Source organism: Miniopterus schreibersii (assembly GCF_964146895.1).
Source record: "Miniopterus schreibersii genome assembly, chromosome: 19".
NCBI classification, from domain to species: domain Eukaryota; kingdom Metazoa; phylum Chordata; class Mammalia; order Chiroptera; family Miniopteridae; genus Miniopterus; species Miniopterus schreibersii.
Genome location: NC_138119.1, coordinates 21,586,590 through 21,723,064, shown reverse-complemented (window position 1 = coordinate 21,723,064; position 136,475 = coordinate 21,586,590). Strand labels below are relative to the sequence as shown.

The 136,475-nt window shown below is 40.2% G+C and overlaps 3 protein-coding genes across 14 annotated transcripts; 1 reads left to right on the top strand and 2 right to left on the bottom strand.

Moving 5' to 3' along the window:
- Positions 1-17,984: 17,984 nt before the first annotated feature.
- On the top strand, positions 17,985-37,147 carry SHCBP1L (SHC binding and spindle associated 1 like). 2 transcript variants are annotated; one of them, XM_081120962.1, is made up of 10 exons: positions 17,985-18,567; positions 20,441-20,590; positions 23,042-23,256; positions 24,237-24,323; positions 24,395-24,613; positions 26,916-27,021; positions 33,119-33,272; positions 34,428-34,678; positions 35,521-35,643; positions 36,877-37,147. In XM_081120962.1, exons 1-10 carry the CDS (start codon positions 18,160-18,162, stop codon positions 37,120-37,122), a joined length of 1,959 nt encoding a protein of 652 aa, XP_080977088.1. In that variant the 5' UTR covers positions 17,985-18,159; the 3' UTR covers positions 37,123-37,147. The 2 variants fall into 2 exon arrangements, with proteins under 2 accessions (XP_080977088.1, XP_080977087.1); XM_081120961.1 differs by having other exon boundaries at positions 18,077-18,567; positions 34,539-34,678.
- Positions 37,148-41,855: 4,708 nt separating this feature from the next.
- DHX9 (DExH-box helicase 9) lies at positions 41,856-73,948 on the bottom strand. Of its 5 annotated transcripts, none has more exons than XM_081120912.1 (28): positions 73,813-73,948; positions 70,699-70,831; positions 69,924-70,064; positions 68,331-68,445; positions 67,207-67,319; positions 66,472-66,620; positions 64,005-64,051; positions 62,072-62,208; positions 61,646-61,735; positions 61,395-61,556; positions 61,176-61,253; positions 60,449-60,640; positions 58,077-58,218; positions 57,557-57,639; positions 56,739-56,895; positions 54,450-54,550; positions 52,932-53,145; positions 52,653-52,747; positions 52,302-52,375; positions 50,996-51,148; positions 48,716-48,876; positions 47,798-47,909; positions 47,045-47,206; positions 46,807-46,934; positions 45,094-45,323; positions 44,821-44,936; positions 43,892-44,092; positions 41,856-42,405 (listed from the first exon to the last, which is right to left on the bottom strand). In XM_081120912.1, the coding sequence occupies exons 2-28, from the start codon at positions 70,807-70,809 to the stop codon at positions 42,057-42,059; spliced, it is 3,813 nt and encodes a 1,270-aa protein (XP_080977038.1). In that variant the 5' UTR covers positions 70,810-70,831; positions 73,813-73,948; the 3' UTR covers positions 41,856-42,056. The 5 variants fall into 5 exon arrangements, with proteins under 5 accessions (XP_080977038.1, XP_080977039.1, XP_080977040.1 ...); XM_081120913.1 differs by having other exon boundaries at positions 73,800-73,934; XM_081120914.1 differs by lacking the exon at positions 73,813-73,948 and adding an exon at positions 73,483-73,629.
- Positions 73,949-75,399: 1,451 nt separating this feature from the next.
- On the bottom strand, positions 75,400-104,764 carry NPL (N-acetylneuraminate pyruvate lyase). Of its 7 annotated transcripts, XM_081120662.1 has the most exons (13): positions 104,690-104,759; positions 101,931-102,016; positions 94,335-94,408; positions 92,948-93,035; positions 90,189-90,246; positions 88,736-88,811; positions 87,065-87,157; positions 86,171-86,319; positions 85,999-86,045; positions 83,638-83,722; positions 80,935-80,951; positions 80,788-80,827; positions 77,588-78,186 (listed from the first exon to the last, which is right to left on the bottom strand). In XM_081120662.1, exons 2-12 carry the CDS (start codon positions 101,996-101,998, stop codon positions 80,788-80,790), a joined length of 795 nt encoding a protein of 264 aa, XP_080976788.1. In that variant the 5' UTR covers positions 101,999-102,016; positions 104,690-104,759; the 3' UTR covers positions 77,588-78,186. The 7 variants fall into 7 exon arrangements, with proteins under 7 accessions (XP_080976785.1, XP_080976789.1, XP_080976786.1 ...); XM_081120659.1 differs by lacking the exon at positions 80,935-80,951 and having other exon boundaries at positions 75,400-78,186; XM_081120660.1 differs by lacking the exon at positions 80,935-80,951 and having other exon boundaries at positions 76,606-78,186; positions 101,931-102,005; positions 104,690-104,743.
- Positions 104,765-136,475: the final 31,711 nt, after the last annotated feature.

The window sequence follows — 136,475 nt, the reverse complement described above, 5'->3', positions numbered from 1 at the left end:
AAGACAAATACAAAATCTGTAAAGATTCCACCACATAGAGAAATAAGGAATACATGAATAATTACTAAGAGATAAAAACTAAGTGTGGGCCATGAAAAAGTTTTGCAGAACAAAAGAAAGGGCATAGTATCTTTTACATGTCATGGGAGCAGGAACAAAGCCAGTTAAAGTCCTGACAACTACCTAATGCCTAGCATGTAGTCCATTCTCCATAAATATTTGTTTTCAATAGGGGGAGGGAGTGGGTAAAACATAATTCTGAAGAATCATCTAGAGCATTATTCAGAAAAAAATTTCCATTTTTGGACCTCTTCCATAAAATGTAAGAAGACACATTCTCTACGAAACAGTATCGGAAAACCACAATGAGAAAAGCATGGGACGTTGGAAGGCCAAGCACCGGGGATGAAACACTTAAATTACCACCTGTGATGATCCTGAAGGAAGTGCTGTTGAAGGCAAGGCCTTAGCAGATGTCATATCTGCCACAGCACATCTTCAGTGGGAGGTAGGCGTGCTACCCAGGAGTTAAATCTGTCAGGCTGGACTGTGAGGCGGCTGGCTGCTTCTAAGTGCTCATTTATATTGTTCAGACTGCTAATATACATTGTTCAATATGTGTGGTAATGAATTCTAAGGATGTTAGATCAGGAGGCAGGAACATAACTTTAGACTGGGCTGAATTTATCATTTGGCGTGTATCCATGAGAGATTCTGGATCCAATAAGCTAAGCCAAGCAGCTGAGAATAGTTCTGTTAGCTTTAACAGTGTTTCTATTCTGAGTTAAGTTGAGATAACAGAAATTCCTTGGTATTAGATAAAACAGTGATTCTCAACCCTGTTAGACCTAATGCCCCCCGTTTATGATAATTTTTGGTAATTCTCAAATTAAATTCATAGTTAATATAACCTACTTATATATTATTTTTTAATTAACATAATATTCTAACTGTAACATAAAGAAGTAAAAGGAAAGTATTATTATTTCAATGTGTGAATGCTTAGGCACAACTCTGCTAGAAGACACAGCCAAGCAATCATGTCTGGAGCTCTATGTGGGGTCCCCTTGACTACAACAGCCCCAAACGCAGCCTGAGACAGACGCGTTGCTTTGAAGATGGAAGTTCGCAGGCAGTACTGCAGTCACCGGCATGATCTTTTCAAAATGATGAAACAAGTATTGGTAAGTTGTGAACAAAACAATATAGAAATTAATTTCATGATCAAATTGCAAGAGAGGCCGGGACAGGTAGTCTTTACTCTGGGTAGCCATGTGATCAATTAAAACGAAAAAACTCTACTGTGCCCGTCAATGCTCAGTGCTGCAGAAGCCGGCTCCGAGACCGCGAGATGGCACTTTCTCAGGGGTCCAACACCGACCACTTTCCACTGCGGGGAGGTGGTATTACAGGATGTGTTCACTTTGCAATAATTTATCTATGCGTCTGTGTACAATGCAATGAAAAGCTATTAGTAAAATACATCCAGGTGAAAATACACTGAAAATGTTCACTAAAATAATGGTAAAGGTTGTTTTAGGGCATTGAAATTGTGGGTGATGTTTTAGGCTTCATTCTTCCAAATTTTCTATACTATGGTTAGCAGTTTAAAATATACGAGCTTGCCATAAAACTCCTTCTATCATTTAAAAATTATGCTTACAAATGTGATTTACTCTTTCAAACAGAGATCATATCTGAGATATCTGTGAGATGATTTTTAAAAGAACCACTCATGGAAGTTGTAAATTCTATTAATTTAGAAATCTTTCAGAAACAGGTTATCTCTGTTTCTCGTAGTCACGGTTTGGTATATGCTTCATTATAGCAAGCTGTACTTAAGCATTTTAGGTAAAAACTAAGTAACTTATTCAGGTGAGTTACTCAGAAAATGTTCACCCTCTACAAGAGCTATCCCAGTACCTGATCAGTACGTGAGTGAAAATCAAATCTGGCATAAACACATTAGTTACAAAGGGACAATTTCCTGTCTTGTCTAGTATGAATTATCTGATTTTTTTTTTTTTTTTTGGTTGTAACACAAATGTTCAATTTGTTCCAGAACAAATCCTACCTTGTAAAAAAAGTACGTTGTTAGATCTCCTCCAAAGACCGAACATGACAATGAGCCATTATAGATGATTTAAAGTGTAGCATTTGTGGCCTTTTTTCCCCCTTCTCAATCTAATTCCTTTCTCTTCTAATAATGTGTCTTGAATTCACTTTAAAAAAACAAAGCCTGCTTTTATGTGCCCAACTACCTAACAAGATATGGTTTGATGCTATAGTAACTGAAACTAAGAAACATAGGTGAAAGGACAAACAGATCAATGAAACAGAAGAGAAAAACCAAAAACAGATTAATGAGTATTTGGGAATTTGGTATGTGATGGAAAAAGCTGTTTAAAGTTATGGTGAAATGATTAACTATTCAATGATCTTGGGACAGCTGAATAATTCATATTTTTTAAAAAGCTTTTAGGTCTCTACTTCAAATCTTACCCAAAAATGAGTTCCAGATGGACTGATGATTTAAATATGAAAAGTGAAACCTTAAAACTTTTAGGAGAAAATATAGGAAAAATCTTTATGACCTCAGAAGGAGAAAGTTTTCTTAAACAACACATAAAAACCATGAATCATAAAGGAAAATATGAATAGGTTTGACTACTTAAAAATTAAAATATCTTTATGACAAAAGGTAGCATAAACAAAGTTAAAACTCAGTGACAGCTTCAGAGAAGATACATACAACATATATTACCAATAATGTCTTAGTATTCAGAATATCTGAAAGCAAACCACCCAATAAAAAGTTAGGCAAAATACATAAACAGCCAAATCACACACAAAAAAGAAAGAAAAGAAACAAAATGGTCAGTAATAAAGATGATTAACCTCACTGTTAATTACAGAAATGCAAAATTAAAGTGATAAAACCAACATTCTCCAAGCTGGATGGGCCAAGGAAGCTTTCACTTAATTCCCTATTTTTGGTATACCCACCCTCCGACCACTGGCCTGTGTTCCCAAGTCCAAAATTCTGTTGTTTTTTTCCTCCTATCTTTTATGCTTGTGGATTTCTGACTTTAAAGTTCATGTATATATGTATATACTTTTCTATCACTCTGTTTATGAGGAGGCAGTTATAAAAATGCATTCAATCAGCTATTTTAACTAAATGTTTCTTTTCTTTAAAGCCATTTAGCTCTTTTTTAAATTTATTTTATCTCCAAACCAAACTCATTTTAAATGTAATGGTAATTTTAAATATAACCATAATACCTTTATCACATAGAAAGTATTTAATAATTTCTTAATATCCTGAGTGTCTAATCTGTATTCAAATTTCCAGTTGTCTCATACATTTCTTAGAAATTTTTAATGGTTGAAATCAGAATGCAGGTAAGGTGCACATATTGAGGCTGGCTGAAATATCTTTTAAATCTTTGAATCAATAGGTCCCCAGCCCCATTTCTCATTTTTTCTTTGATGGTTTACAGTTGTTCCTACTGTTGTTGTTGGGGGAAAAAACCCAAGTTGTTTGTCTTTTAGCATTTTTCCATGGTGTGGATTTTGCAGATGGCATCCATGTGGCATAGTTTAAGATGTTTCTCTGTCCCCTGCATTTCCTGCACATTGGTGGTTGGGTCTAGAGGCTTGATCAGATTCAGGCTTAGTTCCTTTCAGTTAGACATCAGTTGGATTGTGCTCTTCTATCAGGAGATACATAATGTCTGAATCTCTCTCTTTCTGTAATTTCTGTGAGCAATCTATTAACTTATTGCAAAATGGTTATATTTTCCCATTTTTACTTCATTTACCATTTAGATAACCAATAGTAATAGTTTATATAAGAAAAGTAGGGTAAGTATAATCCATTGCAGTTTTTATCCTCACTGATGCTCAAACGTTCCCATCTTTGCCATTGGGATCCTCTTCAGGTTGGCTTCTGAGTTCTCTCGACACAACCCTAGCAGTCCTAAACCTTCCTTGCAGTCTCCGACAAGATTTTCAAGCTTCCTCCTGTGTATTGTCTGTCCCATACCCGAAATCAGTCCTTTTCCCAAAGAATCCTGGTTCTTTTCAGTAGGATATGGTACTTAGAAACCAGACTCTGACAGCTAGCAGTGCTCATTGCTACTGAGTTGCTTAATGCATTTAGGCCCATTCAGTGGACAGAGCTAGGTAGCTATTTTTAATGAAATACTTCATACAGACCAAAATGTACATATAACACATATACAGTTTAATCTTTGAGCATTCTCATATGTTCCAGGTAACAACCCTTCTAAACTTTGTGTTTACTGTCCCCTTGTTTATGTATCCTTAAACAATGTATTGTTTGGGTCTTCATTTTTTAAACTTTCTGTAAATGGAATCAGACTGCAGGTGTTCTTCTGTGACTTTTTTCCCCCCGTCAACAAGTTCGTGAGATTTACCCGTGTTGAAACAGTCACTTTCATTACTCTATATGATTCCATTCTATGAATATACCACAATTTATTTATCTATTTTCCTAAGGATGCAAATTTGGGGTGTTTTCGGTTATATACTCCAGTGAACAAAACAGTTACTGTCACCTTGTATATGAGTTCTTGGTGGACTTGTGCAAGAGTTCTTGTTTCCAATAGCCAAGGTGTAGAATGCCTGGGCTATAGTGTCTAATCTAGTTTTTGACCCTTCAACTACACTGAAAACCCTTGTCAAGGTTACTAAAGGCCTCCATGGTGCCAGATGGGTAACTTTCTATTCTCATGATGCTTGTTCCTCAACACAGCTTTTCCTGTCCCTGAAACACTCTGCCCCATGGGTCTCAGGACACCACGCTCTGCTGACATGGCCTGCATTCCAGTGATAGCACTTTCTTGATCTATTTTGCCAGCTCCTCTTAATGCCCTCGATCCCACCTCTCATCACCACACTTCCTTGGAAGTCCTTCCTGAGCCCTTTCTTTTTTCCTCTCTATCCATACTTTCTCTAAGTAAACTCATCCATTACGCTGACTTTAAATACCACTTATTTATTTTAGACCCCAATTTTATTGATCCTCAGCTGTCTTCTCTGAACCTCAGGTTTATAATTAACTGCTTCAGTCACTCAGAGTTATCTCCAACTTATTGTGTTTAAAGTGGAATTTTTATCTTCTTCCTCCTTATATCCTATTCTACTCCAGCTGTCTTTATTCTAATAAATAGCTCTACCATTCTCTCAGTTACTAAAACCAGAAGCTTGGGACTGGCTCTGGATGCCCCATTTCCTTCATCCCCACCCATCCAAACCATCACTATGTCCTGTTGATCCTACTTTTAAAATATATCCTGAATCTGAACATATCTCTTCACCAGGATTGCCACCACCCTAGCCTAAGCTACTACAGTTTTTCACCTGGGCTTCTACAATAATACCCTAACTGAGCCTCCCACTTCCACTTTGTAACCAATTCCATTTATAAATCAAGCTCCCCCTTCCTTAAAGACTTTCAGCAACTTTTCAAACTCTTTATCCTGGTCTACAAGGACCTTTATCTGTGTTCTTGCAAAAATCTATTAGTTGGTCAGGAAATCAATTCAGTGGGCAATGATCAGCATTTTAAAATGAAATGATGGAATAGAACAGAAAATAACATAGGCACTAACACATAATAAGTGTAGGTTTGCTCTGTGTAGACATTTTGTTAATAGCGCTGAGTGAGATATAAAATAAATTTCACACTGTGAGTTATGGTCAAACATTTTGAGAAAAGCTTCCCTCCAGAACCTGTACCCACCTATCTCTCCAACCTCATTTCATGCCACTCTCCACTGGTATTGATGCTTCAGTCACGTGGGCCCTCTGTTGGTTCTTTTATAACTGCCAGCCCTTTGCCTTGCGGGCCTTTGCACATGCAATGCCCCTGCCTGCGTTGTTCCTCTTACCGGGTTTCCCATAGATGGCTTCTTTCATGTTTTGGGTCTCAGGTTAAAAGTTCCCAACTCAGAGAGGACTTCTGCAACCATCCTATTTAATTAGTTCCCCAGTGTTATTTTCTTCTCAATATTCTATTTCCTTCAAAACACGAATCACAATGCTTAAAACAATATTTTTAAAAGACACTTAAGGTATGTCTTTACCACTAGAATATAAGGTCCGTGGGAACAGGGTCTTTTTCAGTCTTTGTTGTACCCCAGCATCCTGTAAACTCCACCCTGTGTTAGTAAAGTCTTGATAGTCCTGAATAAGACCCATATCACATTATCAGATTTGCCAAAGTGAATAATTTATAATTATTTGTAAAATATTCATCAGCCTTGACAGATGCCAAAAGAATTCTGTGCATATTGTAGTCATAGAGGTGAATTTCCTTAATAAATTCCTGTCTAACTCCACCTATCTTGTTACTTTGCTTCCTTAGTGGAGGATGTTTGGTGGTGGCTTCCGAAATGCCATTAAATCGTTTAAAATTCCATCTAACTTTTTAACTTGGTCACACAACACTGATCAAAGGTTGTCTTGAGGAAATGAGGCAATCCCTTTCTCTTGGCTTGGAGTCCACCTGAACAGTCAGCAAGAGTCTCTTTGTTTGGCTGAGTGGGTCCAACTTTATGAACAAATAGCCCCTTTACCAACAAGCAATAGCATAGAGCTGGGTATGAACTAGTTGAGAGGTATTAGACTCCTTGCAGGTTATTATTTCCAGAAATCTAGCAACTACTGGGATGATTCGATTCCTATTGTGTCCTAGAAATTTAACAAACTTAAAATGTTTTTGAGAACATTTTGTAGTTTTCTGCTGCAAACTTTTCAATTTCAAAAGTCATGGTCATATGAAATTGGGGAGTTATAAATATTTTTCTTGAAATTATTATGAATTTCTAGATTAGAATCTAAGAGACTGATTTCATTGCTAAATTTAATTCACTTTCAACCCTCCACACGGGGAGCTGATACAGTACATTGATCTAATGTGTCGTTTACCATGAATACCTTTACCCCTGCGCCTGAAGTGATAGGAAAATCCTAAACAGAGTCACTGCCGTGACCTGCAAATGTTTACTTCAGGAAGTTAAACATCAGACCTCCAGCAGGGGTTAATCCACAGTCTATTTCTAATAGTTTGCTGACAAAGGCGACCTTATTTATGTGTTTCTAAGAACCACGGAAGTCAGTTCCTGTGACCTCACAGTGAAAAACGACAAGCATGTTTCGCTTCAATGGCCTGGGAATCCATGGAGTCCTTCAAAACCAAAAGCAAACTTTAGAATGAGAAAAGCAACTTCTAAGCTGAGTTTCCTCCAAAATGTTCTGCTGCAGGTGAAGGAAACTGGGGCTCCTCCCCACGCCTCCTTGTGAACTGGAGCATTTCATGCTGAATCCGTCGTGCTTGGTAACACACCACGCCGTGTTCACCCCATTGTCTGAGGGTATTTACTTTCCCTGGAGAAAGAACTTCCAGAGTATTCGTTCCCTCTCTGTCTCTCTTAGGCCCTGGACCTTTGTTCGCAGCGCTACAGCCCTGCATGGTGGGACTTGGGTTGAGTTTTGATGCTAAAAAGGCATGATTAGATTTATCTAAAAAATACCATTTGAAGATACTATCCATGTCTTACTGTGTCTTGAATTCATCCCTGCCCACCTTTACTCAAGATTTCTAAACAAACTGATTTAATGTTCAAGATGTCTCAAGACCTCAGATTTAAAAAAAAAAAAAGAAAAAAAAGATAACAGAAAACCCCAGAAGCTCCTTCATTTCTGATTTAGTCTTGCTATTGTTTGGCTATCAGTCTCTTCATTCTTTTGCTGTATCTGTCAATTTTCAGGCTCCTCACCTGGCCTTCAGTTTCTCTTCTGCTGATAAGCAAGATGCATCTGTTGAGCTACCCTAGCTTTCAACACCGAGGTATCCAGTACCCCACATTATATCACAGTGACATTAGGAGGGAGCAGCTTTCAAGAAAGTATTTCCTGCCCTAGCGTGCTCAGTGGTTAGAGCGTCGGTGTGTGGACTGAAGGCTGCCAGGTTCGATTCTGGCCAGGGCATGTGCCTCAGTTGCAGGCTCGATCCCCAGCCCCCGAGGTGTGTGTAGGAAGCAATTGATGTGTCTGTCTCACATCGCTGTTTCTCTCTCTCTCTCTTCCCCTTCCACTCTCTCTGAAAAGCAATGGAAAATATATTTTCGGGTGAGAATTAAAAAAAAAAAAAGAAGGGGTTTCCTGATTGGTAACATTTCACTGTGACATTTCCATTTGCATTCATCTAACTACACATTTTAATTTAAAAATTTTAAATATAAAAATTGTTTCTGTGAAGACTAAGTTGAATGCCTTGGAAGCACTCAATAAGATCGACTAACTTCAAATTGCTTAGGTGTCACATTAGATGTGGGTTAAGCAATAAGCATGACAGTCATAAAAAGGTCTGAGGACAAGCATCTCAAGCATAGTAGAGTAGACAGCTTGCCACAGAGTTAATACTATGAGCATCCGGTAGGTCAGTACGGTGGGCCTTAAAAGAGAGTCTACTTTAATGTTGACTTCAGCCATTTTTATGATATTCCTTATTTTAAAAATATATCACAGGTATGATGAACTGTGTTAGAGAAATACAAATGAACAAATGAAGAGAGGCTGATGAAAAACTTAATGATGATAGTAGAAGTGGGAACAAAACATCCCAAAGAAAATGCCATGTCACTTTATGATTATGAGCAACTCAGAGTTTTTTGTTACAAACAACAGAACCTGACTCTAGATATTTAAGCAGTGTATTAAAAGAAGTTTTTAAAAGGATGTTGGGTAGATATTATGGTATGTATAGATTGAAAAAGCTGTAAAAGGGAAAAAGAAAGGACACTGGGTGTCTAAGGTGTGTTTTTTCAATACTACCAAGCAATTAACCTGGAGAGAGGGTCAGATCCCACAGGTTAAGAGCTCAGTCCTACAAATACAAGACTGTCCCTACCCCACACTTCAGACACCAACTGCAAGTCTACGTCGTCACCTGTGCTATATTTCAGAGCTTCCTAAGACCCCTTCCTCAAGTTTGACCAATTTGCTAGAGTGGCTCACAGAACATGGAGAAACATTTTAGTTACTAGACCACCAGTTTATTATGAAAGGATGTAACTTAGGAACAGCCAGATGAAAGAGGTACATAGAGCTAGGTATGTGCGAAGGGGTACGGAGCTTCCATGCTCTTGGAGAGGGCCATTCTCCCCACATCTCTAAGTATTCACCAACCCAGAAGTTCTCTGAACCCCATCCTTTTTGGGTTATGGAGGCTTCATTACATAGGCACAATTGATCAAATCATTGGCCATTGGTGATTGAACCCAATCACCTCTCTCCCCTTCCCAGAAGTGGAGTTGGGGTTGAGGGACACTGAAAGCTCCAACCCTTGATCAAATGGTTGGTTTCCCCAACAACCAGCCCCTATCCTTAGGTTACCTAGGAGTTTTCCAAAAGTCACCTCATTGATATAACAAAAGACATCTTTAGTGCTCTCATTGTTGCAACAAAGATCAAATATATATTTCGTATTATAAATCACAGTATCACAGGGTAGCTTACAGAATCAGTGGGAAGACTGGAGAAAACAGGCTTGTGGCTACACTTCCAGGGACAAAACTGAAAACTTTGGTGCAGAACTGGTCTGATGAGGAACCTGCTGCTGCCGGCCCTGCCCTCCCACCATGGAGGTCACACCATGGCCCTCTGCCAGGGACTGACTTCATAGTGCCCATGCTGATGGCCAGCAGAAAGGCAACTCCTGGATGAGAACTCAACCTTGGGACCATAGTCATCCCCTCTGCCTCTGCCCCCGTCTGCAAAACTGATGTCCTCTGCAGAGTCTGGTTCCCTCAAACAACTTCTGAAATAAAATCTCAGATGACTATGCATGAGCTGCAAAGCATCTTGGGTAACTAAGTTTTCTGGGTTTCTGTCTTGGGGAACCAGGACTCCTAGACCAGAGATTTCCAACACGTAGCAGGAGTGATCAAAAGATGCTGGGCAGCCTGAAAATGTAAGCAACGTCTATTTCAACAGCTTTTAATTGTCAATAGGTTTACTCATGTTCGGTCAAGTTCTCCTAATCTAGTACTTATGATATCAGACCTCTAAAGTTCCATATATAATGGATGGCTTATCAAAGTCTCTGAGTTCTCCAAAACAATACAATAATTAAGATGAATGGTGACTCTATATACAATTCTTCATGGTTAAGAAGATGGCTCTGGACCCAGACTTTCTGGATTCATATCCCAGCTTTGCTACTCATGAGCTGTGTGATCTTGGGCAATTTATTGTAACATCTCAGTCTCTTAACTGTGAACTGTGGATAATAATGGTAACCTACCTTATAGCAGTGTTGTGTGTTTAAGTGAGTCGATATATGTACAGCTCTTAAAACAGTGAATGAAAAAAAGTGAGCTATTATTATGAGTAGCTGTAATACTATGAAGAAATGTGAACGCACTGAGTCTATAAGCTACACAGTATGTGCAAAGGTCAGAGATGGAGGCTGAAAGGGGAAAGAGACATGGCCCTTGCATTCTGACTTGGAAACCAAGTGTGGGCGATAAACACATCAGTAACCGATACAAGACAGATGACAAGAAGTGTACAACATCGATACACACAAAATACTATGAAAATATATTAACGATGGCCAGATTCTTTCCTGCCAGAGAACCCTGAGTCACTTTGGAATATGTTGGGTTTGAGCTATGCCTTAAATAAACAGTATAAATTTGATGGGCAGACACTGAGGGGAAGGAGAGGTAGAGGGCATTTCAAGCAGGAATGGAGCAGCTTGAACAAAATCCCAAAGGGAAGAAATGGTATCAAAGGAGTCACAAGTGTCTGTATGGGATAAATAAAGTTTAGCTGAAGACAAGACTGGAAAGGGAAGCATGGACCAATGTGTGGAGTGCTTCCAGCTCTAGGCTGGGGAACTGCATTTGATTATGAATGCAATGAAATCTTCAATTGTTTTGTACCAGAGTGTCCCCACCCATTCCAATCATTCTACCGCCAACCATTCCATTCTTTTTCTAGTCCATGAGCTACCCTCTGAGTGTAAGTTTTTTAGAAAGATACTAACTTCTCAAGGCTACAAGATAAAATGAATTGCATTTGTAAATTGACTGGAATCTGCTTTGAACTGGCCTCGCCTGGAGTTTTCCAATTCCCCATTACTATATTCTTCCCCAAGCTGCCTAAAGGTGGTTTTTATTATCTAAACAGGCAAAAGCCAGCTAAAAGTATTCAGTAATTCAAGTTTTTCAGCATTTACGAGTTACAGACATGACTTGCACGCTTCTATCCTCTTACTCACTCTCTGAGATGAAACAGACGGGTACGGAAAATGGTGTTTAAGTCAAGCAGTTACTTATTTCAAATGTAGCTCATTTCCCCTGTTCCTTAGTGTTTTGTATGTCCCCTCCAAAGAAAAATCCACAGAAAAAAAGAGGGTGAGTGACTCCCCGGAACAGTGAATGTTCACACAGTTCTCTTGGGCCCCAAGTCCCTTGGCCAGCCAGATTGGGCAGATGCCCCAGGCGGTGCAGGGCTCCAGCTCCTTCATCGAGAAGTGATCCCTTTAGTGGGTGAGCTTTCAAACCTGCAGCTAATAAGTTGACTTATGAAATGTGCGTTCACCAGTAAAACGTACTCTGGCTTTTACTTTTAATACATATGCAAAGAATCCAAGTTAAAAAGTATTCCAAAACAAACAGGATTTGGAATTCCTAGTGAGAGAGAACAAATGTACTCCTGTTAAAACTCCAGTGTGACTCTGCATAAGGCCATGCTCCATAAATTTGGTTTCCAGGACTCAAAACCACAATAGGAAACTCACTTGTTCTATTGAATACCTTTTGTCTTATATACAATATAAACTATCCATTATTATTTTTTAAAAAGCATGGGGGATTATTGGTCCATATAACTGAAGAGCCCAGAGGTGGTGACAAGCTTCAGGCATAGTTGGATCAAGACCCTTCCTTCCTTCCTTCCTTCCTTCCTTCCTTCCTTCCTTCCTTCCTTCCTTCCTTCCTTCCTTCCTTCCCTCCCTCCCTCCCTCTCTCTCTCTTTCTCTCTCTCTCTCTTTCTTTCTGCCCTTATTTGTGCTGGCTTTGTACCCACGTTGGCTTCCTTTGTGGTTTCAAGAGGGCTCTCAGCAATAGGGCTACTTGGAAAATGATCTTATGATTTCATTGTAGGTTTAGTGAATTGTTTTAATTGTCTTTAAAATCTAGCAGGTGCTGGGTTATCACACAAAGGCAGAGTCTTCAACAAAAGGCTCTTCAAAGCATCAAAGTGCCGAAGCACCGAACTTCTGGTGCTGGACAAGGAGTAAGGGTTAGGTCATCATGGAGACCGTGGATATCCTTAGTGTCCAAGCCCATGGGGTCCCTTTAAGTTGCATAGCTCTGTTGGTCGCATGTCAGTGGAGTACCCAAGCCTTTGCTTATTTGGGAGCCCTGCCACTCAGGCTAAGCCTTCCTGCATTACCATAGAGCATTTTTTCAGTGTCCTTCCATTAATGGTTATTTTTAAGGGATTTGAAATGTGAAGCAATGATTATAGTAAAATATTAAGACTTATTTCTATGGACAAAAAGAAACCCTAAACAATAATGTAAATTTTTTCTAATGTATCATTATTTATTATTATGTTTTAACAATATAGCTATTATTAAAACATAGTTCTAGTCCAATTGCTAGGTGAATGAGCTGATTTGTATGACTGCCTGAAATACCTCTAATGACATTTTCTCTATGGTATATATAGCCCGTGTTTTTGTGTGCTGTTGCCTATATGTGTGTGGACTGTGGAGGTGGGAGGTTGGGGGGTAGCAATATTTATATCAGACAAAACAGACTTTAAAAGAAAGGCTTCTGTAAGAGACAAAGAAGGACATTACAGAATGATAAGGTGATCCATTCAATAAGAGGTTATAACCCTTGTAAACATTTATGTACCCAACGTAGGAGCACCAAAATATATAAAGCAAATATTGATGCACATAAAGGGAGAGATAGACAGTAAAACAGACATAGGAGGGGACTTCAACACCCCATTGACACCAATGGAAAGACTTTCCAGAGAGAAAATCAACAAGGAAATACAGCCTTAAATGATACATTAGACCAGATGAATTTAATTTATATTTTCAGAACATTTCACCCCAAGCAGCAGAATATGCATTCTTTTCAAGTGCACACAGAACATTTTCCAGGATAGACCACATGTTAGGCCACAAAACAAGTCTCAATAAATGTAAGAAGACTGAAATCATATCAAGCATTTACTCTGACCACAATGGTATGAAACTAGAAATCAATTACAACAAAACCCTGAAAAACACACAAACATATGGAGGCTAAATAACCTGTTACTAAACAATTAATGGGTTAACAATGAGATCAAAGAAGAAATCAAAAGATACCTGAGACAAATAAAAATGAACACATAACAACCCCAAATCTATGAGACAGAGCAAAGTAGTCCCAAGAGGACAATTCATAGCATTTCAGGCCTACCTCAAAAAACAAGAAAAATCTCAAATAAACAAGCTGATTGTATACCTAAAGGAACTAGAAAAACACACACAACAACAAACAAAGCCCAAAGTGAAGAAGAGGAGAAAGGAAATAATAAAGATCAGAGTGGAAATAAATAAGAGTCTAAAAAAAAAACAGTACTAAAGATCAATGAAACCAAAAACTGGCTCTTTGAAAAGCAAAACAAGATTGAGAAACCTTTAACCAGACTCATCAAGAAAAAAGAGAGGACCCAAGTAAGTAAAATCAGAAATAAGAGAAGTAACAACTGACTCCACAGAAAATACAAAGGATTATAAGAAAATACTACAAATCATTATATACCAACAAATTGGACAATCTGGAAGAAATGGGTGAATTCTTAGAAACATACAATCTTCCAAGACTAAATCAAGAAGACAGAGAAAGTCCAAACAGACCAATTAGAACCAACAAAATCGATGCGGTAAAAAACAAAACAACACTCCCAACAGATATCTGCAAATCAATTAATGTGATATACTACATAAACAAAACAAAATATGAAAATCATATAATCATAACAATAGATACAAAAAAAGCATTTTATAAAATTCAGCACCCTGTTAGGATAACTCTCAACTAAGTGGGAACAGAGGAAACATACCTCAAGATAATGAAGGCCATATATGGCAAACCCACAGCAGTGTATGACTTCTGACAGTTATTAAGGCAAGTTTGGGCCATTAACTTTTTACCATGGGAGCTATAGTCAGTGGTTTTAGGCTGTGCCTGCTCCATACCCTGTATTGCCTATCGTTGGTAGAATCACGTGCCCTGAAACATGCCTGGTGATTCATGTAAAATGAAGTTAAAATCCTGTATCCACCTCAAAAACTGCTAAAAACAAAAACAGAACACAAAACAAGTACCAGGAAGTTAGTCCACACTGTCAAAGTTTGAAGATTTAGCAGAACATCATTTTGAGGTTAAAGAGGTGTAAGATATTAGAAAAATGTGTCTGAACTTGTCCCTTAGCAAAGTGGTGTGCAGTCTGCTTCTGAGTCAGAGGCTGGGGCAGGACTAAAGGAATGCTTTAGGCTCCACCCAGCCCTATGGATGTGGGCCCTTAAACAGTCCAAAAGCTCTCTAGTGCCCTCTTCTGGTCAAAATGAGGAGCTACGTGCTTCCAAGAGCTGTTCCTGTGTGCACCCTCCAGTTATTTGTTTACAAAGTTAATGTTAAAGTGTTAAGGAGGGAAAGATTAGTATTCTAAGAGAGAAAAATTAAAATATTTGGGAATAAATTGCTGATTGGAGTGTTTATTAATATTTATTTGTTCAACTGAGAAAACCAAAAGGGAAAACAAACACAACTATATTTCACAGCTTCCTGCGTGAGCACCTCCATAACAATAAAAACCAAAGCTCCACCATACAAAACTTCTAGAATCCCCAAATCCCCAGATGCACTCATTTAGTGTTTTCTGACCAACACGAGCCTTATTTAAATATTTATCATGTAGGGAAATACGAAAACAATATGTTAGTAGTATTAAAGACTTTCTAAAACTGTAGCTACTCCGTATTTACCTGTGTTCCTTATATCTGAACTGCCCTTTGGGAATGACTGGTTGATGGAAAAACTTTCCTTCCCTTGCAGCTGTCAAAGTCTAAGGTTTTCCTCTTGACCTCCTTTAGATCTTAACTCAAATGTTACCTGCCCTCTCTACTCTGTATAAAAAAATGTATACCCAGCCCACCCTCCAAAACTCTCCCATCCCTGTTTACCACTTCCCATATTTTTACTATTTTCCATAGCACTTACCACCATCTAATGTACTATACATTTTACTTTTTCAAATTGAGGTGTAATTCATATACCATACAATTCACCCATTTACAGTATACTAGTCAATGGTTTTCAATATATTCTCACAGTTGTACAACCATCACTACAATCAATTGTAGTACATTCTCATCACCCCAGAAAGACCTCCTGGACCCATTAGCAGTCAGTCCCCATTTCCCCTCAGAACATTCCACTGCCCTCATCCTAGGCAACCACTAATCTACTTCCTGTCTCTCCAGATTTGCCAGTTTTGGACATTTTATATAAATGGAATAATAAGTTAGGTGGGCTTCTGTGACTGACTTCATTCATTTAACATGTTTTCAAGTTTCTTCCATGCTGTAGCATGCATGCATCAGAACTTCATTTCTTTTAATGCCCTATGAATATAACACATTTTCTTTTCCTGTTTATCAGCTGATGGACATTTGGGTTCTTTCCACCTCTTGGCTATTATAAATAATGCTGCTATAAACATTCATGCATACGTTTTTGTTTCTCTTGGGAATTTTACTTTAAAGAAACGTGTTGTCTGTCTCCCCAACCAGAATGCAATCTCAGAGATTTTTGTGTATTTTTCTCTATCCCCAGCCCTAATACCATGTCAGTACAAAGCAGGTGCTCAATATATGTCTGTAAAATGAACAAACTGTTCTGTACTTTGAAAGCCCGAATTTTTTTTCTTCATGGAATCCCTCAGTTTTCACCTAAAGTCAGGTTAGTCATCACTAGGATGAAAGACAGGTGAATCCTCCAGGTTTCTCTTTAAGCATCACTTCTGGGAAGAAAGGGCCTTTTCTCCCCACAATGTGGATTAAAGTGTATATATATATAATTTTTTTATCATAGTCCTCACTAAACACAATACTCTATCCACCCATCTTCACCCTTCACTAGGATTATGAAGACAGGAATTTTGTCTTTTGTTTTTATAACTTTGTTATCTGTGGATTGCCTGGCACATAGCAGGTTCCTAACAATAGTTTGCTTTGGGAGGAAGGGGAGGGGAGTTGTTGTTTTTGAACTTTTGACTAGGACAAGTGGTATCTATTATTCTGAACCTAAGAGTAAAAACCTCACCACAATTTATTAAAAAAACAAACATTTTTGTCCAGCTGGGTGTGGCTCAGAGGTTGACCATCGACCTAGGATCCAGGAGACTGCAGTTCAATACCCAGTCAGCACACATGCCCGGGTTCGGGCTCGATCCCCAGTCGGGGACGTGCAGGAGGCAGCCGATCAATGTGACTCTCTCATCATTGATGTTTCCATCTCTCTCTCTCCCTCTCCCTTCCTCTCTCTGAAATCAATAAAGATATATTTAAATTTTTTTTCTTTTTAAGAAATGCTAGAGTAATAGATTTTACTTTTTGTGAGTGAAATCTATAGTTAGGTATCATTTTAAACAAAATCCAGGACTCCTGACAAGAGGGGAAAATTTTAAGAATCAAAACATGATGAATGTTGTAATCATTCCCTGAACTATAGTAACACAATATTAATACTAATATTTTCCTCAAAATAAACTCCAAATTTAACACAGTGTCCTTCCAAATGAGCGTGGAGGAAGGCAGGTGTTTTCCCAAGGCTGTTCTCCGTGGGAGCTGTGGGCCCCAGGGCAACACTTCCCAGCTAGACAGTAAACAAAAGTTATTCCAGTTGGCTCCAGGCGCAAGCTGGGGAGTAAAATAACAGAACCAGTGGTCTCTGTTCTTCTCCAAAATGTATTATGTTGAGCAGACTTTTATTGTGAAAGTGTTCATAGTTTGCACACATAAATTACTCCTTAGCTGGGAATTTGCGTCCAGTTTAACAGTTACATAATATAATTTTTTTTTTGGTGAGGATTTTGAGCAGCACAACAGAGACATGAAAACAGACTGACCTATCCCTCTTGGCAGAAAGTGGCTGTCTTGTTTAAAATGTAAAGGCAGTTTTATTTTGGGAACCGTGTGAATAGGCTGGGGGTACTCTAGGTCTCGGTTTCCTCTGGCAATAACCGAGGGCTCTAGGTCCTACCGCCCCCCAGTAGAAACATAAATTTTCTTTCGCGCCGCGTTTGCGCAGACAGGCCGTGTGGAGCTGTAGGTGGCGCATTTGTTAGGTCATGATGACCCGGAGGGTGAGTCACAGTCACCCAGGAAAAGCATGAGGACCCTCAGAAACCCTACCTTGGGGTGAGAAGTCTGTCACCGGGTGATTCCAAGGAAACAGGGGTGGGGACACCGCTCAGAACCGCGCCCCGTAACACCCCAGGCCCAGGCCCCGCCCCCAGTCATCACGCCCCGCCCACAACCCCGCCCGAGACCCGCTCCACCCACAGCCCCTCCCCTCCGGCCCTGAGACCCGCCCCACCCACAGCCCCGCCCGAGACCCGCCCGAGACCCGCCCCAGCCCCAGCCCCGCCCCCCTGAGGCCCGCCCCAGCCCCAGCCCCGCCCCCCTGAAACCCGCCCCACCCACAGCCCCGCCGGAGACCCGCCCCAGCCCCAGCCCCGCTCCAGCCCCGAGACACGCCCCGCCCACAGCCCCGCCCCCACCATCACGCCCCACCCACAGCCCCGCCCTCCAACACATTTTTCTCGGAACGGTCCCCTCACGCTCGGTCCCGCCGCGCCCCACTCTAAGCCGCGCCCCACCGTTTCCGTGTGCATCCCCAACACCCCATCCCCAACTCACCCGGGCGGGAACCCCTCGAGCGCCGCGCTCGTTGCGGGCTCGGAGGGCACGGCTCGCCCATTGGCCCGCGCGGCGCAGCGCGGGAAAGGCGGCCAACGGCTGCAGCTCGCCCTCGGGGTGCTGGGATGGCGTCGGGGTCCCGGGCTCCGGCGCCTGAGGACTCGGACCGAGCCATGAACCCCGGCAGGCGAGGCGAGAAGGCTGTCTCCGCGCTCAGCGGGGACGTGGCGGCGGCGGGGACCCTGAAGAGCAGCGCGTCCCCGGTGCGACCGGTGGTGGCCTCCTCTCGACCGGTGAAGGGGAAAGGGGGTCGGGAGGCGGCCCGGCGGCGGCTGCAGCTCCAGCCCGCGCCGCAGGCCGAGGGCCCGGGAGAGGGGGCCGCGGAGGAGGAGGAAGAGCCGTTGCCCTCGGTGCCCGAGGAGGAGGAAGGGGAGGCGCAGCCACTGCCCCGCGTCTGCGTGTCCGCCATGCGCGGCATGTGGCGGGAGGAGAAGGTGGCGCTCTACTGCGACGAGGTGCTGCAGGGCTGTAAGGTGAGAACGGGAGGAAAAGGACCGGAGTCCAGCGCAGGACCCTCGGAGGGGGCCCGCAGGGGAATTCGGGCCTAACCCTCGGGTGATGGTGGCACAGAGGCCACGAAGAAAGCCTGCGTTTCAAAAACTTAAATTTACTCAGCATTTACACGGCTTGCACCTTAGGTGCAGCCGGGCCCCGACCTGAAGGAGAAACAGATCTCCGGCAAACTGAAAATTCGTCACCTAAGGGAACAGCTCTGGTAGTGATTTTTCCGGAGCTTCTAAAACATGAAGATAGGTCTTATCAATGCCCAGATGCATACCTTAGTTTCTTCACTTAATAATTTGCGCCCAAACGTCAGGGTAAGATCCCATCGCCTTGAGGTTTGGGCCGCAGCCCTGCAAACGTTCACACCCTGCGAGCGGCTGCGGCGCACGGGCGGAGGGTGTGGGATGAGGCTTCGCGCAGAACGTGCATATCCGGTACCCGGCAACACCGAATAGAGCAAGTATTGTATGTTTCTGAGCTGATTTGCTTTTTAAAAAGTTACAGCAGCAGAATTTATGGACCAGCATATTCACTGCAGTGATGTTTATAAGAATGAAAGATTAGAAACTGCCCTGGCCAGTGTGGTTCAGTGGTTGAAGGCCGGCCCATGCGCCAAGAGCCCGAGGGTTCCATTCCCTGTCAGGGCACAGGCCTGGCTTTTGGCTAGATCCTCCCAGGAGAGGGCTTGCAGGAGGCAGTGGATCTATGTGGCTCCCCCCCCCCCTTCCTCTCTCTCTAAAATTAAATATATATATATAGCTTTAAAAATTAGAAAGGAATTTCCAACTAGGGGGCAGTAAAGAACTTGTGGCTTCACACATAATGGAAAACCATGCACCTGTAAAAACTGTGTTTTCAAGGACTGTAGATATGCTTATGCTATAATGTTAAGTAAAAAAATCAGGAGATAAAACCCTGATTCATATGTATGATGAATATGTGCATAGAAAAAAGGCTGAAAGGAAATACACCCAAATATCAACAATTGTTATATTCTGGCTGCCAAGATTAGGGGTGACTTTGTTTTCCTTATATTTTCTGTATTTTTCAGATTTTTCTATATCTTAACCATAAAATCTGAAAAAAAAAATTTTTTTTTTAAACACTGTTATAAAACTAGGGCAGTGTTAATGACCAGCTTTAATATTGAGGGTTGGAGAAGGCTAGGTCTCTTAAAGGTATTAAAAAACATTTATATAAATTATTGTGTCACTAATCAAACATGGTCAAATGACTAAATTTCATAATAGATTATCATCCTTGAAATAGCTGAATTTAAATTTTAAAAAATCAAATGGGTCCCGGCCGGCGTGGCTCAGTGGTTGAGCATCAACCTATAATCCAGGAGATTGTGGTTTGATTTCCAGTCAGGGCACATGCCCAGGTTGCAGGATCGATCCCCAGCAGGAGGTGTGCAGGAGGCAGCTGATCAGTGACTCATCATTGATGTTTCTGTCTCTCTCTCTCCTCCCTCCCTCTCTTGGAAATCAATAAAGATATATAAAAAAAATCAAATTGGAAAGTATTTATTGAATGTTTAATATGCTCATTTGTTATACAGAATGGAGTGCTATTTAAAAATTTTATGTACGGAATATGTTTTAAATAGTTAAGTCATTACATCATTAAAGTTCAGAAAAAATAACTATGTTTTTAAATATGATAATTACTATGTTTATATTTTTTATTAAATATAGATTCAGTTCAAATCTATTATTTCCCAGATTTTTCACCATTTAAGAGTATATTGGTTTCCATATTTAAAGTAGAAATCAGTAAAAAAATATATAAATCTAGAATTTCATATAATTTTACATATATATGTATTTTTTCTTTTGCTAGGCAGAAGATGCCGATGAGGCTATGAGTAACTACCTATCAGGAAAATTAAAGTTGAAAGACAAATGGCTTGGAGTCTGGAAGACTAATCCTGAGTTATTCTTTCTCAAATATGAAGAAGCTTCTATCCCTTTTGTTGGTATACTAGTTGAGGTAAATAATTTTGACCTGATCTTTGTTCGAGTGAAATTATCCGTTCTTTTTAAGACCAAAATAGGGCCTTATTAATTTGGAGCTTTGGTACTTAAACAGAAATTGGCAAAAGTTTACTTATATTTTAAGTTTCTAAGCAAATTAGTGTAAAAGGAAAGTAAGAGGGAATATTAGCACCCATTTACCTATAAACAGCTATCATTAAATATAATCTAGTAGTATCAGACAGTATTTATTAGCCTAGTTTTAACTGCTCAAGTAATGTAAAAATAATAAAAATGTATTCTTAAAAATTAGTAATTTAGGTTTTAACAAATGGGCTTTTGCCATCATTCCCCTTCTTCATTTATCTCAATTATGATATTAGTTAGATTAGGAAAGAAAGAAATGGATCAGAAAAACATCGGTATAATTTGAAATTTTTTTTTTTATTATTAAAAGTACCTTTTAATATGATACATCAACTTCCAAGCCTTCATCTGATAAGATTTTGCTTTTCTATGCCTGTAGGTTAAATATTGTGGGATATATGATGTCATATATTTGATTCCCTTAAAGGTCAATTATTCCTGTATGGAAGTAACATTTACAATCGCAAATGGTACCCCTGCCTCAGATTAGATATTTCAAATCTGTAGTTTTGTTCGCAAGAAAAACTTGTGTTTGCAACTCATAGCATCGCACACTACCTGAAAACAATTCAATTCTGTGTTCTATGGAAAAGTAAGTTACTGGTGTTTTTACAGATAAAGAACAGCATATTTTCAAATAGAGACTACCCTTGCCAAGTTGTATCAAGGCATACTAACCCCAACGCCAGAGTGCTGTTAGAGAAGACCTAGTGGGAAGCAGATGGGGAACTGGGTGGTAAGGAACTTCCCCTGCCTGCCCCACTCCTCAGTGTCAGTGTAGACTACATGGGAGACCTGGACTACCACCTCGCCAGTAAGGAGGGACTCTATCCACTCCCTGCAAGGGTGGTGTCAGAAAAGGTCTAGTGGGGAACCCGAACTCCCACCTCTGAACAGCAGTAACAAAGAACACTCCCCAAAAAACAGGCTGAATGGAGAATCTGGACTTCCATCCCCACCAAGGTGGCAACCCCCTTTTTGTGCCAGATTGATGCCAGAAGGGACTGATAAAAGATTTAAATAGATCAATAATCTAATAGCATAGTACTCAGAATGTCCAGATTTTGATAGAAAATCATTTGTCACTTCTAAGAACCAAGAAGATCTTAACTTGAATAAAACAATAAGCACCAACACCAAGATGATGGAATTTTCTGACAAGGATTGTAAAGCAGCTGTGAAAAAAATGCTTCAGTGAGCAATGACGAATGCATGTGAAACAAATGAAATAACAATCTCAGCAAACAAACAGAAAGTCTGCAAATAAATGAAAGGTACCCTGACTCTGCTTCTAGAATACAGGCAGTAAGGCATATCCCTCTAGGCATGAAATCTGGAAGATTTTTCTATGAATCAGCTCAGAAGAAAAGACCTAAAGATACGGATATGTGAAGTTCCCATTGAAAGTGCCTGGATAGAACATAAGACTAGAAAAAGATAGTTTCAATTATGTGAGATCTCAAAAGTCATGTCCAGTGTACCCCTCTCCGGAAGTTAATGGATGTTGTCTTCAGTCAAAGAAGTCAAGAAATATGAAGACATCAGATCCAGAATACAGAGGCCACATAAGAAAAAAGCAAAGGAATTCCCAGAATGATGGTGAAAAGATAACAGCTCTGCATGTAGCAGGCCTGAGAGCCAGTTCAGATTGGAACTAGTCAGAGAACTCTGGAAAAGAGTGCTTCAAGAAAACGAAACTGGTATTTCATTTCAAACACAACCTATTGTATTTTGAACATATTGAAAGGAGATGTACACTACTGAGGGAATTTGGGGTTAAATTAATGAAAGGCGCACAGAAAACTGAGCCAAAAAATCAATACAATTATTGACTCCTGAGAAAACAAAAAGTTTGTTCAGGAAAGAAAAATGAATCAGCTTGCACTATATGGCTCACCTGTGAACGGCATTTTCAAACATATTAAGGTAAATGCTGAATACTAAGCTCTAACGACTTTGGTAGATGGAGGACCAGGAGAGTGTGGGTATTTGTGGTGGGGGTGAGGGAAAATGAAAGAGACAACTAAATTCTTACCTTTCAGAGTGAGAGGTCAATATGTAATGCCAAAAACTGAGACAAAACTAAGTGGCAATATAAGGATATTATTTGAAAATAAAGAGGTAAATGTCAAAATAATCAGCTAAAAGAATTAAAAGTATTTGTCTCTGAAGAATAAGAATGAGAGGGTGGTAGGAGGTTGTCAAGAAATTCTATTTTTCATAACAAACCTAGTACAGCCATTTGATTCTAAACTGTATGCACGCATAATACTGATTTAAACAATCAAAACTAAAATTTTAAAATATGTATTTATTTTAGGCAACTTGTACACCACGCCAAAGCTCAACATCTTGTTTCAGAGTGACTGTTTCTGTTGCTGAGCCTTTTTCTTCTAATATTGCGAATATTCCAAGGGATTTGGTTAATGAGGTTTTAGAAGAACTAGAACATAGTGTGCCTCTTTTGGAAGTATACCCTGTTGAAGGACAAGATTCTGAAATACATGATATTGCTTTGGCCTTGGAAGTTGTAAGGTATTAGAGCTTTTTATTTCTGAAAGTTAAAATTATCATATTCAAAATTTTAATTTAATATAAGTTTTGTACATACAAGCACTTTGTGAATATATATTGATTTAATTTTTACTCACTGAATTCAGTCTGTCCATTTTTAATGAATATATTTGTAACTCTTAGTTCAAACATTCTCTTATGAAGTATTATATATGGGCAATAAAAGTTTGCTATTTTTCAATCTTGCATTTTACAAAAATTGAAATAAATAATTCTAGCAATAAGTAATACTAAGTTCTGTTCATATTTAAGAATCTTAAATACATCAGATTTAATTTTTCACATTTAAGGACATTACAAATACTAGATGTCATTCATGTTATGATTGTTTCCTACAATCTGGTAAAATTTGAGACAAGCCATCCATAAACTTCATACAGAATATTTTGGGGCATGTTTGTGTTTTTCTAATGCTTTCCTGCCCTCAATATACAAATTTGATGACATCTCTTAAATGTAATATTTTTGGTGAACAAAATAATAACCCAAAGCTATGAAATTTGAAACCTGAAATTTAAAATTCTACGTCAAAGAACATTATCTTATTTGTAGTAACCTAAAATAGATTCCAGATGATAAAAATTTTTTAATTTACCTTTAATATTAGTTCACTGAAAGTTCATTTAAAAATGTTTTTCTGCCCTGGACAATGTGTCGTCCTGTATACCAAAGGGTGGTGGGTTCAATTCCCTGTTGGGTGCATGTGGAAGGCAACTGATCAATGTTTCTCTCTCTCTCTCTCTCTCTCTCTCTCTCTCTCTCTCTTCCCCTTCCTTTCTCTAAAATCAATAAAAAGTATGTCCTTGGGTGAGGAAAAATATATATATTTTTCTTAAGAGTTAAAATTCATGTAAAGAATTTTGACATCAGAATGTCTTTTTAATTCTGAATGTGGTACTCACTGTTCTTGATCACTTTCATCTTAATTTAATTTATCTTAGGTTTTTTTATGACTTTCTTTGGAGAGACTGGGATGACGAAGAAAGTTGTGACAATTATACTGCTTTGATTGAGGAAAGAATTAATTTGTAAGTATACTTAAAAATGTAATCAGCACATTATATAAGATAAACATTGTAATTATATTGATACTTTTCAGGTGGTGTGATATACAAGATGGAACAATACCTGGTCCTATTGCACAACGTTTCAAAAAAACTTTGGAAAAATATAAAAGCAAGCGTGTCGAGCTCATTGAGTATCAGAACAATATTAAAGAAGATCCCTCTGCAGCAGAGGCTGTTGAATGCTGGAAAAAATACTACGAGATAGTAATGCTCTGTGAATTATTGAAAATGTGGGAAGATTTACGCCTCCGGTAATAATTTTCTCTATTTTAAATGGGAACAAAATTATTACATTGTCGTTGTTTTACCATATCACTTAACTTATATATATTACCCTGATTGATATGATTATAAAATTAGATGTCCTACTTATGAGATAAGCACAAGGCACAACTACCAATTTTGGAAAATTATTTTTATATTAGTGAATTGACTGAGTTTTTTTAATGAAAAATATCTCATAAATCTGGTCCCTATCTTTCACCTTCACCTTCTTGATTATGACCAAAACATAAAAAAGGAGGTACATTTCCTCCACATATAATATGCAAAGTAAAGAGAGAGTTGACTAATTTGGCTGCCTCATAATTTCTGCTTTTCTAACCAACATAAGTTGATAAGATGTTTTGGATGATAAATAAAACAATGTAGATTTAACCAACATCATTCTCCTGGAAGGTGAGAGAACTGAGCAGAAATGTCAGCTGCTGTGTACCTCAAAGGAGAGAGTTTGCATTCTGGGACCAAGTTAACTGCCCTGTAGAATACAAGGCTAACAGTCCTCAGAAGAACATAACACAATCCAGAGTTACTAAAATATATTATCCAAAATCTACAGTATTCAACCAAAAATTAATCGACATGTAAAGAAACCAGAATGTTAGTTCACAGGAAAAACGACAGTTAATAGAAACTGATTTTGAGGGGGACCAAGATGTTGGATTTATCAAAGACTTCAAAGCAACTATTATAAGTACATTTAAAGAATTAAAGGGAAACATGATTACAGAAGTAGAGGAAAATGTGGTGTTAATAAGTACATGGGAAATCTCAACAGAAATGGAAACTATAGAAGAGAACCAAGGATTTCCAGATTTAGCTCTGACATGTAAAGAGCTTGTGAGCTGCTGTTACCATACTTACAATGAGAAAAGGGATTTCACATAAATTAACTCAGAGTGATCTACAGGCCTACACATAAAACAATACTATAAGACTTCTAGAATAAGACACAGGCAGAAACTCAGGTGACCTTGGGTTTGGCAATGAGTATTTAGATACAACACTGAGTGTGATGGGAATGTTCTCTATTTTGATGACCTTGATTGAGTTAAATGTGTGTATACATTTGTGAAACCTCATGAAATGGTTCATTTAAAATGAGTGTTGTGTAAATTATACCCTAATAAATTTGATTAAAAGACACTGATATATACATTTGTTGTAAAACTAGGATTGCATGACTTATTTCCTGAATGTAGGGCGCTTTACTCTTTGAGCAACTAGTAATCAGGTATATGGTGAACAAATGTCTCAGTAGCTCCCTTTCTCAATATCAAAACTACTTGCTTAAATAGGTATAAAAATACTCAGTGGGTCTGCTTTTGAAATGTTAAATGAAACCTTTGCTTTGGAGGATATTGCTAATATGTTGGAATTCAAATTTGAATAACTTGCATGGTAAATTCTTAGAACCAGTCTCCTGAAAATTTAAGCTTTACAAAAATATTTGATAATTGCAATAAAACCTGAAAAATATTGGTAGTAAAGCTGCATCCCATTTAACATCAAGCAACAAGCAAAGTGCTATAGAAAACTCAAAAGGTTACACCTAAGGAGATTAATGGTAAACATCCATCTATTGGAAAAAGAGTGTCCCTTTGGCTGACAGTAATGATAAAAGTTAGACTCAAATTTATTTTCTTTCTTTTGATGACACTCAAATGATTAAGAGACAGAAAACAGGAACTATAAAGAAAAGGAGAAAGAAGAGAAAGAATGAAATTAATTAGAAGTGCTGAGTAGCAAACAATATAAAAACAATGAAGAGAGAAGCTAGTATTGTTCTTCTGGGAGGCCAACAGCCAACTATTTCTATGGAAACCCTATCCTTTGAAACAAAACAATTTCTTAATTGAACATAATATCTAAAATTAGACATGTCCTAAAACATTCTTATGCCTCAATATCACGGGCATAACCCATCTCTGCTCTGTGTGAGTCTGCAGTTCCGTGGACTATGAAAGTACAATCAGGAAAATTTCCTACTGTACTGAAAAGTTGAAGGGATTGAAGTATTAACTGTAGTGGGTTGCATGCAGATTTTAGGTACAAACTATTAAAATGAAAAGATTTTAGAGTTCAAGGGTTTAAACAGTTATTCTGAAATATAATAATCATTCATTGTTCTCAAGTTGGTCATTGATCTCAGGAGCTTAAAATTAGTGAAACCTATTTTTCAAAGATGGTTAGTGCCCAGTTTTTATTTTCTAAGCCATTATAGGTTGAATCTTTTTTCATTGTTAATTTAATCATAAATATTTTCAACTCTAGAGTCCATGGACCTTTTTTTCCAAGAATTCTGAGGCGTAGGAAAGGAAAAAGAGATTTTGGAAAGACTATTACACATATTGTAGCAAAAGTGATGACTACTGACATGGTAAGAAGTACACTTTATTCTTGTTCATTTAAGTTTAGCTACATATAATCAGAAGAGAGGCTCTTTGAAGGTAGGGTTCTTATCTGACTCAGGAATGCCTTATTTCCCCCATTACATCCAGCTTAGTGATTGGAATATAGTAAATATTAAATTAATAAATGTCAGCAGTTATTTGCTGAGTACTGACTTTGTTGTCAGGCACTATGCTAGTAGTATGGAAAGGATGGGAGACAAATATGAGAAAGACTGCACATGAGGGAGATACAGCGTTGAACCAGACCCACAGTCTTGCTTCATCACACATTCTACAGGTTTGACTGTGGTGGAGATATGAACAAGTAAATAGGCAATTACAACAAAGAATGATACAGGCTATGGTACGAGTATGTACGGGGTGCATATAGGACGAGCACATAAGCCAGAATTAGCAGTTCTGGCAGTGCTACCTGGAAGAAATAACTCTGTTGAAACCTGAAGGAAGAGTATAAATTTAACCAGCTCAAGAGGGGAAAATGTTGTAAGTCTAAAAGTAAATATTTCCGTCTCAACCTCTCAGTAGCGTTTCACAGCTCTCTCCTGGGGAGATTCTTTCTCATTGTCTTGTTCCTAAACTTCTCTGGTTTTCATTCTTTCTAGATGCTTTCTCCCTCTCCTTCTGTCCTCTAAATGCTTGGTACTTTTTCTGCACTATGTTATATCCCTAAGTGATTTATCTGGTCTCCACCCATGACTTCAGTCACATATACTGATAGTCGAAAATGTGTATCCACAGCCCAGATTCTTGTTCTGAGCCCCAAACCTCTATGTCCAACTGCCCTTTGCTCATCACCACTCTGTCACAAGAACTTCAGCTCAGATGTCCACAGTTAAGTGCATGACCTTCTTCACTGACTTGTTTATATTCCAGTTCCCTGTTCCAGTAAATGGTTCCACCGCCTACCCAGCGGCTAACTACAATTTCCTGAGTTATCCTATCCCTCATCACCTCCATGTATCCACTTCGGTGAATACAACATTCTTTCACAGAGCCGCCTCAAGGGAAATATCATTTCCAGCCTTTCCCAGTGTCCCACAGTACATTAGCCTACTGTGTGCTCTCAGCGCCCAGCCCTGCCCTTGCTGGCACTCTCCCTTATGGTGACTATATTTAATACTCTGTGGGTATGTACCGAATGTCCGTCTCTTACTAGACTATGAGCTTCTTGAAAGCAAAGGGTATATATTTACCATACATCCACCACCTCGCATGATGCTTGGCACATGGTAGGTGCCCAGCTGTTTTGATTAAATTAGTAAATTCGTGCACGTCTGACAGAGTATGGTGTGAATGAGAGACAGAGAAGTCCAGCAAGGAGGGGGTGACAGATAAAGCTGGCTTATTAGACTGGTCTTGTCTGATATCCTACCCATTTTTATTATTTTCAACAAAATTTAATTTTCCTTTTAATTGCTTATTGGATCAGATTATTCAATAACAATAATTCTACCAATTACCTTCGCAACATCTTTATAAAAGCAAGGAACAGATTTTGTGTTTGACTCCGGCCTTATTTTATCATTTTTACTTTCACTTGTCTTTTTTGTTTTAAATCTGTTTCTGACTTTATTTTCTTATGTGATAATGAAAAGTTTCCTTGATTTTTTTACCCAGTGCTTTGCAACCCTGTCTCCTTTGTGTAAATAAATATCCATGAACTTGGGAGGCTAGGATAACAAGAGGAAGATCACCCTGAAAAGGCAGCACCAACTTCCACTTGCTTAGATCTTTGATCTTATATTTGAGGTTGATAAAATATTTGATAGTAGTCAGGCTATGTGCATAGCCTTTAACAACTTTCCCAACTTTGAAGATTCTTTACTCGGTGTTCTTCCTGCTCTGTACTCTCTTACACAGTTTTCTCCACGCCCGTCATCTTTATGTTGGTGATCTGCACAAGCCGCGTAGTGAAAGGTCGTGGGCTTTGAATTCATAGCCCAGAGCTTCTGTAGCCTCTCTGAGGCCACTTAATAACTGTGATCTTGGGCAAGCTGCCTAACCTCTGCGTACTTGCAGAGTGCTTTAAAAAGACAGATAAAAAGGTGTGTGCTGTGCTGATTAAGAACGTGGGCTCTGGCGCCAGACTGCCTGGGTTCAGACTGTGACTTTGCCACTTACTAGTTGTGTGATTTTCAACAAGTTATTTAGCCATCGGTGCTTTAGTTCCCCACTTGTAAAATGGGGTTAATGCAATGTCCCTTATTTAGAGAGTTGCGAATATTGAGTTCATATTTGTAATATGCTTAGAATAATGCTCAGTGCATAATAAGTACCACCGCCTTATGGTTTTTTTGAGGATGAAATGAGATGTTATGTATAAAATACCTAGCACTGCCTGGCACACAGCAGCTTTTCAGTACATTTGTCACCTTTTCTCTTTCCCTTCTTGCTTTTATTCTAAGCATCTTTACCTGGATGTCTCACTAACATACAGTGGTTCTAAGTTTGAGCCTATCTTTTTGTACACAGCCCTTCCTCGCCCTCCTATATTCCCTATAATGTCATAAATACTCTTCTAGTCAGCCAAATTAAATATCAGTCCTTACCGCCTCTTTTACATCACAAGTTCTCAAATTGTGATGATAGTTTCTCTTATTTCCTCAACTGTGAAAGGGAGTAATGCAGTCTGTCCTAGAGTTGTTAGGCTTAAGTAATTTTTATACAAATCTTTTAGCAAAGTGCCTGCCACAGAAATGCCAACTGCTATCATTATTACTATTTTATCATTTATATCCCAATCATGTGTTGTCATTGCTCAGATTTTCCCTGTAATGCTACAAATGTGATAACTCTCTGAAAATGTATCAGATACAAAGATGAATTTCATTTCCTTCCATCTGTACTACTCAATCTGTTGCTACCTCACTCCTGAAAGACAATGTGTTCTTTCTTGTACCTTTTTTCCCCTTTTTTGAGGTAAAATTCATATAATAAATTATAATTTTAAAGTGAATGTCTCAGTGACATTCAGTACATTCACAGTGTTGTGCAACTACTATCCCTAGTCCCAAAACACTTTCATCGTCTCAAAATCCCACATCTCTAAGCTCTAAATCCCCTTCCCCCTTCCCTCCAGTTCCAGTTCCTAGCTTCCTTTTCTGTCTCTATAAATTTACCTATTCTGGGTATTTCATACAAATAATATCACACAGTGTGAGCTTTTGTGTCTGACTTCTTTCACTTAGCATTAACATTTTCAAGAGTCATCCACATTGGAGCTTTTTTTGTGCCTTCTTTTTATGGCTGAATAATACTCCATTTTATGTATATACCACAGTTTATCCATTCATCAGTTGAGAGACATTTGAATTGTTTTCACCTTTTTGCTACTGTGAATGGTACTGTGAACATTCATATGCCAATGTTTGACTACCTGTTTTTAGTTCTTTTGGGTATTAACCTAGTAGTAGAATTACTGGGTAATATGGTAATTCTATGTTTAACTTTTTAAAGATATTAAACTGTTTTCCATAGCGGCTGAACCATTTACATTCCCACCAGCAACATATGAGGGTTCTAATTTCTCCACAGCCTTGCCAACACCTGTTATCTATTTTTATTACAGTCTTCTTAGAATGTATGAATTTGTATCTCATTGTGGTTTTGATTTTCATTTTCTTAATGGGTAATGATGTTGAGCATCTTTTCATGTGCTTGTTGGTCATTTATATATCTTCTTTGGAGAAATGTCTATTCAAGTCTTATGCCCATTTTTTAACTGGGTTGTCTTTTTGTTGTTGATGAATTATGAGTTCTTTATATAGTTTGGACACTAGATTAGACGTGTGCTTTACAAATATTTTCTCCCATTTCATTTGTCTTTTCACTTTCTTGATAATATTCTTTAATGCACAAAAGTTTTAAAGTTTGATGAAGTTCAATTTATCTATTTTTTTTCTTTTATTACTCTTGCTTTTAGTGTCATACCTAAGAACTCATTTTCAAATCCAAAGTCATAAAAATTTACTCTTATGCTTTCTTCTAAGAGTTTTATGTTTTTATAATTTAGCTCATTGATCCATTTTGAGTTAACTTTTTATATGGTGTGAGGTAGGGGTTTGATTTCATTCTTCTGCATATCCAACTATACAATTCTCAACACTATTGTCGAAGAGACTGTTCTTTCCCCACTAAATGGCCTTGGCACCCTTGTTGAAAATCAGTTGGCCATGGTGGTATGGGTTTATTTCTAGGCTTTCAAGTCTATTCCATTGGTCAGTATCTTTATCCTTATAATAGTATCACACAGTTTGATTACTGTGGCTTTGTAGAAATTTTTGAAATCAGAAATGTGAGTCCTCCAACTTCTTTTCTCCAGTACTGTTTTGGATATTAAGAGCCTCTTGCAATTCCATATGAATTAGAGAATGAGCTCTTCCATTTCTGTAAAAACAAACTATTGGAATTTTGATAGGGACTATATTGACTCTGTAGATCAATTTGGGGAGTATGGTCATCTTAGTAATATTAAAAATATTCCAATCCATGAATATGGGATTTCCCCATTGTTAGGTATTCTTTAATCTCTTTCAGCAGTGTTTTGTAGTTTTTGACATACAAGGCTTTCACCTTTTATTTAATATAAATAATTTTATATTAAAATTATTCCTAAACCTTTTATTATTTTGGATGCTATTTTTTTTCTTAATTTCCTTTTCAGATTGTTCATTGCTGGTATATAGACAAAACTGTTGATCCTATACCCTGCAACTTCACTGAATTTATTAGCTATTACACTTTTTTGGTGAATTCTTTGGGGTTTTCTATGTATAGGATATATAGGATCATGTTTGCAAATAGAAATAGTTTTACTTCTTTCTTTCCAGTCTTTTATTTCTTTTTACCTCATTGCTTTGGCTAGAACTTCTGGCTAATATAATGTTGAATAGCAATGATAAAAGTAGGTATCTTTGTCTTATTCTGACTTTAGGGGATGTTACGGGCTAAATTATGTCTCCTCAAAATTCATATGTTGAAATCTTAACCCTCAGTACCTCAGATGTAACCACATATATTTGGAGATAAGGTATTTAAAGAAGTAATTCAGTAAAAATAAGGCCATTGCCCTGGCTGGTGTTGCTCAATGGTTAGAGCATTGGTCCGTGCACCAAAGGTTGAGTCTTGGGAGCGATTCCTGGTCAAGGGCAGTACCTGGGTTGGAGGTTTGATCCCAGGCCCTGGTCTGGGCATATGTGGGAAGCAGCCAGTTGATGTGAGTCTCTCACATTGATGTTTCTCTCTCTGCCCCCCTCCCTCCCTTTCACCCTCTCTAAAAATCAATGGAAAAAATATCCTCAGGTGAGGATTAACAACAACAAATTTAAAAAAAATTTTTTTAATGAGGCCATTATGGTGAATCCTAACCTACTTTTATAATAAAAAAAGAAGAGATGTGGATGATATTGCCACCCCTATTGGGAAAAGAATAGGTATTTTCTCAGAGTATATTTTCAGTTCCCAAATTTTAAAGTTCCTCACTCTTTATGACGCTAATAATGGAGCCCTCTACCCTTTTCTACTCCAAGTGAAAATTCCTAGTATTTTTTTTTTTTTTAGTTCTACAATCTTTAATATATAAGATTTTGTGGATTTACCCAAATTATAGGGTCAGTTTGAGTTAAAGGAAACAAACAAGTATATTGGAAAGAGATCTAGTGCCATAAAGACCTGGATCTAAAGCTTAGATGTACTGCTAACTCACTCTCTGTCCTTGGGCAAACCACTTCCTTAACCTTTTAAAGGGATAATAAGACTTCACCTCAAAGAATTGTTGTGAAGCTTACGAGGTAACAGGTAAAGTTCAAAATATGACTTGTGGCACACAGTATTTAATAGCTGTAAAACTATTAGGAATCATAAAGGAAATCTCATTTCATCACTCCCTTAAATGATGGACCAATACCTTGAGTATTTAACAAACATAAATACATATAATAATTCAGTGTATTACCCATAGGTAAGTCTTGGGAAAAGCGTGTTACCAATAAGTTGACTGATTAAAATGAACTCTCTCAGTTTAACCTGTTGTGGAAGGTGTGCTGCTTTATTTCTTCTTTTTAGGTAAAGGACTTATCTTCAGACACGTTTCTCCAACAGCATGATGATTTGGATTTGGCTTTGGATAGTTGTTACAGTGGAGATACAGTTGTTATTTACCCAGGAGAATATCAAGCTGTAAATCTTGCTTTATTGACGGATGACATCATTATAAAGGGTTAGCAGGATATCCTTTGCAATCTTTTTATAGCAATGTGTACTGGACAAATTGTATATTGTAAACATGGTTAATCAAATTATTAGGAATTAGAATACAGTTTATTTTTCACAAAAATCCCTCATGTGCCTTTGTAAACAATTAAGATTTTCCTCACTTGTTCATGTGTATATTGTCCGTACAGGTGACCTTGTTGTACCAGAGCAAATCAGTCAATGAAACTGCTGCTTCCCCATGATAATGAAAACCTGTTGATAGTATTTTCTATTAGCACCATCTATATTTTTATTAAACAACTTTCTTCTCATCTATCTCCACTGCACTTCATATCACTTTAGTGGGAAAACCCAAATGTAAGGCTATATTAAAATATACTCAGCATTTTCTCAAAAAGGTTAATTCATATGCATACTTACTAAAATAGAAGTAGAAAAGCAGAGCTTACTAACTTTTTCTTAAAGTTCTGAACATACTTAGTAACTTTAATTCTGCCATTTTACATTGAAGCATGCGTGTTCCCACTGTCTGGCTGGTGACAGAACAAGTGACTTAAATGTTTCCTATTTATGCAAAAACTGAGCCAAATTTTCACTAGATTTTGTTGATTGTAATCAGTAGCATTTTGCTGAAAACTACATGGATAATAAAGATCATATTTGTAATTTAAAAAATTTGTAGCCTTCTTGAAGATTCAACCCCTTATTTTTGGATTGATGTTAAATTTAGATGATTGCTTTGACTACTCCAGAGCAAAATTATGGATATAATTGATGTTATAACCTAATTCAAGAGTTTCTGCCAATCCTTTTTAGTATGGTAATTTATTATGGTTTTAAAACTAGGTTATGGTAAGATGCTTTTTGTATCTTAAGATATTTTGTAGATGACTGCTGATTATATAATTTAGGGAAATATGTAGTGGAATGAGTATGTTAAATAAATACCATAGGTAGATTTACATTGATTATAAACCCAGAATCTGGCATCAAAATAAGGACAAAAGATGACATTATAGGTAAGTATCTAATTCGTTAATAACTGAATAATTATTAACGAATATGTGAAAAGAAAAACTTAGTAATAGCAAGTATTATTGAATGACCAAAGGGCTTTTGACTTTGGGACTAATTATGCCTCTTTGTTCCTATGATTCAGGAGTTGGAAAGAGAGAGGAAATTATGATTACTTCTGAACCTTCTCATGACAGTTTTGTGGTATCCAAAGCTGATAATGTGAAACTAATGCATCTATCTTTGATACAACAAGGGACAGTGGATGGTATTGTGGTGGTGGAGTCTGGCCACTTGACTCTGGAGAACTGCATATTAAAATGTGAAGGAACAGGAGTGTGTGTTCTTACCGGGGCCTCTTTGACAATTAAGGACAGTGAAATAACTGGTGCCCAGGTAGTTCATTTTAAAAACTATGGCTTTCTGGGACTACAGATATAACTGAGTCATCTTACTATGCAAACAAAGGGTAACAGTTCCTTCATCTTTGAATTGAATTATAATTAAGCTTAGAAACTGATGAAAGTAAACAACATGAGGACAAGTACAAGAGTGTCATAGCATGCTTAGGAAGAGGGACCTGCCTAAGTCCAAAGTAAGGAATTACTAGCTTTGGGTTAAGTGTGATTTTTTTAAAAAAATGTAGGAATCAGTGGCTATAAAATAGATCATGAATCAGTTATCTGATGGTTTATTTAAAAAGAAATAGTACTGTCCTTATAAGCTATCAGAATTGCTGTAAGGTATTGTGGTTAGCTGTAACAGCTTGAGTCTTCAGGTATCAACCACAAAAATCGTTAAAGGACTGAAAAATTGAATGAGAAACAAGATTAGAAGGAAGCAGAAAACTAAGAGGACCTTTCCACTAAAATATGTAAATAGACTTTAGCAGAATTATGAGGGATTTAGAGTATATGTAAGTAAATTTTTATAACTGAAAAGAATTGCTTAAAGAAATTTTGACTCCCTTCTAGAGACTTCGTTTGGGTGGGAGAGCATCACCCTGAAGGACTATATGACTTCAATCTCTAGGCCTAAGATTCTCTTAACACAGATGAGAGTTTTACCACATTTTTAAAACATCTATACAATAACTTGTTGCTTGCACTGTCATGTATTTTCACATAACTTAGTGTGTTTAGATTGCAAATATAGAATTACAATTTTGAAAGCTAAAGGGAATTTTGGAGAGGCATGTTTGTGTTTTACAGATTGTTGTATCTGCTTTGAATTGACAGGGCGCTGGTGTTGAGCTGTATCCTGGCAGCACAGCCGTTTTGGAAAGGAATGAAATTCATCACTGTAATAACTTCAGAACCAGTGACAGTTCAAAAAGTATCTTAGGTGGAGTTAATATGAAGGTATTCTCATATTTCTTAACATACAATTGTTATAAGAATTAAAATTATTAGAAAGATACAAAAATATTAGTTTTAGGCTTAAAATTTAGTCTAAATGTTGTTATTGATTTGGTACTAAATGTTATAAATTTAGTACAAATCATTAAGATATGGTTTAAATAATGGCTGATAGGAAACAATTTTAGTCTTATAATTTAATAATTTCAACTTGAAATTTTAGCAAATAGCTATGAATATGAGAAAGTGGTAAGTTCGCTCTTATAAAATGTTTTAGAGCTTTCATTGAGCAGATGTGTGTTACATTTTGGAAAGTAAAGCAAATTAAGAGAAATATATTAAGAAATATTTTGTCTTTCAAACTTTGTAAAATAATTTAAACCAATTAAAACATTAATAGCAGTAATTTATAAGTGAAATGCCTTCCCATTCCTTTCTACGTCTACAAATTTTACCTTTCTAGGTCCCTCTGTAGACTTGTGTAGCTAATGAAGCTTTTCCATAGAAATCTGCTTTGCATATCATTAATTGAAATTATTTTCATGTTTATCATTTTCATGATCTGAAATCATTTTCATATTTATCATGTTATATTAATCATTTTCATACTTATCATGTTATATGCTTCATGGGATATTGCTATAACCCCATCTAGAATCATTTATCTTTATCAATAACTGATAAAAAAAATTGAAAACCTCATTTAATCTTTCCTCATTAAACATTTTTGTAGTTAATATTACATTAACCCAGTGTGAGGAAAACACTAGTTCAAAATTGAGATTCTTTTGTCTAAAAGAAATGTGTAGAGAAAGACAAGTATCACATGATCTCACTCGTGGAATCTAATGAACAAAATAAACTGATGAACAAAATAGGTCCAGAGACATAGAAGCATGGAGCAGACTGAGGGATCTTAGAGGGAAGGCGGGGGTCGGGGAGTGGGTGGGGAGAGACTAACCAAAGAACTTACACGCGTAAACGCGTAACCCATGGACGCAGACAGTGGTGTGGTGAAGGCCTGGGGAGGTGGCGGGGGCGGATGCTGGGTGGACGGGATCAATGGGGTGAAAAGGGGACCTCTGTAGTACTTTCAACGATAAAGATAAACTTGAAAAAGATAAAAAGAAACGTGTGCACCTAAGAATAAGTTCTCGAGTTTATGACAAGTTCATTAGTTCATATTTATTTTTATAGAAATTGTTGAAAAACTAATTTCTTTGAATACTTTCACAGGTTCTTCCAGCGCCCAAATTGAAGATGACTAATAATCATATTTACAACAACAATGGCTACGGAGTAAGCATTCTCCCACCAACTGAACAGTTCTTTATTGTGGAAGCCTTCAACAAAGGCGCTGCTTCAGGAGACAAAAAAGATGAAAACAGGCTCTCCAAAGTAATGCAAAATCTAAATCTGGAAATGAGTGACAATCAAATGGAAGCAAACGTAAAGGGGGATATGAGAATAGTCACAAGTTAAAGACTGGGTTTATGTTCAAGTTTTGTATTTCAGAGTTGTTCAATAAACCTCATCTCCCAAAGAAACGGTGTTCTAATTAAATTCAACTTATTTCATTAAAAACATTTAAACATTCTAATGCTCTTTCATTGAATGATTCACTTTAAGATTTTAAAAATACAGGCCATAAAATTCATCCTTTTAGGTATATAATTCAGTGGTGGTTAGTATATTTTTAGTATATGGTACCACCATCATCATGAATTCTAAAAGCAAATGTGGTTTTAAACATTGCTTTTAATACTCTTAGTCCAATAAACAGCATTAGAAGTGTTCTATGTAGAGAATAGAAAGAAATTAAGTTTACAGCTAATTCCTGATCCATTCCCATTTATAGGTGCTAGTAACTGGAATAAGGTTAGACAGACCCACGTATAACCTAGGATCAGGTTCAGCTGCAGGAAACAAATTCAAAACAAGAGAGGTAAACAACATAGAGGTGTATTTCCCCCTCATATTCAAGAAGTCCAGAGGTGTCAGCTTAGGGTAGTAGATATTCCATGTGGCTAGTGTAGGGCTGGTAAGTGTAGCTGTTCCATGCTAGAAATTCAAGTTTCTTCCATCTTGTTTTACCATCACATGGTTTCCATTCAAAATCAGCACATGGTCCAACATAGCAATGGTTGCTCAAGCATGATGTCTGAATTCCAGCTATGCAGAAGGGATAGGGCCTATTAAGCCACACACGTGTTTCAACTTTCATGCCTCCTCCAGGTAGAATCTAATCATAGGGCTACACCTAACTGCAATGAAGGTAGGGAATGAAGTCTTTAAATTGGATGGCCGTGTGTCCTCTAAGGGGGTTCATCTCAAGTCTTTTCTACAAAGCAAAACTTATATTGATTTTAGGATATAAATGGAAATAAGCAGGCTCAAATACTTACATGTTCCCTTTCTCAGTTTGCTTTTCACTTGGTGTTACCTGTAACCTAGCAAGTGGCCCCGTGTTGCCACTGAGAACCTCTTGAGGCTGAGCTGAATAAGGCTCAATGTTTCGTTGAATAGTATTTTTTTAAAACATAAGGCCTTGTTAGCTGGGTGACATATAATTCCAGGGATTGTCCATGGAGGCCTTAAACAATAATGAATTCAATGAGCTGAGAGGGGATTTTCCTTTCCAGGCCTCTTCCTCCACCTCCATTTTTGTTTCAGGAAAGGTAGGTCATAGACAAAGAGGATCTTTTGAGAGAAAGCAATAGCCTTTGTGAGCAAACTTGTCACTCATTCATTGGTCATCTGCCTCCTTTCTGTTGCTGCCATTGGTTGCCAACCCATCTCTTACCCAGGCCCACTTTGGAATAGTTTTTTCCTAGTCTCATAATTCTAAAGCACGCACAAAGCGTAAGACTGTCTAAGAAATTTGATCTTTCATAAATTATCTCCCTCCTTGACCTTCCCTCCCCTACTTTTTCCCTACATCATAACAAATTACTACAAGTTAGAGGCTCAAACACTGATTTACCTTACAATCCTGTAGGTTGAAGTTAACATGGGCCCCATTTGGCTAAAATCAGTATTTTTGGGGTGCGCTGCTTTCTGGATGCTCTAGGAGAGGATGTCTTGCTGACGTGGGTGTTGACAGAACTCAGTTCCTTGCAGTTTCAGGATTGAGATCTGTTTTCTTGGTGGGTGACAGCCAAGAGCTGTTCCCAGTGTCTGGTGGCCAACTGCATTCTTTGGGTCATGGCCGCCTCCTTCCATCTTCAAAGCCAGCAACAATGGATTGACTGCCTTTCAGGCTTTGAATTTCTCCTGCCTCTTCAGTCTCATCTCCCCGACTCACTCTTCTCTCCCTCTTCCCCTTTTAAGGACTTACGTGATTAGACTGAACCCCCCTGGATAACCCAGTGTAATTTCCCCATCTCAAGGTCCTTAACTTTAATCACATCCGTAAAGTCCCTCGTGCCAGGTAAGATAGGCATTCATTCACAGGAATTAGGATGTGGACATCTTGGGGGGGGGGGGGGGGTTGAGAAGGTATTATTCTCCTACCAGCTACCTTAACCAATTTTCCAGATTAAGGGAAGAAAAATCCTAATTCTACTCCTCAAATGGGATTTAAGAAGTTTCCTCCACCAGGACCAGACTTCCAATGCATAGCTTATGTACATTTAAGAGATTATAATTTAGTACCTAAAGGGGAGATGGTTTCGTATTTCTGCTGTCCTTCCCATGTGTGCACACATCTGGCTTTCCTACTAGACTGTAAATTTCCTGGAGTAAGGCACCGGCTCTTGGTAACCATCACATCCTGTTGCACTGTGCACTGCAACTAGTAACTGGTCGTTTTAAATAGCACTACTGGGTCTCTGCTTATGAAAAACTGAAATGATACTTACAATCCGGGACTTTACAGGACATTTCATTACAGTTGCTGGAGATGGAAGTGCTAGGACTCGAGGCGAAGATGACAGATCAAGATTAGAAGAGTGGCCTTGGTATGGAACGAAAGGGAGGAATTAGAACCCTTTGCCTTCTGTAAGGGGCAGGCAGTGGGGGTGGAGATCGCCTTTGGCCCACTGCCTTGCCAGCAGCAGCTGGGGTAGAGCCTCATTTGAAGAGCAGAATAGGAGCCCTGATGCTAGAACCTCTTTTCAGTTTATGAAGTACAGTGAGTGGCAATGGCTACAACCCGACTGAAAGGCACTCCTCAGCAGCACAAGGCATCTGAGAACAGGCAGGAGTCTAAATTTTCTAAAGTATTAAAGTGGAAAATGTGAAAACTATATTCTATACTTTCAGTGATGGAACCAAATCAGGTGTCACAGTTTCCATGTCTCTGAACTACCTTAAATTTTAATTAAAAATGTGTGCTGCATGCCTTTGGTGGAGAGTCCACAGCTTCCATCATATTTTGAGGAGCCTCAGTCCCCAAAAGTTTAAGACATGTTTTCACATGTATGAAGGGCAAGAGCTTTCATTGATGAGGCTCTAAGTTAGTGTGGCTGTTGGAGCAGCGTAGGGTAGGAGTGGGGGGAAGGCGTTTAGCCCTGACTCTGAAGGAGCCTGTGACTGAAGGCAGGAGCAGGGTGGGGTGATACTAGATTTGTATGGGAATGCTTCCTCCAGCTGTGTGGAGAATGCATTACAGACAGGACTGGAGGCAGGCAAAGATCAGTGAGAGGTTGTTGCATCACTGTACACCCTAATTAATGATATCCAGAATAGAATACAGGCAGTTGCTTTATAAGAGCATGCCTGGAAGGTGTTTGGGTGTTACATATGGCTTTGGCAATTAAGTAGGTGATGCTGTGATAAAAAAGAATGAAAGAAAACAGTAACAGCTCAACGGGGAACGGAGTAGAGGGCATAGTGTTTTCTTCAGTTTGGAAGAACAGTTGACCCTGAACAACATGGATTTGAACTGTGCTGGTCCACGTATACGGTTTTTCAATAAATTGACAGTCAGCCCTCTGTATCTCCAGGTTTCACATTGACGAATTCAACCAACCACGGATTGAACACAGTATTCCCGGGATGCAGAGGGCTGACTGTATGCATTGTTCTATGTCACTCTGTATAAGGGACTTGGACATCTTCAGATTTTGTTATCTGTAGGGGCAGAGGGAGGATGTTGTAGAACCAACTCCCTGTGGGGACTGAGGGACAATTGAAGTTTTTGGAATCAAAAGCTGTAAGTGAATTTTTGACTGCATGAGGGTTTGGCACCCCAGACCCCTGTGTTGTTCAAGGGTCAACTGTACTAAGTTTTATTATTATTTCAGTGGGATATCTAAGCAGAAATGTATAACCAGTAAGTAGCTGTTTCTACCACCACTGTAAGTAGTAGTCTGATGCTCAGAAAGGAAATCTGGTTGGAGATATAGTTGAGTCTGTAAACAGATTGGGGCCAGTGGCTTATCGACAGTAACTACCGAAGGTGATCTAAAGAACATGTAGACCGAGAATTTTAAAAAGAACGTGAAGGCAAAATAACTTGCCCAACATCACCCATGTATCAGAAAGCAGCTTAGTTCTGTCTGATCCAAAGCCTTTGTAATCTGTACTGTACTCTCTCTCTCAAATGAGAATATGTAAAAATCTTTGTAATCTGTGACCGTGAAGTGTTACAAATGTATAAACATCTCTACTAAAATAAACTAGCTTAAAAAATATCCTTTGAAATACACGTATGTTAATGTAGACAGAATTAACTGTCAAGTTTATAAACTTTATGCACTGGTGAAACTTACCTTCATTCTTTGCATAACTCTGCCATTCAAAGAGTTTTGTGGGTTAATTTTTAATTCTAATTAAAATTAATTTTAATTAATTTTTATGTTGGAAACTAACTTAGAAAAGAGAATGCTGACCCTGATCGTAGATTTTTCAAAAACAAAGCTTGGGAAAAAGCCAAAATGTTCAGCCCTAGGTCAGAAGTCTTACTCAAATGCAGAGGTCTGTGTGAACAGTGTACTGGCCAGTACTTATTGCAAGAGTAACAATTCCGATGCAAGGCTAATTATCCTACTACAAATAATAATATCACTTGGTGAAACAGTAGTTTTTCCTCTTAATGTTTTAAACTAACATATGTAACTGGCATTGTAAAATTGTGTGTAAGATCAATAATTACATTGCCTGTATTTAGTGTAATACTTTATTTTCTATTGTATTAAACTAAAGCCAAGAAAACATCAAGTTAATATTAAGGAAAATCTTTACTCCTTAAAGAAAAAAATACAAACCGGTACTCTTATAATAGATCATTATATTTTACATAATATAAACAAGATCACTAATGTGTCTATATGCCTGGTTTTCTTAAACTACAATGAACCACAAAATGGGTGAAAAATGGGTTTACTTATTAACAGCAAATAAACAACTTGGGAAAATGGGTAGCATGCATTTTTTGTCCGCTGTCTATGCACAGGCCTCCACGTAACAAAGCTTTAGTAGCCACCACCCCCTCTTCCTTGCCCAAAGTAGCCACTCCCATAGCCCCCTCTGCCCCCTCCTCGCTGGAATCCCCCAGATCCTCTGTAGCCTCCTCCCCCACTGTAGTCTCCTCCCGCACCGCCTCTATAGCCACCGCGGGAACCTCCTCTATAGCCTCCGCCACCTCCACCGTAGCCTCCCCGATAGGAGTTGGAGCCACCACCATAACCACTGCCATAGCCTCCACCACCTCCGTAGCCTCCGCTGCCATAGCCTCCACCACCGTAACTAGAGCCTCCCCTTCTATATCCACTTCCGTTGTCATATCGGGCCATCTTGGGAGGACGTGGACCATCTCCATACCTATGAAAAGCACAAAGCCACCATTTTAGCAAAGGATCCTTAATACTTCTCAACTAGTCACAAAATATAAACATTTAGGCATATTTGAAAATGTAATGCATAAAGGGAACAAAGCCAACTGCGCAGATACAAACAAATGAAATAAATCTGCGACTCCAAAGCAGACACAGGTGGAGGCATCAACTGTACCCATCAGTTTTCCTAACGTTCTAACTGGCTCATTCTCAAAGATCTTTAATTTTGGCAGTACGTCCTTACAACTTTAGAGGACTCTAAGAAAGCAGCATGTGAGGAAGAGGTTCCTGGAACTGGCAATAAAACTATTTGATCTTTATCACCAAATATTTTCCTGCATTAACTCTGAAATACGTTTTTGAAAATGTCCATTGTGTAGTCTGTTTATGCCTAAATCTGTTTCATGTGGCAAAGAAAATTTAGTTTTATAAAATTTTAGTTTGCACATTAGTGTCATTGTAACTTAGATTTTTGGAGTGTGATTCAGTACTGTAGCTATGTTCTTAAAAGATACACGGAATATATTGATGTAAAGTGTCATGCCTGCAACTTAATCACAAATGATTAAGCAAAAGAAGTAGGCATGTGTAATATACGCAAGAAAGCAAGTGTCACAGAATTCTGACAATTAGTGAACCTAAGTTAAGAGACTATATGGGTGTTCACTATACTATTCTGTAGCTATCAGCTGTTTTCAAATAAAAGGTGGGCAAAGGAAAATTTTAAAGGGGAAAAAAATGAAAGCTAATGAAACAGAAGAAATTTCACACTTCTCTGCTTTAAGGTACCTATGTCCTTCTATTTCCGTAAGAGAAACCCTGACGCCTTTCATTTGAAGCTGCAGCAGCTTAACCACCATCATCACTTTTTCTCTGGAGATGGCAAAACAGTACTGTGGCGAGAGGACTATCTGGGTGCTATCCCTTTCCTGTCATGTGAGACACCTGGACTCTATACAGGAGGCATACCTGTTTTACTGCCCTTCACAGAGAGTGTGTTTTTCACACATCAAAGGTAAGACCCTCCAAAGCCTGAAGACTATATGACTCACTGAACGCTCAGATGATGGTTAGCATTTTTTAGCAATAAAGTATTTTTAAACTAAGGTATATACACTGTTTATTCAGACATAATGCTACTGCATACTTAATAAACTACAGTATAGTATAAACTTAACTTTTATATGCACTGGGAAACCAAAAGTTCATGTGACTCGCTTTACTGAGGAGGTCTGGAGCTGAACCTCACGATCTCTAACATGCACTGATGTAAGATTAGAGATTATTAGCACAGAAGCAAAAGTAAATATTCTTCTTCTGAGTGTGTTAATCAGAACTAAATTTCACATTCAGTGTATGTCTAGCATTTTAACTTAAAATAACAAGGCCTCTATCAACAAACTGGGACTTGTAGGCCAGTGTAAGATTACTGTCCTCTGCTTAGTTCAAAGAGAAGTTACTGTGGAACTCACCGTGGACTGCCAATCATAAGGTTGATACCAGCAGCAGAGGGCCTCGAGATCTGGCGGATTGTGTTCAGCATACGTTCATTTACGGGGTCCAGCTGGCTGATGATATTAGGCTGTTTGGTCACCTCAACTACCAGAGCCTCCATGGCTGCCCGCAGAGCAGTGATACAGGCAGCAGCTTCATGAGATATTTGCAGCCTGATCCTAAAATAGAGAAAAATGATAAAAAATGAGAGGGGGATACATAGAAGATGACTATTCTCTCTCCATTTCACACATGGCAAGTGATGAAATAAATTTAATTTCTTATCAAGTACCAACACTTTCAATTACTGCAATGCCCACACCCTCTCCCGGGACTTAGGCAAATGCAGGTATGAAAAATAACAATAACCTATACTAATGTCTTAAAATTCACTCCTAGCTGTTGGCAGGAGTTGTAAACCACGAAGTCCATCAAGCAAAATCCTGTTAGCAATACAAAGCACTCAGCCTCCAATAAAAGAAGAGATTCAGGCTGTTAGAGTTTTCTAAGTTTTCAATGATATGCTGAGCCTACTGACTGTACATTAAGCTCCATTCCATTTTTGCCGAGTGCATACTATATGCTCACTCTTAATCTCCAACCAAAATATAGAGTACATGAAAGAGGTACCTATGCTCCAGTGTGATTCTAATTCATTAGTGTAGTATTCATGGTGACAGAGGCCTAATGCATTTGCTCCTCCTACTGGTATAGTCAACTTAAGACTTACTACCAACTACAAGGCATATTACCAAGACGGAAAGAAAATGGCAAAGTTTGAAAGCACCTCATTTGTATCACCAAATTTTACCATGTTTGTTTCACAATTTAAGTAGATCAGCAGCTAAATTTTACCGCATCTCAATTCTCAGAACTGATTTTGGAGTTCCCATCTGAAAATCCATACCAGTCATCTACAAGTACAATCTGCCCATCAGACTGGACTTTCTTGGAGGCAAAGAGAAGCAGCTGCAGGGGGGTGACTAAGGTCATGCCTTTAGCAGAGATGGCCCTGGTTCGAATCTGCAGATGGAGAAAGAGGCAAGAGGTAAGAGGTGACATGCCAACTGCCGTATGATAATGAACAATGCTTTGAAAATTAAAACTCATGTTCCTGCTGCACATTAATAAGACAACATGAATTTTCAACCTAAACTTTTCTAAACTAATCTTTTCTTACCTTTTCACCAAATACAAAGAAGGGAGATGGGTACTTCATGTCTTGACTGCTAAAAGGACAATTAACGGATGACTTGTGGATTAGTGCATTACGCCCTTCAGTGGTGAGAATCTTTCTCTTTTCCTTATGATAGCACACGTTGGGGTACACACCAAAGGCCAGAAGAGAGATAACAACATCCAAATTATTATCAGGTCCAGTGTTAGTAAACACTTGTGTCAACAAACACTCTGTTAAGAGAAATGGGGTAAAAAAAAAAATCAGATACCTGGTTAATACTCACACTGCATGTGAACTATGTAAGAGAATTAGGAGAACTGACTCCTCCTCCTCCACCCTCTTTTTTTTCTTTTTAAAAAAATGTCTTTACTGATTTCAAAGAGGAAGGGAGAGGGAGAGAGAAAGATAGAAACATCGACGATGAGAGAGTCACTTATCAGCTGGGGATCGAGTCTGCAACCCGGGCATGTGCCCCGACTGGGAAGCGAACCGTGATCTCCTGGATCCTAGATTAATGCTCAACCACTGAGCCACGCCAGCTGGGCTCCACCCTTTTTCCAAACAACCTGCCTAACTTCCTCCTCTCAGAACTCTTACACCCAGATTAAGTTCAAGAAAAAATTCTACTGAGTTTCCGTAAGAGAAAAATGAAAATGTCTGTAAGTTTTTATACCCTCAACCATAACATAAGCTTGAAGTGATTACTTAAAACAGCTGCTCCTTCTGGAGAGAGAGTGACAATCCAAGGGGAACCTACTGGAACGAGGCGGATGTTCCCCTTAAACTATGCTCTATGAGGACTTCATTATCATTTAAAAAGTACGATGGTGAAGTGTTCATTGCATGGATCTAATTTGTTCTACACAAACATGATTCCTGGTCTTAAAACCTCCCAGTTGAATGAGTTTGGACAAGTAATTGAAACTTATGTCATTTCCTCACTGATAAAATGGGGTAATATCTGCATCTCAGGACCACTCTGAAGACACTATCATATAAAAATGCTCATCCCTTTTACTTTAATTTCAATAAAAAATTACAAATTTAGTCAGCTTACAACAGAAGAGAACTACTTTGTTTAGTTTAGATCACATCCTTTTAAAATCTGCCATCTTGCCCACCTATAACAGGTGCGACTTTTGATTTTGTGTTCTAGATCTCAATGTTTTAGGGAATAAATCTATTAATCTAGCTGTGGAAGAAAAGTACAACAGCTCAACTTCATATCAAGAGAACAGGTGGATTACTGTTTCCACATCACATCATAAAGTCCTCTGTAACTGTCCACACACTGAAAACTTTAATTAAAGCCACTTAAAATGTAACATGGTAGAGTTTACTTCACATCTAAAAATAAAGACATTGGGCATATTGATGAATCACTCTGTAAGCCACTATCTGACCATTGTCAGAGTTCTGAAAGCTAGATCAGTGTTCTTCACAAAATTAAAGACTTAAACACCTCCCAAAGTAGCACAATTTTAAAATCATCTATTATCATCATCTATATTACTATTTGAGCATCATAACCTTTTGCTTCCTTTTAAAATGACTGAATTAATGTGAAAAATCAATTCCTACCATAGTTCAAAGAACTAATAGCTAGGAACACAGAGAAAGCACTGGGTCAAAGTTGGATGCTGAGGCAGACTGAACTGTCAGTGTGCACTACATAAATTCCCTCCAGATGTGTCTTAAGACTGGAAGTCTTACCTTCTGGAAATCCAGAATTGATCAGAATCTCTTTGAGCTGAACTTTGGCTTCCCAGGTCATTCTTAGTGTAGCCATATTGAGTCTTTTGTGCTCACAGAAACGTATCTCTGCTTCTTCTCCACCCATTCTAAAATAAACAGGCGTAAGATAACTTTCAAAGCCCAGAGAATTAGATACAGATTAGAAACTAGCGACAGTTCACCCAAATCTTACAACTGTCTTGTTTCAAACCCATACCTAGCATCATCCCAAGCTTGGAATACGGATAAAAGGGCCACGTGATCAGAAAATCTGTTTCCAGCAAAATTTCGATGGATATAGCCCAGTCGCTTTCCTTCACTGATGAAAGGCTCGGGAAAGCAGGTGGCAGCAGATATGGTACAGACAGCATCTCCCACACTAAACAGAGACAGGAAAATTCAGTCTCAATCACATTCTTGTCCCAGCACCTCGGGCAGTACTGCCAACTGTGGGTCAGCAATTTCAGTGGCTATGATACTGCTTTATTAGCACTGACGTTGGCTTAACAAAGAACTTTACAGGTACTCTCTCCCAAAGAACGGGAAAAAATAATGAGTTATTAATGGACACGTTTACCATAAATTATGATGAAGTAGTTAGTGTCTATTTTTCCCTTTCCTATTCTCATCCCGATCTTATAAATCTCTAAATCTTAAAAATTTTCTGATAAAATATACCCGTTTTCCCAATGCTATTTCTTTTTTAAGGACAACTACTTTACCAACCTCTCGAGAGGAGCTGTACTTCTTGGAAACCTGAGCTCTTTACCCCAGCAAGTTGGGTCCAGGTGTCCATCTACTGGAACTACTGGTTCTCATTTCATACTTCTTTGTCTAAAGAATGCCACTTCCTTACTTAAAAATGTTTTGTTTTTCTTCTATCTGAGCCCATCCTGTTTTTATGGGGAGGGGAATAAGATTCTGAAACTGTCCTACCATTTAACTATTGGCAATAAAACAAAGCACTTACTAGAAAATACACCCCATTATCATCATTTTGCCAAAACGAGGCTCAATGGGGAGTTTAGCCAGGATTCGGCCCAGAGGAGTCAACTCATCATTGGCATCTAATGCATCAAGCTCTGTGGGAAGATATTTCTTTGTGAGCAGAAACAGTAATCAACACCCTTTAACCTAGGCAAAGATGAAACATTTCTTTATAGATTAAGGTTAGGATAGTGCACTTAAGTTTTCATCACTTGTGAAGCCAGCTGCCAGCACCATGCCTATAGCCAACAATTTTCTTCACTCAGAAATAAAATAAAACCAAATTCTGTAGCACCTAATATGAAGATGTACTAGAATCGGTTCTTGTAGGCTGTAAAGATGAATACAGTCCATGAAAATTCTAAAACTATAGTAATAAATATTAATAGTGGCATAAGGACCTACAGACCATAAGTCTGGTATCATCTGTTGATAATTTTGAGAAAGTAATGATATACCGAGAAAAAGTCTAAAGTTCATAGAGCAGATGAATACTAGACTCAAGATTCAAATTCAGATACCCTGGCTCCAATGCCCCCTTTTTCCCACTATACTAAACCACTTCAATCAAAGTATGGCTAGAAAAAAGAAATGTTCTAAGAGATGTATATAAAATACTGCAAGAATGAGTACTTCATGCTCTGATTGTTAAATATTGGTTAAGAGATGACATCCTGCCTTGTCTCCATTCCCCCCCGCCCAAAAAGACATTAGCTCTTTCTTACCTCATGTTGTTCATTTTTAATCCTGACCATACTAAGCACTTAAGACAACAATGGAAGCCTTATCATCACAGCCCTGTGGACTACACCTTTTTCTTGGTTCATTGCTAAGTGTTACTTGCTAGGACAAGACAGGTGGTATAATTAACATGTAGGTAGGTAGGTCTATTTGTAGGTACCTCTAAGAGTGTGCTCTGCTTCAATCACAGCATCCAAAGGTGGAGGTTCAATTGCCTTGGCCAAGAATTGACCAATTCCTCCCAGACGCAGAAGTTTTATGCTCAAAGCAATTTCGTGTAATGGTGTTCGGAACATTTCTGGTGTCATGTGGGTTTCGAGTCTAAGAGAAAACAAGCATAAAATGACCATCCTCTCCTTGTATATACACACATCTGTTTAATAAAATCTTTGCAGAGATTATAGATAATGAGGACTATAGAGCCGCCCTTCCCTCATCCTTTTACAATGATCAAAGAACATTTTATATTTACTATAAAAACTCTTTTTGGATAAGACCCTCTGAAGTGGTTGAGTAGGGAATTATGACTACATTTACAGGTTGATAGCATTTTCAGCTGGGGAGTGAAGGAGAATAAAAAAATTATCCCAAATCCCTAATGTTCTTACCCCCACCTATGGCTTCTCAGTTCCCACCTGCTGATGAACATGGGCTAAAAATGGTAGCAAGACCTTCTGTGGGGATGCGGGCTAATACTGACATTTTCCCACAACCTCCTCCCTTTTCTAGGAAAGGATCTTACAGATCTTACCCTTTAAAATTTATATAAATGAAAGTTATTTTTATAAGTTAACAATAACAATAACTAACATTTACTGAGAGCTTACTATGTGCCAAGTACTATTCTCAGCATTTTATATTATTATTATTATAAATACGTCTTTATTGATTTCAGGGAGAGGGAGAGAGAAAAACATCAAGTGATGAGAGTCATTGATCGGCTGCATCCTGCACACCCCCTGCTGGAGATCGAGTCCGCAACCTTGGGCATGTGCTCTGATTGGGACTCGAACCATGATCTCTGGGTGACAGGTTGATGCTCAAGCACTGAGCCACGCTGGCTGGGCCCAGTATTTTACATTATTAACGCATTTAATTCTCGAACAAATCCTATTGGCTAGGCAGTACACTATCTTTCATAACTGAGGAAACGGACACAGAATGGTTAACTAAACCTCACTTTATAAAATGAAAGGCCTTAAAAGTATACATGTTTAAGTTCATGCAATATACTAGGCACAAATAATATTAAAATCCAGGTCTCTACACTTCTAATCTAGGCTTATTCCCTAAAAACTATTCAGGATTAAGACCCATGGGAACCATTATAGGTGATTCCAACACTACTGGCAAGACTTAGATCAGCTTAAATCAGGTTTACATAAATGCATACAGCATATCTATTACTCATCCTACAGAGAAAAGAAAAATTCCTCACTATAGGTCCATTCATGCATTACTAATCAGTAGTTGCTTTACTCTAAGATGTTAAAGTACAGTGCTTGTTTCAGTTCAAGGGACAAACTAATCTTTAAAAAAGAACTAGATATCATCTAAATGTTGCAGGCAGTCTCCTGAGTTAACTTCTGATGCGAAAATAAACCCACATTCACAATTATTGGAGAGCCATATGTCACCAGTATAAAGGCAAATCAAAGCTCTGGTTTTTCTTCAGTGCATTATGGACATCTGGTTACTCAAATTTATCTGTCCCATAATACTTTATTGTGATCAACATACATAAATCCCCTAAATCTATCTTTCTTGACAATGGTTAAAGCTAATATACACCACATGGATCTCCAGAAACATACAACTAAATACATGTCTTAAAGCTGTAATTCAGATATAAGGATTTTTTTAAACCAATAGATTCCATCCACAAACATTCCTCAAAAAGCCATGTAGTAGAAATGGAAATGAACAAGGTATTAACAGACTTGGACTTCGGCCCCGGAGAAATCAGCTAAACTTCTTAAGCTTTAGTTTCCTTTTCTAAATAATGGCCTCTATTGCTTAGGCACATTAGGAGGATCATGAGACAGGTGATGTGCTAACAGTGAAAAAATATTCTATAAATACAAAATATTTTAACATTTTCCAGAAAGGTAGCCATTCCGTAAATATCAGTAATCCCAAAGTCATAAAGCTATGTAGAGCGAAAATATTGTCCGTATTTTCCCCTTTTAAAAGCTTATTGGTAAACAGCAAACTGGTATCAAACATGCCACCATCAACAATTTCTGATGTCCTTTATTCTTACTACAACCTTGTCATCCCAAGCTAAGTTTCCTCCAATATACTTAACTGGAGGCATTTATGCACTGAGTTCATTAAGTTTATGGCAGAGAGGGGCAGGGGGCAGGGGAGGAGGGAGAGAGAAAAGAGGTGTATAAAGGGTTAAAAACAACTTCCATCTTTATTCCAGAATTGGTCTCACCTCTCAAAACGAGCTCTGCTGCAGAGGTGAAAGCAGAAACCCGGCCGTACTCGGCCAGCTCGTCCTTTCCGCTGCTCCAGGTTAGTTTTGGATGCCCACACTGTAGCGTAGTTGGTCATATTGTTGTGAGCAGTGAACAGCTTCACCTTCTGCCTACACAGCACAGAGGGGTTAGTTCTAAGACTCATGTGAACTACCAATACAACTATTATAAATCCACTAAGTGCAGGATGAGTTCCAGATGGCCATGTCTACTTGTGATGTCTACCTGTGACCAGCACCATTAAGAATCTGACTCTGCACTCTCCTGTCAACTTACTAAAAGGCAGTGTAACACACATATGCTACTTACTAGCTGGATGATCTTGGCTAAGTGACTAACCTATTCTGTGCCTCATTTTCCTTATCTGAAAATAAGTATAATACTACCACCTACCTCATATGGTTTATTTATAAATATTAAGTGGATTAATAAATGTAAAGCATTTAAACAGGATGTTGCATAAATGTAAGTGGACAATTAGATGATCTACACTATCTATGATCTAAAGGTCATGTGCTAACCTGGAATACAGGGCTCTTCTCATGAACTCACCAAGCAGTGCCTGCTGGTCCTTCTAAACCCTATGTAACCCTGAGCCCTTCAACGTTACGCATAGGCAGCTGGCGCTAAATGATTGGAATCAGCACAGAAGAGCTGCATACAATTCACCATTCACTAAACTGGGCACTGGCAAATCTTTTTCAATTGCCAGGCAGGCTGAAGGACTATACAGAAAAGACAGAGGTAAAAGCTGGCCAGATATAACCAAATTTTGACTTTTTGGTCCTGCATACACCAATACCATAAGTACTTTATCTACACAATGCCACCCTGTATTTCCCAGGCTCATCTCATACCAAATATGAAGTCTTTTAATTCGGAAATGCGTGTCCTAAGGGTAGGATATTTGTCATGTGCTAAATATTAGTTATCTTTATAAACCAAACAGCATGCTATTGTTTCCATTGTCAATGGAAACACCTGGAAAATTAGCAAAACACCTGCAGACAAGAGCAGTGGGAATCAGTCAGAAGTTAGCATGCTAAGCTTTGTCATTTCCTCCCATAACTGATTCTGGTGATCAATACCAAGAGAAAGTATTAATTAGCCTATAGCTCAGTATATATAAATGCAGTGATTTTGATGGTAAAAGAACACAGGAACTTAAAAATAAGGTGTTTTAATTCTGTTAACTGACACTAGATACTACATGGAACATTCTAAAGATTTATTCCAGGCAAAACAGGGTCCTTGGGAACTTACTTGCAGGAGTCAATGACATAAACAACATCATTTATGGTAATGCTTGTTTCAGCAATATTTGTGGACAAAATAACCTGTGAAGAAATGACATTAAGAAAAATTACACTTTAGGAATTATTTTCCCATTATATTCTTGAAAAGACTGATTTGTTTATGTAACAAATGACAAAAGAATCACAAAAATCACTCAGCCACTGAGTAGATAATGAAAAGCTTACTAAACTCGGAAAGAAGATCCCTTTTTCCCTCAATTTAGACAGACTACGTTTTTTTTATAGCTCTTTGAAGGCCAGCAACCTTTGTTTAATATCTATGTCACACAATCCCATAACTGTAATGTTCATTGTTTACCTTGGTTACTCCAACTGGTACTGGGTCAAATACTTTGCGCTGTTCCTCTCGAGGAATCTGAGAATGCAGAGGCAGAATCTGATACCGATGGCTTCCTACAATAATACAGAAAGGGTAAGGCCTAAAAATAGGCGCCTAGTTTAAAACCGCTATACATGATGCATACTGTTATTCAAAAATGGACACAACACTAAATTCTGTTTTCACATGCTGTAGGCAAGGGAACAAGCAAAAATACTCATTTTCACTCTCATATATGTGAGAATTCAAGACTCATACCAAAATGTGAATTCATTTCCAAATGTTTCTGCATAGTATAAATCAAATTCCAGCCAGGCAGAAAGACTAACACGGCTCCAGGAACATTGAGGGTCTCGATGTACTTAAGTAGAGCCTCAATGAGCTCAAAAGAAGTTTCCTTTTCATTCAGTTGGGCCATGCTCATCCTTGTTTCTGGACCGTATTCATCACCACAGATCAGGTTGCAATTTGCCTGCAAAAGAGCGAGACATTTGGGACTGTCTCAATTGCTACAGCTCATGAGATAAGTCTCCTATGCCTATTCTTAATGACACCTAATGTCCTATTAATTCTAACTGATTAGTCCCTTCTGGCATACAGAAATTTAATTTCCGAAATAGAACCTGCGGCATGTTGACATACTGAGTTTATCTACTGACCAGCATTTCCCATAGGACATGACTAAAACTCAAGTACAAACTCTTACACCAGACTCTGAACTTCTAATGGCTCCTTCTACTGAGCACTTCTCTGACTATAAACTCTTGGTTTTTCAAAAATATTTTCCTTACTGATTAAGGAACTGCTCATGATCCTGTGTGTATCAGTACCATCTATCACTTTACACACACACAATGCCTCCGTGTAATTCCAAGGCTCATCACATACCAAAGAGGAAGTCCTTTAATTCTTAAATGAGTGTCCTGCAGGAAGGGATTTGATCCCTTTCATTTATTTTTGAAATAATGTGGTCAGTCTTTTCCAAAAAGTCTGCTTAGAATCAATGACAAACCAAGCCTTCTGTAATGAAAGACAATGCTTTCCAAGATGAATGTTTTATCATTGGTCCAACTCGAGAGCACTACAAAATAAGCGTCACTTCCGTTTCTTCCTGGGAAACCTCTCCCTAGTTTGATACTCTCTTTATTTATTTTTAAAAAATATATCTTTATTGATTTCAGAGAGAGGAAAGGAGAGGGAGAGAGAGAGAAACATCAATGATGAGAGAGTCATTGATTGAGCCCGCAACCCAGGCATGTGCCCTGACCGGGAATTGAACCCCGATCGCCTGGATCCTAGGTCCACGCTCAACCGCTGAGCCACGCCCAGCCGGCCTCGATACTCTCTTGATCTGATAACTGCCATCACTGGACTGCCTCTCTAATCTAAGGTTAAAGCTGCTGCTCCTTAAATTTTATCGTGCACATGGGTCACCTGGACATCTGGTTAAAATGTAGATTCTGATTCAGTAGATCTGGGATGGGCCACAAGGTTCTGCCTTTCTAACCAGTTAGTGACCCAGTTGCTGTGATCTTTAAACATCTTACTGTTTCTCTTCTTTTTCTTTTGACCTTTTTGCCAGAGATTATTTAACTTGTGGTATGAAAAGAGCTTGTCACTGAACATGAGACTTTTTGGAGTGACATATATCAACTCAAAGACAGACATCACAGTTTTTAAGTTTTCTGTAATGCTTACTGCATGTTTTCACTAAAATCCGTTCTCTTCTCTGTAACAATGTGCCCACAACAAAATTCCTTCATGAAGCTCACTTACATCGTCATCCTCGCCACAGTCATCATCCTTATCCTTCTTCTTCTTGTCCTTTGGTGGAGGAATAAAGTGGGTCATCTGAATACAGTCTTCTAAAAAGTATTCTGCCGGGACAATCCAGTCAGTATTATCAACTTTCAGAATGGAGCGGTCTTTAAAACTCATTTGCTAATTCATAATTCAAAATGACCTAATACCCATCAACCTGACTGTTCACAACTGCCAAGAAATTCCAGTGGGAATAACCTCTTTTCCCAGTAACTCAGTGTTCCCATCTCTTCAGCCTTGAAGGAGGGTTACGTACCTTACAGTAGTTCCCACCACGCCAGTCAGGGCATCTATATACAATGTTCAATCAAACATTCATGGAAGGCCTATTGTGTACATGCACTATGTTGGACACTCCCATGGTGTGAGAGTCATATATAAAAAGTAGTAACATCAATACAGTAATATTCCATAGTCTATCCTTCCTCTATCAGGATGTACACATAAAATGGGTTCTTTTTAGTTAACACTCTGAAGAAGGACCTCAAAGCAAAGGTTGGAACATCTGCTGACCAATTATGCTCCTGAAGTTCTCTGATGGGCCCAGAAGTGTATCATATATAAACATTTGCCCTCTACGCCCTAAGAGCCCAAAGTGCCATTCTCATCACATTATATCCAAGGTACATACTACCAACATGACTTATCCCTGATGATGTTAAACCCGATCACCTGAGATAGTGTTTGCCAAGTTGCTACACTGCAAAGTTAGCCCCGCTTCCCCCTTTCCATACTCCACTCTCTGGAAACAGTCATTAAGCACAGCACACTCACAGGACAGGGAGCTAATTCTCACTTTTTTGAGGGAGAGTAGCTACATACATTTCTAAAAATTCTTCTGTATGAGAGATTTGTCTTTATTACTTACCTATTTATTTAGCTATCATACACAGATTCATTAATATTTATTTTATATTTAGAGATATAATTCAATACCATGTTATTTTAATTTTTTGCCCAAACTACTACAGCTTCGGGCACTAAAATCTCTCTGAGGTTGGCTCCTAAGTCCCTTTGTCTTCATCACTGTGGGTTTTTTTTAAAACACTTCCTTGCTTTCTGGCACTACAAAATATCCCAGGCTCATCTCAAATATCCCCTGCCTTAACTTCAGAAACATCCACCAAGGATGTCTGGTTCTTTAACTGGAAAATGGTATTAGAAATAAGATCTGGGTGGTCGCATGTCCCTTGCTACTGGGATGTCATTGCTTCTAGACTACTCAGCAGACAAAGCTAGGAAATACATGTATGTATATTAACCCATGTATTAATTCGTTATGATTATTTCTGTATCTATCTACTTGTACCAACATAAATGTATGCAGCTGTTTGTACCTATATAAATGTATCTATCCATCTGTATCTAAACACTAGTTCTTACTGATGTCCCCAACTGTAATCCATGGTTCATGCAAGCTTTCCCTCCTACGTATAACCTCTCACTCCAACAGTAAACCTGGCTCCTACCATCTGCCATCCATGTATTTGTTTTTTCAATCCCAGTATACTTTCAAAGCAGTTTTAGTACTTTTGTGAGATACAACTGCACTGGCTTTTATTTCAGACCTGCTCTTACTTTAAAATTTCAAAAATGAGCCCCCTGAAAGATCCATTCATCATTTCATACCTGCAATGCAAACTTTTTAGCTTATTTTCATGCTCTATTAGACTGTAATTAGAATTAGACTGTGCCATATCTATTTTTTAACCCAAGCTACTAGAAAATGGTGATGACGAAACCTTTTAAAGTAAAGACTTATTTCTAACTATCAGAATCTTAACTATCAGAAATACTAGAGTTTGAAATTCTCACCTTAATCTCATTTCAAAAGGCTGCCTGCTCCGGCTCTAAGAAAAATTATCTTGTTAATTCGACACTGGTTGCTTAAACTTTTAACAGTATTTCCCATGACCATCTATAGATCATATTGATTTACCCTTGACTAATAATTTTTAAAGTTACGTTTGGCTAAAAGGGCTGGGAATTTACTAGATATGCAAACTCTGCATGCAGTGAATGAAACTTGTTCTCGCTCCTCAGACTGTACTCACTCCTGCTTGACTAAAACCCCAAGAGTGCTATGACGCATTTGATACTCTAATTTGGCCTGGATTTTAAATGTCCTTTAACCTATAAAGGAAATTTTCTTAATCCCCAGAATTATGAAACTGATCAATTATGCTCCTGAGGAGCACACGAGATATTCACCCTCCCACCTGCCCCTACCCCCACAGTATTTACCTTGAACTGGGAAAGTCCTCCCATAAACTTCAATGATGGGACAATCGAAGAAATATTCACAGAACATGCTGGTATCAATAGTAGCAGACATGAGAACAATGCGAACTTCAGGGTAAGCCTGAACCACATCACGCAGCACTACCAAAAGGAAGTCTGTCTATTCAAATACAAACAAAACAAAACAAAACTGCATTAAAAAGTCCATGCTAATGAGATAGACCCACCAAAGAACATGAAAGCTAGAACTCTGACAGAACTTTTCTCTAGCTGTGTGGAATCTACAGCAAACCACCATCCTGAATCTTTATAATCCTTTTCACATATACAGCTTTCATCTTATATATACAGATACTTAACGTGCATATTTATACATATATCTATACGTATTTTTAAGATTACTTATTCTTAACTTTATGAGAATATATTTTACATAATCTTTGGGATTTCCTTTTTCATACACTATATGATTGCTAAGATTCACCCATAGGCTACTAACAGTTATTCTTTCTAATGACTGTTAATATCCTGATGTGTTAATATACCAACTGATTTACCAGTAGGTATCTGGTGGTAACTACTGCAGGTATCTGGATTGTTTCCAGGATTTTACTATTGTGAACATTTGCTACTGTGAACGTTCAAAGGAAAAAAAAGGGTTTAATGGCCTCATTAGAAAAAGATGTTCAACATCTTAGTGACTAAGTTCATGGCTTTCATAGATGTAAACAGTGGGAAAAGAAAATAAAGCAGACATTGTATTTTGACTTCTTATTCCGAGTATTAGCATTAGCAGCTAATCATAATGTTCAGCTACTTACATTTATGTCTCGTTCATGTATTTCATCTACAATTACATGACTGATTCCCCGAATGCCTGCTTCTAATTTTCTCAGGAGCACACCTTAAAAAGAAAATCAGAGCAACAACTGGAGATGAGTTTCTATGTTGATTAAAGTAGGGAGGTAGGAAAGTGCAGAGAAACAAGTTTCTAGACAATCAACTATGCTTCCACCCAAGCACCATTTTAAGAAACAATCACTTGCATATTTAAATTAAAAGGTGACAGTGAACTCTGAAATATATTTAATGAAAAGAGAATTAAAAGACATAACTCTAGTAACCTAAGCTGATTTCATCATTTCCAAGCTACAATGTCCAGCAGATATATCATCCTCTCCATAAAGGAAAAAAACTGCTCAAAGTTCTATTTAAACAAGGATTCTGAAACCAGCTCCTTGATTTATAATTTCCAGCCATTTTGTGCTATTACCAAGTTTTCTTAAAAAATAACACAGTATAACCCCCAAATGAAAGACCAAAATAAACACTATTACTGACCTACAGTACAAAACATTATACTGGCATGAGGGCGGGGAAGTATAGACTCAAATCGCACACTGTAGCCACAGCTTTTTCCAGGCTCTTCTCCTCTCTCATATGCAACACGCTCTGCCACAGACACTGCACTGATTCTCCTGGGCTGAGACAGAAAAGTGACTTAAAAGCTACAAAATCACAGTTACACTTATTTAGTGGGGTTACTTAATTATCACAGTCAATCTGTCCCACTGCCAGATCAGTAATCAATAAAAACAATAATAGTAATGATATCTTAAGGAAGCTCCAAAATTTATTTTTTTTAAATTTGGGGGGGGGGGGAATTACTACTTAATTCTATGGCATAAACTGAAACATGCTGCTTTTCATTTTGTATATAAAGTGATTCCAAGGTTTTTATAGAAAATACAACTTCTTCACCACTGCCTAACCTGTTAATGATATTCAGAGTGATTTTCCAGCAGGGAAGGGGACAGCACACCCTTGGGGAGCTTGTCTGTAACTGCTGACCACAGTGAAGGCACATGTTTAAAAAATTTCACTAAGACGGTTGGGTATTAGGAAGGTGAGCAATCTCCTCCTTTGCTGTATCCACTGTGGCCACCTATCATTCATCTATTAACTAATAAAGGGAGCATGCACTGCATTTTGCATCAGGTGCCACATCAGATGCAAGATAGGACACTGAATGAACTCATTCCTGTTTCTGATGAGCTTATGCAGTGGGGAAAACAGTGTATATTATCATTTCCAACAATAAATATGCTCAATCCTAAAGGGGAATGCTACAGGTTAATGTTTTAAGTGTTGGACCTTGGTTTTTCTGAAAACTTTTCTGAAGTGTTCCATATCTTCTAAGTATACAAAGCAGTATTTACTTGGTGGGTAATATATCGTAAAGGTATAGACACATAAAGATTGATAAAGACTGAATGCTTCTAAGCTGCCTTAAACATGATTTTGTCAAAAAGTTCCTGATGACAGGTTATATTTTAGTTCCTTGCTTGAGAAAATTTTTTCTGAGTTTCATATCTAGTTAAGTACCTATATTAAGATATCACAAATTATGACACGACTATTTAGGAAATCAGAGGCTGAATCTTAAAAAACAAACAAAAAAATACAATAACTTCACTAGATCAATATCCTTTGAATTAATACAAAACATGATTTATTAATTTCTAGATCCCTAATACAAGAATCAGTTGAACTAAATTCATACAAATGACTTTAGATGTAGTATAAATTTTCTTTACTCCCAATCTAAACCTTTTCCAAATTATTCTGCCTCTTATTGTTGCAGCTTTATGCTGTTATTTGGATTAAATATATTAAAAATAACACAATAACCAATTTAAGTGAAACTAGTTACAAAGTCACTCCAACAGAATACTTCAATTCTCCTCCAGGATATGAGCTTTTCTTTACATTTTCATTGCACATTATGCTGATCTCATTTTCTCTACAGAATCTTATTACTCTTGCCTGGGGTCCAGCCTTAGAGGTCAGTAGTTTTTAAGTGGTTACTTCTTTACAGTTCATCTGTGTTCACGTTAACTGAAATAGCTAGTATTTATTGAGGACTGAGTTGTCTATGTGCCAGACCCTGGGTAACACTTTCCATATCACTGGCATTTGAAGGCCTGTCTCAAACTGTTCCTTTGCAGTATTCCAGGATCTCCCTCTTTGTTGTAACCCTCTTCACATTTATCCTGAACTGCAATAACCTCTTCACTTAGAGTTGTCTAACTGAAGGAGTACAGGTCCCAGAACTCCACCACACTTCTCATCTGGTCATTGAAATACATGGTAAAAGGACAGGGCTGCAACCAAATGATTTCTAAGGCACCATCTATCACAAACTTATCTGGTCTCACTTTATTTTCAGAGTTTATTCTACGAGGGACAGCTATATTCTGAAATGGTGGCCTACATTAAGCACTGAAAGTCAACCACTCTCTGTTTTGCTAGCTTGCCTGCTCTTACTCTAACAGGTTTTCACTGAAAATTTATAAAGTGGTAAGATAGAGAGGACCAAGATTTAGATGTGAATTTGAGGATAAAGTGCTCTCAATCTTTTGATTCTAGGCCCAAAGATTCCCTTCAGCCCAGACAAAAAGAAATCTCTACATGGTTTAGTTTAGCTTATCAGTGAAGGATACTAGAGATTAGAAAAAGAATTTAGTTCTTTTTGGTTTTTTTTTTGTTTTTTTAAATTTTTAAAGGGTTTGATGCTCTGCCACTTTCAGATCCTTATGTGGCTACAAAGGGGAGTTGATCAAAGACTTACAAATAGTCTGGCCTCCAGGTATTTCCACCTTCAGACTCTATCCACACCAGACACACACTTAGTAAGTTGGCTCGCTACTTACCTGAGTTACTACAATATTACACTCTGCTGCACGGTCATTCTGGATAAAGTCATCGAGAATAAACTGAGGAACCTGTGTGGTTTTCCCACATCCAGTAGCTCCTCGGATAATGACAACTGAATTTTGACTAATTGCTTCCAAGATTTCACTTTCAAATTTCTTCACAGGCAGTAACTCTCTCTCCTGTAAGATCTGCATTAGAAAAGTTATACCTCAGTCAAATTTCTGCCAACACGTACTGTAGAAGCAACTGTCCTACTGCTAAAAAATAAATCTGCTATCTCTATAAAAACTTATTCCTTTCTACTGTCTTAGTACTCAAAATATACTTATTCATAAAAGAATATATATATTTATTTCTCTAATAGAACTGCCCGCTCTCCCTAAATTTCTGAAGAATCTATGTAGTGGCCTTGTCCACACCCTTTTCCTCCTTTCTCCCTAAACATTCCATATACATTAACTTTCTTCTAACATTTTAATGTTTTATTTGAAAAATACTGAAAATCACCCAAACGGTCTTTACCCCAAATCTCTCCACTTAGATTAACTAAGAATCCCAGGCCCTTAACTCACGACTACACTCTGTAGTAACTTAGATGAGCCGTTTGGTAAATATCTTTGATGTACTGTCCTAGAAAAGGTAAAAAATATTATGCACTATCTTGCCCACATCTAGAAAGTTCTGAAGCTCTGGGCACATGTCTATTATACTTCATAGACTTACAGCTTGCAAATCATGATCCTGGTCCAACTGGTACATTAATTCACTCTTGAGGTCCATGCTTATTTGTTCTGGAGTAGCCTGTAAAATGGGAAGGCAACAGTCAAACAAAAGCACGTAACACATCTTCAAACAGAATCCACTTTTTATCTAGACACTATAATGAAATATACTCAAAAGTAAAATACAAGAGTCTGATCTCAAGAACAACAATACACTCACGTATGCCAGGGGCCCCTCATCAATGTTGCTGCTAGTCCAGGGATTCCAGTTGGATTGAGGAGGTGACCACGGAACCACTCCCATTTGGTTTTGTCGCTGAGATGGCTCAAAGTGAGCCAATTTGCCAAGGTTCAGCACAACAGGCATAGAAGGATCATCGGGCTATTAAAAAAATAAGAAAAAACAATACCACTTGCTTGTCTGACTAGAGAATTTCTATATAAAGGTGAACTAAATAGCTGTATGCTTACTGGAGGTATGATTTCAAGATTTAGCTCTTGAACGACGTTTTGCAGCTGATGCTCTAAATCTTGAGAGAGGTTAACTTTGTAAGGCTCCACCTACAGAACAAGGTGACCATAAAAATCACGTCACATATACATATACATGAGCACTTCTAAGATCTATGATAGCAGGGTTAAGGGTATGTGGCCAACACTAGGTCTACAATATTCCTAAAGCCAACAATGAGCCAGTTCCTCCCGTGAAAGAAGTACTTCAACGATTATTGCCCACTGTGAACACAGCAACCTGCCAGGCACAGATGACTAGTAGGACCATTTCCATTTCTCATGGTAAGGCTCCTACACCTATAAATTAAACTTTACCCAAATCCTAAACAACAGCTAAACTGAATTTTACAGTCTCTCTCTAGGCTATGAAGTCTAAAGACTCACTGTCTCTCCTTCTTTCTTCTTTGTGAGTCCAGAGTAAGCTTCAATCACTCCGAGGTGGTAGAGTTGTCTGACAAGTGATAGGGCACAGGACTGTGCTGCCAGTTTTTTATTTGATCCATGTTCACGTGCAAAAATCCCTATAATTCAAGGTCAGGATTACCAAAGACAGAAGGATAACTCAACTAAGTAAAAAAACATCTTATTTCATAAGCAAAAAAGCCACCCTGAACACAGAGGAAGTAATGGATTCTAAGTTCTTTTTCATTCTAACTGCTAACCAAGAGCAATTCCATAACAGCTATCAACTGAGTAACCAACCATCTTGATTATAGGCTGATACTAAGACACATACAAATCATCACTATAAAAGCAATAACCTATTTCAATAGAACTTGTCATTATTAATATCATTTGACACTAAAAAGGGGAAGAAAACATAGTTTCACTTTGTAAAAGCAAAGGGTCAAAAAGCCAAACAAAAAAATAAAAATGAATTCAAAGTGGTTATGCAAACCAGAGGTTAGCAATTTTCTATAAAAAGTCAGATAAACATTTTTTAGGCTTTGCAAGCCACATCATCTCTGTCACAAGTACTCAACTCTGCCTTTAAACCAGCAAACCATCCACAGATAATACTTAACTAGGGTTTGAGAAACTACAGGCCTAGGAACTAAAAATATTTATGTTTTTAGAGTTGTACAAATATGACAAAAATAAGTGTGTGATATATGTGACCTGCAAAGCTTAAAATATTTACCATCTGGCCCTTTAAAGAAGCTTGCTATTCCCTGAGGCAAACAGATGAGTAAAACTGTGTTACAATATAACTTCAATAAAGCAGGTAATGGCAGTCTTTGGCCAGAGGGCTGTAGTCTGCTGATCCTGACACTAGACTGAACGCTAGTACTCACTCATATTCTTGAAGAAAATGCTAATAGAAAGTTTTCCATCCTTCACTATCATTCAGCTTTAGGAGTAATGACAAAGTAAGAAGGGACATAGGCCCTTCCTGTCCAATTAGCCAGTTTAGTCAAATTCATTGATGGTCAGATCAATGGGCTTACAGATGCTGAGACTGCCTTTAATCCTCATCACTTAACATTCCAACCACTCAAAATAACTTGTTTTTAACGTTTGGGATAAAAAAAAATTCATCATCTCCTGGTGATTTTATATTCAAAGGCTTCATTCTATCAGGAAAGTCCTCTATATATGCAATTTGAAACATGAGTATCAGTAGCAGAATTCTCAAGTTGGAAAGAATCTGAGGCCATTTCTCCCAATTCGCAAAGTAAATTGAGTCCCAGAGATGTAAAGTGTGATACTCAAAGTCACAAAATCTGTTAGTAATGAAACCAGGTACACAGGGCGAGTTCCTCCTTATCCTTCAAGCACAATACACTGCCTGTTTTAAACTTACTGTCTAAGCATAAAGAATACATGCATCATTTCTTTGCCTTTTTACTTCCCTTATGACTAACACCCCCATCTATTCTTTGTTTTTCGGGGTAATTTTCTCACCTTTTCTTCTTGACTCTATGACTAGTAAATGCTACACATCCATCTTCTAATCCTATCATCCAATTTACTCCTTTTCTAGATTGTACCTAGCTAGTTTTATCTAAACAAATGGAAAGAACACGATTGTGTAGAAAGAATAAAAATGTTTTATTAAAGTTCTTTGACACTAGCAGACTCCTAAGTAGCCTACCATCTTTTACCCTTTGAAATATAACACTAGCCTGACCTTTTCTTTTCCACCTGCAACTTGGAAACCGGGCCTTCTAATTCATAAAATTACTAATATCCTAAAACACCCTAGATGCTACCTTATATCATGTACTCTTTCAATTAATAAAGCCCATGCATATGTAGCTCAAGACTCTAATGTATTACTCTACTATACGAGACTCAGCTTATCAGTAACACTTACTTCTGCCCAGTTGCTTGATATAAATGGTCATTTCTGCAATAAAGCTCCTGTAACGACATACACAAACAAGGTTAGGAATTTCACTGTTAGAAATGACTCAATCCAGGACTCCTAAATCAGGCAGGCTTTCCAACTGCTTAAGCAAATCACAGCAAAAAAACCAAAAACATTTGCTTCTGTTCAATCCTAGAACAAATGGAGTATGTAAACTTCAAGTAACACGAAACATGGCACAAGACTGCGATAATCAAAGCTGATGAGCCAATTTTTCATGAAAAGAAAATGTTAGGGTTTTAGATTCTATATTTACTTACTCTTATTCCAAAGGTTGTACTCTGGTTAGAAAACATTCAATGGAAAGGAATTTTCCACTTAGCTTGGGGCCAAGAAATAAAATGGGACGAAAGCTCTTTATAGTTGTGATTCTTTTAAGATTCCTTTGCGTGGGCTACCCGCTAATGACTTCAATCTATTAAGATAAGCTAAATATATGCACGCATGCGCCCATCATATGAACACACAAACACTGCATGTATTCAGTGGCTTCTGAGGCAGGGGTCTGGTATCTGCCTACAGGTGGAAGCAGCTCTTGGTAACAAAAAAACTTAGAGTCTATTACATTTACTTAAATCAGGTCCTAGAGAACAACAAAAAAATTTTTTTTAAATATATCTTTATTGATTTCAGAGGGAGGAAGGAAGAGGGAGAGAGACAGAAACATCAATGATGAGAGAGTCGTCACTGATCGGCTGCCTCCTGTACACCCCTGACTGGGGATTGAGCCTGCACCCGGGCATGTGACCTGACTAGGAATCGAACCCACGATCTCCTGGATTCTAGGTTGATGCTCAACCGCTGAGCCATGCCCAGCCACGTGAGAACAAAAAATTTTTGAGAGTTACAGCTAAAATTGCTAGCAGATTCTAGGGAATGGTTTAGGTTTCAACAAGGAAAAAATTGCCCTTTGAAAACTATGCTTTCTGATCCTTCCACTGCTCAGGTACATTCTAACCTTGACTTTGTGCTGTGAATAAAAGGTTAAGTGAGGGTTAAGAAAAAAATAAATGTTAGACTCCTTCCTATATGTCTTGTGAACTGACCTTCAGGCACAGCTGCTTCAGGGGTCAAAGGCCACTGACTTTCAGGGGAACAACATCCACCCTTTCATTAATGACACCGATGCCAGTATGTTTCTCAGCCAGGCTTAAAGTCAATCTCATTCTCCTCCACCTAGGGGAACAGCGACACCAGAAATCAGTTTACAATTGTTTCCCATGTGATTGCTTAGTTCAGCCTAAGCAGCAGCACATGTGTGTATGAACACAAACCTCTGGTGTTGCTGTCTGTTATGCCTTTAAATAAAGGACATACGAGGAGCAATGCTGTCCCAGCTCCCCCAACTGTCTTTGCCTCCCTCATCTTCATATCCTGAATTCTTCAATTTCTTGTATCAGAAGTCAATAAGTTAGTAACATCAAAAAATGTTTATAATAGTGAGCTGCTGGCACAGTTAGGTTATCTGTTTTGAAAGTCACCAAGTGCTGCCAAGCCCAATCAGTTATGAAGGAAAAAATATTAAAGAAAAATCATTAACAAATGCATCTTTTTTTTATACCTCTGAGGGTTTTAAGGTCTGACATCAGAATTAAGTATTTGAGAATTCAGGAATGAACAGAACAGTGGGAGGCAGGGGTAACAATGCTCTAAACATCACTTTGACCAGTGTCAAAGTTTTATTTTAGTAGTAATTATTTTAGGATTGCTAGATGCACCCAAGTAAGAAAGAGTGCTTTGATTTTCAAGAAAAATGCTTTTAATGTATTTTGAATAATTTATTTCTTATAAGTAAGGAACAGCAAATTAATCATCCAGGTTTCCATTATGACCTTCCCTCCCTTCCAATAAAATGCAGTGCCCCCAGAAGAGTCTAATCCATATGAGCCTTCCTGGGAGTAATAATTACTACACCCTGGAATGCTCTCAGGAAGAACAGCAAGCGGGCTGAGAAACATACTGTCACTGTCACAAGGACCTCCCTTTATGTTCAGTTTTATCAAGTTAGGCTACAAGTAGGTTAATTCACATACAAAGACTTAGGCTAAGCCCTTAAAACTTCAACAGGATTCTTCAGAGCTGGCAAGTTTCAAAGCTGAAGGGAAATCTGGATCAAGACGCAATACAATCTACCTCTGAGACTCTAAAACTTAAGTGTCTAACTTGACCTATTAAAGAAATAATCATTGTAACTGCCTCTAACAATACCATAGTGAATAAGTTTACAGCTTCTGGCTGATAGCACCAGCTGTGGCTACCATTTTTGCCTTTCAGATCAAATGAGAACCTTAAAAGTCTAGCAACACAAACAGCAGAGTTTTGCAGAACATCTTAAACAGCTGTACAAATCTAGAAAATGAACATCCGAAACAACCCTGATTTACTACGGAAGGAAAGAGTGAAACAAGCAAACCTGTTGTGATCAGGGCCCACTTGGGTGTACTTATATTCTCCTTGGATCTTTTCTTTTTGGAAATATTGGTTCAGCCGAGCCTTAGCATTTTCCAAGGTCCAGTTTCCATGAAGCCCAGCATTTAAATCCACTTCTTCTGATTCTAGAGTCTGTAGAATCAATGAAAATTAAATTTGGCTGTACTGATTTTAGCCATGACTATTTAAGGCACAGAAATTTATAACAGTAACTTCTTTGTGCCATCCTTTATAATGCAAAAGCTGTTTTAAAAGCTGCTTTTATTACTTTCTATTCCTAGTCAAAACTGAGCAGGAATTAGTTTATATTGCATCTGATGGCCCTATTAGCTAACTAATAATGTATTATATTTAAACTGTTCCAAAGAAGCCTTTAACAATTCTTCTGTGTGTGATGGTTCTACCACTTTAAATACATTATGTAGAAGAATAAGCTGTTTTATGAAGGCATTTTTACAATGAAGGCTCATAAAATGAGGTTAACTGAGGTAACTATATTTTGTACAAAGCAGAGATAATCTTTTACTACAACCAAGAAAAACACTATTTTATTTCACAGGCAGTTCTAGTGACCATATTTAATGGGTAGCTTAGTTGTCTCAAATAACAACTGAAAAGAATCACCTAATTATTAAGTTGGGATTATCTTAAACCTTACTATGAACTAAGTCCTAGATCACATTCCCAGAGATGTAACACAGGGTGATGACAGCCTTACCGCTTGTACTTCCTGTTCTTCCTTTCTTGAGTAATAATCCTTCAAGTTGGCTCCTCGATCCCAGGTGGGCCCAGGAACACCATAGCCAGAGGCCCCAATTTCAGAATTATTTTCTATTAAGGAAAGAAAATGACTGTTCTCTTGATGAATCAAACTGCAGAAAGATCCTAAATATTTTAAAGAATATTCCTAATTTAGATTTTGGCACTCCATAATTTAGAAATCCAAGGTTTCAATTACTTGGAAAAGGGCCTGAAATCTCCATGACTTACTTGAAAAGTGGTACATGACTACAGTATAGGGCTAATGCCAAGGCTGGTGTGCAGGCAGAAGCCAGCAGTAATGATCAGAAGTGACTGTAGGTCTAGCATTCATTATTGGTGTAGCTTTGTCAAGTTGCTACATATGAAATAACTGATTAAATGATAAAACTGCTTCTTTGCTAAGTATGACCCTGGAAGGAAGCTATCTGCTAGTGCTGGGGATGAAAAAATGAGAAGCCGAAAAGGGTAAGAAAGTGATGAATCCTGATGAAAAAGCAGAGTAACTAAAAAGAGTTACTATTGACTGATCATTAATTCTACTGAGTTTATTACATGCTTTTTAAAAAATTTACTCCTCACAACAATCCCAAGTAAATACCACTATTATTCTTGTTCCACAAATACTGAATATGAGACTTAAGTAATTTGACCAAACACCTTAGTTCATCTACCCTACAGTGGACATACCAAAGAAGTTTATTTAATATATAAAATGCAGCAATGGCTTGGACCTATAGGTAAACAAGCATGTCTACAATCTATTTGATAGGAGTAAGTCAGAAACAAGAAAGGGCAACATTTGGTTAGAACTTTAACCAAATGTTCTAACCTGTGCAAAAATCTATCCAGAGATCAGAAATTAGTAAATGCTAATTACAGCAAGGAATTAAGCTGTATCATGCTTTATAAGAGAAATTAAATGAACTGGTGGTATTTGCAAACTTATGAAGGCTTTGGGATCTCTCTGAACATTAAGAGTTTACTATAGTTATTTCTTTCCATCCAAGTGAAAGAGATGATAACCAAGCAAGATCCTGTATAACTTACTCTCAGCTATGTGCACACATTCAAGTCCCCTACCTGCCTTGAGAGCCAGATGTGGGGGAAGAGGTCCTCCCATAATTGTTGGTAAACCATCACCAGTCTCTGCTGTGGTGTCAGGTGTATCGGTAGGTGGGGGCATAGGGGGTGCTACCTGCAAGAGAAAAAGTCAAGGCAGTATAAGCAATTTCACCTTCACAGGGACTAGTGAATTCTTTTCTGCTTAAAGCAGGCTCACATGCTGCCGCTCCTCTTCCCATAACATTAACCTCTTTGCTTTCAGTGACTATAAAACTATTAGGTTCTCATTTCAGGCAGAAAAGGTAAGAGTAGTACAGATTACTCATAAATCTCCAACTGAAAATTTTATATATACATATGTGTATAAATATAATTTTCCACAGAAGGTGGGATTAGTTTATGCTGTATCGTTTATTTACGTAAAGGAAAAAAAAACCCCAAAGCAACCAAAGAAAACAACACATTACATATAGAGGGAAATGACTAATTATAGTTGACTTCCCATTAGAAAACAATGAAGGTAAGAAGACAATGAGAAATTATCTTTAAAGTACTGGAAAATGGAAACAGGCACCCCAAAATCCTATTATTCAGGAAAGAAGGTAAAATAAAAACATTTTCACATTAAAAAAAAAAAAATTAAAGAGAATTTTCCACTGGCCTACACTGCAAGAAGAGAGGAAGAGGCTGAGAGACACGGAATAGGTCAGTTATAACATGTGGAGCAAATGTCAATAGTTTCAAATATTTGAAAGATGTACAATAGTGTTTTCACAGCCAGAAACAATGTCAAGATCATATCGCCCAACCCCTTCATTTTACAAATGGGCAAACCAATGTAATTAAAAATCCTATAATTATCTACAATATACTAGAAAGTCTCTTGAACTCTGGGTCAAAAGCAAGGGAAAAAAATAAAATGTATTTTTACAAGACCGAATACAAAAATTCAGTGAAAATAAATTGTTAAAGTTTGTACAGATATTATCCCTAAAGATTTTATAAAACTGAATCTTTCATTTAAGTTACTTAAGAGATCTACTTAAATCACGTTAACCTTTTTATAACGTCAACCATCCTTCTAATTTTGTGAAAATTCAAACTTTCTTTTTAATTAAAAGAGAAAGTTTATTTCTTAAAAACAGTACTATACAGGGGTCTTTGCTGCATACCTACATAGAATTAAAATAATCATGGTATCAAAAACACTACAATGATATTTCATTGCATGAAATATTATTTTTTCTGCTATATAATAAAGTGTTAATGAGAACAACATTGTGTCTTAAAATGTTACTGATTTTTATATTTTGTTAAAGTGTTATCTTTGGAAGTATACAGAACACAACAGGCTCTGAAAAACCAGTTTATGAATTAATGAAATATATAAAACCAATATTTCCCAAGTCCACAAGTCAGGTACGTAACTAAGAATGAAATCAAATCTTCAGGAACTCATCCCAGTGCCCTGAGGAAACCCAATGCCAAGGTATACTAAGGAACGTATTAATATATTTGAAAACAACATTGAAAAACTGTCACTCGAAGTCGCCATACACATTGGGTTAGCATAACCTATACATCCTCAAGTGCTTGGCCATAAGTACTTACCCCAATAGCTGGGACTTCTTCACTCTTTACTTCGTTTATTCGAACCAAATAGTTAACAAAGTCTCTGGCTGCATTGCTCTGTGCATCTTTTTTATTGGTGGAATTGCCCATGCCAATGTAATTATATCCTTCCACTCGAACCTTTAATAGTCAAGAATAAAATGTATTAAGATACTGACCTGGGTATAATTCTAGGACTTAAATAAAAAGTCGTAATTCAACAATCCATTAAGTGATAACAGTTGACTGTTGGAGATATATTCCATAAACACATTGAAAAATAACACATCTAAGAGAATTCATGGACTAGCTGCCTTATAAAAAGCTTGAAACATGTTGTCCAGTGATAAGCTAATCCCAAAACAAGAATATTAACTTATGTGACTCAGATATTCTTTTCTCATGTCACAGAATGTTCCACATTAAAATCCAATTTTATAAGACCCAAGAACAAGCTCTCCATTTGTATTTATTTTAAGCACTTTGACCTAAAGCAATCAAGAATTGCTCTACTTTCTACAGGAGTTGGCCAAACAGTGAACAGCTGATCTAACTTTTCTAATCTGCACTACTGGTACTGTGGAAAATAAAGATAGCATATTGTTTTAAAAAGAATGCTCACTTGAAAATGATTTATAGAGAATAGCAGGCAAGTCACAATAAAAAACGTTATCCAATGTGCAACACATTAACATCTCCAAATAGAAAACAATGTTCTTTTAACACCAAAATAAGCCTCGAAAATCGTATCAATGTAAACTGTATTCTTTAGTACCTCACACATGAATTTCTGCCTGTTTTTGTTCCCCACTGCTCTTATTTCATAGGTTGGGGTCATCTTCCTTTTGCCACACCAGGCATACAGAAAATTTTTAACATCACCCATGATTCAGGTGTCTTCTTCAGACCTAAGAAAACAAAAGTTAGTTAAAAACTGCATTATTTATAAGAGCAAACTCTGGAAATTACCAAGCTGGAAATAACCGAACTGGAAATTACTGAAAATCTAGATTAAATACAGGATATTCTACTGCACTGTTATGGAGGCCTAAATTCAAACTCAAACTACTTACTATACTAAGAAATGGTCATCCATCATTTTGTGTATATATCCAATAGTTTATTCTCTTTCTGATGATGTCTCCTAGCAGACTGTATGTTATAAGGCCTAATACATTAAATATGTAGTACTTGAACTAAAAACAGTAATCTGTTAACTTCAATCTCTCCTTTAGGCCTTGTTTATTACAGTTTGAAGATATTACGTTTTCTTGAGGAGCAATATATCATACTTGGCACTCTCCCTGTACTCCCCAGTTTGTAAGATACCAAAAGATATGAACCTTAAATTATAAGATATGAGACCAAATTTAGAAAAGCAACAACAAAAAGCTATGAATTGTTTGCTGTGCGAAGAAACCCCATAACTAACATCAAACCTTTGTCTTGTTAATTAATGTTTAGTGCATTTTGTTAATACCGAAATCTAACGTCATCAAACTGGACCCTGTTTGTATAAACCTGTTCATCCTGTAGCTGCAGACTAATTCTGGGGACATCCTATTAATAGAAAAGCTGTGGAAAGCGGAAGATGTCTATCTATAAATTCCACCCCTGAATAATTAATTTAAAAAACAAGCCTTCAGGGTGAATGAGTAACATAAAATAGGAAGAACTACACTATCAATTTTCTTCCTTCCTAGGTATGTAGTCTCACCTAACACCGTAATATTCAATATCAACTACATGCTAACAATTCCCAAAAATACACTGAAAATTTAGTCCATTCTAAGCTACAAAATCAAGTTCATCAAACTTTGCAGCAGCACTAATGTATTCATTTGAATGCTAACTTGGCATTTCAGTGAAAAACAGAATTTGAAATTTCCTTCCCAAACTTGTCCCTCTCCCTGCCCCCAATTTCAGTGTTCCCATCTCTACATGGCACCACTATCCGCCAAGTTACTCATGTCATCAATCAACTGGGAGTCATCTACACCCTCAAGATCCTTATAGAGCCTTTACTACATGCCAGACGGTATCCAGAGATGTATTTTACTTAACCTTTACAACAACTACATAGAAAAGGCTTTATCACTCCCTTTTTTACTGTTGAGTAAACTGAGACAATAATTTGCCCTAGAAGACAGAGCCCCTAACTGGGAAACCATGAATTCCAAGGCAGATAGTCCGACTCCTAATCTACTATACAATTCTGCCTTCAAAACATACCTCTGTAGATGACAAGTTCAGGGGAGGCCTGCATGGAAGGCCCTACAAACTCAGAGATGGAGAGTAACCACATAGGATGTTCTGAACATAAAAGTTCCTAACTAAAAGTGGACCACAGCAGGTAGTCCTGTCCGAGGCCTGTAGGTTCCTTGACAAGGGTCAATCTTTAACTTAAGTGAGCCTGCCTGCCTACAGTCTTTTTGGATCTAAGATAACACACCTTTCAAAGGTCAGAGTAATCTTTTCCAGATCCCTCAGGGCACAACCTACAGCAGAACCCCTCTCGGTTATCTTGTTCCCTGCAAACCACCTCTGTGAGCTGTCGATGTTAATTATTAACTAACCTACACCCACCAATGTAAAAGACGTGTTTGTTTTACTTTTTATCCAGTCCCAGAGATTTCCCCAGTTTGCTTTCTCCCACCCTCTTAATCAACCACCAGTGGATTTCATGTCACCCTCCTTATACCTCTTCTAATTTATAAAGCAAGCTGCAAAACTGCCATTCTCCGGAGCATTTTCTCAATCCATTGAGATTTTCCTTCCCGGCAGTTGTCATCAATTCGGCTCATATAAACTCATAAAAACTCTCTTACCAGTCTGGACATTTCTCTCCATCTCTCCAACCATTACTGTACAACTGTACATCTGGCGGACTGCATTGTCCTGTTTCCAGTCTGATCGCCCTGAAATCCAGGCTTCTCTTAAATCCTTCTCACCACACTGCAGTCACAAGGCCTTTTCAGTTTCTTTCCAACCTCTACCCTTAAGCGCTCACTAACCCCCGCTACGCTACCCTGAAAAGTCCTGCTTTTCCATGTCTTCAAGGCTAAGGAGCCACATCCCTCAGCTCAAAGGTTTCCCTCCTCCGAAACGCCTTCCCAGACCTATGTGGCTCTCTCCCTTTACACTATTTCTCACATCCCTTTTTTTAATCCTCCCACGAGGATACGTTTTTATTGGTTTTTAAGAGGGAGACGTCGATGTGAGAGATTAACATCCACACACATCTTCCCGAACGAGCCCCGACCGGGGATCGAACCCTCGACCTGGGTACGTGCCCTGACCAGAAATCGAACCCGCCACCTTTCGGTGCACGGAACGCCGCTCCAACGAGCTGAGCCTCACCGGACAGAGCGAATTTCTTTTTATCGAAACCAGCAGACGCTTGTTTCTCCCCCCGACCGCCACCTCGGTGAGAGAGGAGCGGGGCTGTGCCTAATTTGTTTACGGCTCCATTCACAATTCCTGCAGAACAGCGCCCATCTTTGCGGCACCAGGGAATGAATGAAAGGCCCGGGGCGTGTGCGGCGTCAGGAGGACTCACCATCACACGACGGTCCCCCTTCCACTGGGCGGGACAGCGCCCCGGCGCCGCCGGAGGAGGGAGAGGAATTTGTTTTGGCTGCTTGGGAGACGGGACTGGGAACCGGCGGCCGAGAGGCCAGGGGCCACAACGCTCCCGGGGCTGCGCAAGCGCGGCGGGCGGCACGCACCCTGCAATCCCGACACGCGGCGCGGCGGCTCGCCCGCTCGCCCCTTCCCCCACCCGCCACCGCCGCCCGCGCTTCGCAACAAAGCCCGGCCGCCGAGCCGCGGGGCCCCACGCCGCCACCGCGGGTGGCAACGACATCTTTCCCCTACCGGCCTTCGCTACCTGGTGCCCGAGAGCACAGGCCTCTTACGACCGTCCGCGGCTCCGGCCTGTCTCGGAAATACCCGGTGAACAAACCGCCGCTTGGACGGAGGCGGCGGCGAAATGGCTCCCGCGGCGGCAACAGAGGGGCGGGGCCGGGGCGCGTACGCAGGCGCAGAAAGCGAGCTCGGCGCGTTAGACGCCGCGCGGGAGGGGCGGAGCCGGAGCATCCCGTCGCCTAGGAGACCCGCCCCGCCTCGCGGGTCGCCTCTGTTACTGCGCAGGCCGCTTTTGAAGGTTTTGGGGAGCTGGGGTCGTGTACCATTTTCATGCAATAAAACGTCTGCAGTTTTTGTCATAAGGCCCTCTCGTGGATGAGGTGCCCTTCCAAGACTGCACTGGAAATCTTAGGTGCTAACTTTATAGGGTGGTTGTGATGATTAAATGAGATAGCACGTGAAAGACGCTTAGCTCAATATTTGGCAGGTAATAGGTGTTCAATGAGTGTTATTGTAGCGATTCAGATACTGTAACGCGAACGTCTCCTGAAAAAGGAACGAGGTCAGTGAAGGCAGGAACCCTGCTTAGCTAGCTCAGGCCACTCACCGCAGTGCTTTGCATATTAAGAGCTCAGTAAAAACTAGTTTAATGAAGATACATCCTTCAGGGTTGTTTTGGCTTACAGCGGAGATCCTTCTGTCTTCAGAGTCTTTGGAATACTTTGCCTCCTGAACTGTAGTAGTCACTGTTAAATTTTGAACTCGAGTGCTTCCCGTAAAGGCAGCAATAAGTTGGGGTTGTTCCAAAGAATCCAGACTAATCAATTTACCTGGGCCTGTTCCACCTATACAGCCTTATTTTTCACCTCTGTCATTATTTTGTTAACTCTTCTAGCTCATAGTAATCAATCCCTTTACAACTCTGTTGCTCTTACAATCAGAATAACAGTTTAGCATTTATTCATTCTTTTATGTTCTCCAAGTACTTGTTTTTGATTAAGGGTAACATCGTTCAGGAAAAAGTAATTTTTATTTCTTTGTACCTTTCAGGGTGCTTACAGCTGCAAGTGCCTGATATTTATGATAAGGGAAAACTCAACTAGCATAAATGGATTGCAAGTATTTTGAATTAGATAATGAACACAGAGACATATTAAATATCAACAAAATTTTCAGAGGTGGAGCTTTGGCTTCCAAGGATTATGGAAAATTTTATTATTGAGTTGGTTCTTTAGTCCTTACACCTGAAACCTAGAATCTCCAGGGGATTGGGTGCCAGTGACTTGCATTACCTTTGTAGGTTGCCCTGGACAACTCGCACCCTCTAAGATCTTCCTTAACAGTTGCAGATGAAGCTTCAAATCATGCTCCTTTTTCTATCTATGCCTCTTTGACCTGCTGTTTCTCTAAAATCACTTAGCCAAAAGCTTTCTCTCTTGTATTTTTCATTGTTCCAGTCACACATGGGTCATTTAAGAGCATGCAGATATTTTTCATTCCCTGTCCTCTACGGTTAGAAGTAAGCACAAAAATCCCCAACCTAGGAAAAATATGAGAGTGGCACAAAAATATGAGATAATAATAAATGCAAATTTTCATTTCAGTTCTTGCCTTGGGTTTAGTATCATTTTCAACTTTATTTTGCCAGGTATTAGTTAAAAGGTTTAGCAGTGATGTAATGTTTCTCTGTTGTATAAACACATACTGAATTGTTTGGATAACTACAAAAATAGCTAACAGTTCACTGTGCTTATGATGTGCCAAGCACTATTTTAAGACTTTTATATGTATAATGTCATATAATCCTCACAATAACCCCAGGAGGTACATATTACAATTTTCATGTTATAGATAACTGAAGGACTGAAAAATTAAATAATATATAGGTCACAGAGCTAGTAAGTGGTAGCCCTGAGACTTGAACCCACATGGCCTGGGTCTGAGATCATACAAATAACTACAGGACAGCCCTGCCTCCCATACAACCATATACCCTTTGGTATTTTATACTAGACTGAACTGAACTCTCCACTACATCAGTAGGTCCTTGGGCTTGAATCTTAGGGACAACACTGGCCAAGAGGTGTTGTTAAAAGCGGACATACACCCACTAAGGCATAATTTTGTTAGTAAAATAACAAGACACAAAACACAAAGCTGATCAGAGGTAGAGTTTGGATTGTTCATATAAGACTTAGTTTTGAATGTGTTACTGCAGTAAGCCATGGCTCAAAAGCCAGGAAGGCTTTGGTCTAACATTAAATTTAAAGTTAATGCTCTAGACCCAGAGAAAGATGCTGTTGAGTGGAATTGTGTGTGCCCACTAAATGAGCAATGCAGCTGGAGAAAATATGGACAGACCTGAAATGTGCTAGACACAGCAAGTACAATACATTAAAACAAGAGAAAAGTGAAATCATTTTTAAAAGTGGAATTGACAGTGGTACTGTTAATGGCTGAGTATTTAAGACTGACGCCTTTTAGTGTAATGAATGTCACAGATGACGTGCCTAATCTGGATTCCAGCAGAAATGACTGTCTAGATTTTGAGGATGGAGAATAAAACATATCTGATACCTTTAAAATTACTGGTATTCATTGAAATGCCAGTTTCTTTTAGAATTCTTTTTTTATGACGTGCTTTGCATATGTTATTATTTTGACAGCTATTAGTTAAAAGATTTAGCAGTGATGTAATGTTCTCAGTTGTATAAAGAATATACACTGAATTGCTTGGATAGCTACAAAAACTTATAATAACTAACACTTCACTGTGCTTGCATGTCAGGCTCAATTCTATTCATTCTTTTTTTTTAAATATATCTTTACTGATTTCAGAGAGAGGAAGGGAGAGGGAGAGAGAGAAACATCAATGATGAGAGAGAGTCATTGATTGCCTGCCTCCTGCACACCCCCGACTGAGTACCGAGCCCGCAACTGGGGCATGTGCTCTAACTGGGAATAGAACTGTGATCTCCTGGATCCTAGGTCAATGCCCAGCCAGGCAATTCTATTCATTCTTTTTAATAAGCAAGCATGACATTGGAGATCATGTGTATTATTTTTCTGTATCCACTGTATCAGTTTCTATTGAAACATTTATCTATAAGCCCTGGGCCTACCTATACAGAAATTTACTCAAGTTCCTTGGACTTGGCAACTTGCTTTGTTCCACTTTTATAGTTATACTTGTTTTCTCTGCCTTTAGCCTATAGAAATTAGTTTAACATTGGTTTACACTTTGGCATGCTTCTTATGTGGTCACTGAAACACCATATTCACATTGGCTCTTATGGTTCCCATATTAAGGTGTGGGGCTTTATTTCTTCATGCAGTTGTATATTTGAGCATTCCGTTGCCTGCTTTATATCAGCTTTCACAGATACTAATACATTTCTATAAGGATATGGGATGTTTTTACTTTTTCTCAGTGTGGATAGGGGAAGTTTGTGGTGTCCAGAGCAGAATTCTTTGGTTCTTTGAAACTTTGAACTTTAATAAGTTCTCATATAGCAACAAGTAGAGACCTGAATTCTTTTTGGAAGGCCTTTCCTTCGTTATGTGAAAACCACCTTAATGGGCCTTTTGGTTATGGAACTGAAGCAAGTGTTTTGGGAAAACCTAACCCAGTGTTTTGGGGAAAACCTGTGACATCACAATCTGAAAGCAGGTGTTCTAGAGTTTGACTAAGCAGCTAAGGAAGCTGAGCAGCTAATACTTGTGTGTAGTTAAGTCATGTTGTAATTTGGCATTCAAGTTAGCATGCCTGCCTAAATGCCATAGCTCAGAGTTTTCTTAGATTCCAAATGAATATTTATTAAAATGAAAGTACATTATAGTGGTTTAAAATTAGAAAACTTAAAAATAGGATTAAGAACCAGAAATCAAGATAATGGGAGCTCCCAAAGGCAGATGGAATTAATTACAATTTTCCTTTTGATACCATTTCATCCATATAAGCAGGAATTTCTCCGCAAAAATTTTGTGCAATATTGATATGGCTCAGGGCTCATGACTCCTTTTTGGAGTCTTTACCCCTTCACAAAATAAAACTCTTTAAAGATCACAGTAGGTACTTAAATACGTGATTGATATTTCATTTGCTTGGAAAGATTTTAGTTCAAGCTCATCTATAAAGTCCTTGAGAAATGAATGCACTAATCAAAGTGGATTATATCTCAATGTGCACACCCTGACTCTATAGAGAGGTGTTAGCTACAGGCTTCCAAGTTTACATTATTTAAATCAGTAAAAGAAAGGAAACCCAAACTCTTCAATTTAGCTTCCGCATTATCAATAAACTCCTTGGAGGCTCTGTGCAGTGGGAGCCGAGGTGGGCCCATCGGAATCCCAGACACCAGAGTCATGATGGCTTTGGTCTGTGATACTCCAAAACCTATATAGAAAAAGTAAATGAGGAAATGTGACTGAGACCATCCATGTCACCAGAAATATCCCAAAGAAGAGATCACACATTCTTATAGTGACTACTAGGACAGCATAAGGTGGACTAAAAGATGGGAATATTTCTAGTCAGTAAGACTAGAGGAGACATAGGAAATCGCTCTTCATGCTTAAAATACGTAGAAATGCTGGGGGCGGGGGAATGTAACAAATTGACAAGCTGTAACATAAAACAAAGTAAGACTCAAAGTTAACCTCAAAAGCAAGAAGGAGGCACCAAGTTATCAGGAATGAAGAGGTCAGAGAATGAAGGGCTGAAACTGAATAGTCCATGAGAAAAATCTGACTCAGGGGTATACTGTTGTTGATCAAATGATATAGGACTTCATTGCTAGGACAGAATTTAGTTCAAGCACGTCTAAGAAGTCCCTGAGAAATGCACTATTTAAGGTAGTTTATGACTCAATGTTGCTGTTCTGGGGCTGGTGTTATGAAGCTGGGGAAGGAACACAAGGGGAAGCCTTGGGTCTGTGCAGAGCAAAGAGCACATGAGGAAAAGGAAGCTTCATGAAAGCCAGCAAATGCACAACTAAAAAATTTCACATCCTGCGAACTGATACAAAATTCTGAAAGAGACTTCACAGAGGTAAAAGAAAGAAGCCATGGTTAAGAGAGGAGCATATAAATAAAGAATGGGAAGACTAGGGAAAAAAACAGCCAAAGAGAAATACTGGAAATGAAAAATATATAATCAGTGAAACTAAACATAGCTGGACACAGAATTGGTGATTTTGAAGGTAGATCTCAGGAAATAATCCAGAATAGAGAAAAAGATATTTGTTTTCTTAACTAGCTATTGCTTTTGGATCCATGGTATAAGAAGTAACTCTCTTTTGCTAAGTTAACTTAGTTAACAATTTAGCAAAAGGAAATTGGGAAGGAAAATACTAGAATGACTAAATATATAGCATATAGTTTGATGAATGCAAAATGGCCTTCCCAGGCTTACTATGAATGGTGGAACGGGGAACTACCTTCATGATAGGACTACAAGTTTCTTAAGATGTTTCTGTTTGACTAAATCATGAAAACCCCAACTCCCAAGAACATCTGAAATGAGGTTTTTAAGATATGTTCTTTTGGAACATAAAAACTATTTTCAAGAGTCCCCTTTTATTTATTTATTTATATATTTTAACCCTCACCTGAGTTTTTCCACTGCTTTTCAGAGAGAGTGGAAGGGGGGGTGGAGGGGGGGGGAGGGAGAGAGAGAGAGAGAAACATTAATGTGAAAGAGAAACATCAACTGGCTGCCTCCTGCACGTGTCCTGACTGGGGCCAGGGATTGAGCCTGCAGCAGAGGTATGCGGCCTTGGCTGGAATTGAACCCAGGACCCTTCAGTCTGTGGGCCGACTCTAACCACTGAACTAAACCAGCTAGGGCCTCAAGAGTCCCCTTTAAAATGCAAATATTCTGGCAAAAGTTAGTCCGTTCAGCTAATGTCTTAGAGCTATATTTTGTAAAACTGTTCCAGTATCAGTGCTGGTATGCAAAACAATCTTACATATACAGGTGAACTTTTAGTTCTTTTAAAAATTCAATAGTTCAATATCTACTTCAGTGTACTTTAGGAACATATAACTATCATACCCAACCCACAATTTTGTAAAAAGTATTGGTTAGGGCAAGGAAATAATAGGTCATGAATAGTACTGGTGGCACACAAATAGGACAAAAATCATGAAAGTGGAAGAACAAATGGGAAACACTGTCTTTGAAGGATTAAGAGAGCTTGCTGAGAACCCAGTGAGAACAGGGAACATAATACATCCTAGGCGCTTCAGGCTCAGGAGCAGTTGCTAGGATAAGTCAGAAAGGCTCTGAAAGGGAGGTAGGAGGCTTGCCAAGAATAAGTCTAAAACTTTTCCTGGACTTGACCCAGGTTCTCAGGAAGGGCCAATCTCTTGCAGAAGTGGAGTGAATGGTGGTATTTGTCATGTGTTATAGGATAAGATGTAGGAGACTCTGGAGAGGCTTCTCTACTCAAATTCACTATATTTCCCTCAAATTTTACATTGTCATATTATCCAATCCTCCATCCATTTAAACTTAGTTGTGTTTATAAACTCTTTTTAAGTTGTAGATACTCTTGGGAGAGCTGTCAGTCATTCACAATTTAGTAAGATCTATATTCAGACTGCCTTCCTCCGAGCACTTAGCCTGAAATCAGCCACAGCGTGGTGGTGGAATTTGAATGAGTAGAAGCAAGTAAAGGGAGGGGGGAAGGAATAGAAAATGGTGTGTGTGCAGGGTGTAGAGGTGAACAAAGTGCTAACGTGGAAGACAGAGGTTTGAGGAAGGTGCCCAAGACCTTCCAACTGGGCTTCCTTCTCCATTTCATCAGGTTGGCCCTGGAGATTAGTACTGGAAATAATTCTGCCTGCAGCAGAGCATTAAAAGGTGCTCTTGTTGAAGCCTCAGAGAACCTGATCAAAATGCCTCATCGCTTTCTCTGAAATCCTCGGAGAAAGTCCATTTCCTTTATAGGAGAAAGGCCTATATTCCCCAGTAGCAGACAAACAGGAAACTTACCTAGTTTGACCACAAAGTTGATAAATCTCTGAATACAAAACTGGAAGGGAACAAACAAATCCATAGTCAGTATGACTGAGCTGTGATGATGATTTAAAGAACTTAGAGGTCAAATTACAGAAACCCCAAACCAAAAAGGCCACACACCTTAGTTTTCTGAAGGTCTGCCAGAATGCAGAAAAACAGCCAAGTGAGGATGGTTGAGATCCATCCAGGACCCACGCAGAAAAGAAGCTCCAATGACAGAATTGTGCGATAGAGAGTTAAGATAAGGAAGAAAGCCTTTAACCCATCAAGCTTACGTAGGTAAACTTATCAGATAGTGCAGTTATTTCCAAATGGGTACACTAACCTCTGGGGTACTTTCCAAGACACCTTAGGGGCAATTGGCCAAGGCAAAGATTTATGGGAATCAATGTCTAGACACTCAACTTCCATAAGTGCTAATTTCTAAAACTGATCAGAGTAAGAATTCACACACAATGGAGGTGTGGGTTGTCCTTTCACGGTCCTTTTTCTCCCACTTTTGACAAAATAAAGACATACCTCCCACATCACTGCCCTGGGACACCTCTGGGAACCAAATAAAGGAGCAAATCAACATGTTGGTATTGGCATCGACAAAGGAAGTGGCCAAGGGTTCCTCTAACTAATGGATAACGAGTCCTCCATAAAAATCAGAGGTTTTCAGTTTTTGCCTCCAACAGTGCTTTCAATGTTGCCACTCAGGTTGTCAGCTGAACATCAGTAAATGATTGGGCATTCTGATTTTTGGAATGTGACTCAAAAAGAATTGAGTGGCACTGAGATAAAATTTCTTCCATTCTTATCTCGTAATTTACACAAATGGTTTCATAGCGCTTATTTCTCTAAAAACAAAAACCAGAAAGAGTATTGATGCTGAACCTTAACTCAGCAGTAGGTAATATTCATCCATGATTTCATGAACTAATCCATATATAAAAAGACTCCCATCCACCTCATTAAGAGATGCATTTTCAATAACATTTTACTTTTATCTTGTTTTCATCAACTGTATACTAGTGATAAAAAATCAGTGCAGAATAAAATTTAAATATCCAGAGCCTTACAGACATATATGTATATTTTTTTCCTCTCACACCCAAACTATAGCACATCACATTCACAAGTCTGTACCTTGCTGCTTTTTTTTTCTCCACTTAATATATAGTGGATATCTTTCTGGACCTGTACATATAAAACTATCTCATCCTTTTAAAGTGCTATATGTAATTTGATTGTGTAACTCAAATATAATGTATTCAACCATTTCCTTATAGATTGGTATATGGGCAGTTTCCATCTTTTGCTATCATAAATCTACTGGAAGGAATATCTTTGTACATGAGTTATTTCACTTATGTAAATATAACAAAATGGATTTAAGTCCCTGAGAATGACTAAGGTTAGCCCTAATTTGCTACTTGGCTGCCTCTTTACTCCACTACAAACTCCTTTAGGGCAGAGAAAAGCTTTACTGAAATATGCACTCGGCTCAACCCTTGGCATATGCGTAGATGAGTAAACGAGACCCACTTGCCTTCTATAAAAAGAAACAGAGAATGTGGTAGACTGACTTCCTTACCAATACTGTTTTGAGTAGGATAGTTTATTTGAGTGGGACTAAGGGGAAAAAAAAAAGAGACGGAAACTGGATCAGCCAAATAAAGGAACCATTAAGGGTCCGTATCGCAGCTGGTACAGAGCTTTCTCCAGCCTATGCTTCCCCTGTCTTTCAGCTCAGAACAGATGGGAATTTTCAGAAATAACTTATTCTGGGAAACTAAGGAAAAAGAAAACCATGAATGCAAAGGAATGGCAGAGTCCTCACAATTCAGACTTCTTACCGTAATTTAAATCAAAGTCTTGTGGATTTAGTTGAATTTAGTTGGCATAACTTCCTCAGTCCCTACCCTGTTCCTGCTCTCAGCTTCACCTGGTCTGGGGCTGACCAAAGGTAAATATTTAAACTGCGGTTTAAACTTTAAGTAGGGAGTAGATTTAGGCTGGCTCAGTGTTCAAGATAGGCACCTACTCTGATCTTGCTTATGTTTTCCATCCCCACTTGGTTTCTTGGGGTACCCCTCTCGGCCACTCATTATCCTGAAAATCCCTGTGCCTCTTAGCCTCCAAAAGTCTTTCTCTTGTGCCAACTCTACTTCTTTCCAGCTCATTCCATTTATCTGAAGTACACACTACCCAGCTGCTGAGACCTGTTCTACCCAGCAAGGCTCTTTTTCCCCCCGTACAGCTTGGTTGTCTTCCATGTAACATTCATGGCAGCCACCATTTCCCCTGGGCTCCTCCCTATCACACAGGAACTCCTGCTGCTTTTCTTTTCCTATGTCAAAGCCAGGCTCCTGTTCCCTGTTTTCTGTTCTCAGCACATTTCCAAGGTGAAGGGGACTGACCTGCTCTGACTTTGAATTAAGTCTCCCAATTTTTAGGTCACCAGCTTCACAGCTTCTGGTGACTCAAGTATGGCATCCTCAAGCAGATGACATGTGGGCATTTCCCCAGAAATCTACTACTATTATTTTATAGTCACAAAAATGCTTTGAACATAAGGTAAAAATAAGATCATTTCTAGGAGGAACAGAGAGGAGTCATTCCTGCATGGGGCCTGTCCTATTTGACATGTAGGGGGCACAAACAATGGGGACAGGTTTGATTTTCAACAAGAGAAAAGTGAGAAACAGAAGGAAAGGAAAGAGAGAGGCAGCTAGGCAATTTTACTGAGAGCAGGTATGGTAGGATGAGAGGGACTAAGAATTCTCAAGTGGGAAAGAACCCAGGCTGGGATTTAGGTGAAGGGAAAAAACAGTTAACCTGATAATTCAGGGCTGACGAGAAGTCCTTCCGTTCATAAGCCTCCAACATCTGGTTTGTCTTTTTCCCCAGGTAGTTATAGGTACTGAAAAGAAAACAGCACATACTGTAGAACCAATAACCCAGTGGGAAAGGTCCAGATCTTCAAACCCCACTGCTGCTTACAAGGAGCAAATACACAGAGCTTCCAGGTCTATTTTTAGGCCCTAACCTATTAGAGAGTCAGGTGTCTTCAGTTCTGGGTTTTCTGGCAGCACTAAGCAATGCCAAGAGGAGGCAGAGAACAGCCAAGTGAATAAAGAAAACGAAGAAAAGTGGGGAAAGGATACAATTAGAAAAAAGAAGAAGAAACTGAAGGATGGAGGTGTGTTTAGTAAGGAACCACTGAGGCCAACTCCTGCCCCAGGGCGCACAGGGGCCCAGTGCAGGATAAGAGCTGTGGGTAAAACGTGCGTCCTAAAAGCCTTATGCTGAAGGGGGCACCAAAGTCAAAGGGGCAAATCCCAAGGGATTACCTAAATTCCTTGACAATTTATATATTAGAAAATAATAATGACAATAATAAAATGAGAGGCCATTTATGAAGTGCCTATTATATTCTAGGTGCTTGACATAAATCATGTTGCATTCTCTCCACGCTGTGCAAGGTAGGCCCGGTTTCTATTTCGCTGTGATGAAGTCATGGCTCAAGAAGGGCTACAGAGTTATCATGAAGTTTCCATCACTTCATGCCCTCTGTTACAATCCAACTCAAAAGTTATTCGATCTGATGGTCTTGTGGACTTAAAAAACAAGTTCTAACTTTAGTAATAGAGACAAATACCTCTGACTAATCACTAACACCTTAGAGAAACCAGAAAGATAGGTTATACAAATTTATAGCTAGAATGTTTCCCCATTTGTTAACAACGTCTTGTATAGTAAGTCAGTATGAGAAAATAAGCTTATCTTGATGTAACAAGAATAGAATGTCCTTCATGTATGTAGACACTGGAGTCAATAGCAAGGGATTCCAAGAACGTGAAGTTCATATTATTGTCTGGTAATAAAGGGAAAAAAAACATCATAGCTGAGAAAAGTCACTTGTAGATGTGAAATATCCCTAAGTCCCAATATGTACATGGATGTCTGAGGAGTTTCAGGATACAGAACTACATTCAAATCCCAGGGGTCTTAGGTATGACCTCAGTTAGACAGAGAGGAACCTGATTATAATTAAGAAGACATGAAGTCTAACCAAATGCACTCTGCTTATAAATTACATTAACAGAATTAAAATGTCTAGTATTGAGGCCAAAAAAAAAAAACAAGAGTCAAAAAAGTCACAATTTCCAGGAGAGAAAAAGTTCCACGGTCAGCAGATGCAGGCATTCAGGTTTCCTTGGTAGAAATGGCCCTACAGTGACCATGGAGACCCTCCTGGCTTGTGAGCGAACAAGCCATTAAGACCAGCTAACTCAATTACTCTTCATCAAAGCCATGCTCACCAAGACATCTTGTGACTATTACTTTGCTTCCCCTGTAGTTTCCTGCAGGGAAGAGAGGCACTTTCAGTTAGTGCAAATATTTCCATCAGTCTGCTTGCAGGCACATTTCTAATGAATTCGGTTAACACGTGCAGTGGACATGTTAATTGAATTGCCTGCCTTCCCTGAGCCTTCTGCTGAGTAGGCATCGGGCCACACGATTCTACTATCCTGGCTGCAGATGATAGGACACATCAGGTGGACACGTGACTAGGGATATCCTGAGATGCCATGTTTGGGCAGCCACGGTGGGCCACGTGTGTTCGGAAGCAGAGAAAGCCCATCTGGAGAGAGAGAGAGAGAAAGAGGAGATAAAGGGTTATGCAGAGAGATGCAGAGGGGAGCGTCTCCAGAGGACCACAGATGGAGGACGAGCTGCCTTGGCTGCTGAGAGCTTTGTAGGTCTGAATCTTCGTCTTCTCTTAGGCCTAGCTACACTTCCTCCTCTTGAGTTTTATATAATTTCCTAGGATTTGATAACAACATCTCAGTTCACATAAGCTAGTTTGAATGGGTTTCTGTTATTTGTAACCAAATAAATTCTGACCAAGAAATTCTCTGCACGCTCTCAGCTCGTGTGCTGACCTCTGACTGCTTCTAATAAAAAAGACAGAGTTGCTAAGCCCTACTCAATTCGCTCTCACTGAAAAGATTGTGGGGAAGAAAGCCTACTTAATTCCCTCTCATTGAAAGATTGTGGGGAAAAAAGGCAACTTCTAAAGAAAAGTGTACACACAAGAAGTATTACTACTTAGGAGATGAATGCCTCTGTGGGGGAGCTTTACATTTTACATTTATACATGTGTAACCACTGGGAAAAATGAGTCCTGCTTACCTGCCCACAGCTCCAGTTGCTCCCATCACCAGAGCACTCAGCAGTTGCTAATCAAAAACAGACAAGGAGTATTTACTTTTATGAAAAGAGAGATAAGATGCTACTATATAAGCAGCTCCAGAAATTGTTTTGGGGGGAACTAACCTGTGGGATATGCCAAAGGGTGCCTTACCTCATCCACCCCGAAAAGAAAAGCAAATTGTTGCTGGCGATTCTGATCAACACACTGCCCAAAGTCTAAGAGATCTGTGTCGCTAAATTTCAACCCTTGGAAGGTGGGGATCTTCTCCTGAATCCCATCCAACAGCTCCTCAGCACGAACTGCTCAAAACAATGAATGCCTCATTAATCTGCCCACCTCCAGAAAATATCAAATAACATCTCATGTAGCCCCATACATATGCATTGAGCTGCCAGGAGCTATTCTCAGCCTTAATGACTGCAGGTTGGACATGACCCCTTGCCCTCTGCCTAGCAGGTCTTATGTACTTGTCAAATTATAGCCCCAAGTCTTCCATTCCTTGAAGACTGTCGATGGATATTTATGGATCACAACTTCTATTTTTATTTTTAAGAAAGTTAGGAATGGAATTTAAAAAATAATCTCCTTAAAGTTTTCCTTTAATTGTAACAATCTTCTTACTGGAAAAGTATAGTAATAAAAGAAAAACTAGAAGTGAGAAAAGGTCAGAGTACCCTTCTATGTGCCAGGCACTGAGAATACAGTAGGGTACAAGGCAGACACAGTCCTGTCCTAGTGGGGCTTCCAGGCTGTGCCCTCCCATATGAGGAGGAAGGGTGTGTGTGATAGACACAAGGTGTCTGCTGGTCGTGCCTGTGGGTCAACTCCTCTTTCATACTTGACTTCCATTATAAGGTGGTGTCAGTGATTGACAAGGGCTGACTTACTTTTTAAGAATGACTTATTTTGGAGTAATTGGAACCATCTAGTTAACAGTGTTATGCTTTCATGCCATGGAGTGGGTGGGAGGGAGTGGGGTTTCTTAGTGCAATAGGGCAGGATGTGAGAGGGGGAGGGGAGGAAATGGAAAGAAGCAGTACTTACTCTTTACCCCGGTCAAGGCAGGAATGTGGTAGTAATAAAATGGCAGTGCCGGGGCAGCCGCAGCCACCTCCTTTAGGAAATCGATGAGGCCATCTGAAAGAACAGCAGGAAAGTCAGGATGTGAACACGTGTAAAACGCTGGCTTTCCCTGGTAGATGAACCATCTCACGAAAGGCAGCCATCCTTTTCGGGGGCGGGAAATTCTTGGCCCCTCTTACCATCCCTGAGATTGCTTACTGCCATGTCTTTGCAACTCACTTCATTGGAAGTTTTATTTTCCCTTCTGTAGAAAGGTCAAAATAAGATGATCCCTTTCCCATCATTCTAAAGTACTATTAAAACACTGGTGAACCTTCCCCCTACAAGAGAAGCTCATGAAATACTCTAACAAAAACGAGAAGCCCGTCAGGTAGGACTCTCATTCTCTGACCCCAGAGGGGCTAAGTGAGGTCAATGAACAGCTAAGACTTTGTATTAGGATCAGAATAAGAAAGGTGTGACTGAGGAAATTCTACAGCAAAAGGACAGGCAACATCTGCTCAAAGAGGGAAGTGACGAGTAGTCGCACGGCCCACAATAATTCAACCAGAGTTTCGCACTTTTGCCTTTGGGGGAGAAATCCAGGTATATCAGAAGAGAGCTCCCTCTGGTTGACTGAAGAACTGGGACTTTGTACCTCACCCAAGGTGAGCTCCAACTGCAACATTGCTGCAGATAATAAATAAATCCAGTGGCACTGCTTCTCATGCCACCGGAGAGTGGGAGAGAGAATCTTACACTCTTCACCTGAAAACTGTGATGACGTGTGGTCTGTGATAAATATTTCTGAAAGAAGCATTATGTAAAATTTGTTCTTTTCTTCGTGTCTGTCTTTTGGGAAAAGTATTTATATAAAAATTTTTAAAGCCATGTGAAAAAAAAAACTTTACAAATGTTCATTTTAAATTCCCCAAATAGCAACATTTAAGGTACTTATCTATATTAACAATTATTTCCTCTCTACCAATAATAGGTGTTATTTCATGATAATTTCAACCCGTTATACATATAGTTATGGATTTATTTAATCATGCATGCAAATAACATCTTGTCTGTCTCTAATCCTTTTAAAATGTGTATTTCCTTTTTTGCTAATCAAAAGGAATAAAAAGACTCAGGGTACTTGGAAACCACAAATAGTTTTTATAAAGAGTGTAGAGGGGGAGAAAACAATACCTTGATATTCTGGAAGACAGTAGATGCTTCTGTGAAATCTCTTTTCAAATCCATCACTCACTCAACCTTATATAGAAGGTTGACTCTCAAAATGTTTAGCACTTACATTCCACTTTTTTGAGAACAATGGTCCCATGCTTTGCCATGTGACTCTGACCCTTTGCACAACTCATACAACCAGGAGTAGACACCTGACCCAAACACAGGCACCTATAGGTTGACCTGAGCTTGATGGATGACCCAGTCAGATTACTTGGCAAAAGAGCCAAAATCCTTTAATGAAGTCTTTTCTTTTACAGATCCAGGGAGACTAAATATTCTGGAGAACTGCTGTACCATTGCAAAGTCATGTGTCCAGTCCATAAAACTTTTCTTTCACGAGTTGAATATAACCATTGTGAATGAAGGCAAGAAGAAGTGAACCATGTGAAGCACTGTGCATTTAGACCTAATTACCTTTGTTCTGTGGCTTGAGAAAGAAAGGTACAATGACAGCGATGCCATCGGCTCCTATTTCTGCTGCATGTTTGGCCTTGAAAAAAAGAAAAAAGACCCTTATGGATCTGGTCATAATTCTGATGTGTGTAGGTGTGGGGGTTTCCCCACACCAACAAGCAATTCTCTGACACTAGCTGGGTATCCTACAGTTCAACTCAATTCCCACACTACCTGGACAAAGAGTCAGATTCCACAGCTTGAGGGCTCAGTCCCCTATTCCCCTCCCCCAGTTCAGATGCCAGTTGCAAGCCCAGGTTATCACCTGTGATTTTGACTCACTATCTATAGAAGTTCCAACAGCCCTCTCCTTGGGTTGATTAATTTCCCAGAATGGCTCACTGAACTCAGAGAAACATTTTACTACTGTGCTAGATCACCAGTTTATTATAAAGGATAAAACTCAGAAACAGCCAGATGAAGAGATGCACGGGCAAGGCATGGGGAAAGGGTGCAGGGCTTCCATGCCACTCTCCCCAACTCTCCACCTGTTCACCAACTGGAAACTCTCTGAACACCAACCCCCCTTTTGAATTTTTATGGAGGCATCATTTCATAGGCACTGTTGATTAAATCATTAGCCACTGGTGAGTAATACAACTTCCAGCCCCTTCCCCTGTAATCCATTATTCACTTGGTTGGTTGTCTTGGCAACCAGCCCCATTCTTAGGTGCTTTACAAAAGTTATCTCATTACCTAAAAGAGACACCTTTATTGCTCTCACCCCAGGAAATTCCAAGGGTTTTAGGAGCTCTGTGCCAGAAAAGGGACAAAGACCAAACAGAACAGTCCCTTCTTATCCATGTGGCTGGTTTATTTCACTTAACGTAACGTCCTCAAAGAGGTTCATCCATATCGCAGCATATGACAGGATGGATTTCCTTCCTTCTAGACTGAATAATATCCCACTGTATGTATTAACCTATTTCATTTTCCCATCCATCCTTAGATGAATGGCCATCGTGACTAGTGCTATGAACAGGGGCAGGGCAATCTTTCCTGTTTCAGTTCTCTCCCCCACTCTCCAGACAGCAATTCTCAATTTTTACCATTCATCATGGCTGAACCCTATCTTCCATCCCCTGTATGCCCAGCAGATGGCCTTGCCTTTTACTTTCTAGAGAAAACAGTTTGGCCCAAAGTGTGCTCCTTACCTGCAAACTTAGCTGCGTCTATACCCATCCTTCCTTTGCTTAGAGAAAGAGGTGCCTCCATCTCCAAACGTCTGCTACGGCAGTTATTACCTTGGGCTATTCTCTTTGGGGCTCTGTGCCTGTTTCTGTGCCTGAGTTCCTATACCTTATATTCTCCAGCACAGCATATAATATATAGCAAAATTGGTATTGATTTTAACTTTGGCATAAATATGGAGGCCCCTCAAGTGGTTCTCTCCTAGATGGACCTACACACATACCAGTTCTTGGGACTCCTTCAAGCTCAAGGCTCCTACATGAATTACTACCTGATCCAACCTGCAAAAGAGAAAGCACAGTTGCATCACTTGAAGTTTATGACAACACAGAGGGGCTGCACTATCTTGGTTTGTGCTGGTTTTAGCAGTTAGCTAATATTTGATTAATCTCAATCACAATGACTATTACATTCTGCAGTGGTGTATTTATAATTTATCTAATTCACGATTTAAAAAAAAGAGTGTCCAGAGAATAAAATTTAAGGTTCAACTGAGCAGTAGAATTTTGAAACCAGTAACTGATTAATCAATACTTGAGTACTTTTTTTGACAAAGCATTATTTTAGATGCTGTATTTGATGGTGCTAATGTGTATAAAGATAGGTGTAAAACTGAGATTTCTGTGTGAGAGATAGAAATAAAGAGATTCCTCAAAGAGTGCAACCAGGAACCAGCCATATGAGAAATAAATTCACTGTAAAAAGCTTTTTCCTATCTTGTAAGTCCCTAGAATTTGGTCCTAAGAGGTTTTCTCTGAAATTCCAATGTTCATCTTCAGAGGTTATCCATGTGGCCCCCGGGGCAAGAGGCCAAAGAGAGACTGGTCTTTTCAGGGTAAGATTACTAAGACCCCACTGTGGATCCAGGTATCCCCGCTAGTCTTCTGAGGGACTCTGAGTGACACAGAGCCCACCCTCAGGGGATGGAGACACCACATTTCCACTCAGGCCCAATCATGGCATCCTGCACTGCTTCCTGAGTTGTTCGGTCTGAGGTGAACCGGGACGAGCCGGGAAATGACAGGATCGGGTCGCATCGCTAAAGGAGACGGGGACACTTCGGAGAGAAGGAAGCTGGCCGACCTGCTGACTCTGGCCCGCGCTTTACTGCGTGATCTCCTGGTCCCTTTCTCCAGGCCTAAGTGAAAGCACTCATCCATTCCTGCTCCCCTCTGCCCTGCTGCTAGAGAAAGCCACCACATGGCTGAAATACAACCTTGTCATTCCCCAATTCAGGAGGAGGCTCCAAAGAGCCTTCTGGTCGACCTGACTCACTTGCCTTGCCAATCCCTGCAGTAGCTACTCTAAATCGTCACGATTCTCCTTAAGCTCAAAACCACATCCCAACTCCTTGTTCTGGGCAGATGTCTTCAGTTCCTAGACACCAGAGATAAAGCTGCTTTCACATATAGACTCCCTCACGTTTCCCCCTCTGCACTGGGCTGTGTCGCCATCTATGCTTTGCACGCAGCTTCTTGACTGTCATCTAAAGGTACCCTACCTACCTTAGGTTTTATTTCAAACTCGCCCGCCAAGACCTTCCAGCCAAGGCATCAGTTCTCCATTCTCTTCAATCTCTTCTCCCATGGCGGCGTCCTTTCAGCACAGAAACATGCTCAAGACTTTCCCACTTGAAGAAAAGCAGCGGTCCTTCCTCCTCCCTGATCTACCATTCCATCTCTCCTTCCCTTCCCCAGAACTTTTTTCTGCAAATAAGCTACTCCCCTGCCCCCACTTCCACAGGCCGGCTGCATTCCTCAGCACTGCAGCCTGCTTCCACTGCCGTCCCCCACTGGCTCTGCTCTCTCCAAGGTCACTGGTCACTTCCTCCACGTCAATGCAAGTGGCCTTCTCAGTCCTCCATCTGCTGACTTTCACAGCATCAAACAATTATGATAACAAAAGTCATAATGAACACAGCATCTACTGCGAGTAAGTACAGCGAATTCTTATGTGATACTTAGTACTATGTGTCAGGCACTGTTCGAATCCTCACCAGCTCCTTATAAGATAGAGATTATTATTATTCCTATTGTACGGATGAGGCACAGGGTGGTTAAGACTTGCCTGAGCTCACAGAGCTGGCAAGAAGCCCTGAACTCAGGCAGCCTGGCTTTCTAGTCCTGCTTTTAATTTGCAGGCTCACTTGGGATTTACCTCCAATCTTTGCTCCCACCTACAGCACATCAATCACTCCCTCCTCTGATCCCTGTTTATACTATTTATCAGAAGGGATAGAGTGTTAGTTTTCATGATCTGACATCTCCATTGGATGGTAAGCAATCTGAGGGCAGGGATCTTGTTTTATATCCCCGGTGCCGGCACAGTGCATAATACACAACGTAATAGACAACAAATAAAACTTGGTTAACTGAATGTGCTTATTGAACTGACACTGTCCTATTTGTTTTACTGTGACATGAACTGAGAGTTATAATGAGAAGATATCATTACACTGAAGTTTAGAGGACACAGGAAGTCCGCCAAGAGAGCAAGAGGAAGCCCCACAGAGCATGCTGATCGTGTGCATGGAGAAGACCTGTAAGGAAGTGGGCCTGACAGAAGCATCAGGTCCCATCCCGAGAAGGGAGGGAGCATGACTATCTCAGCAGAAGAGCCAGGAGCCCAGCAGAGTCAGTCACCAGCACCTTCCCCTCTTATCCCTCCAGCCCAAGGCCAGGTAACCTAAGAGGGTTGATTGGTGGATAGATGAGAGGCAGGCTCCAGTTTCCAGAAGGAATCCCTGTGAGCCAGGCGTGTCTTGCAGCCCGACTGCCCTTCCACAGAAAGAAGGGTGCTCCTCTACCTGGGCTCCTTGTGCAAGTGCTGGGATCCTCGGGTCCCTGCTCATTTTCCCACAAGCTGACCTCGAGCCTGACTTGTGACCAGAAGGCAGGAAGGCTGTGTCATCAAGAAAAAGCCAGCGACTCGATGCAGCTCTTGCAGATGAGTGTTTTTATCCGGGTGTTTTTATGCACTCACTTGTTCTTCCCTTTTGTCACCCATGCCTCTGCAACCTGGCGACGCTCTGAGGTGCTCAGAGACAGGCCTTCTCCCGTTGTGCCATTCACTGTTCCAAACAAAGAGGCAGTCAGTGGAACCAACCAAAACTTTCATTCATCCAACACCGGCGCTTGGAGGGCAGGGTCAGAAATCCCAGCTCAGGAGGAAGTGACACGGGGAAATACCAGAGGGTCGAATCAGGGAGGGGGAAATGCCATGTTTCCATCGTCACCTCAGACTCAGTCTTTTTTCCATCTTCACCTTGTTGAAAGTAGCAGGAAGGGGAATCCTGACTTATAATTACAAACCTGTCATCGTTACTACCAGGGATAGAGAGCAAAGAGAACTGCCCATGTTTTAGGCAAATCTCTAAAACTTCCCCTTCTAATAAAGTCCTCTCTTAATGGGTCACAGAAAGGAGGCAAATGGCACAGGAAACATCACTGGGCCTGATGCATATGGCAGCACTTTGGATTCCCAAACACTGAGCACTCAGCTGGGACAAAGGAGGAGGGTGGGAGGCGAGGGGGAGTTGGAAAGTGTTCTTATCACTCTTTTGGGGTCTTGAGAGACCTCAGACATGCTCCCTAGAGCCCTTTGAGGAGGAAGACTATGTCTTCCCTACTACGGCTTGGAGCTGTAGGGGGACACTGAGTGGTTCTGTAATCAGGGTTTGGTTGTGACATGTGGCCTGATCACCTTTTCACAGAAGTTTTAGCCTGCTCCGATTATGACCATGGTGCCTCCAGCTCTGAAGGGGACCCTGTTGGTAGAGCAGCAGCTCGGGGCCAAGGTGTAGTGACCTTAGAATGACAACTAATTCAAGGGGCTGAGGCCCAGAACACAACTCAAGCGGCAGCAAAGTCGCAGGTAAGTATGGTTGTCAGGCTTAAAATGTTCAAAGTCTGATTATTCTAATTTCTATCATCTATGAATAAATGAGGGTAACTGCTAGACCTGTGATTCTTTTATGTGCTGCAGTTAGATTCTTACATGTACAATAAGAAAGGTCCGGGTGAAGAGAGAATTAAGCACATTCTTAAGACAGTGAACCCTGGGTCTTGTTCCTCTATCACTTTCTTGGCTGAATAGATTTGGACAACCTAAATACAAAACCAAACCATCAATTTTCTTCTTCAAATGGGGATAAAAACAATACCTTATCTGTTTTGAAGGCACAGCACTAAATTAGATAATCTCTTGAGGTGCTTTTTAGGTCTAAAATTGATGAGTCTGTAAATTCACAAATTTGATATAGTTTAACCAGGCTCAGTCATAACCTAGGATACAATGACACTGTGACCTCCTCGCTACTTTCTAAGGACAGAGCTAGAGTTATGTAGAGAAATCTCTAAAGATGACTTACCAAAAATATTCTTCACTCCCTGTTTTTCCACAAGATAATCCACGTATTGACCAATTACTGAAAAGTTGATTTCTCTAAAAGGCACAGGAAAACAAATAGGAAAAATGTATATTTAGTCTTTTGTAGAATATTATTCCATCGGTCCCCAAGTCTGTAACCTGCTCTCTGTTAATAGTTTTTAAAATCCACCTCGTCAATTTGTGAAATTCTTAGCCTCCTCTGAATAATACCAGTTTTTTTGCTTTGTTTTCTTCTGAGTCTGGTGATTTCTCTGCTCAGCCACATGTTCCTCACTTTTATGAGCAAAACACTATTAATCAACAAAGGCTTTACATTTAATTATTAAAAATCATCAAATGTAATATTTAAAATGAAGTTACTGAATCATCTTTTGTCCTTTTTGGGAAGAGAGATGTTTGGGGGCATGGCTAAATGAGAACATTTTCTACTTGGTGAGAAGCAATCATTTCTTAGGCTTACAAAATAGGAAAATTCAATCTTACTAATTTAAAAATTTTAGCACTTAATATTCGTGACAACAAACAAAGACTTAACTCCATCTGTATTTGCTAGTTTTAAATCAAAGAGGATTACCAGTTGCAAAGGAACTTTGCTGTCACTTTACCTCTCAGAGTGTGGTCTGGGGAACAACAGCATCTGGGGGAGTCTCAGAAATGTAGAGTCCCAAGCCCCCCATGTCCTACCCAGTCAGAATCTGCATGGTAACAAGATCCCCATGTCGTCTGCATACACTCTGCAGAGTACTGACCTTGGAAGGATCTGATGCTTAAGGCAATAAGAGCTCTTCTCCTTAAAATCATATCGATTGTGAAATCTAGAAACTGACTCAAACGCAAACCATGTAAAGCTGCCTGGTCTCAATCAAAATATAGGTGGGGTGGATGGGGGACGGAGAGTGAAAATACAAAGGAGGGCTGTGGGGGCAAGTCTGTGTTAAACGTTGTGGAATCTATGGTTACTGTTGCCAAGAACACCAAGTACTAGTTGGCCACCATGTGCATTTTTGTCAGTGGGGCCAGAAAATCCTAATTTAATTTCAATCTTATTAACACTCTTTTCTTATGTACTAATTGTAGTCCTTAAAAAACAAAACCAAACAAAAAAAATCCGATTCGTATGGAAAACAAAGACACCACTAGGTATTGTCAAAGGGAATGGGAGCAATTGAGACAAAAACAAGGAATTCACAAGCAATCACTGCCCACACAAGCAAATGACAAGACACCAGCCTGAGCCTGCCCCTGGTGTGCTGTAATGTCCTTAGAAGGGTTACAAGGGGAGCAGGCTCCCTCCAGAATGGCTCGCATACAGGTCTCATTACCTTCCCCTCCTCACCTCACTTGTTCAAATGCCAAATCGGGCCTCTCAGATTTGCTAAGCAGGTAGGCTCCCTGAATGCCGACAGAAATGAATTTAGGTTGCACTCACTGAAGATAAGATGGGGGTGATAGCTGCCTAGACAGCCCATCTCAGGACCCTCATTTAGGTCAGCTTGGCCTGCTCAGCTTCTTGAAATCTCTGCGCCTTGGGCATGTCTGAGCACTTAGAACCGTATCTTTACAGTACACCAGCTCCTTGCTGCTTCCATCAGGTCTTCCCCACTTGGGATAAATTCTGAGATGCAGGAACAATCAGCAGGGGCTTTGTTTGTGTGACACTAACTCTGGTTTTGACCAGTGATGTCCATCTACTCATACGAACAACCAAGAAACAGTTCCAACAAAGCCAGGGGATTTCTGAATCAGATAGAAAACTGGGGAGAATCTCACTGGGCAATAACCTGTGCTGGAGTTACAGATTCAAATACAGTGGCTCCTCTACACTTTCACCGAAGTGTTAACACCTCCCCATTCCCGCACTTACTCAAAGACTTTGAGAGAAGCTCTGTCTTTTTCATCAAGGAGAAGCCTGTAGAGCTCTGGACGGTCCAGGCCTGGTAGGCACTGTGCATCCTTTAGTTTAATTTAATGCTTTCTCATCTGGGAAAGGAAACTGGAAAGCTTGCTTACATCCTCAGAAATTCTTACAGAGAGAAACTGACCTACTCAGTCTGTTAGGGTGTATGTGTGTCTCCCCAAACTGGGCTCCTAAACTCAGCAGAGACCCCCACTACCAAGTGGGCCCCGAATGGCCAAGCCAGCACGATTGCTCAGCACTGTTTCAGGCTCCAATGACATGCTCAATCATTACTACTGTTATTACTCCTCAGTGACAAAAACCAGAAATACCTCACACCCTCAGCCAAGTTCACATCGCTTTTATCATAAACATCAATTATTTATGCCCACCCTCCAGGCTGCAGCAAGAACTTCCCGAAGGCATGGGCGGTGCTTTTCATACCTTGCCATCTCCAGTCTGCACCGAGCACAGCACAGATGCTCAACAAAGGCTGGTACAGGAGTTGTGATGTGGGAACTTACAATGATAACGACACATCCATGATCTGCCTTAAAAGTGCTCATCCTCACACTTGCACGATGCTTTTAAATTTCACTGTTACATTAACTGAGTGGAGATTGCCGTATATAAATAACTAAAATATTGAGGCAAGTATGGTGAAGGCTATGAGTTAAAAATTACATGAATAGAAGTCAGAAGAGGGACTGAGCATTCTAATTAGGGAGGCTGGGAAGGGGACTTCAGGGAGGAGGTGGACCTGGAATAAAAATCAAGATGAAATCCCATGATCCCCCCTCTTTGTCACATTTTTGAGAGCCGCTATTTGTCTGCCCTGTTCTGGTGAACTCCTCCTAAGGGGTGAGCTGCACCGTCAGGCAGATCCAGGCAAGTACCCACTGATTCTTCTCCTTCCTCAGTGAACTCCACACCATTTCATGGCTTCAGTGGGCAGTATTTCCATCTACACTGTCTCCCACCACCTCCCCCCCTTTAGGCCTGGATGATTGACAAGCTACGGCAATTTCACTCAGGTTAGGGTTGCTAATGGGAGAGAGATGATCTACCCCTCCAAGAAAGTTTGCTGCTTCTTATGAAATGCTTCTAGCCTGCAGGGGTGATACTAATGGTGGAATTTCTGGGGCAGTGACAGAGTCACCCTAAATGCCCTGAGACTTATGGCTTTTTGGAACTACCAAATCCCCTTAGAGAGATCAGAGGTTGAGAAAGGATGGCCTCCAAATGTGTTTTGTTGACTTTCACAGTGTTAAAATTTCTGGTCATGTTAAAAAAATGATTTTATTTGAAAAGTCAGAAGATCTAACAAGGTCAGGCCTACATTTCCATATAGCACCAAGTGGCTGGGGAGCGCAGTGGCTGCCCCCATGGAGGCACAAAAGCCCCGGGTCGCCTCAGGGACTTCAGGTCCCTGTCTGACTGCAGGTGCAAGTTCGCAGCCCTTGGCAGAGATGCTCAGGGGCCCCAGTCACAAGTGAGCCGGGTGAAATCACCCAGAGCCGTTACCATATTTGTCACAGAGGCACCCAAACAGCAGGGCTAGGGTGATAATAGGATGATAATTATCTCTGGGGACTTTGCTCTCTTCCCTGTTTCCCACCCACTCTACCTCCCCAGGGTATCTGGATTCGTGTCCATTGCTGCAGACACTGTGTCAGTTACCAGGAAGCCACTAGAGAGAAGGCAACAATGAGAATTAATTGTTCTTCTCAGTGGTTGTTTGGGGCTTGGTGCTTATGGAAGTGACAGGTGGCCCCAGACAGTTCACTTGAAAGAGCTGGACTGACTTTTTACTGCATCTTCTCTTCCTCTGAGAGTCCCAAGAACACATCTCACCACTGGCCACCTCGAGGGAGACTGGCCCAGAACCAAACCCCATGCTTGCTGTAATCATTCTCATTCTAAACTCCAATTTAATAACTTAATTTCAGTTCCCGTGGGTTCATATTCTTTGCCGTAGGTCCATGATTATATTTTAAATAAAAGTATTTAACTTTTTTTCATATTACAGAAGCTATTGTAATTTATTTTAGAAAATACACACAATAAGAAAGGAAAAAAACCCCACTCAGGATCTCCCTGGAGATAATTACTCTTATTAGTCTGATATTCTTCTATTCACAAATACACAATACTGTATAGTATTTTTAAAATAAATATAGGCATATTATACATTATTGTAATATTATTTTCACAGCCTTCCAAATAGACTATTTCCCCACATCTTTAGATATTGTTACTATACTGGCTACACAGCATTTCACTGTACAAACGAACATAATTTAGCTAATGTTCTAGTCTTAGACATTTTGTTTACTTCCAAACTCCATTAGGGTAGGGACCTTAAATCAAATTATTTTTAACCACAAATCAAGGCACTAAGTGAGTGAACTCTGAAACCACATGTAGACTATATCTGTCTCTTTTCTTACAGTATAAGGATAATAGAATTTTTCTGAAGTGTCTTTTCAGACAAAAACCCCTATTGCTGTTTATTTTCTCTCCTGGCACACAGTACACAGGAAAGATATTCACTTCAACAATGCAGAATCAACAGGACAGGCCCTTTTCACAATGGGCATGATCTGGCCTGCATATCAGAGAATCTGACATTCCGATTTTTTTGCCTCTCACCTGGATTTTTCAGCATTTAAAATCAATGGAAGTTATGTGTACTTTTGGCAAAATAACTACTTGGTTACTTCGAAGCTCCTTCAGCAGAGAAGTGGGAAGGGATTATGTCTGCCCCACCATGCCAGGGCGTTTTCTGGGCATGTGGGTTTCAGTCTCCCAAACACAGTTAAAAAGACAGTAATCTGTACAACTTGACTCCAGCATGTCAGGCCCTTTCTGACTGGGGTAATGGGTTTTGTTTTACTAGAGAATGTGGTGAAGATTCCCACGGTGAGGTCAAGAGTGTTCGAGGGAGAAAACACAGCTTTTTTTCTTGACACTGTGGCCAATCTGAAACGGACTTTCTGTTCTGATGACTATACTTGCCCAAAGGAAAAAGTGACTTTCTGAAACAATTAAGGAAAGCAAAAGTCTTTTGCTCTAGTGTAGAAACAGACAGGGTAGAGAGAGACTGGGTAGAGAGAGACTTTCCTTTCTGGCTATGTGGCTAAGGGCAAGATCTTTAGGATCTTGGTCTCATTCATTGCAAAAATAGAGCTAATAGCTCTGCCACAGAGTGGCTGTGAAGATTACACTGGAACATGTACATTAAAATGCCCAGCATGATGACTGACACACAGGATTAGTCTCCTTTCCTTTGTTCTCTTGACCAATGGCATTAATCATCCTTGTAGTACATTCACTCACGAAATAGCAAAATTCCCCACACACTGAGCTAGATGCTGAAGATATCAAGATCAGTAGGATGCATGCTCAGTCCTTAGGTATTGCCTGGTCCTCTAGAAATGCCTGTCGAATAAAGTTAAGTCACTCAGAGCCTGCTGGGAGGGACAGCTATGTAACAGCTACTGTAATACTCACTACAAACAAATAATTCTGATGTAATAGAAAAAGGTAGGCACAGGGTCCTGTGGGATCACAGGGGAAGGATCCTCTCAGTCTTTTTAGGGAAAATGGGGAATTTTTGTCAATCTCCCTGCTCGAAGACATGAACTTATATTCAGAGTTGATTTAGTAATGAGAATTCCTTAGAATCAAGAAGAAAAAAAGAATGCAGGGGAATAGTTCTTGTTCAGCCTTCCTGAATCATGGAGGCCATGGGATACAGTACAAGCCAGGTAGGAAAACTCCCATGATGGAGGCCGCCAGGAGATGTCCAGGTGTGAGATTCTATGTGACCTTCTTTTTGTCCTGTCTCTTGGAAACATGTCTGAGGTGCAGATTCCCTTGTGGGCAAGTAAGTTAATGCCCACCTACTCCTGGTGGGTGCTCCAAACCTGCTTTGTACCTATAGGAATGTCTGGATGGAGCAGGTGGTGGGAGAAAAGGGAACCAGCATAGCTTACGTGCCTACTGTGTGCTATATACTTTTTTTAAGGCACTAATTTAATTTTTACAAGTCTCTTACAAAAAGTGCGTTCTTATTTTGACTTGAATTGATGAGAAAAGAGGAAATAGTGAAATGGAGGCAGGAGAGCCAGAGGTATTTGGAAAATGGAGAAGGAACCGCAGAGCAATCTCCCATACATGGGGCCTGGTGTCCCAGGAAAACAGCAGGATGGGGAAGAAACACTGACACCCTCAGTGGGTCCCAGATGAACAAACAAGACTGTTTTAAGAAGCCTCTTCTAGGCTAAGAGGGGTCTGATTGAAGAGATTAAAGTGGCATCACCAGATGCAGAGTTTTGAGTTTGCAAGCAGGATCTCACTCCATACAGGAAGTAAATTCTGCCTGCTCATGCAGTCACATGTCCTCTGTTTTATCTGTCCAAGTGACTGACACAATGAGAAGGAGCTGACTTCAGTCTTTCTTACAACTTGTGGAAAGGGAGAAGCAACAGAAAAAAAATTACTACTAACCACTGAGTACTCTAAATGGCATCTCAGCAAAAGTTTTACTTAGACCTAACAAAGATGTGATTTTTTTCATGAATCTTAGAAGCTGGAAGTCTTGAACGCCAATGATCTAAAAGGAAAACTGTAATATGGCCAACTTTGAATGAGAACAGTAAAAGTTATAAGAAATTTCATCTACTTTAAAGGAGTAGGGTTAACGTTTACAAATTCGGCATCAGAAGACCAAAAATAAGTAAAACCCTTATTTAAAGATATCTTAAATTCCTCACCTTCCTTTTATCTCATCTTATGCCAAAAAGCAGTTCAAACATATTGACCTAAGTGCACACTGATCCTGTGCTAAGCACTATTCTACGGATAATCTCGTTTAACGCTCATAACTCCATGGTGTAGGCATAATCATCATATTTTATAGAGGAAGAAAGAAGAAGTTTAAAGGAGCCAGAATTCTGACAGTTTTGGCAGACTGACTCCTTCAAAAGGTCAAAAACATTTAGATTCAGGAGGTAGATGAGTTTCCTTTTTCTAAGTGGCAATGCCCAGGGAGGGGTTATATGTCGTGTGTGGACATGTATGGTACATGACCATTATGACAGTCTAAGCAAAGGGACGGCCATACTATTCATTTGGAAGTCAAAATACTTACTTGGCCTATCATTTCTCAGCAATCATCTGTTGTTACCTCCCACTCCTGGAGGCTCCCCAATATGTAACCAATGTTGAAATGAGACTATAAACACGCCTAAGGGGTCCCTCTTACAGCTACTTTCTCCACTTTCATCAGGACAATGAACAGCCTGGGGTGGAATCACGCAGACGTTTAGAGACAGGATCTAGAGGGGCCAGGCCAGGGTTTGAGGTGAAATCTTGGTAAAAGGAAAGTCTTACCCAATTCCACTGGCCTTGAGGACTGTGATGAAATCCAAGGGGAATTTGCATTGTGGAGCTAGAGACCCTGGGAGAAAGGTGAGCTGCTATATCTTTCCTTCTGTCTTTCTGCACTGTTTGAGATATAGAGACCTTGTCTCTGACTTGGGGCAAGAGACAGTACAGGTGGACATCTGATGGAAACTGCCACTTGGCAACAGTACCACAAAGCACAGAGTTTAAGTGACTGTTATATAGAGCGCATCTGTCCATTCTGGTAGAGTGACAACAAATGGTAGTTACCCGTGCTCGGTCATCGGCGTGATGGTTGCAGCAACCAGACCTTGAAGTTTCTTCTTCGGGGAGGCCATTGAGCTGCTGAAAAAAGTCTGGAAAACATAGAACAGAATTCCTCTCTTTTCCAAGGAATGTCAATTAATGATAAAACTTCTGGGCAAAGTCCATTTACCAGTTAGAACTGTGAAAAAAGCTTACAAGCATGCAAACACAGAGAGTAAGTGAGAAAGTAGGATTTTAGGACTTAATGCTAAAGGAGGGGAAACTATTTTTTAAAGTCAGGATAGCAGTGGTCTGGCAACACATATACCACGGGAAAGGCCTCCAATTTCATCTAGATGATTGAGGCAATGTCAGGCTTCAAAGAGCAGGGGTAAAAAGCAACAGACCAAAGAAAGAACATAACCTAACCCAGGGAATGCAAATATATAAAGAATTACTACTACTTAAATCGAAATATGGTCAGGAAAAAAGGGACATTCTTATCTCTTTCTATATCTTCATTCTGTTAAGCAAGAATTTCACCCCAAACCAGCTCTTACACTTCTAAGGCTTCAGTGTGATCTCTGTAGTTTATCTTCAGATATTCCTAACTATCCTTTCAGATTCTAATTTTGACCAGTTATGTCCTGTTTTCCTAGTTCTAGTAAACCACATAAACTACATCACAATGATTTATTCATCTCTCCCCCACTAGATCAAGCTCCCCAGGACAGGGAATATGTTTCGTCTTTGTTTTTCCTCTGCTGAGTGCTCTGCAGACACTTGTGTCCAATCAAAAATTGATGAATTTCTGGTTGATTGAATGACGTGTTCAGATTGCAGCTGAATGAAGACTTCGAACAGTGCCAGACACATAGTGAGAACAAGTTTGGCCCCCTCCATGAAGTCTTCTCTGATGGCTATAGGACATTAGCAAGTCCATCATTATTCCCTTACCAGCCTCCTCTTTTCTGTCAACTCAGCTCTGCCGGTACCTCCTCCCCAACCCTAGCTTCTCTTGCCTATTCAGGGACTAAGTCATTTCAATTCTGTTATCTTCTTTCCTGCATTCCTTCCCTCTCCTCTTACCGTCCCTCTCATAACTTATCCTTTGTTACCTCTTATCTACACCAATGGGCACAACCCAGGTCCAAGGGGCCCATGGAGGCTCAAGAAGGTTCAAGTGATAACAGTTCCAAGAGCTGGGTTCAATGTGAAAACTCTCCTAAATAGAACAGTACTAGGCTGTTCACACTAGGCTTCCATATTCTTGGACTTTTAGCTGCATTTATTTCATGCTTAGGGCAGTTATACTGATATTCTTATGATGGTCAGAAGCTCAGAGTGGCAGATATATATATATGTGATTGAAAGAAATCAAGTTGTGGCTTAAGTATAGTTTGATTAGTTAAAACTTTCAAAGCATGAGGGAGTGGGATGAGAGTTGGGACTCACTGTCTTACCTTCTTTCAATCCATAAAGGCTGCCAGATTAACCTCCCAGTAGCACATTCCTGACCTTGCATTGCCAATAACTTCCCACCTTGGCTTTTGTGAAATAAATACTAAACTCCCTGGCCTAGGTCTCTGTAGAGATCTCTTCATGCCTTCAAGTGCATTGGCTTGCCTGTTGCTGTTCCTTGCTGCCACCTTCCCTCTCCTGTCTGGCTTGCTTGCCTCTCTCCAGTGGTTCTCCCACCCAGAATCTCCCACTTTAGCCCCCCAGTCTAGCCACCTTTTAAAAAGCTAGGGAATATTCCCTGGTCCCCCAAGATGAAAATAATATCATACCCCTTAAAATGTTCCCCAAATGCTATTTTTTTAAATTAAAAACCTTATGTCAGAGTTATTAGCAGAGAGTTTGGGCTCCTCTTCCAGACTGTAAGCGATCTGGGGGCAGGAACGGCCTAAAAAATTTATCTGTGTACAGAGCAACACGCTAAATAAATGAGCAAAGTTTGCTGGCTTTGTGAACCGTGAAACTCTTGCAAGAAGAGCTGGGGTAAAAAATCACAGCAGCTGTAAGTGGAGAAGCACTGATATTTTGTCAATTTGAGTTTTAAATAAACTTGGTGATGTTATGCTTTGAAATTCTTTCTAACTTGTATCAAAAGCAAATGGTTAGAAGGTCCACCAGCCTAAGGTTTAAGGTGAATTTAAAATATTATTGCCCCAAACACTGGGAAGGGGGTATTACTCTTGAAATCGTACGCCTCTATCCACAGACAAGAACACTTAGTGCAAATAATTTTGGTTGCCTTTGTCAAATTCTCTGAAAAGGGTAAAGTTTAAAAGAAGAAGAAGAAAGAGAGAGAGAGGGAGAGAGAGAGAGAAATCTCTGGGGGAGGAAGAGGGTGCACCTCTGGGTGAGAAGGATGATTGACAGGGAAGTACTTGGAGAGGAAGAAACAGAGAGACAAGACAAGACAAGACAAAACAAAACACAGAAATACGGCCAACTTTCTATAAAATGAAGATATCGTATCAAATGTAATCGCTAAACTCTCTTCTGCTCAGTCGCTGATTCTGGTCATTTTGACAAAAGCATCTGGAAGGACTTCGGGGTCCCTTGGCCCCCGTCTGTCCGGACACTTCCTCCAGGCCCGAGGGTGTCGCCCTCGCACTCCCTCTGGCTCCCATTCCCCGATTCTGCGCCTTCGCCTTCCCTGGGGCGGTCACCCTCTCCCCCACCCCGAGTCCCGTCCCCCGCGCCCCTCTGCCCGACCCCCGGTGGCCTGGGCGCCCCCGGGTGCACCCGCCCCGGCGCAGGCTGCGCTCGCTCACCCGACGCGCCGCTGCGCCCCCGCCTCGGCCGCGGTGCCAGTCGCCGGGGCCCCGCGCAGTGTCGCCGCCCCGCCCCGCCCCGCTCACCGCCCCGCTCACCGCCCCACTTCCCCGCCGCGCGCCACGCCCAGGGACCCTGGGGCCTGTAGTCCAGCGCCGCCCCCGGCGGAGCGCGCAGGGTGCGGGGACGCGCAGGGTCACGCGGCGTCGCGCGTCCCGCACCCCGGGAGCGCAGCCGGCTCTGCCCGGGGCTCGCCTGACCGCGGGGGCTGAGCGGGGACCCGCGCGGGCCCCGCTCCCCAGGCCGCTCCGCCTGTCGCCCGCCCGCCGCCCCCGGCGGACGCCTCCGGGCCTCTCCATCCTGACGTCCCTCTGTCCCGCGCCTGCAGCAACAGGTACTTCCAGGCTGTGGCTTTGAACCTCAGGCTGCTGTTGAGAAGCGGCCGGTGCCGCCGTCCCAACCCCGCACACTGTCCTGTTCAAAACAGAGGTGACCCGATATTTAGAGCGGGTTAGGTACTAATGCAGCACCTTTTCCGGCTTATTCTTGAGAACAACTGAAAGTTTTGAAAGGGAAAAGTATTTTTAACCGAAATATCTCCACCTGCAGGAATAGCAAGTTTCTTTCCAAGTGCCATGTTCTGTGCTACTAAATCAGAAACACGGCCTGGACCGGGCCTCTGCCTTCTCGCTGCCGAGTAACCTCCATTTCCAAACAAAGCAATGCCCGCAGCTTAGTATTTCGCCTGGAGAAAGTAAGTTCTCCAAAGGGCTTTCTAGTTTGCAAAGCGCTTTCAAATCCGTATGAGTCGTTCGTTCATTCCTCAGAGCACCAGTCATTAATTCACAAAACAATCCTATGTGGGGGGCGTTATTCTTTAAATTCATATTTTACAGATGAAGAAGCATCCTCCCGCCTTACAGGTCAGAATTAAGTTTAAAGTGCTTGAGTGATTTGCCAAAGGCCATAGAGCCTCTGAGTGGTTGAGTTGTGATTTGGCTTGATTTCAGGTAGTCTGAGAGCTGATATTTTAACCACTACTCTATGTAATCCTTCAATAAAGGAAGGGAGGGAGGAAGTTCCCTAGTTATGTCTGTTTTGTAATGTTAGCAAGAACATTATATCCTAATGGGGCAATGTTTGTAATTTTTTTCAGCCATGCTTTTAATATATGCAAAATTAAGTATTTCAATACCCAAAAGTATGGGTCATTGGGCTTAACATTGTCAGCCAATAAACCAATATACTAAATGCTTGAACTGCTTATGTCAATATAACAGTACAGAGCAATTCCTTATATTAATGTGTTAGGGTTAGTAGGAAGCAGATGCCAAAATGGGATTTGTGCAGGAGACTTACTGGGGGAGGGAGCTATAGAAGGCAGGGAGAGCCTTCAGATTGTCATGCTAGGCTGACACCTGTGGAAGGAGAGAGGGTGCCCTATCTTCCCCAGACAGAGGTTCCACACTGCACCACTGATGAGGAGGTTTGAATGGAATTCATTGGAGCAGGAGGGCACATTACAGAATCCACTATATGCCCTTAAGAAACCCATAGCCTCTACTGTGAATTGTGAGAAAGACGTTTATCTTTAAAAATGTGGTAAGTGCAGTGATAGACCTCTACAAAGATATTAAGAAACACAGAGGGGAGACTAATCTGGGCGGAGAAGTGAGTGTGTGTGTGTGTGTGTGTGTGTGTGTGTGTGTGTGTGTGTGATGAAGCAGGAGACTGTTTCAGAAATTCTTCATGGGGGAGGTGACAACTGAGCTAAGTTTTAGATAAGAGTAGGGCCTAGAAGAGGGGAGAGTCAGCAAAAGGCTCAGCTCTAGCCTCAGTCCTCTAACACTTTGCTGATAAGTGGCAAGGACTCTGTGACATTTCTTACATTGTTGTCCAGTATTTTAAAATCGTCACCACTTAACTTTTTATGCTTTTATTTCTTGACCTCTTAACTCCACTGGGCAGTGCTCAAGGCCAGCAGCATGTCTTGTTTTTTTTTTCCTCACAGTGCATAGAGCACAGTGCCCATCTAGCTGCAGGCCGAGAGGGTGAGGTTGGAGAAATTTACTCCCTTCAATTCTCTTTATCTGTAAAAAAAAAATACACACCAACACACACACACACACACACACACACACACACACACACACACACATATTGGAGTTCCACATCATGTCTTTTTTCACTACAATTCAACTTTGAAACCCAGTGATGCAGAGGAAAGGGCTTGGGGATATAGTGTGTTTAGTTCTTCCCATTAGTTTGTAAGTTTCTTGAGGACAGTAATGTGTCTGTTCTGTTCCCTGGGACACACATAGTGCCTGCTACATGGTAGACACTCAATAAATATTTGAATTAGTATGAAATGCAGAATGAATGTTGATAACTGAGAGCAGAATGATAACTCTGTGGCCTGAACATAGACTTGAGCACATTGGGAGGAGGGTGCGTCCTTGTTGACTGGTGTTGCTGCAATAGTAGGGACCCTTGTGGCCAAGGGGAACAGTGTCAGCACAGAGAACGGGAAGCTAGGGAGCACGGAGGACACAGGAGCTAGAGGAGGAGGACTCTTAGAGAACAAGAAGGGAGGAATTCTTGGTATGGATTAAATCTGGACATTGTTGCCTGGTTGCTGACTTTGAGACCCTCTTTCTGAATTGTACCTCTGGACTGATGTGCCAAAGGGTTAAATACATTAATTTGTCATCTCCTAATAACTGGGAAACTTGGGCCTAGTTTGACTACTAGAAAGGGAGAATTATGAAGGTGGCATTGGTTGAAAACAGACAAGAAAGTTAATATTAATTTTGCTTCACAGGGCCTCTTTGACAATATTTAAGTAATTACAGAGGCAGAACTTCCATTTGAAGGAGGTTCACCGTGCATTAGCTCTTGCCTACATGAACATTAGGCCTTCGGGAAGCACACAGTGAGTCTATTTTACTTGTGACAATATATCCCAAAGAGAAATAAAAAGCATTCCCAAACTCAGTAGCTGTTCATACTATAAATAAGGTAAAAACTCAACAGTAGGTGGCAGTCTATCAGCAGAAATTGCTTTCTCTTTTAATGACTCAAATTGAAAGTTTCTGGGAATGTTAGTAAAAATAAAAATATTAGATAACCTTTTCTTGATCCCATTTTCCCATTCTCTTCCCCCCCCATCTATGCAGTTGACATCTCAATTTTAACATTCTTTAATCTGTCTCAATATTAAAATAATGAAAAAATTATGTTTAGAAACACAGAAATTAGACATTGAAAATTAAGTCCCCCCCCCCCCCATTACTGGTTCTTTGGGTTTTAAAGATAAATATGGCTATAAAAAGAGTGATCTTAACTTTTTGATATGTAGAGGACACTTAAAAATCTTGTTTAAATTTAATTTAGTATTTTCTCCCTCATGATTATAACTCTGCTTTCTTTTAGCATTTGAAGTAAGAGTGGGGCAATTGGGAGAAATATATTTTATATCTCTTATGAAGAACTTTTATTTTATGTTCCTTTTGAGCGAAGGGAAAACTCCCTGGAAGAATTTGATAAGTGCAATTTGAAATTTAATTTGCTTCCACCCAAGGTTGGTTAGATTCTGGGTAACAGCTGAATTTGGGTGCTAATAGTCTGGGCTCCACAAGGCTCAGGCCCCTCCTGTCTGCTGGTCACAGGAGGCAGGAGCCCAGAAAGCCTCTGGATGAGCACCTGGGGGGACTTTGTTGGTCTTGTTTCTTCTTGTTCCTTCTGCCCACACCATCAGGGCACAGTTACCCTGGAGTAGCTCACTAAGGTTGCAGCTTTCAGAGTCATTTCTGTGGTCCCATTGACCAAGTTCTTCTGGGCCTGCTGGAAAGTTCCTATAAATATTCCAACACTTTACTGTGCTCCATTTCTCAGGTTAGGTGTTTTAGCTGTAGACAAATTATGTTAGCTCTGAAGGAAAAATGTATGATCTATACTTGGTCATGCATTTAAAGGTGGACCGAGTAGTTTAAAAAAAAAAAGTTAAGTACATAACAGTATTTATTCAATTCTTCCATTTGTATAAACAGAAAAAAAGAGGTGGCCTGTGTAGGAGTGTACCTGGATATGCATAGATAGTTTCTGGAAGGAAAACAATGATGTTCAGAATATAGAATAGTTAGTTTAGCATCGGCTAACAGAGATGCTAGCCTTAGAGCCAGAGGGATGCAGAAGATCCTCTAATATCTTTAACCCATTAATGATGGACTGAAAGTTTTGAGGAGAGGAGCAACACTCCAGGGGCTTAAAGCAATGGCTGTTTGCCAGCCTATAGGGAGATATTTAAATATTTTAACAGCTTATGAATTTATACTACTAAGCCAGCAACTATCAATCATTTGTCCTGGGAAAGGGGATTGATGGCAAGAGGGACTTATTTTTCAGTGTGCCCTTTAGTATTGTTTAAAATTTTTGATTGCTTGTTTGTTTGAGTTCTATTTAACCATGTGCTGGTAGATAGAATTACATTCTGTTCAGCTTAGGAGGTAAGTCTTATTTTTAGAATTTGGTTCTGGACATTTCTGCCTCATCTGACTCTGGCCTGTCTGTAAGCTCCTCTACTCATGGGGAAGGAGAAGCCTGGCTGACCCCCCTCTCGCTCTGCCTCCACCCCCAATCCCAGCCTTGGTCTCTGAATCTCCTTTTGTTACCTTGGACCTCTGGTCTCTCCACCTATCAGAGCTCAGTCCCATTACTGACTAGTACAGGCATCACTCTGCTTAATCTTGCTTTTTTATGTTCACATACTTTGGGTATGCCCTGAGTTTTATCTGGGCCTCAGCACTAATGGTAATTAATGGTAATTATGTTGGTGGCGCTAACTCACACTGCATTGGCTCGTGCCTCCATCTGCCTAGTACACAACCATCTTGCCCTCCAAGTGTCCCCCAGGTTTTTGGGAGGCATGGTAGAGTGCGCTCCCTCCTCTCCTTTCCTGCCTACTTTGAGCTCCTTGTTGGTGTCCCCTGCCTTGAAGCCACTAGGGGGCAGTGTCGCATTTCAGCCACTGTCAGACACTCTCAGCCAAGGTTGCTCTCCTCTGGGACCTACAGACAGACATGGGGAGAGGCTCCTTTTCTTCTACTTTGCCATGTTATTTCCACCCAGGTCCCAAAGCAGTGAGACTTGGGTCCAGTGTCTCACTGAGCCCCTTTCCCTTTTACCTGCAAGATCTTCCTCTATAGGCTCAGGGGTGAGCCTGGGAAGCTAAGGCTGGGACAAGACATTCTTTTCTTTCCCATCTCCCTTTCCCCACCCCAAGGCTACTCCTTCCTAACATCATTTCCACCCCAAGGCTGCCCTGAAACTGCTTCAAGCAGTCATTTCCCTCTAGCCTAATCAGCTCTTCACCAGGTCAACTGCTCTCTTAGTGGTGGGCACAGCTGGGCTCAGGATGGCACCCTGGCCACTCGTATCCTATTCACACTTGCGTGGCAATTATCTGTTGACCTGTCTGCTTCCCTGTTAGACTGTGGGTTCCTCCAGCATGAATTCCTAACTGTGTGGTGTTCATCTTTATATCTCCAGCACCCCCTCCCTGCCTGTTACATGGCAGAACTTGATAAATCCTTTTGAAAGAATAATCGAACACAGCCATTCAGTGTAGATACCCAAAAAGAAACCCCTCATCTTTACCAGAGGGACACCCAGGCGACATGTTCACACACAGGGAGGGAAGCTGTCCTTAAAGGGCGTCCTCTGCCCTACACAGTAGCCATTCAAAGCTCTCTGGGCTCCTTGGGCCCTCACGGGTGGAGCCTATGCAGGGTTAGGGTAGAACTTTCAGGAGGCGCTTACACCGATCTTGTTTTGAGAAAATAACATGTTGAACAACTATTTGACTAGTTACACTGTATTGTGTACCTGCCAATTGGAAAAACAAGGACAGAAGCATGAAAACAAAAGCAGTATGGCAAAACATACTGATCCAAAGGGGAACAAGCAGATGACAGAGAGACAGAACATTTTGTCTGGTCCCAAATTCAGAGAAACATGGTTAACTCAGTGCTCCATTCACCTAAGTGTTCATAGCAGAAGGAAAGTGGCAGTGGGGCGTGGATTTGTTAATGCTGGATATCGGTATTTCTTCCCTTTTCATTCACTAGAAGTAAGTCTGATGTCATGGGATAGACCACTAACTGTAAATGACTCTTCAACCAAGGAAGAGAAATTGTGTAACTATCTGACTTTTTTCTCCGAGATGTAATCCCATGAATCACTGCCGAGGCAGACACTCTTCAGCTAGTGGGAGACAAAACAGAGGTACTAATTATGTTTATTATGATAATAATAGTACTCAACACTTCCTTCAAGGCATAGTATTTACAAAACTGGAAAAAATAAGAATGTTCCAGCAGGCTTACGGACACTCAGTGGCAATATCACAGATAATTATAGTCATCGGAATAATTTCAGAGATGAGGAATGAGAGTTTTATTTCGGAGAAAGAGAGAGAGAGGTTGGTTACACAATTTGTTGAAAATCACACAGCTCTTTCATTCCAAAGCCTGACCTCTTTCCTCTGCCTGGTAGTACCTGCCCAAGCGGACAATGTTATAAAGTAAAATCTTTAGATGAAAAACATGATTTTCGTGCAATTTAGAAAGCGGTATTGTTGGTCCCATGTTTTTGGCTTACTTGTTGTACATACAAAGAAAAATGTAGGCAGAGAGAGACTAAATGACTTGCTAGGCGACAAAGCAGGTTGGGCTGAAGGATAGTGGCTGGAATGACAGTGGTGCCAACGATCATATTACCCAGCACCTTATTTATTTCCTACTCCAGGTTTAGAAAACTCAGTCTACTAAAAACCCCTCAGAAAAGTCAACCAACCAGTCTCCCAGTCCACCCACCAGCCAATAAGGCGGCCAGTGTTTGTCAAAGACCAACTTCGCTGTTCCTGAAACAGCGTTTGGTGCTGTGGGAAACACCCGAGCAGGCCCAGACAGGGTCCCTGCCACCCTGACGCTTGTGATCTAGGTGGAAAGACGACAAAAATACATGACACAATTACAGAACCTGACAGAATGTAATAAAGGGCTAAATTGTGTGGTACAGACAATTAGAGAACAAGACAGTATATAATAAAGTGCTAATTGTGTGGTGCAGACAATAAGTATAATAGGCGTTGAGCGCGGGGATGGGGGAGTGTGGGCTGCAGCCTGGGGGAAGGCTTCTGGATGCCAGGCTGCGTGCCCGGGCCCGGGCCCGTGCGGGGCGGGGCGGGCTGGGGAGAGATTAAGAGCAGGGTGGCATGCTGCACTGTGGCATCTCCCCTCCATCTCCGTGAGAATCGAAGGAGAAAGATTCCTTCCAGAGGTGGCATTCTCCATTTAAAACAAAAATCAACTAGAGAAATACCTTCTTTTTTTCTTTATTGTGTCACAGAAAATTTCCACATCAACTTAAAATCATTTTTGAAATTGAGCCGTGTTTCCCATGTACTAGGAGTGTCGAGCGTTTAAAGGAATCATGTTGTAAGTCGTTTTCGTTAATGAAGAATACTTTCCCCTGGTAGATTATCACGTACTTTTATCCTTATACAAGATCCTTAAAGTAAGTAAATAGATACTCTTCAACACTGCCAGTGAGACTGAAAAAGCTTGTATGAGGTAATTTGGCAACGTGTACCTTGAATCTTGAATACTTGTGTTATTCAGACCAAAGATATGTTTTATTTCTGAGAATTTATCCCAAGGGCGTAACCATGGCTGATTGCAAGAAGAACTTTTCTACAAGGAAAATTACCACAGAGCCTGCAAACAGAGGACTGATGAAACAAATGAACATATTTACAAATTGAAATCTATAGTCACTAACATGCGACCATAGGAAAATATTTGATATGGTGGGAAATATTCACTATATATAGATGAATGAAGAAAGCAAATTCTAAAACTTGTAGAGCATGATTCCATTTTTTTAATATGTTTTATGCAGAGAAACATACCTGAGTGGGGAAGATATATGTGATTTCCACTTCTTTATGTTTTTGTATAATTTCCAAATGTTTTCCAGGTTACATGGTTAATTAACTCTAATAAAGCATGTATTAGAACCCTACCGTTCTCTGATTTAATTTGTTTTCAAAGTTTGGCTAGTCATCCAGTGAGTTTTCTTAAAGTGGGGCAGGCCTATTTTAGAGAGATTACTGCAGACCCAGGGGGTGGAGGTAGAGGCAGTTAGAGCCAAAGATTTCACACAACAAAGAAGCTCTGGTACAAGAGACAAGTGCCAGGAGAATTATTCCATTTCCTTTTTTTAAAAAATTGTATTTTTATTGATTTTCTTTTTAGAAAGAGAGGAAGGGAGAGGGAGAGAGAGAGAGAGAAAAACACCCCCCTACTGGGCCCTGACTGGGAATCGAACATGCAACCTTTTGGTGCACAGGATGATACCCAACCAACTGAGACACACCAGCTAGGGCTCCATTTCCTATGAATTAGAAATAATTCCTATTTAGCAGTATGTATACCTTATTTTTGTGAACTCACATCAAAGTGGGAGATGTTTGGGAGGTATGCACACTCTGAGGCTTACAAATCGCAAAGTTTTTTTAGCAGCAAGAGCTTATCAGAGGAGGCGGAAAGCCCGTGGCATATATCAATTTTTAAGACTTCTGGAGTGTTAAAATATACATATATATATGTGTGTGTGTGTATATATATATACACACACACACATGTATATATATCAAAACAATTAAAAAAATGTGTCTTTTAAATGTGTATCTTGAACTAATTAATAGCGTTAACACAGAATACAAAAACAGAAGGTAAAACTTCCTTTGGAGATTATGTCCAAAACCCTGCCTGGAAACCATGTGAAGAATGTGGAATTATTGAAAAAAATTGGAAAATATCTGGAAAGGGTTTTGGAATTTTTGGCCCATGGGATTTTCCATGTCTAAAGTGAAAACAAAATACTCTTTTTCTATTCCGAGAGCTTTATTTAGAACTGTTTTGAAAGAGGCCCTTCTTTGAAACGTTTCAATACAAAAGCACTTTATTTTCTCATCCTATGACTCGGTATCTTCCATTTTCTAGGTTTTGACTAATCTAAGGTCTTAAAATATACATGGTTGAACCCCTTTCAGTTAATAATTTTCTATTTTTACCTCACCCTCTAGCTTCTCATCTTTCAATTGGCCCAGTGAAAATAAAATGCAGCAAAGTCAGAATTTTTCTTCCTTTCCTGTGCCCCCCAGAATATAGAGAAAATCTTTGGATAGCCAGGTTCTTTGGAAGTCATATCTAAGCTAAAACTGGGACATGTTTGCCTCTCTTTCAAAAATCCATCCCTTCCAATCCAAGAAAGAAAACTTCCTCTTGCTGAGATAGGCAACATCCCTGAAGTATAAGTCACGAGGACTTGCTCTTATATATTCATTTGTCTTCGAATTAATTTGGGTGAATTAACCCCTCTTGCTCCAGGCTTTCTGTTGGATGATATAGGGGAGTCTTCAATTGGAAGATGAGAGGCATATATAAAGTAATCAAAGTATTCCTGACAAATGGCAGATAGCTGTCATAGACAAGCCTTCCTTCCCACTAATGTCACATAAAAAGGCTAAATAAAATCTGGCAGCAATGAAAATTATTTGTATATAACCACTATTGAAAAGAGTAAAGGAAATAGTTTGCAGAATGAAAAAGGAATTCAGAGCGGGTGTGATAATCAGATAATGTTGCTGGACCTGCATGTAGGTGCTAGAAGCTGGGGTCTGCGGTGTCGAGGCCCATGTAGGATATGTGGCCTCGGGCCAAGTTTGGGCATAACACTGTGACTGGGGTTGTCAGACTTAGCAAACGAAAATATAGGCTGCCCAGTTAAATTTGAATTAACAGATGAACAGTGAATCAATTTTTTAGTGTAAGTATATACCAAAAGGTGAATGGGATATACTTATACTAAATAATGTATATCTAAAGTTCAAACTTAACTGGGTGTCCTGTATTTTATCTAACCCTAACTGTGACAGAGTTCTGTCAGTGAACCTTGGAACCCTGGAGGGGTGCCTCACCCATGAAGAGGGGATAAGAGAAAACATTAACCACTGTTGTGAGGAAGCAGAAAGGAAGCTGGGAGTTGGTCTGAGACTGTGGGTGGGAAATACATGTTCCCCAGAACTTACCATGAGTAAATGTAAGATTCAGATTTATGCAGCCTCTGGGATATAGAAACCTCAACCTGAGAAATTACCGTAAAAACTGGTCCAGGACCTTTGAACCCTCAGAAATTCACCAGAAACAACCAACTGCCTTGTGGGGGTATTCCTACAATATAAGCACACAGGCATCCACTGGGATAACCAGCCCTGCTGAAGACAAAGTCTTAATAAAAATTACAAGCCAAATGAGGAAATGAATCATCCTGAAGGGGAAGCCGAAGATAAACAGGAAAATCAGCAATCTGAGAACCGAGTTAACTTAGAAGATCTGAAAGATGTTACGAAATAAGTAACTTTTAAATGTCAGAGACATGTAGGAAAGCATAGAATGAAAGAACATTTTATTATGAAGAAAGAGCAGGTTTATTTAAAAAGAAACCAAACAACAAATATAAAGTGGTTGGTATTAAAAACTCAGAGGGACATGCTAAATAGCACAGTAGGCATCTGCAGAGGACAAGCGACCTTGAAGAAAGACAAAGACAATCTCCCGAATGCAGCACAGAGGATAATGAGGTGAAAAATATAAACACGAATAGGAGAAACGGAGGTTAGAATGAGAGGGCCTCGCACATGCGTTACGGAGGGCAAGGAAAGGGGAGGGTAGAGAGGCAGAGGTACAATTGTTAGCATAAAGAAGTTGCTTTAAACGTAAGACCCCAGAATGTCTTGTCTAAACAAGAGAGAGATTTATTTCTCTTCCATAGCACAGTCCAGATAAGAGCTGGTAGAGTGGCTCTGCTATTTTCAATTTGTGGCTTTTGTTTCGGGATCCCGCATGGCTTCTTTAGCTCTGGCCCTCAGGTCGGCGTCTGGGCACTGGTGGTGGTGCGGGGAGTTTGCAGGGAGGGGAAAAGGGGCATGCATGCCTGTTTTCTTTAAAAGCACTATCCAGAAATACACATGTAATTTCTCCTATCACAAAGCCACTAGGGAGGCAGGGAGAGGTTTTAGCTATGTTCCCAGAAAAAAAAATTGGTAGTTCTATTTTCAAAGGAAATAGAGATAAATGGATATTGGGGGCAACGAGCTATTTATCCCCACAGTAGTGAGGCAATATTAGAGGAGATCATGAATGGCAGTTTTCCAGAACTGATGAAAGATAAGGATCCTAAGAATGAAAGTCAGGGCATGTCCCCAGCTAGATAATAGGAACAAACCTCACAGTGGGCTGATACTGCAGACTGCTAAAGTAAAATAAAATATTAAAAACTGCTAGGGAAGAAAAAGCAGGTTAATCACAAAAGAAGGACAAGTAGATCAATAGCAAACTTCTTACCAGTCACAAAGATACTAGAAAACAATGAAACAGTATCTTCAAAGTGCTGATAAAAAATAATGTTCAGCCTAGAAATCTATATCTAACTGAACTATCATTCAAGAGTGAGGGGAAAATAAAGGCATTTTCTGATAAACAATTTAAAAAATAGACTCCTGCTGAAAGAACTACCAAAGAATAAATTTCAGTAAGGTTGACATTGAATACAGAAGGAAGGTGTGGGGTACAAAAAACAATTGTAATCCCCTTCCTGTATAATATTCTTGAACTCAATTGCACTTAAAAATTCATCTCAAAATATATAAAGCAAAAATGTGACAGGACTATGAGGATGCCAACTATTATGGAAAGCACATCAGATCATAGGATTTGGGTTGTGGCCTCTGCTTTGACACTTCATTTCTCAAAACTTTGGCTTAGACTAGATATCTCTATAATTTATTCTAACTTGAAAAAACAATAACAACTTTGATTTGTCAGTTGTATGGCCCTGTGGTATAATCTTTCTGGTTTGCAAGGTGGGCTTTAGATTATGATAGTCCTGGTTCAAATCTTTGCTCTGTCATTGACTAACTTTGTGATCTTGAGTAGTTTAACCTCTTAAAGCCTCAGTTTTCACATTTGGAAATAGGGAAAATAGTTGTATCAGTCAGAATTCTTATAATAGTTAGAGTTTTCTAAGCAATAGAAGCTGACTCTAACTGAATACATGGAAAAGCATTTTATTTTAAAAATGCTGGGTAGATCACAGAACTGTTGAGTGAACTGGAAAACTGGGCTTGAGGATAAGCCTGGAGGAATGATGTCCCAAACCAAGCCATAGATCTAATGGAAAACCACTGCTGCTCCACAGATGCTGCTTCTACATCAGAAACACACCATTGCAGTCCCTGGGAAATAGCTACCACTGCTGCTGCCACCACAAAAAAAGAAATGACTCTGCCTCCCCCCTCACCATCAAAGATGCAAAGATGGAAGGTCCACGCAGAGCCTCCTTCCTCTTGTTGTTTATTTCTGAATCAAAATCTTACGACAGTGTCCCCGATTGGCAGTAACTAATTCATGTGCCTGAATCCTAGCTGCAAGGGAGGCTGGAAATTTGCATCCTGATTCTTATGTTGGAGTGGTGATGACTCATAATTTGGATATTTCCCCAAATACAGAAAGGAGATTCAAAAGATGATAGGCTACCATGAATAGGATAGATGCCAATAATAATAATAATAATAATAATTAATAATAATATCTACTATCCAGAACTTGAATTTCCTCTTATGTTTGGGGCATCCACCATTTTGTGAGCTCTGCTAGGTGGAGGATCTTCATCCCACAACAGATGCCAAAAAAGACCAGATACTGGTTTGATTGAAATTTTGACATGAGACTTAATGCATGGACATGAGATTTAAGCTCTTGTGCTGAGCTTTATGACTGTAAGAGTGATGCAAAGAAGCAGTAGTTATTCCAGCAGCAACAGTGTTGATGGCTATGATAGTCAGGGCCCAATATCCAGCAGCAATAATGACGATAGGGTGCAGAGCTCACAGCTCTTATTATCATGATGGACGTCTTTTTCCTTGTCTGAAAATGGGTGCACCTTACTGCAGAGGGTGTGTGTAAGTATTAATTGAGAATCGCATATGAGAAAGGCCTCTGAGAACCACCAAGCACCTTAGACATGCAAGGCACTCTCCTCTCCTCTCACAAGCACCAACCTGGGGAAATAGCGTAATGTTTGGAGTTCCACAGGAAAAAACCAATCCATTTAAACTTGAAGAGTCTAGAAAAACAGGTGCAAGGAAACAAAGACTATTCATAAGCTCGACCATTAGGTGTTGAATGGTTACAAAGGCAGGGCTGCATTAGCTCACTGGGATAAATGACAGACCAGCTAGTTTGACAAGTTGGTTATTCCATTATTTTGTTCCCCTCGATGTGCAATTGAGATGTTTGAATTCTAGCTGTAATATGACATTTGGACATATTCATTTGAGGCTCCAAATAAGGCTGATTCAAAATTCCCTGACATATTACAGTTACTCTCAATTTAAAAAAAAACCCAAGGCACCTCTTTGCCAGAACCTCATGTGGTGGGAATGTACAATTGATATACCAGGGTTTTTCTTTTTTTTCTATCCTCATGATGTTGTATCTCTGTAATGTTCCCCATCTAGTATTTATGTGTGTGGTTTTCTTTATGTAGTATTTGAAATAGAGAGTGATGGCTGGGGGAATATTGGGTCCTTTGGGGCTCGGTCAGTGGTGTGCTGGTAAGCCAGCTCTTGGAGATAAAAATCCTAATTTATAGCATTTGTCGATTGCCAGGGTTACCAAACATGGAGGTGGAAAGTGATATGCAGAATCAGCTCTGGCCAGCTGGAGCAGCCGGCTCCTGAAGCTCACCACTGTCAGTCTGCATCTTAAATGTTTGCTCCTAAGGTAAGAAAACTCCACATACACCATGAATCACACTGCGTGGTTTCATATATTTCAAAATTCTGGTGGCCAAAGAAAGGCAGATTTCCAGTAAAAGTTTTATTCCAAGAAAACTGTTCTGCCTAGTGTCCTGGTAAACCTCTTTAAAACTTGCTGATTTAAGCAAAAAGGAGGAAGAGACGTCTCTTTCAAACGTAGAGTGCAGAGGATGCAGAGGCCTCTGTTCAGAGTGGGGTCCCTTTCTGTGAGATCAGAAGGGGCCTTTCCCAGCTACGTATTGAATCACTTCTTACATTTTTAAGGTGTTTCGTTTTCATCATTTGATTCTCCATTTTCAAGAGGAGAAAGTCAACTTATCAAATGGAAGAATTAAGATTTGATTCATTGAATTCCAAGCTGGCGCTTTCCCGCTGCTCCACGCGGCCTTCCCAAGGCTGCCAGAGCCTCCCCTGGCCCGGGTTCCTCTCTCATAATCCTTCTCACACAGGATGTTCTCCTTTCATCGCCAGGAAGTTGCTTATTTCATCAGTGCCTTCTCACTTTCGCAAGGGGAGGTTCCCTTGGCCTTCCATGGACTGTCTATTTTTAGTGTCTTCTTGGATCACACTCCTGCCCGGGCCCTTCTCCACTTGCCCATGGACTGTGACTAACCACTCAGAACTGTGACATGTCACACGTCCCAGCAATGCTGGAGGGGTGCAGTTCTTGAGAATCTGTCCGAGGAAACTTGAAGGCTCATCTCTAGAGATAATGTATGCTAGGTCCAGTCATTCTGCCAGCTCGGTGATAACATTAATCCACTCTGTTAATGATGCTAATAATGCATTCTTATGATTCCAGTGATTATTGTACAAACTTGGAGAGAGTTCAGAACCTTACCTCATTTGACTTTAGAAACAGCCATAGCAACAGCAATTACTCAATGGTTTCATGCATGGAGGAGAAAAGACTGACTGATGGAAAGCTTGAAAAGCTTAAATAGCATTTAATTAATGCATTCACATGTTAAACAAATATTGATTGGGCATCTGTCATGTTCATGGCTCTGTTGTAAGGCCTGGAGACTCTCAGGGTACAGTGAGGGTGTTTGCATTCCTTACATATTTGCATTGTGGCAAGCAGGCATACACACTGATGGTTGTGATTGAGTGCGGTGTTTACTACAGGAGAGACGAGTGCAAGCATAGAGGAGGTGTGTAACTCTGCCCAGGGGAATGAAAGAGCCTAACCAAGGGTCTGAGGCTGGAGCTAGGATTTAGGACAATAATGACACTAATTATGTGGTGCTTACTATGTTTCATGAACTCTCCTATTCTGGTATTAACCTATGTGAATTTTCCCAAACCCTCCTAGATTGGTACAATTATCATCCCCATAGGAACTTGAGTCATAGAGAAGTTAAGTAACTTGCCTAGTGTCACCTAGCTGGGGAAATGTGGAACTGGGATTTGAACCCATGCCACTGATGTCTGCACTATCCACTATGACTTGCCGGGATTATGAGGATGGGTGGGGAGAGAATGGGGGGTGTGGAGGACATTCCAGGCAAAGGCCCAAGGATGTGGGAAAATATGACACATGTCTGTGATTTTTGCTTTGAATTTTGGTGAGAAAGCCACAGAGGGCCATTGATCATTCATGCCTCAGAAGTTTTCCTGAAGAATATTTGGAAAGGAATTTATCAACACCCTTTCTAAAAATGTGCTTGTTTTACATGGCTGCTATCCAGCTAGTCACCCTGCTGAGTTGGCGGCTCAGGGTTACTTTAAATACCCAAGAAATATAGAATTGTATCCCCTGTAGAAGGATACGAACTTCTTGATTTCGCATCATTTCTGAAATTGATTTATTCAAATGCTACTTGAGGCTAAAATTGCAAGACCGATTCCCACAGGAGGCAGTTAGTGTTTCTGGAAGAAAATTCTTTGGCATAACCACAAAGTGTGGCCAAAGTTCTTGCCAGTGTCGGCTGTTGATCACCGAGTGGGACAGTGTACTCCACGTAGCACCTCAGCACCACCTCAGGATATGTGACAAGTACCTGAATGTATGTGCCTTAGAAGCAAAAACAAAGTGTGGCAGAAAAACATCTAAATGGAAGATAACCTGGCTAATTCTATATTTCTTGGGTAACTTTCTGATCTTCATACACCTGAGGATGGGCGGTTCGTTTGCACATGGGCATCTTCTGAGTGCCCATGATAGTAAAAGCTATAATGACAGCTGACATCAGTAGAGCTTACCCTGTGACCAGCATTGTGCTAAGCACCTTAAAATTATTTAGCACATCCAATCCTCATAATAATCCCATGAAGTAATCATATTATTATCCCCAGATGAGAGAATGGAGGGATTTGGAAACTTGTTCCATGTCATGGCTGGCCGATCTGATTTTCATCCCAGACAGTCTTAGTCCAGAACCTGCTGTGCCATGTCACCTCCTTCTGTCAGAGGTGCTGAAATAGGCATGGTTAGGGGTGCAAACACAAACTGTAATCAAGTCAGAATGAGACAGGCCCAGAACACTGGTTTTCAGCCTGATGCCCACAGAAACATACGTCAGCTGATGTGCATTGGTGGGATGCGTTCTTGGGGGCAACACCAGCATTATGCATAATGCCAACTCTTTCACTCCACCCCTCTGCCCCAGGAAATCATATTAGAATGCACATGCACATAATGAGAGTGACATTATTATAGTAATGACATTGAATCAGCACTAATTACGAAGGTGATAAATCCTTTGCACATTTTCATGCAAGAAGGTAGTGGATATAAATCTCAGGACACAAAGGTATGACTAGCCTTATTGGTAATTCAAGAATAATCTTAGAAAATGTGGAAATATTCAATAAACATTATTGGGAGAAATTAGCAAAATTCAGCAAGATGGGATATTTTTGTGGCATAGATTTTGCTAACATTTGCAAATACCTTCATGTCCTCAGATTTTAGTTTAAAATTGTCTTCTTTCAAGGCTCATGGACTTATAAGATCTGAGTGTTATCCAGTGCCTTTTGCAAATGAAATATGAGTTCTCTGTATTCCCCTCAGAATATACAGTTGTAGCTAAGATTTAGTTATAAATTCCCCCTCCCCGGGGTTTAGATGGTGAGACTCAAAAAGCTTTCCTTAGAGCATTCAACACAGATAAAGAATTGGAGGGTGCATCAAGGCAATATTTTTGGAAGCCTGATAAACAGACCATGATTAAAGTCAGTTTGCAGTTATATTGGCTGAGAAGGTCGTGCCAGCTGCTTGTCAACCCCACAGATGATAGATGTCTTCCTGCTATCTCCACTGCTCTCCAGAATTTATCAGAAGAAAAGAAAAATGGGGAAAGGTTATAACTCCCAGAAATTCCAAAGTTCTTTTTGCAACAGTGAGCAGTGAAGGCTTGGGTGTCAGTTATGAATGAATCCCAGGGCTTTTGTATGGTGGTGGGGAGGAGTGTCAGAACCTTGGTGCTGTCACCAAGAGCAGCAGGAGCACCTGGACCATAGGTGCAAACGGGGCAGGTGAAGCAGTGAGAGGGCTCCAATGGCAGATCCATTGTTATTCCAACCTGAGAATTTTAGCCGGTTGCAGTTGAAGGAAACTCGTAGTTCATATTAGGGAAACACAATTCAAAGGCAGTCACCACCACGGAGGAATAAATGGTTATAGAGACTGGAAATGCTGTGTGAGTTCAGGAGTGAGGTGAGGAGTTCTGGTATCATGGAACTGGTGAGGGCTCTGGGATGGGGGTTCAGGAGTAGCTGGCTATGGAGGGAGGAAAGATGGATTTGAATCCATTGTCTTGGGTCCTAAAGCTAATTTCCTTTCTTTTCCTTCCCCTTTCCTTTTTCTTAGCAAGGCAGCTAAGAATAAAAATGCTGGAACCTGCTGTTTTATTTTTCATTCAAGAAACTGATTAATGAGGGCTGCTGAGTTTAATCAATGGTTGTCTCTTTCAGCTTAGAAAACACTATTTTGGGGAATGGGAAAAATATTGGCAATCGCTCACTTTGTAGAGAGCCGCATTATTTTGCAGGTGGTTAAAGGAGCAGACTTTGGCACTGGCACAGCCTGGGTTAGGATAGTGTTCCTTCACCTGGGTTTGGATATTTAAAAGCTATGACCTTGAATGGTGGCTTCCCTTCCCTTGAGCCTTAGTCCTCTCATCCAGGACGTGGTGATAATAATAGTACTTGCCTGTTAAATTTGTTGTGAAAATTGAGGCAGATCCCTGTATGTTGGATAAATGTTAACTCTCTCCGTTATCGAACTCTCTTTTCTCTTTGCCTTTTCCGAAGTAAACTAGAGACTGTATTTGTTTCCGGGCACTAGGGTTCTAAGGCCCTGCTCCTGGTTACATTTCCTGCTGACTGTTTTCTGAACCCCACTCATCATTATTGAATCTGGAGAGTTTTCTTTGTCTCTTGTATCGCCTCTCTTCTTGCCTTAGGAAGTAAAAAATGAACTGATAATGAAGGGAGATTTGATTTCATTTCCTGAAGAGAAGCTGTGGAATAGTAACTTGAATACTTATTATTTGTTGAGCTTTGTCAGTTTGAGGCTCCCTTACATAGTGTGTGCAGAGGTGCCATCTCTGTTTTTGGACTACATAATCTAAGAGAGAAGGATATTCTAGATACCCAAGGTCAGCTGGGTGCCCACGGACCAGGTGCACTAACTCTCAGCTATTGCGTTTGATTATATAACTTCATTCAAGCATTGCACCATTTTAACCTTGTGTAGCCTGTCTCTCTGTATCTGGAAAACAAGAAAAATCAGCTAGAGTTCAATCCAGGAAGCAGAAACTACTCCGAGTATTTTAAGAAAAAGGGACGTTAATATAGGAGATTGGGTGATTCCAAAATTGGTGGAAGAGTTAGGAGGAGTGGGGTCTATGCTGGGCCTCCAGAATGTAGAACTCACCCACAAGGGAAATGACAACCTCTGCCCCCTTTGCACCTTTGGTATAGGTGGTCCTGCTGCTCTTGGTTACAGCTCCAAGGTTCTGACACTTCTCCCGCCACCACAGAAATGCCCAGGGATTTATTCATAAGTACACCCAAGCCTTAGGAAAAGCAGTCAGAGGCTGGGACCATTGACTTTCCCGACACAATGGCATAGATCTAGAGGTCAGAAAGGCAGCATTAAGAGTGGACATTGCTGTTTTACTCTCAGATGGTCTGGATGGTGGAAAGTGGAGTCTGGTGATCTCCATTGCCCAGTCACCTCTGAACATCCGTGAAGATGGAGACTGGATGCTGAAAACACTAAAATCTTTTCTGCCAGCAGAAAACCCCAAAAGCAGCAGGAAGACAGCTTCTCCCCCACTTCCCCTTCCAAATCTCTTGTGAGTACATCTAATTGGTGGAACTTAGGTCATATCCAGTCTCCTAACTAGAATCAGGAAAAGGTAGTGTTTTGTTTCTGGCCTCTGAAGCATGGGAAGGCACCTGGAAATAGGTGAGAAGGGATTCTGAGCCACAATCAATGGGATCCTGCACATTGCCCTAGCTAGTCCCATTATATGCCCCTTGACTTGTCTCTAGTTCAACAACATGTACTCAGCAGAATCAAACCAGGTTACTAAGGGAGAGAGGAGTATTTAAACACGGTGGGCAATTGTGTGGAATGCTCTGCACAAGGAGTGAGCAGCAGATCTGAAGTGAGTGTGCCATGAGAGACTCAGACCTGTTTCCTCAGCAGATCTCAGTTCCTGTGTGTCTCACGGTATGAGACTGTTGCCTCTCTTATCCTGTGTACTCTGAGTAAGAGAGTAGAGCAATTAAAGAGTCATATCTTTGTCATGATCTGGCCCCAGACTAAGGCCAAACCCTTTGTGTTTACAAGATAACCTGTAAACAAAAAGAGTATTCTAGGAGGGTCATTAAAAAGACTTTTCATGATTTGTTGCCTTCCTGGTTGAAAGTTTAGACCCCTCCTTCTCACCCTTTTCTGTAAGTATGGTTTCATTGCACTTCACTGAGAATTCAGTGAGAATCAAATCAAATGGGAAGTCATGTGAGAGTGCCTTAAACTGTAAAGCCCTATATAATATCAGATGTTAATACCATACATATAGTGGGTATTTTAGCATTTTGCCAAATTTGTTCTATCATTGTCTCTCCCTCTTTTTATCTTTCTCTCCATATATATAAAAACATAAAATTTAATAGACACAATGGTAAAGTCTTCTATATAACTTGTGGAAATTCATTTGCAGTACATGTAATGAGCATTGTGTTCTCACTGGTGTGTGAGAAACAGAACGTAAAAAAATCATCAGTCTTTGTGCTGGGCCTCAGTCATCAGAGGACAATCAGAAATCATAGGTCTTTCGTAGAAGGGAGTCCCAAGTAGAGGATTACCTGGAAATTATGCCAAACATGTGTTTTACATATTTATGTCTTTACATATTATAGATTTATATATATTATATAATGTTTTTCTGAACCCTTCACAAGTTTTAGAAGTCATGCTTCTTTCTCCCTAAATACTTCAGTATATATCTTCTAAGAAGAATATACACTCAGGATATTTAACAATGAAATGCTACTATCTAATTACAGATCTTACATTTTCTTCAGTTGTCCCCATAATGTTTCTTTATAGCAATGCTTTCTTTCTGGTCCAGGATCCAATTCAGAATCATACATCTGGAATAATTTTTTGGCCTTCCTTTGATTTTCACAACATTGACAGCTTTGAAGAACTTGGGCCAGTTATTTTTCAGAATGGGTTTTGTCTGCTGTTCTCTTATGATTAGAGTCAGATGATGCAGTTTTGGCAGGAATATTAAATAAGTGCTTAATGTTTCTTGAGCTAAATTGAAAACACAATCTGACATAGATTCACTAAGTGATAGTTATAAAATCACTGGATTGGGAGTCAGCCTGATGTGGAAGCCAGGTTCTGCCATTAACCATGAGATATTGAGTTACAATAATAAAAGTGTTGATGATGAGGATGATTGTAATAATAATGACTTTATTTGGCAATGTGCAACGTGCTTTTACACTCATTATCTCATGTAATCTTGCAACAGTCTTATGAGGTAAAAATGATTTTGATGTTATGAATGAGGAAATTTAGGCTTAAGGAGATCAATCTCCTTGCCCAAGGTCACACGAGTGGGGAGGGGCAGAGCCAGGGGTCAAACCCAGGTCTCAAAACCAGGCTCTAAAGCTTGTGCTTTTAAACCTATATACAGGAGCAATGAAGAAATTCTCCACATCACATGTCATTAGGGGAATGCAAATTAGAACAATGAAATTCTTATTAAAATAGCCAAAATCCGGAACACTGACAATACCAAATGCTGGTAAGGATGTGGAACAACAGGAAATCTCATTCATTGCTGATGGGAATGCAACATGGCACAGCCACATTGGAAAACAGTTTGGTGATTTCTTACAAAATTAAATATACTTTTACCATATGATCCAGCAATCTTGCTTCTTGGTGTTTATCCCAAGGAACTTATGTCCACACAAAAACCTGCACATGGATGTTTATAGCAGTTTTATTCATAATTTTCAAAACTTGGAAGTGACTAAGATGTCCTTCAGCAGATGATGGATGAATAAACTATGGTGCATCCAGACAATGGAACATTATCCAGCACTCAAAATAAATGAACTATATAAAGCCACGGAAAGAGGAAACGAAGATGTGTATTGCTAAGTGAAAGCAGTCAATCTGAAAAGGTTACATTCTGTGTGATTCCTACTGTATGACATTCTAGAAAAGGCAAAAACTATGGAGCTAGTAAAAAGATCAGTGGTCGCCAGGGGTTGGAGGTGAGGGAGGGGAGGAAAACAGGCAGAGCACAGAGACATTTTAGGGGAGTGAAAATACCCTGTATGATACTATAGGATGGATACATTTGTCTAAACCCACAGAATATACACTATCACAAGTGAACCCTAATGTAAACTAGGGAATTTGGGTGATAATGAAGTGTCAATGTAGGTTCCTTGATTGTAACAAATGTACTACTCTGGTGCCTGCTGTTGATAATGGGGGAGTCTATGTAAGTGTGGGGGCTGGGAGTATATGAGGAATCTCTATACCTTCCTCTCAGTTTTGCTGTGAACCTTAAACTGCTCTAAAAAATAAAGTCATTTAAAAAAAGTAAGCCAAGCCACTGGGATTCTCAATGGTATTTAAATGAAGCAACTTGGAAGGAATTTGCTGATTGTCAGAGGAGGAAGCAGATGGGTGGCCTGCAGATGAGTCATGTTAACAGCGACTTTTCTATAAAGAGGCACTTGAGCTTCTGCTCCTATAGTTTCTAGACCACCTTAAATTCAAATCCACAGTCCTACCCATTTCTGCAGGAGGCCCAGGCCTACTATGACTCCATTTCCTGGATTTCCCCGGAGCCCCTTAGAAGCCCTGGAACAATCCCAGTTTACTTGAGCTAGCTTGAAGGCATTTCTTTTGTTTGTTACCATAACAACCAAACTACAATAACACACTTTCACATATTTGAAAGCACCTGTGCTTGAGACATCCCTTCTCTGAGTGAAAATTCCCAATTCTATCAATTAATCCTCATGCTGTGTGTCTGTTCCCTCTCTCACTCCTTCCTCTCTGGATTATACAGGTGTGGCCTTCAGAAGTGGACTAATCTGAAGGCTGCAATTGGAAGTTACTTTTATGGAGCCATTTGAAAGGTATAAAGAGTGGGAGCGCCAGCCTCAACATTTCTTCCTTAGGCCCTGGCAAGACTCTTCTTCAGAGCCTTAAAATTGCTTGTTTCAAAAATGAGTCCTTCCAGGGGTTACAATATAACTGGGGTAATAACGACCAACCTCTGAGCACAAGGCACTGTGCCAGTGATGGGGAGTAGGTCCCTTGAAAGGCAGTGAAGATCAGGGGTGGGAGAAGGGCCAGTGTGGAATGTTCCCTAAGCCTGCTCTGGCTTGCAGACATTTCCAAGGAGAAACCCAGATGGAAAACTGTGTCCCCCAAACTCTGGGGAAGGAAAGATGTGCCAACTGGCAGATGACTAGTTTACAGCAGAGAGAAACTGTGGTCTGTTCCCCCTTGTGGTGGTTGTGTTCAGGTCAGTACTAACTTTAGCCCTGCAGTCCTCAAATGAGGACAGTCCACTAGTGGATTAAATCCTTCTTAAATGACTGAGAAACTTCTAGCCAGAGATCAAAAGAAAGGAAATGAAATGATTTCATCTATTCTCTGCCTGACCGTGATGACTTCTGGGGAAGCCATTCTCCAGTGTTTTGCAATATAAGAACACTTTCTATTCATATAACATTGATCTCCCAGGAGTTCAGAGTCCTCCACAAGCATTTTATCAGCCACTGTCACCCGGTGTCCCTGGAAGGAGGGAGGAAGCAAGGACAGCTTGTTTTCTTCCTGCTGATCACTCTTTTTGCTAAGACCTCAGGCCCTCTGAAGGAGGTGGCGGGGAGAGCAAACCAGAGGACTTTCTCACTGTACAGATAGGCTCACGGTTTTTCCCCTCTACTGGCTTCATGCTGGGTGTCCAACATTTTATCATTTATTTACCTCATTTCAATGTGGGGTAAGTATCCTTATTTTTGGTTGGGGAAACTGAGGCACAGAGAAGCCATGCAGGAGACTGAGTTTTCATGTCTGGCCATTGCCAAGTCTGAGGCAAGTGTCAACAAATGCTCAAGTGCTGATGTGTCTCTCTACCTTCTTCCTGCTACGGTGGGCAGTGGACTATTCCAGAGCTGAGGTGGCCTGAGACTCTCTTAATCTGAGGAAGTTTGTCCTGAAATAATTTTGAGGATAAAAGGGAGGTATCATTTGAGCTGGAAGGCAAGACCCCAAGGTGGTCAGCTGACCTCAGACACATTCTCCTCAGACCCACATTCAGTGAAATTCACTTCAGATCAGGCTGCCTCTCTGCGACTTGGACATTTCAAAGAGGATCTGAGGGGTGTTTCAATGATGCTGGGACATAAATAGCTATTGCAGAAGAGCGTTGCCCCAGTGATGGGATGACTGAGTCAGCACCGCATTGAACTTGCAGCAATCTGGTTCTCAGGGTAATGGAGTGATGGTAAATGAACATTGTTACATTTCTACCCAGTGAATGAGTCCTTAGTAAAAAAGTTAAATAGCTTCCAGGTGTCTTACCACAAGATTTAAACAACCCAGTCATTTGAACTTGATAGAAGAACAAGTGACAGCATAGAATCTCCTCATGATTCACGGCCACCAACTTGGATTGTCCCCAATTCCAGCTTTAGCATCTTTAGTCACTTGCTGCACAGTCAGTTCCCCTTCTGCAGATGCACAATAGAAGGTAAAAGGAGGAAGGAGACAAAGCTGTCACTGTCCTGTGTAACCATACATCCCTAGGAAGAGCAGCCTACTCATGCCAGGAAAGGCCTTTCCTGAGAGGAACCTGCTGATGGTATTCCATGTCAGGCCCTTGAATCACTGGCCATCCTAGAAAACACCTGGTTGATGTGCAGACTCCTATGGTTGCCAAGGAGGCAAGGTAATCCCTCAAGAATGTCCAATCAGGTGGCTCAGCCCAGACCCTGCTGTCATGGCAGGAGGTGAAATGGAGTGGAGTGGCTTGGAAGTCTTGTCTCTGTGACATTAGGCAGGTTGGATGTCTCTGGGTCTTAGTTTTCTCATCTGTGGGGTTAATAATCTAGAATGGTTGGGCAAGAATTAGAGAAGATAAACTCAGACTTAAAAGCTTAGATTATATAGTGTCCTTCTTTGTCTATTTTAAAAAATATGTTTGTATCGATTTCAGAGAGAGGAGGGGAGAGGAAGAGAGAGAGAGATAGAAACATCAGTCATGAGAGAAAATCAGCTGCTTCCTGCACACCCCCTACTGGGGATCAAGCCCACAACCTAGGCATGTACCCTGACTGGGAATTGAACTGTGACCTCCTGGTTCATAGGTCAATGCTCAACCATTGAGCCATGCTGGCCCGGCCTTCTTCTTGTCTTTTGTAAGCATAAAGGCATTCAATGCTTTTGTATTGAATGATAAAACTGAGAACTCTATATTTATTTAATGATGGTGGATTTGGATGGGAGCAGCTATCAGTCCACAGTTAGAGGAATTCTCAAACAGATGAGTTTGGTGAAAGAACAGGACACTCTAAGGAAAAAGTGTTACCTTTTGTGACCGAATTAAAAAATATGTATAGAAAACCTTCTGAAGCAATCCACCTTAAATATAAGGAATAGTTTGCCACTGGGCTTAAGTGTCTTCCTATTGATTATAAAGAAAGAAAAATCATCTGTATAAGTAGGGATCTGGAACTACTGTTGATGTCAAAAGGGCTGTGTTACAATGACAAGTGCCAGGGAAGGGAGTTGTCTGTACAGAGTCTGAAAATAGAAAATTTGGCAAGTATTGCTATGTCCTCACTGTTGTCCAGGAAAGAGGACAGGCCATTCTAGCTCACTGGTCCCCATCTTTAGATAGAGCAGAAAAGGGGCAATTCATTAGCCTCTCATAGCCTGAGAGAGCACCCTTAAACACATCCCACACCTTATGTTAAGATTCTGCATTCACCAAGCAAATGTCTGATCTGTAATTTGTCTATTAGCACCTACTATGTGCCTGCTCCTACTTACTACACTTTATGTATATTATAATACATGACTCCTCACAATAACCTTTTGAGTTAGGTACCCAAAGTGCCCCCATCTTTAGATGAAGAAATAGACTAAGGGCGGTTAAGTAATTCCCTCAAAGTCATTCATCAGAAATGGAGGAGCTATGTTTTAAATACTGCTTGGACTAGTTTTCAATGCCTTCTTTCTGTTCTGTGTGTACTGTCTATTGGGAGGGAGCTGCTTTATGCTTCTTGCTTGTTTCACGCTTGGGCCAGATATGTCTCGCCATTTGGAAATTAAGGAGTAGCCACAGTTGGTAGGACTCAAGCCTCCAAATGGGCTCACTTCTGGGTGAACTTGTTGTTGTGCTTGAATGTATAGGATGGTAACAGATTAGACCTTGAACTACAATATTCTCATTAAGATAGTGTCTCTGACAAAACTAGGCTGTCAATTCTTCCCCTTATCTTAGAGCGCCGATTAACCATGGGAAGGACTTGTGAAAACAGACATCCTCTGTGGCATCTTTAAATGGGAATCACACTGCAATTCACTTTTTCTCCTTGGGAAAGCTCCAAATTAAATGGATACAAGAAGCTTGGTATTATTGCTTTTGTTCTCACAGCTGCTGAAATAGCTCTGGCCCTCTTGATTCAGTTCATGATAACTTCAGTTGAAATTACATGTGTCTAAAGATAGGACATGCAGGTCAGAGCTCCTGAATGGGTATTGCCCTTCGTTTAAATGGGATATGCTCATTTTAGCTCAAAGCAGTCCTTGACCCACAAATGAAAGTGAAAAGCCCACAGAAGTCACTAAATATGGACGAATTCATCTATATACTCTCAACAATTCATACATATTATGTTTTCATTTAAGAGGTTATTTTAGCAGTTAACAGGAGGCATGGATAGCCCCCTTTTCATTGGGAAGGTTCACAATTACATGCTTATATTTCAGATTTATACTGAGAGACAGCAGTGATCAGAAAGGAGGTATTGGGGATTGTGGGCGTGCAGCAGAGAGAGGGTTTGCAGACCAATTAGTAAGATGGCCTGTGGTGTTTTAGCTCAGAGAAGAATTCCTAGAGAGGAACTTTCTTCAGATAGCTGAGGGCCTTACTTGCCCTGGGCAGGAAAAAGTAGGCTTCCCTTTTTAAATCTAGGGGCCAGACCTTGGATTATAAGGAGTAGGTGCAAGGAGACAATCACGTGGGGGGAAAATCTTTAAATTAGGATACTCGGGAAATTTACTATAAAGAACAGTACTCTAGCATTAAAGCTGTTTGGAATAGTGGAGGCTGCTATGAGTAACAATGAGCTCCAATCACTGGGATGCCAGGGAAGCCACGACAGGGATTCCAGCATTGGGCAAGAGGTTATACCTGATAGTTTCATTCCAATTCTAAGAACTTAGTTCCTGGTTTGACTTAGGTACTGATATCCTTTGCTCTTTGTGAATCAAATATGTATGTTGGAGAAGAGCAGATTGATGCACTCAAGCATCACTAATTTAAAATAATTCCAGGAGGAAGCCATTTGGGTTGGCGAAGTCAATTATGAAATGGGTGGAATTATGTCTATAGAAGTCGCCTGGTCAGGGTCCTGCTTTAATGAATAGAGAATGATTTGTAATCAACATATTAGAGCCCAGGCTTGCTGGCCTCTGCTTAGATTAGAATTAAATCATTTGTAATTCAGAGTATTTGGAAACAGTTTGTCCCTTAAGTAAATAAACAGGCCCCTCAGAATTTCATTTCAAGTATTTGTTTGCTGTCGACTCTCTCTTTCTGTTGATGGTGCAAGGGGACCCTTTCATTCAATTCCTGTCAAAATGTCACTATTAAAAACCAACCAAACAAAAGTATACCATAAATGAATGAGATTTTTTTGCCAGACTAATTCTCTATTTCCTAGATGGACATTAGATTGCTCAAAACTCATGCAAGGGAACTTTCTGAGGGGCTACTAATATCTAGAAGGTATGGCAAATAATTGATTTAACATTTTTCATTCATTTATCAAAATTTAATATTCAAAAGGACACATATTGTATGATTCTATTTCTATGAAATGTCCAGAATAGGCAAATCTATAGAAATGGAAAGTAAATTAGTAGAGCTTAGGGGTGGGCAGGGACTTTGGAGGGAAATAAGTGGTTGCTAATGGGCAAGGGGTTTCTTTTTGAGGCAATGAGAATGTTTTGTAATTGATGGTAGTGATGGTTGCACAACTCTATGAATATATTAAAACCATTTAATTTTACACTTTAAATAAGCAAATTGTATGGTATGTGAATTATGTTTCAATAATTATGGAGTCAAGAGTTGTTCTGGGCACTGAAAATAGGATGTTGAATAGGACTTCGTTCCTGCCCTCACAGAATTTGCATTCTAATGGGGGAGTCAGATAATATATCCAAGCAAACATGTGCATGTGTGTTTGTGTGTGTGTTTTATGTATGTGTCTGAATGCATAGCTTATCTGTCCTTATGTGTGTGTGTATTGTGTGCATGCATGTGTATGTGTGTGCATTGTGCACATGTGTGTATCTGTGTCTGCACGCGTGTTCTCTACTTTAGATAAGGTGAATAGGGAGGACCTCTCTGGATCTTTTGAGAAGAGTTCTGAATGAAATGCAAGAATGAGCCATCCGGACAACTGGGGCAAGTACATTCCAGGCAGTGCAGAAAACTGAAGGCAGGAACATTTTTGGCCTGTACAGCTAAGAAGAGGGACAGGGAGCTAGTGGGAGATAAAGTTAGAGAGACTGGCAAGGATCAGGTCATGTAGGTAATAACCACAGCAATATCTGTGAATTATTTTAGAAGCTCATTTCTGGTACTAATAATCACCATTAACTTTGCATGACATACTATGTAGCCCAGAAGTCCTTTTCACAGTCATTATCTTGTCTGACACACACAACAGAAGTTGCTATTTCCTTCTCTGTCTACACTGTAGACTCTACAGGTAAGGAAAATGTGGGACATTGTCCACGATTCTCCCTGTTCTATGAGCCCGTGACCTCACTTCAGAACATGGTCGATGTCTGGCAATTCTTATTTTCTCAGCTCCTAAATCAGTACTTGGTGCAAGATAGAAACACAATAAATGTTTGTGGAATTGACTTCTCTGAGATCACAAAGAAAGTAGACAGCCAAGGCAGGAGTTAAGTGCTGGTCATCTCACTCCAAATGTCATTCTGTTTGTGCTGACTCACATGGCCATGTTGCTTTTCCCTTCGAATCAAAATGAGGTCGTCAAGGGTCTGTGGGCATTTACATAGTTTTATAGGACTTTGCTGAAAGGGATCAATCAACCTCCCTAATTATGACACAATCCCACTCTTAGCATATTCTATCTGATGACTTTAGGACAATTAATTTTTATCCACTGACTCCTATAGTTTGATAATTTTCATTTCTGCCTTATCATCCAGGCTCCCCCTTAGAATTTGCTAAGATCTCTCATTTTTATATACATAGCAGAGTGGTTAAGAACATGAGTTCACATCCTGAAGGGAGTTCAGATCCTGGCCTTGCTCTTAACAGATGTATGACCTTTGACAATTAGTCACTCTGAGCCTCAGTTTTTCTCATCTGTAAAATGGAGATGATAATATTATTGATCTCATAGGACTGTTTGCAAAGTTAAACATGTCTGTACAGTGCTCAGAGCAGCACCTAGAACAGAGTAAGGATTCAGTAAATGTCAGGTGTCATTAGCTAGGATGCCTATGTCCCCCTCTCCAGTGCCACTTACTGTGGAATTGTGGCTAGGGTGGTAAAAAGTGAGATAATTGCTTGCCAGTGCTTCTCAGTACACAGAATTTAAGATGCTATTATGGAAGGACAATTAGGTGGTCAAAATACATCCTGGGATTAGAAAACACCATGTGCAGAGATAGAGACTAGGGTTGATTAACTCCCACACTGGAGGCAATGGGGGTGGTTACTTACTGAGTCTCCCCAAGTACACTATTTCATATGAATTTCTGTGGCTGTTATTAAACTCTCCGATGGGAGGCTATTTTTACCAGATGATAATAGAAATTGGGGGTTGGGGATTCAGGAGAGCAGTATGAACGGAGATGAAAAGCCATTGATAAAAAGAGCTATTTGCCTCCCTGCCTTTTCCTTCTTGTAGATTCTGGAAGGAGCTGCTCTCTCTGGTCTATTTTGTCTCCTGTTAGCATGATTGTCACTGTTGCCAGGTAACTGCTGGTGCCTGCAAGGGCTCCTGGGGGAGTGGCCTGTGCTTGGCTGCCCCCTGGCTGGGTAACTGGAAGGGAGGCACAAGGAAGCAGGGGTCAAAGCCAAAAGCAAAGGACGCCTCAGTGCCTGTCCACATAAACCAGGGCTGCTGAGATCCCCTCCAGGTGGGTGGAAGAAGGCAGGTCTCCTCCTGAAAACGTGGAGATAGCAAGGAAATCCTCCGCACTCCTTCCCCAGGCATAATAACCTCTGACACAAATCAAAGGCCTATAAATATAAAACACCTTGGAGAAGGAATAGACAGCTTGACCTGCTCTTTTCTCCCTCCTTTAAAAAGAAACCTTAATTCCTTACAAATTCCAGAAAATGTGCGAGTATGTGACTGCTGGTGCCTTACTACCCCCACCCAAAGCATCTTCATGTCAAGGCAGATGCGCCAGTGACTCTGGCTGTCAGCATTAAGGGAGAAGACAAACGGATGGGCTCACTCGGCTGCAGAAGCCCTTGGAAAGGCATCTTTCAGGTTCTTTTTCTCTCACTTATTAAGCACTGAGTCTCTTCCTAAATGAGGAGTAACACGCTGACACTAAAGCAAGGCCGGAATGCGAAGCAAAATAGCAGCCGACTGTAACCAGCGTATTGCACTGTTCATCTGAAAGCTGAGCGTCTGCCATCAGACGTGCTGGGGCATAATCCATTTTCACCAGAGCGCAGCTCTGGCAACTCGAAGGGACCCGGGAGATGACCTGGTGTGATTCCAGGTGTCAGGGATGAGCAGACACCGGAGGTTAAGTGCGTATCAAGTTCAGGGATGAGCCTCCAGATCACACCTTCCGTGGGAGAGAGAGACTGTCCCCTTAATTCTCTAGCTTCCACATCTTTCAAGGTCCTTACCATTAACCTTCAGCCTCTTGCCCCACAAAATGCTTCTGAAATGATCTCCCCGGCCCTCTGAGCGCAGTTACAGCCTCGTCATTCCGCCCCAGCTGCCTAAATGGACCTGCCATCCATCTCTGAACTGCATCCCAGACTCATACTGGGTTTCAAGGCCCTTTATTAGTTTACTCTTATTAAGTAATTGCGTCATCTGTCTCCATCAATAAATGCTTCACTGACTCCAGCTAAAACAATTTAGTGTTGATTTCTTTATCGATTCCTTTGTTTCTTGATTCCATATTTTATATGAACTGTTTTTAATGTTTTAAACAGACGAGTGGAGGAGGCATTTGGGCACAAAGGCCCTTTGTAGGTCACTCCCCTGCTTCTGTGTGGGGCAGACCCTGGTGGTCAGTATCAATGAGGAAGCTGCTCAGGATGAGCCTTCGGATGTGTCTCTTGTGAACATGGAAAAGAGAGCGCTAGGGCAGTAAATAATTGCGAGCTGCTGCAGTAGGCTGTGTGGAGGCCTAAACTTATTCAAGATCAGGACTGGTTCTTGGTAAAATGGGAATGGAGACCCTGGCCAGGTAGCTCAGTTGGTTAGAACGTTGTCCTGATACGTCATGGTTGTGAATTCGATTCTGGGTCAGGGCACAAACAAGAATCAACCAATGAGTGCATAAATAAGTGGAACAACAAATCAATGCCTCGCTCCCCCCCTCCCCACTTCCTGTCTCTCTAAAATAAAAATTAAAAATGCAGTGGAAATGAAGTCCCCTTCCGCTCTCTCCACCGGCTCCTCTCTGTCACAGGCATAGGACTCGCTGCTCCCTCTTTCCTTCTCCCTCCCCCTTCCTTCTCTCTCACTCTGATCCCATCAAATCTTGCTGTCAGGGCTTTTATTTATTTATATTTTCAGAGTTAGAAATGATCCATTTATCCCAAAGCATTGCTCTTCACATTCTGTTGGATTGAAGCATTCCACCACAAAAATTAATTAATGGATATCTTTTCTTAATTTGGAAACAAAAAATGCTTTTTTTTTTTTTTTTAAAAAAAAGAATACAGCACTGGCTTTTCTTTAGTTACAGATGATTTTAATATTCTGTAATCAATGTAATATGATACATGCTAAAGTAATTTGTTTTTGAAAATTTTATTCAGCATACAATATATTCAATAAATGCTTTTTTCTATTTGAATTTCCTA

Bases quoted from the DNA above. Each gene is read 5' to 3' on its own strand.
- DHX9 (XM_081120912.1), bottom strand. From the start codon at position 70,809: ATGGGTGATGTTAAAAATTTTCTGTATGCCTGGTGTGGCAAAAGGAAG. The intron at 52,376-52,652 runs GTAAACAATGAA...ATTTCTTCACAG, and splicing joins TACCAGTTGGAGTAACCAAG to GTTATTTTGTCCACAAATAT. The intron at 46,935-47,044 runs GTATGGGTTTGA...TGTTTATTTTAG, and splicing joins CAAGCTTGGGATGATGCTAG to AATGGGTGGAGAAGAAGCAG.
- SHCBP1L (XM_081120962.1), top strand. From the start codon at position 18,160: ATGGCGTCGGGGTCCCGGGCTCCGGCGCCTGAGGACTCGGACCGAGCC. The intron at 18,568-20,440 runs GTGAGAACGGGA...TTCTTTTGCTAG, and splicing joins AGGTGCTGCAGGGCTGTAAG to GCAGAAGATGCCGATGAGGC. The intron at 27,022-33,118 runs GTAAGAAGTACA...TCTTCTTTTTAG, and splicing joins AAGTGATGACTACTGACATG to GTAAAGGACTTATCTTCAGA.
- NPL (XM_081120659.1), bottom strand. From the start codon at position 101,998: ATGGCCTCCCCGAAGAAGAAACTTCAAGGTCTGGTTGCTGCAACCATC. The intron at 86,046-86,170 runs GTAAGGCACCCT...GTTTTTGATTAG, and splicing joins TTCTTTTCGGGGTGGATGAG to CAACTGCTGAGTGCTCTGGT. The intron at 83,723-85,998 runs GTAAGCAGGACT...TTTTCTTTTCAG, and splicing joins GCAACTGGAGCTGTGGGCAG to TACCTATAACTACCTGGGGA.